This window comes from Ovis aries, chromosome 20 (genome assembly GCF_016772045.2).
Source record: "Ovis aries strain OAR_USU_Benz2616 breed Rambouillet chromosome 20, ARS-UI_Ramb_v3.0, whole genome shotgun sequence".
Taxonomy (NCBI): domain Eukaryota; kingdom Metazoa; phylum Chordata; class Mammalia; order Artiodactyla; family Bovidae; genus Ovis; species Ovis aries.
Genome location: NC_056073.1, coordinates 10,859,339 through 10,985,493, shown reverse-complemented (window position 1 = coordinate 10,985,493; position 126,155 = coordinate 10,859,339). Strand labels below are relative to the sequence as shown.

Below are 126,155 nucleotides of genomic sequence, written 5' to 3'. Positions count from 1 at the left end.
AATCTTTCTCCCTTGCAGGCACGCGTGTTCAGTTGTCTCCGACTCTTTGTGAGCCTGTGGACCATAGCCCACCAGGCTTCTCTGTCCGTGGAATTTTCCAGGCAAGAATACTGGAGTGGCTTGCCATCTCTTACTCCAATATTTCTTCCTTAATTAAGGAATAATGATCTTACAAGAAAATGCCCGGATTTTAAGGATACAATTTGGTGAGATCTTACTAGTGTACCCACTCACGTAACCACCACCCCAGTCAGGATGAAGAATGCTTTTATTCCCATCAAAACGTCCTCCTGACTCTTTTCAGTCATTCCTCCATAGGCAACCACTGTTTTGATTTTTAACCCCATAGATTCACTTTGCCTGTTTTACAACTTCATATAGATGGGATTATACGCGCATTCTGTGGGTCTGGATTATTTCACTCAGAAAAATATTTTTGAGACTCATCCATGTCATTGCCCAAATCAATGTCTTTTCAGTGCTGAGTATCCTTCCATTGAATGAAAAGACCTGATGTTGTCTTAATCTCCAAACTCACCCAGACTCGGGGCAAGGGCCCATTAATGTTTGATTTTTACTGCAGGAGAAGAAAACTTCTTCCCCACCTTTCAGGACAAACAGACATTGGGCATAAGAGACCTTTCTCCACCAAGAGGAGGATAATAGAACAGAACAACTAGGCGTCTGGTCCTTTCCAACTCTAGGGTAATTACTGTGCTCACTGTGACATGCCCCCTCTCCCCTGAGTGACTGTTACTGTTAAGTCACTTCAGTCGTGTCCGACTCTGTGCAACCCCATAGATGGCAGCCCACCAGGCTCCCCCATTCCTGGGATTCTCCAGGCAAGAACACTGGAGAGGGTTGCCATTTCCTTCTCCAGTGCATGAAAGTGAAAAGTGAAAGTGAAGTCACTCAGTCGTGTCTGACTCTTAGCGACCCCATGGACTGCAGCCTACCAGGCTCCTCCGTCCATGGGATTCTCCAGGCAAGAATACTGGAGTGGGGTGTGAAGAGGTCCCATTTCCCCTCTTCACTCTTGTAGGCTTCATCCCAAGGCCTTGGGATCTATTAGTTTCATAGCTGTCTTCCATGTTTCTCCTGGAAGGCTTACTGATCTCACATAACAATATGTCCAGTGACCTGCATGATATGCCAGAATTCCTGAGACAGTGCCAGTTACAATGTACCTTTTTTGAGCCTAATTAGGACAAGAGGTGTTACCTGAGTTAAGGCAGGTATGGAACCCCAGGGATTCAGGACAGAAGGAAGGCCTGTGCTCCCCATTCCTACTCCAGGCAAGCAGGTGAACAGAGGCAGCAGCCAGAACGTTTTCACCCAAAAGTAATAAAGACAAAGTCTGCATCCAGACAAACCCATCTTCTTTATACCAGGATAAATTCTAACACCTGGTATAGCTCACCCCTCCTCAGGTGAGGCCTGAGTTCTCATTCTGGTTTTGGCATCACCTCAAGTTGCTTCCTGACCTGGTTAGCGGGACATCAACTTGGTTGCAATAACAAAAGATTGCTAATTTGTATTCTATCTTTTCATTCTAATGGTAGTTCCCCACATGATCCCAGGGACTGCTAATCTACATACCTGACCATTCTCAAGGTCTACAAGAGTATTATGCATATTATGTATTATTTCTCTTTTGGGCGGCCATATCCAGATCTTAAGTTTCTTGACCAGGGATCAAACCCGAGCCCCCTACAGTAGAAGCGTGGAGTTTTAACCGATGGACCGCCAGGGAAGTCCCAGTATTTCTTGTTAATTTTCTGCTGTTTATTTGATCCTGCTTTGGGGGCATATGGGTCTTCCCAAAGTTTTCATTCTTTAAGTGGTGCTAGCATAAATAACTTTGTAATGGTTAAAAGTACTTTTGCTCATTCATTCATTTTCTAGTGAATATTCACTGGGTTCTTACCATGTGCCAGGCACTGTGCCAACCATGAATAGGACAGTCCAGTGTGCCCAGAGAACTTACAGTCTAACAGGGGAGGAAAGAGGCAGCTACATGGCAGTGTGGTAATGTAATGCCACAGGTAATGCCCCTGTGAGGAGGCAGTCACGGAGGGCAAGGGACCGCAGGAGGGCACTAACCAGCTGAGCTGGAAGTACAGGCTGACAGGTTGCTCAGTTGAGTGAATGCTGAGCAAGATTTTCTTTCACTCAGTCATTTCAGGCGCGTATATTATTTCTAGATCATTCAATTCATTTTCAAATACACCTCTTCTTTTCTCACAATATCATGTTCTTTTTTTTTCTTTCTTTCAGTACTTTCCATTCTTTGCTTTCATTTGAAAACTGCCATCTTCTATTACATCAAGTTCCAGGGAGTATTAATCCTCCTGTTTTGCCCATTCATTTTCACGTTGGAATGAATGTGTTTTTGAGTGCTGCTGTTGTTCAGTCACTCAGTCGAGTCCGACTCTTTTCAACCCCATGGACTGTAGCACATCAGGCTTCCCTGTCCATCACCACCTCCCAGAGCTTCCTCAAACTCATGTCCATTGAGTCAGTGTTGCTATCCAATCATCTCATCCTCTGTCATCCCCTTCTCCTGCCTTCAATCTTTCCCAGCAACAAAGTCTTTTCTAATGAGTTGGTTCTTCATATCAGGTGGCCAAAGTATTGGAGCTTCAGCATCAGTCCCTCCAATAAATATCCAGAATTGATTTCTTTTCTGTTTGACTGGTTTGACCCTCTTGCAGTCCAAGGGACTCCCAAGAGTTTTCTTCAACACCACAGTTCAAAAGCATCAATTCTTCAGTGCTTAGCCTTCTTTATGGTCCAACTTTCACATCCATACATGACTATTGGAAAAACCACAGCTTTGACTGTATGGACCTTTTTTCAAGTGGCTTGTAGTATTTTTATTGTGAAGGTTTTTTGGTTTTTTTTCCTCTTCCTTTTGGTGTCCCCATGAGCCCCAAGTTGTGGTAATTTAGCTACAGGGCAGTTTTAACATTTGCTTCCGCTCTGTTCCCTAGGGGTATAATGGTTGTAACTGACCTATTTTTACTTCAGTTTCTTCCAGGAAATTATTTAATTACTTAAAAACAATTCACTGAACACTTACTGTGGAAGATACAGAACAACGCAAGACAACACAATAAAGCCGCCTTACAGGGAACCACAGTTTGAAAGGACCAAACATACACAAAATGTAAGGTGACTACCCAAGGCAGATAAAAGGCTAATGGCCTTTCCTGTCAGAAAGGAAGGAAAAACCAAGAATTGGAGAAATATGGAGAGGAAAAGCCCAAAGGAGGAGAAGATTTGTGTGAGGAAGTTTCAGAAGGAAGGTGAAGGGTTCCTTCTAAAAAAGGAAGGAAACCCCCCTTCTGGGTGTAGTTAGGCGCTGTAACGTTAAATGAAGCTGACTTTAAGGTCCCTGTTAAGAAAGCTAAATCAGGAGGAGAAGATTTGCGTGAAGTTTCAGAAGGAAGGTGAAGGGTTCCTTCTAAAAAAGGAAGGAAACCCCCCTTCTGGGTGTAGTTAGTAAGGCGCTCTAACGTTAAATGAAGCTGACTTTAAGGTCCCTGTTAAAAAAGTTAAATCAGAAACCAGGCCAAAGGAAGTCTTTTGAAGTGCTCCTGGGGGTGGGAGGTAGGTTCGATGTCACTGTAACCTGAGAGGACGAGGAGGCTTTACAGCGATACAGACCAGAGCAAGCCTGGGCTGAAGACGTCAGCGTGGAGAGAGCAATGAGGGAGGCATCCTGACAGGACTGGGACGTGGAAAGTGTATGGAGAATTTACTGTCAGGAGTAACCAGCGGAAATGTGGCTTTTTAGAGGGCAGGAAGGGAGTCAGGAAGGGCAGATTCCAGGAAATCCGGACTAAGAGTTCAGAAGGCAGACTATTCTCAAGAACTTTCTCACAATGAAGACAGGATAAGTACAAAGGGATCAGGTTACCCACTGCTGTATCCCTGCCGACTCTAGGATCCTGGATTTCTTTCCCTTTAAACAGAAGCTTCTTTTGAGCACCCCCACAACTAGCAGGTTCTACGTGTTGCTGCAGGGAGCACTTACAAACATGAACAGGGCACTTGGAATAAATACCTTCCTCACAGGACTGTCAAGAGGCTCAGGCTGGAGTCAACTTGTTCAAAGCACTTTAAAAAGTGGCACAAATAAGTACGATTTAAGAGTCACCTATTACTTGTTTTTATCAACTAAAGGTGAGACTATCGGCTCCTAGGAGAATGCTTGCAGGTGCTCACACTGAAGGACTAATTAAAACCTTCCGACCCAACAAAGGAAATTCCACGTACTCTAGCGCAGAATACACAGTATGACCGCGAACTCGAAGGCAGGTTGACGAAGGCTCAGCTGCCAAGGAGAAAGATCACAACCGCCGAGGCGGCACCTGGGTCTGGACGAGTGAGGAGGGCAGCGGGGTGTGACAAGTTTGGGGAGAGCGAAGGGACTCGGCCTGCCACAGGAGTCCTCGCAGGCCGCGGGGCCCGGGATGCGGGCCGCAAAGGGGCGGGCCCAGAACCGCGGAGAAGACTCCTGAAGCCAGGGATGGGGGGGAGCTTGGAAGCGCCTCAGACCATATTGGGGGAGCCTGGCTTCCAGAACCGCCAAGCCCCGCCCCCGCCCCTCTGGGGGCGTGCCCAGGCCTGCGGCGGCCTTCACAGTCTCCGAGGCCACGGCCCCGGCCGTCCGCGACCACTGACCCCCAGCCTACGGCTCGGCGCTGAGCTAGGGCTCAACCCCGCCGGGTGTGTGTGTGTGTGTTCTTGGGGGGTGGGGGGAGTCCCACATCCAGCGCCAACAGCCCCCGCGCCAGACTCCCGCATGCCCCGCCACGATGAGTGGTGCGGCCCGGGCCCGCCCCCTGACGCATGACGCAGAGGGGGGCGTGGCGCCCACCCCGTCACGTGACGGGGGAGTGACCTCGCCGCCCCGCGCAATGGGGGCTTCGGACCCGGAAGTGGCGTCCTGGGCTCCCGGCGGTGCCGCGGGGATGGCGGGAGCCGGAGCTGGAGCCGGAGCTCGCGGCGGGGCGGCGGCGGGGGTCGAGGCCCGGGCTCGCGACCCGCCGCCCGCACACCGCGCGCATCCGCGCCACCCTCGGCCGGCGGCGCAGCCCTCGGCCCGCAGGATGGACGGTGCGTCCGGGGGCTTGGGCTCCGGGGACAACGCCCCGACCACCGAGGCTCTTTTCGTGGCGCTTGGTGCAGGAGTGACGGCGCTCAGCCACCCGCTGCTCTACGTGAAGCTGCTCATCCAGGTGTGGGGGCCAGGGGTGCCACGGGGAGATAGGGGGCTGATATGAAGGTGACCGGCCAGGGTCTGGAGGGGGATGGGGGCGGGGGGGTGTCGAAGGCGATGGATTTGAGGAGGGGGGCGGGGTGGTGCGCAGAAGCGGGAGAAGACTAAGGCGGTTAGGGTTTTAGGGATGCAGCGGGCATAGTTTGGGGATGCAGGAGACGAGTGCAAAAGGGTCAGCGACAAATTTGGGAGAAGATGGAAGGAATGAGGAATTTCGGGGTACAGGGGAGGGAGTATTGGAACGAAGAGATAAGTTTAGGAAATGAAAGAACGGAGGCAATGGACTTGGAGGGGAGGGGCGGCATTTTGGGGTGAAAGAAGCAACATAATTGGGGGAGGGGTGGGAAGTTTTTGGCGATAGGGTGGAGAGGAGGATTGGGGGCCAAGGCACAGTATTCAGAAGATGAACACTTGTTTAGGGTGAAGGAGACCCAAAGCTCTGGATTTGATAGAGAGGGATTTAAAGCGATTTAGGGGGATGAGGGGGGCGCGGAACAAAGGGCTGGGGTCATGGAAGAAAAGGGGGCATCAGCTTCTGGAGAGAAGGGGACAGAGGCACAGATTCAGTGTTGATGGAATTTGGCGAAGGCGAAGGAGTTAGCACAGGAAAGCTATCGGTTTACAGGAGATGGGGGCTCTGGATTTGATGGCGACGACAGATTTGATGGGAGGAGGGGACAGGATGACGTGCTTTGGAGGAGGGGAGCAGATAGGGAGACGCGGTGGGGGGAGGAGTAGTGGCGATCCGTCTGGAAAGGGGAGCGAGGCGGAGGCTTTTGGTGGGGGGAGGGATGACGCATTAGCAGAACATTGAAGTCACGGTTGGGGGCTGGAGTGGTCTGGGCGTATTGGAATTGGCCAGCGGGGCCAGTTGGGAACACAAGGTGGGAGGGTATGTAGGGACTGGCTTAGACTGAGGCCAAGGTAGTCTGTCTCTGCAGTCGAGGCATGCAGGGGCACTGGGCGCTTTTGATCGGACCGACAGTGCCTTTACAGATGAACTGGGCTGCTTGAGAAAGGGAGAGATGGAGCTGGAAGGGGGCGGGGTGCAGGGGGGCGAGGGAGTGCCTTTGGCAAAATTAGGTGGGCGTGACCGAAAGGAGCCAAGCCTAGATGGGGTGGTTCAGGCCTGGACAGTTATCTGAAGATTCAGCCTAGAATTTTTAGCTAAGAAGCAGGAGGGGTTAAAAATTGAGATGGAAACCTAACCAAATCTTGAGGTTTGAGTTGAGTTGAGGCAAATGGGTATCAGATTTACTGTCCTGATAACGGACTGAGAGTGGGAGATACAGTTGGAAAGAGAGGGACTTGAGAACAGGAGTAATTGAAATTTGGGGTCTGAGGAACCCGGGCCAGTGGATTTTGGAGTGCAACAAGGAATATGACAAAGAATGAGGACATTTCAGTCTTGGAAGTAACTGACAGGGTAAAGGTTGAGACTGGTGTCTGGTTGTGATTTGGGAGTAAGGGCTGCTTTTCTTTTAAAAATTCAGGTTGTATTTTCACCAATAGAGATTACAGGTTTCAGAGAGAAACTGAGGCTTTGGAACCGGTGGTACCTGAGATGAGAAGCAAGGATGATGGAATGAGATTGGGCAAGAACTGCAACTTCAGGGTGGCCAATAGGAGTGTCTGTGGAGTGGAGGCTGCTGGAGTACGAGGAATTGGGCAGAGGTCTCCACGAGAAGGAAACTGGAAGTGGCTTCATCATTGGGACCTTGGTAGGAGAAGGTTCTCCCTTCTCTCTTGCAGGAGAAGAAAATTGAAATAAGGGTCACTAGGAAAAGCAGTTGAGGAATGAGAGCGAATGGGGAATGAGGGAGAACAGGGAATTGGGGAATGAGGGAGTCGAGAGGGTGAGACAGTCTGGACAGTGGGTTTTAAGGGTGAGTGAGCCCAGCTGGGGTGACTGAGGTGGTCTGTCCTGTTTGAACGCAGCTGGTGCTGAGTGTAACATATTTGAGGGTGAAATCTTAAATGGATATAGTTTGGGAATTAGAGATAACATTTTGCAAAAAGGTAGATTCCAGTTTGGAGTTGGGTGGCAGGATTGGAGTGGCAGATTTGGGGGTTGTCCCAGAAAAATGAGTAACGGTAGAGAATCTGCCTGCATTGTGGGAGATCTTGGTTCAATCCCGGGTCGGGAAGGTCCCACACGCCTTGGGGCAGCTAACCCCGTGCGCCTCAGGCACCGAAGCCCGAGCACCCTGGAGCCCATGAAGCAGGAGACCCCACTGCAGTGAGAAGCCTGGGCGCCGCTACTAACCCCCTCTCCCTGCAACTGGAGGAGCCCCGCTGGCCGCAGCGAAAACCCAAAATCTTTGAGAGGGAAGGGAATAGGGGTGAGATAGGATCAGCAGGCCTTCGATAACACAGGTAGAAGTTAAGAAAATAGACTCCACAGATTTGGGAGCTATGGGAATGTGGATGAAGGGACTGAGCAGGTTTAAGGGTGAAATCAAATCAGTGGGGTTCCCCAGTTGTGGTGACTGGAGTGGATGAGGCAGCAAAAGGACAGTGGCTCAGACTTGGAGTTGAGGGTATAAAGAAATATGGCCTGTATAAGATAACAAAATCAGAAGAAACCTAACCTCAGAACCTTCAAGCTGTTAGCCCCAAAGGGGAAAGGTCTGGAAGGGGGAGGGTTCACTGCTTAGGTCGCCTGGCCCAGCCCTTCCCTTCAGCTCCCCTGGGCTTGATTTTTTTCTTGTAAGAAGTTCTCCGTCCTGGAGGGAGTTTCTTAAGCCATAATCAGTAATCTGTCATGCAGCTCAGAATCCCATCTGCAGGGGACAACCTCAAACACTTCCAGAAACACTTGACTGAGGTGAAGAAGCAAAAACATTAAGCCCAGAAGCTGGAAGCATGCATAGTTCCACTGATACAGCTGTTTTTGCTCTCTTTCACATCCTAACGGAGCTCCTCTGATTCATCTGGGCAGCTCTGAAGTCCCCTGCCAGGGAGGGGCCCTCTCACAGCCCACTGAGATGCTGGTCTCCTGGACACCTTGCCTCTAGCCGGGCAGCGGAGAATCTTCCCATTAATCAGCAGTATAACAAATGGCCTCACCCCTCAAGGAGAACCCCTCTCCTCCTCACAGAGGTTGGGGTGGCTTGGTCCTTCACTCACCCATGACTTTAGCAGACACCTTAATTATAATCATCATCTGTACAGCAAGGATTATAACTACAGAAATGAGGGGGTCATTCTGTCCCAGGGATGTGGGGTGATCAAGGTTAGATCACCGGTGAGAAATTGTTTGAGGTGACAGTGTGCTCTGCTGGGGAGTGCGAGGGGACGTATCTGTGACGTCTGCAGGGGGTACAGGAGCCATCTGAAGTTTGGGGCTGAGATCTGGGTGTGATGGGTTTTGGTGTTGCCACCTTGGGACTGAGACTGGAGTGACGTTTTTAACCCTAGAGATGAGAATTAACTGAGATTTTTCCCTGAGATAAGCATGGGGTTTGAAGTACCTGAACGTGGGGTGAGGGGAGAGTCCCTGCACTGGAAATACCTGGAATTGGGAGGTCATAACGTTGGGGGATGGGCGGCTTGGATTGTGGTGAGTGTGGTATCTGGAACTGGACGCTTCTGTGCCTCAAGCGATTTCATGATGCTGATAGTTAACAGACAGCAATGAAATTCCGGGTATGTTTTGACGGGGAAAGCGTCATCAGGAACAGCACTGGACTCTGGGAGGAGAGATCGAGGCCTGGGAAAGAGGAGAAGGGAGACCGAATCAGCAGGACAATCTGACTCTGCCTCTGTGTTTGTCGATTCTGAAGGTGGGCCATGAGCCGATGCCCCCCACCATTGGGACCAACGTGCTGGGGAGGAAGGTCCTCTACCTGCCGAGCTTCTTCACCTACGGTGAGTGTGCTCCCCAGGCAGGAAAGACTGCGCCCAGAGAGATGTGAAAGAAGTGTCAAGCAGGGAGCAGGCCCAGCTGGGCCTGGGGAACATGGGGGGGCCGCATGGGGCACCCAGCGGGGAACATGGGGGGCCAGGTGGGTAGCCAGTGGGGAACATGGGGCCACGTGGGGTACCCAGCGTCAGAACTGGTGTGGGAGTCGGGTCAGGGACTGCGGGGTGTCGGGGTGGGAGCCGGTGATCAGCACGGCTATGGGACAGTTCCTCTGCCTGGGCTGCCCGCGGTCAGTGGGAGAGCAGACAGGTGCCCGAGAGGGCTGTCCGGGACGGTGGTTCCTGTCATCTCTGCCACCCCAGGCGGTGCCTGGGAGTGAGGGTGGCAGTGGTTTTCCTTTATTTCCCTCTTGAGCAGTCTGGCTATCCTGTTACCAGTTCTTTGGCCTTCCTGCTCCTCCAGCAGGAGACCTGTTGGCACCTCCTGGGTTCCTTTCCCGCCCTGTTCCCCAGGCAGGAGTGCCCTCTCACTCAAGCACCCCCATCCCCTGGGGTGGAACACTCAGGTGGGTCTCAGCTTCACCTCTGGCCCTGATGACCTGCTTGAGCTCTGGCCCTGCCCTCCTCGTCAGCTGCTGCCCACCCAGGCCCTTCATACAAGCACAGCAGCTCTGCCTGCCTGAGGGTCTCTCCATCGAGAAGCCCACCGCAGTGGGTGGGGCTTGCCCGATGCCAGCAAAGCTCACCAGCTGCCCACACTGTTCGTCCCCAGGCCCACAGCCGGCCAGGACCATTTCACATCTGCCATCCCCGCCCGCCTCCCGAACTTTTTAAACGTGCCTTTGCTCTCACAGCCGGGCTGATCCCCACCTGCTCCATCCATCCCTGCTCATCTTATCTGTGTAGTCAGTCCAGAACAGTCCTCTGAAAAGCTTTCCTCCTGCTAAATAACTTAGGCCCTCGCTGCTGACCCCCCCCCCTTTTTTCCACGTCACACGCTTTTGGCAGAACCTCACGTCCCGTTTCTCTTCCAGTTTGGCCACCTTATTGTTGAGTACAGCGTGGGCCAGGTGGAAGATGTCATTTTTGGGGGAGAAGTCTGTTCATATTTGTTTCATTTAAAAATTGTCAGTGTCGGGGAGGAAGATGTCACAGGTTTAGGGAACCCCCCACCGCCCCCCCCAACTGTCGCACAATGAAGCCAGTGTACACAGTGGACACTTGCCCTGTGGGAGGCCGGGTGGCAGGCTGCCAGCCCCGCGCCGCTGTCTCTCTGTACACGGCCGTGCCGGGCTCTAGGCCTAGAGAGGCGGGGACCCAGACCATCTCTGTTGATGTCCCACAGTCATTCTCGAAAGGACACAGGGTGGAGGGTCTTGACAGTTATCTTATAGCCTCTTGTGAAGATGAGCCAAGTCCTGAGGTGCCTCCTGCCCTGTTTATATAAATGTGGTCTCAGTGCAGATGGTGGAAGCAGGTGCCCGATGGGCATTTCTGGACACCATACCTGCTCTCGAGTTGGGGAGGGGGCCCAGCTGTCTGGCTGTCTAGACACTGTTTGGACAGGATCTCTTCCTCCCCATCAAGGTGAAAAATGTGGCATTCTTCAGTCTTCTCCCGGGAAGGACCTCTTGGCGAGTTTTTTTGGGGACTACAGGGAAACCATGGAATGATGGAGCCCCCAGCCAGCCAGGGGGCCCATTGGTGGCGCAGAGGCCTCTCCAGGCACTTCTGCTTGCCCTTCTCTGCCCTGGTTCATAATTCTGCTCTGAGATGGGGGGAGGTAGGCATGCTCCCTCCTCTTCTTCTGGCTCGGAAACTGGGTGGAAATAGAAAGAGGCTAAGTGTCCTCTCTTTCTGGAACTCACGCTCAGGCTTTATCCCACCAGCTCTCCTTCCGGCTGCTTGGAGCTCCCTGCCCCCAAAACAAACCTTCCTTCTGCCTGTTCCCTCCGCCAGAGCGTCCTCCCAGTGGCCCAGCCTCCTCTCTCCTCTTCCTCTCTTTCCAGCCCCACCCCTGGCTCTGGAAGCCAAACCAGCTGGTACCAGGTGCCCTGGGGCCGGGAAAGCCGGTGGAGCTGCCACGCAGAATGGCTGCTGGCAGACGCGGGGAGGGGAGGACAGGCACGTTTCAGGTTCCCACCACTGTGCGGAGCTGGAGAGCCGAGGTCAGGGCTTTGAGGGGCTCTGTGTGAGGGACCGTTCTGCTAGCTTCCAGGCACTCAGGTTTATAAAAATTTGTCTTGTCTCCTTTTTGAACATTGTCTAAAAGTTGCTATTTAACAAAATAAAGCAACAGAAGGTTAAGAAAGTATCCATTTAGAGACCCTTACGGATAGCAGTGACTTAGATAGGGTCCAGCTTCCCTGACCGCTTGTTTTTTCTGTAGAGTAGTTCATCAGTGCTCTATTTTAGTTTCTTCTCCACTGGTTTTACTCCCCTCCCCTGCCATCCCCCGTGATTAGTAAATGCCAGGAGGTGCCTGGTGGGGTCCTGGGTGCAGCACGTGACGAAGTGGGCATGTCCCTCTCCCTCTCGAGCCTTTCTCCCAGGCCCCCTTCCTTTTCCTTTTCCCTCCCTTAGTTTGCAAACTTCATAGTTCCCTGGGGGCAGTCTTTTCCCTTTTTTTTTTCCTGTTTTCCAGAGGAAAACATTTTTCATCAGCAACAGAGTTGGTTCCTAGGTTGTAGCACTGAAGCTGCTGAGTTGAAAACCTGTTGCTCAATTTGCCAAAATTTTTCAAAGCTAAAAAAAAAACCCATGAACCTGTTTGTCCAAAAAAAAATATATATATGTTTTGAAGGTTTTGCAAAAGGAAATGGGCTAGAGAAGACGATTGGGAGTGGGGCCCAAGTGTTCCCAGGGGCGTGGCCGGTGCTCCCTCCCATGACGGAATCCGGCAGCTACCGAGGGACAAGGCCGCGCCTGTTCTGGGAGTGAAGTGTGACCCAGGAGTGGGTGGGCCGGGGCTGGGCGTGACGCTGCCCCATCTGCTCTCCCGCAGCCAAGTACATCGTGCAGGTGGACGGGAAGATAGGGCTGTTCCGAGGCCTGAGCCCCCGGCTGATGTCCAACGCCCTCTCCACTGTGACCCGGGGCAGCATGAAGAAGGTGAGCCCGGGGTGAAGCCAGGACCGGCTGCCCGGCACTTCCCGAGCTCCCGACCCCCCTGCAGGCCACTGTGGGCACCCGTCCTGCTTCTCAGTGCCTGGGTTGGTTGGGGCACCCTGCCCCCCACAGCACCATAGCCAGACTCCAAGGCCAGGTGGTCCGGTGCTGAGTCCCCTCAATTGGAAACACTCCTGCTCCCCGATGCACCCTGTGACACTCGACGGGAGCTTTCCCCGCCAGCTCCAGCCCTGGGGGGGTTTCCCACGCTGGGCCCCGCTAACAGACATGGCCAGGAAAAGCAGCCGGAGCTGCGTCCTGCCCTCTGCGTCCCCTCCCAGTTCCATCTCAGAGGCACGCTCGCACTCTGCTTCTGAGCCGCCTCTGCTGTTTGCATCTCAGGTTTTCCCTCCAGATGAGATCGAGCAGGTTTCCAACAAGGATGACATGAAGACTTCTCTGAGGAAGGTGGTGAAGGAGGTGGGTACCCAGCTCCGGAGAAGAGCCTGATCATCATTTCTCACTGCCAAGTCAGGCCAGTCGGTGAAGAGTCAACAGTTGGGGCCTCCTGCGTGTTCAGTGGGGGGCGGAGGGCAGGATTGTGCACGGGTGAACCGGGGCCCGTCTGAGGTAGACTGACCCACGTGGGAGCCTCGGGATCCTGGTTTCTCCCTGTTAAGTACTCATAGCTCCCCGTGAGCGTCAGTTCCGGAGACGGGCCAGGCTGAGTCCCCGCCTCTGCTCTCTTGCAGACCTCGTACGAGATGATGATGCAGTGCGTGTCACGCATGCTGGCCCATCCCCTGCATGGTGAGCCGCCCCGCTGGAGACTGCATCCCAGCCGTGGGATGAGCCCTCGCGGATGGTAGACGGGGAGCAGTGGAGTGACTGGGAAGTAGCATTACTGGGATCGGCCGGACGTCCAGTCCAGTGGAGTCGGGGCTCTTCCCAGGCAGCAGAAATGGGACGTGCTCACAGGGTGTCTCCTGATCGCAGGAATCCCAGAGGCCGCCTCCCCTCCTGGGCTCGGACACAGGCCCCGCGGCACGGTGGCCACCATGCCGGGCACCGCGGCCGGGGAGTTGTGGCCTTTGGCCGTCGTGTCACCTGTGTTTCCTTTCTCCTCAGTCATCTCAATGCGCTGCATGGTCCAGTTTGTGGGACGGGAGGCCAAGTACAGGTGCGTAATGCTACTCAGGATGAGCAGGAGGGCCCTGTCACTACTCAGAGTCTGCCAGGACAGGCCAGACTGGGATCAGCTCCCGCCCCGTTTCTGCCGTTTCTAACAGCTTCAGAGGAGTGGGCTAGTGACTTCCGTAGTCTGAGTCCAGGGCGTCTTCTCCCTCGCTCATCTAGGGCATCCCTGGATGAGCTTGGATGCCCTGCAGAGGCGGGGGTGGATTGGAGTCCACTTGATTAGGGGTCCCACCAGGGTTCCCTCCTGACCCCTGGGTCATGTCCTGACCCTGCCTCCAGCTGTTGCAGGAGCGGGCTTATAGTTGGTTTCCTGCTCTGCTAAGCCGCCATCCAGCCCGTGGGCTCAGGGCTTGTCCCTCCCATTGTTTACCTGCCATGCCTGGGTGCTCTGGGGTCATCCGTGTGTTGATCCCGCCCTTCCCTGGGGCACTTGTGCCTTCCCTTCCCTCTGGGTGCAGGACAGGAGGGGGTCCTGGAGACATAGGGCAGGAGTCATGCGCTTGTCACCCTTCCTCTCAGCTTCTCATTTCCTGGGTTCGGTGGTTGCCTGCAGCTGTCCTTGGGGCCACTGCCCCAGGAAGCTTGGCTGCCATGGTGCCTCCTTTTGAGTTCACCGGTGGCAAATTGGCCCATTTCCCCCAGTGGGCTCAGAACCCAGTGGGCCGAGCACAAGTGGGTCCTGGCAGGGCTCTGGCTCCCCCCGCCTTTCACCTAGGCTACCCCAGGCCCCTCAGCTTTGCAGAGCTTCCCTGCATTGTCTGGGCCCCGGAGGTTGCAGGTGAGCCCCCTTTGCGTTTCACACCTAAGACGTCCCAGCCTGCCCTCTGATGGCTAAGAGGCTGCAGCGGGCGGGGCACATGTTCCCAGCTGCCTGCTGGGATAGGCCAGGTGTCTGTCTTTTCCCAGACTGGGCGATCTGGGCCGTCTGCTGCAGGGCCCTCTATTCCTTCCCTGCCCTCTGGGAAGGAGCCTCTCTCCACTCGCCTCCTCTGTCTCTCTGTCAGGCACTCAGGTTCCAGAAGGTTGTTCAGCCAGAGCTGAGCACAAAAGCCTGCCAGGAGAAGGGCCCGTCGCCTTGTAGCAGCCCAGGCTGGAAGGTTCATTCCTACATTCCAGATCCACTCAAGATAGCCATAGAGATCTGGGGTTCTACCCCCGGTGGGGTGGGTTTCCTGAGTCTCAGTGAACTGTGTCAATGCCCCCCTCACCCCCAAACAAGGGCTGTGACCATCTCCACTTGGCTTCTGCCCGGTGACAGAGGATGTCCCCTCCCCATCCCAGCCAGGGCTGGATGGCTCTGAGCAGGGGTGGGGGGCTCCCCACCCGACCCGGGTGCGGGCTTCTCGCAGGCACCTGGTGACCTTGTGTTCCCCGTGTTCTCCACAGTGGCGTGTTGAGCTCCATTGGGAAGATTTTCAAAGAGGAGGGCCTGCTGGGATTCTTTGTGTACGTGAGTTTTATACTCCCTGTAACTGTCATGGAGCAGGGTCTACTAACAGGCGCGTTCTCAACCCTCAGGCCACGGCTGCTAGCCTCAGACTAACCGCCGCGCCTCGGCTCGGCCAGTAGAGCTCCACAGCGTGTGCGTTGTGGACCGACCGGCAGAACCAGAGCTGCCCAGCCCCCTCCACGCCACGGCTCGCCCAGCAATAGTACTGTCCGTCCAGCACACCGGGTGTGCGGGGACCATCCCCCCACTCCAACCCCACTGCCTCCATCTGTCTGCTCCAGGGCTGGGGGGCAGGCACAAGGCTGGCCTTCAGGAGGTCTTCAGCTCCATCGTCTTTGATTTCACTGCAGAAAAACAGCTGGAAGGCTGTGACTTGGGCTGAAGGTCAAGCCCTGGGCAGCTCGTAAGCTGACTCCAGCTGATAAATGCTGTTTGACAAAGTAGTTCTTCATATTCAACATTTGGGCTTCCCAGGAGGTGCTAGTGGTAAAGAACTGGTCACCCGTCTGCCCATGCAGGAGATGTAAGAGACACGGGTTCGATCCCTGGGTTGGGAAGATCCCCTGGAGAAGGAAATGGCAACCCACTGTAATACTTTTGCCTGGGAAATCCCATGGACAGAGGAGCCTGGCGGGCTATATATAGTCCATAGGGTCGCAAAGAATCAGATACAACTGAAGTGACTTGACATTCAACATTCAGAATGCTTTGCATTATAGTCCTGTTTCTGGCTTCTCTTCAAAAGTTAAGACCTGGCTGTTCCAGGCCTGCATTTCTGCAGAGCAGCTGTCGGCAGGGCACACCATCTCTTGAGGGTCCCAGACCCTCCACCCTATTTGGTGTCTTATACCCCCCTTGCTCCACCTCTAAAGAAAACTCACACTGTATAAAAAGACTGTCAACCATGAACAGAACCCAAAAGCCAGGCCTTACAGATACTTTTGTTTTTCTTTTTTTAGGTCTAGACACTGACATACATGCTGTCACGAGCATAGTGTGCTAGACCTGGGGCTCTGTGTTCACTCACGTGGAGGTGTCATGTCGGCCAGGTGTTCTGCACATAGGCGTGTGTGCGTGTGTATGTAGTTCTCGGTAGGAGGTGAATTTGCCACAGGGGATGTAAGTAATGTCCGGAGACATCTTTTGGTTGTCACAACTGGGATCTAGTGGGTACAGACGAGGGATGTTGCTAAACATTTCGAAATGCAGAGGTCGGCTCCCACGACAAAGAATTTACTCAGCCCTAAAGGTCGACAGTGCCAAGGCTGACAAACTTTGATTTATATGCACATACTTATTCAAACATACGTTCATATCTATGTATATCTATACGTGTGTGTGTGTGTGTGTGAATAAATATTTGCTTGTGTGACTAGTACTTCAGACCTTAAAACACTGCATATCATTGCCTCTGGTATTTTTAACTCTCACTGTATATACATTCTGTTCTGATGTGTGAATAGGACTCCCACACAACAGCTGCTTACCCATTGGATTCTTTTTTTCTTTTGCATATTTGTAGAACATGATCTGTGTGCTCAGAAATCGCTGAGTGTATATGTGAAAAGTCAGTCTGAACACAGATGGAACCAACAGGATTGGAAATTGCATTCATGAAGGTTCATTTTATTAATATCCCTCATATCATATTAATAGGTGTGTTATATATATTTTTTAAACTTTTCAGATATTTTAAAATATTTTTAAAAATTAAAAAATCCTAATTCTGCGTCCTCTCCCGAAGATACAGCCATTCTCCTGAAACTCTCTCCACATGAATTCACATCTAAACAAGCAACGCATTTTTTAAAAAAAGGAAAAAGACCATAAGGATCACACAGGACCCACTGATACCAGTCTGGCTTTTTGCCCTCAGCACTGTATCTTAGGAAAACTTCATATTACTGTGTAGAGATGCTTATTCTAAAGGCCATCACCTTAAAAGGCAGCCCTCCTTACAGAAGCTTGTATGGAGTGTCTTTGGTGGAATGTTCCAGGGGTGAAGACAGACTCCTTGAGCAAAGTTTTAGGAGAGTTGATTAGGTAAATAGGCAAAAGGAAAATTGCCAAAGTGTAAGTACTCTCTCCTTATCTGCATTTGAAAATCCCAGATTTTGCAACATTCATGTCTTAAGGCCCAGCTTCCGTAGTTTGAAAACCACTTATGAGATCATAGGCTTAACTTGTGCTCTCAGATGTGGCCTACAGCACGCACCCCGCCACCCCACACCCTGTGAAGAAAGGAACACTGCCTTCCTGGTGTGGACAGCCGCTGGCCCACGTGGCCCCTGCAGCCTTCCTTCCTGAGGCGGTGCTGGTAGATAACGCTGACGTTTAGAGCTTGGAACATCCTTGCCTGCTTCCTGGGTGTGGAGCCCCCAGTAATTGCTCCCTTCCCTCTCCTGCTCATCTCTGCTCACCTTGTTTTTTTAGCGGCTTAATCCCTCACCTCCTGGGCGATGTGGTTTTCTTGTGGGGCTGTAACCTGCTGGCCCATTTCATCAATGCCTACCTGGTGGATGACAGCGTGAGTGACACCCCAGGGGGGCTGGGGAACGACCAGAATCCAGGTTCCCAGGTTGGTTGGAACAAGGACTTGTCCATCTTTCCATGTACTGCTGATGCCCAGGGTCTGGGGCAGACTTGAGGACTTGAGGATTCTGAGCACTGGGCCCTGGGGGCTGGAGAGGGTCCCTAGCGGGGAGGGGTCTGAGCAGAAGACGTCCGATGGTCCCTGAGTGAACTTTGTCTCCGAGGAGATGAGATCGCTAATGAGACCTACAGGGGTTCATGGGATGCCCATCCCTGGGCAGCTTCACCGGTAACACGGATACGGATTTTATCCAAGGCTGGTTTGAGACAGTGACCCAACTAGGGGGTCCCTAGTAAGTCAGGAGATAGCGTTCACTTAGTGTTGTAGGCTTGTTCGGGCCCTTTTGTGAACAGTGACGTTTGATCCTGACAGCACCCCAGTTGTGAAAGAAGCAGAGTCAGGGTGACACTGTTTTACAGACAGATGAGCCCCAGAGATTGAAGGGCTGTCCTGAGGCCCTTGGCTGTGAGTCGGCAGTGCTGGGACTAGGTCTCCCTCCCTGGGCCCAGCTGAGGGTGCTTCAGTCAGCTAGGGCACGTGCCGTGCAGGCATACCCTTCTCTTGTTAGCAGGAGTCTCCATAGCTAGGTGTGCACAGACCTCTCAGCTGGTTGAGTCTGGCATGGGGAAGCCTTGATCCTTCTAAAAAACACTGGTTAAGAAAGCTGGGGACTTGATAGGTTGACTAGTTCTGCCTGAACCAAGATACGAGTTGGGGGGCCGTGATGGGCTGGGGCTTCTGTAGCCAGACATCCCAGGATCGCCTACCCTTGGAGGGTTGACGAGGGCCTGGGGACTTGTCTGCCAGAATTGCTTTGTTGGGGGTTGGGGGCTCATCGTCTTGTGTCTGTGTCTGGGCCCCAGAACGGCAGTTCCAAGGAGAGGGTGGTCTGGGAAAGAGTCCATGGTGAGGAGTGCCTCGGGGCTCGCAGCTGGGGCAGAGGGAAGTGGGCCATTTGAAGTGGGTAAGTGGAGTCTTACTGGCTTTTTAACACAAGCAAATTCCAGTCACAGTGATTAGAGTAGCACACCCACGGCCCTGCCCTCGCTCCAGAGCATTGGGAGTGGGTGAGCTGGGACAGCCGGGTGGTTGGTGGGGGTTGTCCCCCAGCTGACGGGCTTCCTCCAGTCCAGGTGGGCAAGTGTTTGACCAGGGGCTGCTGCACTTAACCTCAGACAGCGGCAGTCAGCACTTCACTGAAAGTATTTTTCGAGTGCTTCAGGCTAAAGTGAGGCTGCTGCTCAAGCAGAGGGCCCAGCAGACCTCTGCCCAGGTTTGCAGGGTGTCCATCTGGTGGGGCAGCCCCACAGGAGGCTAAGGGATAGGTTGTCACCCTTCCTGGTTTGGGGCTGTTTCATGGGTAAAATTGAATTCAGGAGTTGGGCCTGAAGGGAATGAGAGTTTGGGGAGGTAGGGGGCAGAAAACCCAGAGGTGCTCCTCACCTTTCACTGTGGGACCCAGGATTCTGTTTGAGTGGTTTAGATGGGCACCTGGTTTTCCACTCAGTAAGCACTTACGTGTGCTGAGCCCTGGGCACTGATCAAACAAAGGTCCAGTCCTCAGGACTTACAGAGGCTGCAGCCCAGAAGTCCACTTTCTTGTTCTTCACCGCTCACCACCCCTGGTGGGGTCACAGAAGCCCTTTCAGTCAGGATATCCCAGTTCCGCCCCCCAGATGATCGCAGCTGACTCACAGATTGTAGGAGCTGCCGGCAGGCCCTGTAAGTGGGCACCGCATGTGCGGCAGGCATGTGAGGAGCTGAGTGCTAGTAGGGTGCAAGGCCAGCGTGGACGGCAAGGTGAAGGGGGCTGCAGAGCAGGCAGTGAGGAGGGGGCCTGCACATCAGAAGTCTGCTTCCCGAGCTCCCGAGCCAAACCCGTCTCCCTTTGTGTCTCTCCAGTTCAGCCAGGCGCTGGCCATCCGGAGCTACACCAAATTTGTGATGGGGGTAAGTCAGGCCCCGAATGGCCCTTTCCACAGTGCTGGGGGCCTGGGTGGGGCCTAGGAGGCCAGCTCCAGTGGTGGCTGGAGGCAGGCCTCAGTGAAGGCTGCTGGCACGGGGTGTGCCTGCCCCCTGAACTCAGGCTGGGGCGGCAGTGGGTGGGGTCGCTGACCCTCGGGTCTTCCTGCAGATTGCAGTGAGCATGCTGACCTACCCCTTCCTGCTGGTCGGCGATCTCATGGCTGTGAACAACTGCGGGTAGGTGTGTGCCCCTCCCCCAGGCACCCTGCCAGGGCTGCTGGGGGTACCTGGCTGAGCCCGCCCCCACCCCCCACCCCTGGCTGCCCACTGTGGCCTCGGCCCACCTGGCACGCCGGCTTCCTCTGGGATTCGTCGTACCCCTTTGGGAGGAGTATGTGGATGGTGGCAGCTCTAGCTCTTTCCACCATCTTCTGGGTCTGACACACTCTTCTTCCCGGGCAGGCTGCAGGCTGGGCTCCCTCCTTACTCCCCAGTATTCAAATCCTGGATCCACTGCTGGAAGTACCTGAGCGTGCAGGTAAGCATGCACTCCAGGGAGTTTTCTCCTCATTTCTCTACATTGATCAGAGAGAAAAGATTTTTGTATACTCTTCATTACATGGAAAGTTAAGGGCTTGTCATGGAATCCAAGGCTTTTAAAAGTAAATTTTACTCTATTTAGAAGGGGTTTGAGGTGCTTAGATCTGAATTTCTTTAAGAATTAAACATCAGACTAGGTCTTTTCTTCACCTTTTAAAGACTCAGAACAAATATGGGCAAGCCCACGGGGTAGGTGGTAAAGCCCGAGAACTCCTTATAACCTTGAGTGACCTGGGCTGAAGACACCTGGCCTGTTGGAGGCCGGCCCCTCCTTCCCGCAGGACGCCCCGGGTGCCCAAGAGAGCCTGAGCTTGGCGCTGGGCCACATGGTGAGCTTGGTGAGAGTGCCAGTCTTGAAGTTTTTGTGTTGCCCAGGCACACTCCTGCTGGCTGGAGCTCTGGGTCAAAGGTCCAGGTGGCTGGCCCAGGGCAGGTCCTTAGCTTCCCTGGCCCTGGTTGGCCTCAGTAGGATGAGGCAGGGGCCTGGGCAGGAGGAACCAGCACACTGACGGGTCTCCGGCTTGAGAAAAGGATGATGGATGGAAAGAAAGCAGGGAGGCGTGAGACAGACACAGGCCTTCAGCGACTCAGGTGGTTCCATGTGCATCGCAGCCTGTGTATGGGAGGAGCTCTAGGCCCCTTGGCTCTGATGCCAGAGAGCAGCGAGTATCCTCCTCAGGAGCCCCGTCAACACTGGACACACTGTGCTTCAGCACAGAGCAGATTCTGACATTCCCCCCGAGGAGTGCAAACCCAGACCGGCTGCCTCCAACCCCGGGGGCTCACAGCTCCCGGCCCTTTGTTGGTCACATGCTGGCCCAGCTCTGTGTGGGTTCAGGAGCCTGGCCTCCCCTCTCAACTGACCTGACTGCTCTTTCCAATCCAGGGCCAGCTCTTCCGAGGCTCCAGCCTGCTTTTCCGTCGCGTGTCATCAGGATCGTGCTTTGCCCTGGAGTAACCTGAATCACCTAAAACAAACAGCTAAACCAACCGTGCTGTCTCAGCCTGGCCACCGCGGGTGAGGCCTGATCACCTCGGGGCACCTGTCAGACAACCACCCCAGCATCACCTAGATGTGCTCTAGCTCGGCTGGGCTCCAGTTTCCATATTTCCCATGTGTCTGTCCAGAAGCAGGGGCTGGGTGGGGGTGAGGCTGCGTCCAGTGGGCTGGGCATTGTTGGACCCGGGGAAGGTGGGGTGGGGCTGGGGAATGGGGCTCCAATCCCCTTACTTTGCAGATCTCCCGAGTCGGCCTTGTGCAGGGGGCTTGCGGAGGCCCACACTGGATGGGTACAGGCTCCTGAGGTCAGGTGGCACTGCCCCACTCAACCCCTCAATTCAGCCCCAGCTCTCATCCCCGCAGCTCAGCTGGGAGCTTCGCGCTCTTGCTTTGTAAATAGGGTGTGATCCCCTTTCGGGAGGCTGCCGTCACGTCCCAGCCTTGGCTAGGAGGCTGTCTTCGTTTTTCTCAACACTACTTGTCTGATTAAGGCAGCACCTTCTAAATGGGAAATCATGTGTCTGCTCAGAATGTGGTCCCCTCCCCGTCAAGTTAAAGGCTCGTCGATTTAATGGTGATGCCTCACGTGCAGGAAATGGTTATCTGTGCAATTGTGAACACCCAGATGTTACGCAGATCAGCGTCTCTAGTCGTATCCAGTTTAAAGTTCCTAATAAGATCTGACCCTTTCTCCCGCAAATAAATGCATTGGTGGTGATTTGGAACTTTGTGGAAAGTCTCTTATTTTCATGAGCTTAACTGTCTGCAGGGTGTTTCTCAATCCTTTGTATGAGAAGTCAAGTGAAAGTTGTGTCCAGCTCTTTGCAACCCCATGGACTATACAGTCTGTGGAATTCTCCAGGCCAGAATACTACTGTGGGTAGCCGTTCCCTTCTCCAGGGGGTCTTCCCAACCCAGGGGTTGAACCCAGGTCTCCCACATTGCAGGCATATTCTTTACCAGCTGAGCCACGAGGGAAGCCTGGTTATATGAGAAGGGGCTGTAAAGTGACAGGGCTGGGGGCAGCTCGGCCTGGGCATGCGAAGGGCCTGGGCTTGGCGTAGATCAGTGGGCAGGGGCAGGGGGAGGGTGGAGGCTCAGGCCGCTGGGCGGTTTTCTGAACTAGGCCAGGGTACCAGTCCACAGAGCAGCAGCTAGTGCACAGGCCTCTTCCCAGGGAGACAGGCCCTCGAAAAGTCCTCCCAGCTTCAGAAAGTGTTCCATGCAAAAGTCCAGCTGTCCTCAGCACTGCTTGCAGATGATATTGTCGGGTTTTACCAAGTTGGTTGGGGTAGCAGTCCTGTGGGTACAGCAGAAGGGGTAGGCGGCCCAGCTGCAGCACCGAGCTTGGCCTTCTCTAGAAAAGGCAAAGCTCCCTCCATTTGCTCCTGCCGAATACCAGGGTCTATAAACGGGCAAACCTTAAGATGGAACGTGCTGGTCCCTGGAGACTGTGGGCTTCCAGCTGATGGGATGGTAATACCAGTTGAGGGCCAGCTGGGTTCCCCAGGTGTTCTCTGCCCTTGCTCCAGGGGAGCGGGCCTCGGGAGTTGGGGTTTGGGACTTAGGTCATATTTCCCCACAGTGTGGCTGGGTCCTGCCCAGGGATGGCCCTGGGATGCCTTTGCCCTAGTTTACCTCGCATATCCCTGTTCCCCAGGAACATGGGAGCATGCCTGTGCAGGTATCCGGTAAATGTACATTGGTGGGGGGTCACTGAGATCTTACACTCAAGCTCAGATAACCTAAGTGGCTGGGAGGGAAAGCAAATGGCAAGGCGAGCGGGCCAGGGCTCGCTAGCATGGATTCTGTGGAGAAGGAAGACCCTTCAGAGGCGGGTCTGCCACACGGCACGTGGCCTTTCTCTAGCCCAGCGTGGCTTCCCCTGGCACTGACCACTGCCCCGGGGTAACTGTTCTTCCCGTTGCTCTACCCTCAGGTCCTGTTCTTGGATTAATTGCTTCCTGTGGGCCCCCAGATTCAAGAGTCAGGGCTGAGCTAGTCCTAAGAACCCCTCCCTCTGGCAGCCGCCTCCTCCCAGGTGTTTGGAGAAGCCACCGAGGTAAAGAGCCAGCCTGGGTGGGCCTGGCGAGTCGCTTTGAGGAGAGGCAGTGCTGTTCCCAGGTAATGCCCCAGGATTTCTGAATTTCAGGCTCGACTACATTTCCCAGATTATCTTTCACATCTGGAAATGGCAAGAGAATCACCTTTGATACTCCATCTCAGTTTTTAGTTGAGCAATTGCTAACCATTTTCAGTTCAGTATTCAGGTACATGTATTGGATATGTTAAATGCTCTCTTTGTTTCCTGGACCTTTCATTCTTTGAGAATTGAATCCTCCCCTGCCACCCGCTCCCCTAACCCGCCATAGCACCTGGCATGTTTCTCCCAGTCCTGAAAACTAGAGTGACAAGGTCCTGATCTGAGAAAAGAGAGTGGATCGAACTGGGGTACGGGAAGGGTGGAGCTGTCTGCCAAAGGAGGAGTGACGGGAGTGGGAATATCCTTGTGAACACCTCCCTCCCCTCCTGGAAAACCTAATTCCAGTGGACAAAGCGGGAAGGTCCCCTGACAGGCCTTTCGGGACCCCTTGTGCTGAAGCCCACATCCCATGTAAAGGCGGCGGTGGCGTGCGCAGGGCCCCACTGGAGCCCGTGGCTATGTGCAGAGGTCTGGGAGCCATGTGGCAGTGCACAGGAGCAGACCCAGCCCACTCTGGTCCCCAGGGCTCAGGGTCCAAGACTGCCTTCCCCCTCTTTTTGAACATGCCCTCCCATTCTCATCTCAGCCCCTCTCCCTGCCACCCCTACTCCTGGCCAGTTGTCAGAGCCCTGCCTGTCTACTCTGGGATATCGTCTCTTGGCTTCAGTTATTTCCCAAAAATCTCCAAAGAGGTCCTTGACATGACAGGTTTCCTGAAGGCTGTGGACACAGGTGCCGTTTATTGGCGGGACGCCGGCCGATCCCACCCCAAAAAGGAGGGAGGTGGCTTAGGCCTCCACCTGCTGGCTCTACCCCGAGGCTCCCTCAGCTGAGCGCCTCACAGGACTTGGGGCTAGCTTGAGAAAACAGGCTCACGAAAGCAGAGATGATGCCCTTCCCGCCTCAGGAAGGCAAGCAGGGTCAGCCTCTGGAAATCAATTAGTGTCACACTTTCTCCCGTAGAAGGAACAAAACCACGTGACCATCTCAATAGGCACAGTGTTTAATAAAACTTAACATCTGTTCATGATGAAAACATTCAAATACCTAAGAAGAGAGCTTCCCCAACCTGATAAACGGCATCTGTGGAAAAACCCATAGTTAATATTTTACCAAATGGTGGAATGTTTTCCCCATTAAGGTCAGGAATAAGAAAAAACTGACAGGCCTTTCCATTACTTGACGGGCCGTTACTTGACATTGTACTGGAGGGTCTAGCCAGGGCAGTTAGGCAAGAAAATGAAAAGTTATCTGGGTTAGAAGGCAGAAGTAAAACTCTGCAGATGACACGATCATGTATATAGGAAATCTAAGGAAGCCACTAAAAAATGCTGTTATAACAAATGAATTCAATAAGGTTGTTGGTATATAAAGTTGATTATATTTCTATATGCTTGTAATCAGAATGAAATGAAATTAATGAAACAGTCTCATTTATAACAACATAAAAATAAAATGCTTATAAACAAATTTAACAAAAAAATTACAAAATTTTTATTTTGGAAACTATAAAACATTGTTGAAAGTAAAGAAAACCTAAATAAATGGAGAGACATCGCATGTTCTTAGATTAGAAGCCTTAACATTGTTACAATGATGGATTATATAATCCCTATAAAAATTTTGCAGAAATTTGACAAGCTGGTCCTAAAACATATATGGAAATTCAAGGGACGTAGAATAGCCTAAACAATCTTGGGGAAAAAAATCAAAGTTGGAGTACTTACATTTACCAATTTCAAAACTTAACTGCAATACTACAGTAATGAAGATGGTGTGGTAGGTAATAGCATAAAGAGAAATACATAAATCAATGGAATATGATTGAGAGTCTAGAAATAAACATTTACATTTTAATTCACATAATTAACTATAAAACTCTTAAAACATAGGCATAAATCTCTATGACCTTGGATTAGGCAAGGGTTTCTTAGCTATAACACCAAAAGCACAAATAAAAAAAAACATTGATGCCAGAAGTCATCAAAATGAGCAACTTTTATGTTTGAAGGATACCATCAAGAAAAGACAACCCATAGAATAAGAAAAAATGTCTGCAAATCATTTATCTGATAGGGGACTTGTATCTAGAATATATAAGGAAATCCCTACAACTCAAAAGACAAATACTCCAGTTAAAAAATGGGCAAAAGACTTGAGTAGACATTTCTGCAAAGAAAAATACACAGATGGCCACTAAGTACATGGAAAGATGCTCAACATCATCGGGGAGATGAAAAAACCACAGCAAGATACTACTTCATGCTTGCTACGATGACTATAATCAAAAAAGACAAGTGTTGGTAATGTGGAGAAATTGAAACCCTTGTACATTGCTGCTGGGATTGTAAAATGGTGCAGTCACTTTGGAAAGTAGTCTTTGGCAGTACCTGAAAGAATTAAACATAGAGTTACTATATGACCAGAGTTAACCGTATGATACCACTCCTAGTACGTACCCAAGAGAAGTGAAGACGTATGACCAAACAAAAACTTTCACATGAATATTTACGGCAGCATCACTTACAATCGCCAAATTGTAGAACACACCCAGTGTCTCCCAGTTGATGAATGGATGAAGTTATATTTCATATAAAGGGATATTACTTGGTAATCAGAAGGAATACAGTACTGTTTCATGCTACAACGTGGATGAACCCTGAACATACGCTAAGTGAAAGGAGCCAGATACAAAAGCCTATATATATTCTATGGTTTTCTTGATACAAAATGTCGGGATAGACAGATGCATAGAGACAGTAGATGCGTGGTTGTTTAGGGCAGGGGCTGGCGGGTGGAGGAAAGGAGAAAGGGGCTGTTGACAGGTACGGGGTTCTTGTTTGGGGGTGATAAAAATGTTCTAAAATTGTGATAGTTGTATTACCCTGTGAATATACTAAAAACCATTGAGTGATAACTATAAATCAGTGACTGTTATGTTCTATGAGTTATTCCTTAATATATATATATCACATATGTGTGTATGTATATAGATACCGATATCATCTAAATATATGTATGCACACACACACACACACATGCAGTGTGCAGCTCTGGGCTGATTTCCTGTTTAACTGTTCACAGCCCAGCTTTGCCTGGAGCCGGTCGCCCACCCCTCCCCACCAGCCCCGGCTGGGTCCCGAGCTGCCCTCCTCACCTACCGCTGTGAGCTCTGTGCACACACACTTGTGGTCTCCTGCCCCACAGCGCTTCTAGACAATCCTGTGCTCCCCTGGGGCAGTGTCGTGGAGAGGCAGGTGTCTGGAACTCCAGAGCCCTTTCTCAGGACCCCTCCACGTCCCAGGGGTTGGCCCAGCCATTCCTGAGGTGCGTTGCTGACCTTGCATCCAGGATGGGCCTGGGCAGCAGCACCCCCAAGAAGAGGTTGTGTGCTGCTCCCATCTTGGGTCACGAACCCAGCTGGGCTCCACCACTCCCGGGAGAGCCCAACGCCCTTGGCCTCCCCTTGGCCCTGTCTACCTCCCGATGGCTACCTGAAGATTTTTTTTGTTGGAGAAGGTGTGCAGTTGGAAAGGAAAAGTGCTTCAAAGAACTCAGTGGACTGTTTGGGGGGACATGGGGTGTGAAGAAGAGGGAACGGTTGTTTTGGGTCAGCAGTGGAAGATGTGAGTCTCCCAGGGCCCCCAGCGAGCCCTCCCCTGCCCTCCACCCTTCATAAGCACGGAGACCAGCGCTCATACACAGGCTTTTATTCCGGAGTCAGGGGCCGCCTCCCTTCCCTGGTCCCTGCCCACCTATAGAACCCCTCGCAGATGGGGCTTGTCCTTCATCTGCCCCTCAGCAGCCCCTGCCAGCTAAACAGGCAAGTTCAGGGAGGGGGACTCTCAGGGAGAACCCTTATCTTGCCTCAGCAGACAACCTAAGGCCAAGGCAGGCAGAGATCTCCCCAGAATCCTCATTCCCCCACCCCACCCCAGACTGAGAAGGGAGGAACCAGAGGGGCCCAGGTGATGCGTGCAGTTAGTGGGCAGCAACCTGAGCTCACAGCGGCCAGGCCCTGTGCTCCCAAAGAGGTCTGTGGATTTGGATCAGACACATGCCCCACAGCCTTTCCCTTTCAGAGGGACTTCGGCCATGAAGCCACAGCCTTTCCCTTCCAGAGGGACTTCGGCCATGAAGCGTCTCATTTGGGGAGGGCTGGGGACAGGTAGGGGAGATGGCTGGAGGCAGCTGACCTCTTCACCCTGAGAAGGCAGGAAGCACTCCTGGGAACAGGTCCAGGCTCTGATGGCCTAAGGGAGAGGCCAGGGGACTGGAAGGGGCCGAGGGGTCCCTGGGAAGCCCTGAGACTTCTGTTCCCGAAAGAGTGGGACTGTGACCACGGGACACCTGGAGAGTTGGTCCTGGAGGCCACAGGAACGTGCTCAGAGCCACCTGCAGCTGGCTAAGGGAAGCACCTCCCCAGAGGCAGAGGCGCTCGTGGGGCAGTGCCAGGGGTCGGCCCTGTAGAGGCCTCCTGTGGGCACAAGGCCTCTGGCCTGCCGTCGGGCTGGGGTGAAGGAGGGCTGCTGGGTCCCAGAGAGGACCTCCCAGGAAACGGTGGTCTCTTATTGGAGGAAAATAATCCAGAGGCGAGGGATCCCCCTGTGAGGCCTTGCCTTTGAGTGGTGACCCCTTCAGAAGATTCCAGCCAACACCAGGGGAAGCAGTAGCAGCAGTCCCAGGAGGAGGCCCCCGACGTGCCCAGGGCTCGCATTTGACCCTGATCTGAAGCCATGCTTTCCAGGGCCCTCCACATCTGCAGGAAGGGAGAGGCTTGGCCTCAGCCTGGACATCTCTCCCCGCCCTCCCGCCCACCCTACCCGGCACACACATGGGGACACAGCAGCCAGGGAGGAAGCTCTTACTCGGGGGGTGCACGCCCCGCCTTGCCCACACCACCTATGCTCGAGCAGGGTGCTGACATTCTGCAGCTCTGAGGGGAGGTGGGATGGGCTCTACAGGCCTTACCTGGCAAGGAGGACTGCAAGGCCAGGGTGCGCCCGCCCATGGCATTGGCGGTGGCAGAGGCGCTGGGGGACTTGGACAGGGGCTTGGAGGAGGAGTGCCCTTTGTGCTTCAGTGCGGGCTGCAGCTCACCTGGCTTGTCCTGGGCTGGAAAGACTGAGGCCAAGGTCTCACTGGAATGAGGCAACTCGGCCTCAGCCTCACCCTCCTCCTGGGAGAGAGGTAGCAGCTCCCGTGTCCCCATCAAGGATATCTTGGGGTGCAGAGAACTCTCCGGGATCCTGGAAGGCATTCTTGTACTGCTGGCCTCTTTGTCTGCCAATTTGGGGATGGGATCAGGGGTTGATTTGGGGAGGAGGGTAGGTGGCCACTTATCCAAGGAGGGCAGGTTATGAGTGGCCAAAACAAAAGGGACCTTAGTTGCTAAGGAAAGTGGAGTCTTTGTTGCTGTGAAAGGGGAGTGTTCCGTTACTAAGGAAGATGGGGCCTTCGTTTCTACAGAAGATAGAACCTTTGTTGCCAGGGAGCCTGAGACCTCTGTTACCAAGAAGGGTTGAGGTTCTGTTGCTAAGGAAGAATCGATCCCCTCTTTCCTAGAGCTTGAGGCTTCTGTTGCTAGGGAAGATGGGACCTCAGGTACCAGGGAAGACAAATCCTGAGCCTCTTCCGGGCCTCTGATGGGTTCTGAGAAGAGAGGCAAGGCCTGGCATTAGTGCTGCAAACAGGATCCTGCATTTCTCACCCCACCACAATCAAGGTGAGGAGACCAAATGTACTGTGAAGACACACACACACACACACACACACACACGCACACACGCACCCTCTCCAGCGAATATGTCCCTCATTGCTGTTTCTTGTGGTTGACATTTGCCCCTCCACCCACCTCCTTGTCCAAGTCCTCCCCTCTCCACACTCGCACTTCCACTTCCACAGGGGACTTCAGCTGGGTTGCTGTTCCCAGCACACCCATTGCATCTCAGGCCCTGGTCCCTCTGACCACCCATCTGGGCACACACCCCCACCCCCACCCCTGCACTCGCTCGGGGAGCCCCCAACTCCTCCACCCTCTGCTTGGAGGGTAGGAAGTTGGTCACTTGGAATGCCAGGGCACCAAAGTGGATATGCAAGGAGGGCAAAGCAGGCCAAGTAGGCTTGGGAACCTGGACACGTTGGGGCTGCTGAGGGGTTCCTCCTGTGGCCCCACACAGCTGCTCTGGAGCCACAGGAGGCTCTAGACCAGCCAGTGGGCGTCCCCCTCCCTCACTTCCCTTCCCCACCTCCCTTCCCCCTGTGCCACGCCTCCCCACCCCAACCGGACTCACCACAAAGGGAGTTTTTGCAGTGGTAGCCCAAGGGACATTGGGAGCATGGAGTCCCTTCTTGGTAGGGCCTCTGGCCCTTCACGTTCCCCCTGCAGGAGGTGAGGAGGATGCTGGGGGCAAGGTCCCGGCCAACCCTGACCCTGTCCCTCATATACACGCCTTCTCTAGAAGTGCTCCCTGGGTCTTACTCGCCCTGAACTAACTTGCTGGACCGATGAGAGCAGACTCCATCGGTGCCCTCGTAGCTCCCCAGGAGATGGGCCCCAGATCAGCCCGCTTCCTCTTCCCGAGACTGTGTCCAGCCCGGCCCTGCCCTTGGCTCTTGCCCACCCCCTTCCCCCAGGGCTCCCTACCCCACTCACGGGGGCTCATAGTTGCAAACCAGCAAGTGGATGTCGGTCTCCTCAACGCCCTGGAGCTTCTCACAGAAGTGGGAGCCACAGCCAATCCTCTCTGTCTTGGCCCAGACCACCTGAAGGAAGGCAAACCCAACAGTTTAGCCTGGGCAAGCTGGCTCCTAGCTAGCGTCTCTCTACATCAGCCTTCCGTGCGTGAGAGAGGAGGAACCCTATATGTAAGAGCCAGATTCCCGAGGACACACGGCTTCAGGACAAAGCTGTCCCAGGCAGTCTACTCTCAACCAACCACACACACTATTTCACCAGGACTCTATCCCTCTGAAAACCTTCCCCTTTGACAGACCCTCATGAATTCTTCCTGAGGGCTCTTCCTAGAGTCCCTTACATTTTAAATAAGGAACGTAAACCAATGAATCTTAAACGGGTGAATCTTAAACAGGAGAATCTTAAACTTTAGCAACAAATCAAAACAACCTTTTGCACTGCCACTGGCTGAAACAAGCCAATATAGCCTCCCTTTGCTATTTCTAATTTCAGTCTGCCCGGGAATCACCCAATCTGAAGCCAGTTTTTTTTGTTTGGTTGGTTTTGTTTCGTTTGTGTGGTAAGATAAGGCTCTCACTGTTAACTTTGCACAACTTCCCAGGACTGGGGTCTTGCGGCTTGACTCAGCTGAGAGTTCCCTAGGTACCACTGTTGAGCTTCTGCCAGGCAGAAATGACCCGAATGCAGACGCACTCAGCCTGAGAGAACACAGGGGTGGAGGCGGGGCAGTCCTCTCCTGCTGGTTCTGCCAGCAATTCCTGCCGGCAGATATATGTATGGGCATGTGAGAGGGGGAAGAGGGCAGGGAGGGCTGGGGTTTCACAACTTCCTGCTCTGGATGGGTGATGTTGGGATTTCCTTCCCTGAAGATCAGCACTAAAAATACCACCCAAAAGAAACACTGGAAAGTGGAACTGGTGGATATGGGTGGGAAGGTGGCTGGTTCATTTCCTTTTCCTTTTGAAAAAATTTGTCGTGTTATTGTTTGAACAACAAAAGAGCATTGGGAGGAGAAAAAAAAAGAATTTAATAATACTAAAGTTAATCTTTCTCCACACACCCCTACACCCCTTGTCCGCAAATGCAAGCTTTCAAAATGCAGTAAAGCAATGAGTGACTGCAAGAGTCAGGAAATACTCTCAGAAGGCTCTCTGAAACCTTCACTCCGTGACCATGTATTCTCTTATTTAAATTTTATTTATTATTCTCTTATTTTAAAATTATTAGAACCTAGCTTAAAACTCAACATTCAAAAAACTAAGATCATGGCATCCGATCCCATCACTTCATGGCAAATAGTTGGGGAAACAATGGAAACAGTGGCAGACTTTATTTCCTTGGGCTCCAAAATCATGGGTGCAGATGGTGACTACAGCCATGAAATTAAGACGCTCGCTCCTTGGAAGAAAAGCTATGACCATCCTAGACAGCATATTAAAAAGCAGAGACATTACTTTGCCAACAAAGGTCGGTCTCATCAAAGCTATGGTCTTTCCAGTAGTCATGCATGGATGTGAGAGTTGGACCTCAAAGAAAGCTGGGTGCAAAGAATTGATGCTTTTGAACTGTGGTGTTTGAAAAGACTCTTGAGAGTCCCCTTGGACTGCAAGGAGATCCAACCAGTCAATCCTAAAGAAAATTAGTTCTGGATATTCACTGGAAGGACTGATGCTGAGGCTGAAGCTACAAGTACTTTGGCAACTCGATGGAAGAACTGACTCATTGGAAAAGACCCTGATGCCGGGAAAGATTGAAGGCAGGACAGAGGATGAGATGGTTGGATGGCATCACTGACTCAATGGACATGAGTTTGAGCAAGCTCCAGGAATTGGTGATGGACAGGGAAGCCTGGCATGCTGCAGTCCATGGAGTAGCAAAGGGTCAGACACGACTGAGCGACTGAACTGATTCTCTTATTTTGCATGTCGTTTTTAAAGACAAAATTAAGATTGTGTATTTGCTTTATCAATCCCTAGCAGATAAGAAGGAGCAACTTGGACACTCTGAGAAATGACAAGAGAGGGACCGGAGAAAGGAGGGATGTGTTTACTGTTGGGACAAACAGCCGTGTGTAACCTCGGCCTGCGGACAATATTGCTTGGAGTTCGGTCAGGATCGCCTGGCACAGTAACTATCCTCCAGGAGAAAGGCTTCGGGAGCACCTAATTCAGGTCTCTTCAGGACCAGAAGGCCGAGAGAGGGGGAGCCGCCTAGGTTTGCAAAAGAGACACCTGAAGATGGTTCGTGAGAAACAGAACTTCGTTGGGGGCCTGGACAACACCCGAATTGCTGTGGAGAGACGACTTTTATGAAGGATGGAAGCGGGGGCTTCCGGACTTCTGGGATCTACCTGAGGGGAGAGGTGACCCCGCCCATTGCAGTGGAGCCACGCCCACTGCCATATGGCTCCGCCTATCGCCGTGGGGCCCCGCCCCATTGCCATGGCCCCGCCCTCCCGGCCAGCCCCTCACCTGCGTGTAGTGGCCGCACATCTGGCCCGCGGCGCAGCTGATGGCGCTGAGGTTGTAGTGCTCGCGCTCGTGGTGCCACTCCTCCATGGCCAGCGGCACATCCAGCCCTTCGCCCGTGATGGCAAACAAGTTCTCGCCGCGTCGCCCCCTCTCCTTGTTGTGGCCCCACACGCACTGCTGCGCGTAGGCCTTGGCAAAGGCGGCCAGCTCCTCGTCCCACCTCTGCAGGGGCGGGTCAGGGATCAGGGAGGTGAGGACGCCTCGGGCTAAGGGGAGGCGGGAGAGGAGGGTGGGAGAGCGGAGGGGAGGATGCCCACAATTCTGTGGGGGTGAGGATAGGAGACTGAGGGTGTCCTGGGGGCCCTCTGGAAGAGGAAGGCCCTCCCCTCGTTGTGGGGTGACTCCTGGCGGTGATCTGGAGCAGAACTCTGGTCCCGGTAGGCTTCTGTGGGGAGGTGGGAGGGTGGCACCCCAGGTCGGGAGGAATTAGCCAAGCTTGGGACCATTCCTCAACTGTGTGGTTTTAGACAGATTGCCTACCTTTCTGAACTCTCATAAGACTTTGGGAAGGCTAAATGGGATGATGTTTTTGACAGTGGAATTATTAATTAATACTAATATCTGTCTACGTGCAAGGTGGGTTGTGGTGCCCTGCCAGGGCTGCCTGAACTGTCCTGAAGCACCAGATGTCCAGTGAGACGTTTCGGGGCTGGGTGGTTTATTCAGCCATTCTGCTCCCTCTGCCCACCCACCAGAAATCTGACTGAGGGGCCAGCACTCCCCTTTAACCTCCCACCCTCCGTGGCTCGGATCATTAAGAATCTGCTTGCAATGCAGAAGACCTGAGTTTGACCCCTGGGTCGGGAAGATCCCCTGGAGAAGGGGATCCCCTGAAGAAGATCCCCTGGCAAACCACACCAGTATTCTTGCCTGGAGAATTCCATGGACAGAGGAGCCTGAAGGGCTACAGTCCATGGGGTTGCCAAGAGTCAGACGCGACTGAGCGACTAACACTTTCACTCACTCCTCCTGGGACAGCTCGGCCTCTGTGGCTTTTCTAGCTTCAGGCTTCCCTCCCAGTTGCTCTCTTGTCAACTAAACAACCACTTTCCCCAAGAAAACGAAGTGTCTCTGTGCAACACCCACTGAGAGAAGTATTTCAGAGCTTTGGTGGCCCAGAGAGCCATCTAGTCCCACAGGCAGGGTTCTCCAGTGGGGACCTCCGGTGAGATGGTAGGAGGGGGCATTTCAGGTTAAGGGGCCGCAGAGGTTTTGTGTCCCTGGCAGGGAGGACAGGCCCAGTGTGGGTGGGAAGAGGGAATTAACAAAGCATCTGACCAAAGGATTGAGGAGGGAAGCCTGGATCCCATTAAACTTTGTTCTTGGCCTCTCCTGGAAATGGATGGCCTGGCAGCAACTCTCGCTCCACCCTCTGGGGGCCCCGCCAGCTGCAGGAGCCAGACGTCCCATAAAGGGCCAAGAGCGTGGGTGACCCTGAAGGGAGGGGCCACGTGGTCACACTCACTCCCCCCCCAGCGCACGACACGGTTCTCAAGAGCAGCTGCCTGGGGCAGGAATGGGAACCCTGGCTGGATAGCTCTACCACTGTAGCTTTTGGGTGAATCCCCTTCCCCTCTGTGGGCATTTTTGCCCCAAGTCCCTGGTCTCTGAGGTTCTCGCAAATGGGGAGTGGTGGAGAACAGGGAGGGGGAAAGGGGCCTGGTGCTGGGGGCCAGGCTCAGGGTGTCGGGATGACCTTCAGGGCTCCAGACTAGAGCATAAGCTCCTTCAGGGTGGCCGGCATAGAGCAGGTGCTCAGCAGACATTTGTCTGCTGTTGACGTCTATGACACAGCCCTGCTCAAAAAAGCAGGCTCCTCTACAGACCTTGGCTGTAATTTCTGTTCCAACTGGATGTCTTGAGCCCCACCATTAGAGAGTCACTCCTGTGGGTCTTAAGGCGTCTCAGTTGTCCAGAGACCCTTGTGGAGAGGCTCAAGGGTCACAACACCCACCCACAGTAGCCAGTTGGTCACCATCTGAAAGCAAGTCCATTCATTCACTCATTCATTCATTCAACAGTCCCGGGCACTATGCCAGCCCTGGGGTGACGGCCAGAACTAAGAATCCCAAGATCTTAGTGTTATAAACCATTAATTAGGCCACTATGTGGTAACTGACAGCTTTGCGATGGCGTAACCTTTACCAAAGAGAGCCATTTAGCCCATCCTGAGGATAGAGACTAGAGGAGGGCATGGCAACCCACACCATGGTTCTTGCCTGGAGAATCCCGTGGACAGAGGAGCCTGGTGGGCTACAGCCTGTGGGGTGGCAAAGAGTCGGACACGACTGAGTGACTTCACTTTCACTTTTCATTTTCATGCATTGGAGAAGGAAATGGCAACCCACTCCAGTGTTCTTGCCTAGAGGATCCCAGCGACGGGGGAGCCTGGTGGGCTGCCGTCTATGGGGTCGCACAGAGTCGGACACGACCGAGCGACTGAGCAGCAGCAGCAGCAGAGGATGGAGACTAGAGGAGGGCATGGCAACCCACACCATGATTCTTGCCTGGAGAATCCCGTGGACAGAGGAGCCTGGTGGGCTACAGCCTATGGGGTCACTCAGAGTCGGACACAACCGAGTGACTGAGCATGCGTGCATGAGGATGGAGAGGAGACATGAAGCTAAGTGTTAAAAGTGAGGCACTGCCAGGCGGGAGTGGGGGGTGGGGGGAGGCGTCGTGAGCCAGCAAAGCAGGAACCAAGAGGTGGAGAGGGGAAACCAGGTCTTGGAGGAGGGCGACAGCTGCTGGGTTACAGAGGAAGAAGGTGTGCATGAGGCAAGGCTGGAGGGGCAGGAGGCAGGGCCAGACACCCAGAGCAGGGCCTCTCAGGGGCTGGGGCTTTAGCTGGAGGCAGCAGGGAGCCACTGGGGGCCAAGGAAGGGTTTTGAGCAAGGTCAGACCGAGGTATCGGACCTTCATGCTGGTTGTAGAGGCCAGAGGCTGGGGAAGCAGGTAGAGGCTGTTCTAGAAGTCCATGGGAGAAGAAACACTGAACCAGGGTGTGTCAAAGAGATGGTAGGGGTGAGAGGAGATGCGATTCAAGAACAGTTGGGCCTTCTGGGAGGTAAAAGTGGTGATAATTAGGCTTGGAGGCTGAGGGAGAGAGAAGAGTCTATGATGATACCCACCTGCCTCACCCTGGAGCCGTTCCCTCTTCTGTATCACTTGTTGAGCACTCACTGTGTGCCAGGCACTGTTCTAAGTACTTTACACATTGTCACTCATTTTGTCCTTACACCCACCCTACGAGGATTGTTATAGTGTTGTCATCTCTGATTTACAGCTGGGGCACAGAGAGGATAAGTAACTCGGCTGAGGTCACACAGCTAATAAAGGGCAAAGTCAATTGTGAACCCAGGCCATCTAGCTCCAGAGTCTCGAATTTATCACTGCTGAAGCTGAGCCTGAACCTTGTCCCAAGTTTAGCCTGATGTCCCAGTCCAGCCTTATCCCCTCTTCCTCAGACCACTTCCTACCAGGCAGCAGCACATCTTGTCAGTATCTGAACTGCTTCAGAAACTGTTGACCCACTCCTGAGGTCCACCTCTGACTGCAAAGCAGTTCCCAGCCTGTGTTGCCCCCCAGTCTTAGCCAGCAAGAATGTAGGGCATCAGGAACCTACCGATGGGGAAACCAAGGCCCAACAATGAGTTCCAGGCCTCAATCAGGGAACTGTAGGAAGAGCTGGTACCAGCATCTGTGCTGTGCTTAGTCACCCAGTCGCGTGCAACTCTTTGAGACCCCAGGAACTGTAGCCCACCAGGCTCCTCTGTCCATGGGATTCTCCAGGCAGGAATACTGGAGTGGGTTGCCATGCCCTCCTCTAGGGGATCTTCCCAACCCAGGGATAGAACCCAGGTCTCCCAAATTGCAGGCGGATTCTTTACCCAACCACCAGGGAAGCCCTGGTCCCAGCACCAGGGGCTCCTAATTTGTTGTCTGCAGCTCCTGTCGGTTGCCAAGGCCGACAGAACTGGGAAGGGGGATGCTGTGTGCACCTGCGGAGCTGTAGATCTTTCTCACAGGTCTTCCTGTCTGACCCCAGGGCAGGGGTTGCCAGCGCCATGTGGTCGGGAAACAGAGGCTTTTGAGGGTCACTTCACCCAGAGTCACTGAACCAGGCTGGACAGAGCTGTTAGAACTCTGGGCTTGGACCCCACAGGTGCAGCCTTGTTCTTTGGCACCAGCTAAAGGGCCCTGGACACTGCTCCCCACCTAAGGGTGACTGGAGAAGATGGGCCGGTCTAGCCTTCGGCAGGGGGCAGAAAAAGGGGTCAATCATTCACTTTATGTCTTTTAATCCTGAGCATCCTGTCCCCTAAGGCTGCATCAAATAACTCCCCCTCTGACAGTGGTAACCACCTCCCCAAATCTGGCTTCTGTCATTCACTGGTATGTCCATTTGCATATGTCCTCCACCGGTATGCAGCAGGACTTTTTACATGCTTTTAAGCCTCATGTAGATATACCTTAGTCTACTTAAATGAATATGTGTATATTTTTTGAGATTTCACTTCCCCCTATTCAGTATGACATCTCTGAGATTCAGTCATGTTGATATTAGTTGTTGTTTTAGTAGCTAAGTTGTGTTGGACTCTTTGCGACCCCATGGACACTATAGCCCACCAGGCTCCTCTGTCCATGGCTAGGCAAGAATACTGGAGAGGGTCGCCATGTCCTCCTCCAGGGGCTCTTCCCGACCCAGGGACTGAACCCGCATCTCTTGCATCTCCTGCACTGGCAGGTGGATTCTTTATCGCTGAGCCACCAGGGAAGCCTGTATGTTGATATAGAGCTCTAATTATGATCTCATTTTACAGATGGGAAATTGAGGATCTTTACTAGGCTAAGGGGCCTTCCCTGGTGGCTCAGTGATAAGGAATCTGCTGGCAGTGGAGGAGATGTGGGTTTGATCCCTGGGTTGGGAAGATTCCCTGAAGGATGGCAAGGCAACCCACTCCAGTATTCTTACCTGGAGAATCCCATGGACCGAGGAGCCTGGTGGGCTGTGGTCCATGGGGTTGCCAGGAGTCAGACACGACTGAGGCGAGTGAGCATGCTCGCATGCACAGCAGGTTAAGGGACTCACCCTGAATTGCTGGCCTGTTGGGTGGTCGAGCAGAATTTGATGTGTGTGATCCAGAGCCTTCTCTGTCTCTGGTTCCTGTTCTCACCCCACCTCCTTAGTCCATCCCTCCTACACTGGGTGCTGGTTCCCATCCTGCTGTCTGTTTGTTCCTCTCCTCTCCTTGGAAGGCATTTGAAAGATGGTTTCACCCAGGTGTTAGGAACTTCCTGTGTTCCCTCTCCCAGGGGCATGCGCATTTTAGGAGGTGCTGGGAAGGGGTCACTGGGTCGGGAAGCAGGGCTTCCAGGCCCAGCTCTACCCAGTGTGGGACCTGCAAGCTCCTGAGGGGCCAGCAAGTCCCTTTAAGCCTCAGTTTCCTCATCTGTATAATGAGACTGCTTTTGGGGCCGGAGATTCTGCGGTGTCAGGGACCCTGTCTGTGTCAGAGAGATGAATCTGAGGGATTCACCCACTCATGGATGAAGCCGCTCGTGGAGCGAAAGGGGCTGGCGGGGGTCTGGGCTGCACTCACCATCTGCAGCATGTTGGTGGCCGGCGGGGACACCTGGGCTCGGTAGAGGTTGTGCAGCTCCACCATCACGTGTTGCTCCTGCTCACTGAGGGCCCTGGCGGGGCCTGGGGCAGCCCCCAGCAGTAGCAGTGGTGGTAGCAGATACGCCAGGAGGCTGCCGGAGCCGTGCATGGTGGCCAGTCCTCTCTGCCTCTCCCGATCAGGGGTCTGGCAGCTGGATTTAAAGTCCTTCCTACACAAGCACCACCCTGGCTGGGGCGGGCGGGAGGGGCTGAATCTGGAGGCCTGGCCCTGCTCACACAATGTCTCGGGGAGGGCAGGGTGCTTGGGTCCCGACCAGAGCTGAGTCCACTCCCAGCGTTTCTCCCCCGTCAAGAGTCCTTGGCCAGAGCCTTCTTTCTCTCGGTAACGGGGGCTCAGGCCAAGAGCCATGTGAGTTCTGCAGTCCCTCCTGACAGGTCCTCCAGGCCACAGAATCACAGTAGCTTCTGCAATGACTGCGTGCACCGCGGGTCACACCCACTGGGTGCTAAGGACACATAACAGGAAGGAAGCCACATGGACTCTACGCTCAGAGGACTGGGCGAGATGAGAAAGCTGCAGGTGGCTCGTGGAAGCACAGAGGAAGACAGGGTGTGTTTGGTAATGGTTGGGCCGACCTCAGTCTGAATCCTGGTTCTGCTCCTTTTCTAGCTATGTTTTTGGCAGTTTTCTCAACTGAACCAGTGACAGTAATAGTACCTACCTCATGGAGCTGGAAGGACTAAATGAGATCAGATATACAAAAAGCACCCAGCACAGTACCTGGCACAGAGCAGGCCCTGGGTGGGCCTTCCCTGGTGGCTCAGTGGTAAATAATCTGCCTGTGATGCAGGAGACGTGGGTTCAGTCCCTGGGTTGAGAAGATCCCCTGGAAGAGGGCATGGCAACCCACTCCAGTATTCTTGCTTGGAGAATTCCATGGACAGAGGAGCCTGGTGGGCTACAGTCCATGGGGTCGCAAGAGTCAGACGCAACTTTGCGACTAAACCACAATAGGCCCTCACAATAGACAGCAACCACACTGCCTTGGAATAGTGTTTTTCGCTATGGATAAAACTATGGCCTCCATGTGCCCTCAGCGAATGCATGTGCTTGAGGTACTTATTTGGAGGTGGGATGCTGGGACCCTTCCTGCTCTGAATATACAGAAGATAGAACATGTCTGTTCTTTTTTTTGAAATCGGGAGAGCGCACAAAAGCAGAGCCGTGAGTGAGCTGCTGTAGCAAGGACTCTGAGGGGAGGGTGTTGGAAGGGAAACAGGCCCAGTCGCAGTGGTCAAGCCCTTGCATTGTAATGACCGAGCGGGGACCAAGCTCTTGGCCTTCACGCGGTAGGAAGCTGGAATCGGTCATCTTTTTGATTAAGTAATTTGCTTTTGGCTGCCCGGGTCTTCGTGGCTGAGCACAGGCTCTCTAGCTGTGGCGGGCGGGCTTCTCTCGCTGCTGAGCTCTGGTTCTAAAGCACTCAGGCTTCAGTAGTTGTGGTGCAAAGGCTTCGTTGCCCTGTGGCACGTGGAATCTTCCCAGACTAGGGATCTACCCCTTGTCCCCTGCATTGGCAGGCAGATTCTTAACCATTGGACCATCACGGAGGTCCTGGAACCAGTACTTCCAGAGTTCAGCTGGGATCCTCGAAGCCTGCACTCTCAGTGAACTATACACATAAGTGGGGCAGAATTTATCCACCCATTCATTCATTCATTTAACAGAGGTTTCACAGAGCTTCTCTGGGTGGGGAAGATCCCCTGGAGGAGGGCATGGTAAACCACGCCAGTATTTCTTGCCTAGAGAGTCCCATGGACAGTGGAGCTTAGACGGCTGTATTTCAGAGGGTCGCACAGAGTTGGGCACGACTGAAGAACTTAGTACGCGCACACGCTCCATGGTGCCAGGCCCTGAGCTGGGTGAGTAAGAGAGATCTGACGATCCCCACCACCAGGAAGGAGGAAAACCACCAGGAAGCATGCATAGCTTTGTGGATAAGAATGTGGGGCTTATCATCTGGGTGGCCTTGGGCAAGCTATTTCCCTGCTTGCTGGCCTCAGTTTCCTCAACTGTAAACTGGGCTTAGAACAGAACCTACCTGATAGGATGGCTGTGAGCACTGAATGAGTTTAAACACAGACAGGGCTTGGGATGGTGCCTGGCACACACTAAGGGCTCACTGAGTTAGCCAATATGAATGTATTGTTATTATTATTACAGGTGGGAGGAATTACAGGGCCTTCAGTTCCAACAGAGAAAAATAATACAGCAGCTTGGGCTGACTTTTCCTCTGGGAAGGATCCCCCTTGGCCTGGGGGAGCTCACAGCTGGAAGGGGAGGACGTGTACACTTGGAGGGGAGGCAGACTGCGGAGGCAGGGAAGGAGGAGCCGGCTTGTCTGGGAGGGGAGGGTGAGATGGGAATGAGACTGGGAGGCTGACCGGAGCTGGCCTGACTGTTTGGGGACTGCTACGCAGCCAGAGAGCCCTACTCCACACGCACGCACACCCCATGGGCTCAGAGCTCTTGCTGTGTGGGTGATCTCATTTACTCCTCAGATGACAGTTCTGAGGTGGGTACTGTAAGTACCACACATGAGAAAACTGATGCTTAGAGAGATGAAGTGATGTCCCCAATGTTGGGGGCCAGGAAGGGGTGCACCAGAGCCTGGGACCTCCCACTGGGGAGAGAGGGAGATTGAGGGCAAGCAGATTGGGGACAGAGGGGTGGAGGACAGGAATTGAAGTCAGGGGAGGAGACGGAGGAAGCACGCAGGCTTGGCTGTGGTTTATGTCAAGTACGTTTTTCTCTAACCAGGACTTGGAGGAAATTTATTTTTTGAGTTATTATCTGTACATATTTTAAATTGTTTTTCTTTTCTGGCTTTTTTTTTTTGGCTTTGCTACATGGCTTCCTGGATCTTAGTTCCCTGAGCAACGACTGAACCAGGGGCCGCAGCAGTGAAAGTGTGAGTCCTAACCACTAGACCACCAGGGAACTCCCCAAATTTTGAATAGCAATAGAATTCCACAACAAAAAATCAAGCCAAAAAGAGGGGAAAAATTCCACCTCTGTGTATTCGCCTCTAGTCTTTGAGTAAGTGCTACTTAAAGTGTGGTCCATGGCGCAGTGCCATTCTGCCAGATGGTCACTGCTCCTCCTTAGCACAACAGGTTCAGAAGACAGAAGTGGGCACTGAAGTACTCTTACAGTCTGACATAGTTTGGCATAATTGTTTTATGTCTGTTGAACTTGTGATTCAAAAATGGAGGCATCTTGTACTGTCATTGTTGTTCAGCTGCTAAGCTGTGTCAGACTCTTTGCGATCTCACGGACTGCAGGGTGCCAGGCTCCTCCCTCCTCCACTGTCTCCCGGAGTTTGCCTAAATTCATGTCCATTGAGTCGATGATGCTGTCTAACCACCTCATCCTCTGTTGCCCACTTCTCCTTTTGCATTCAATCTTTCCCAGTATTAAGGTCTTTTTCAATGAGTCAAATTGAGTCAGGCGGCCAAATTATTGGAGCTTCAGCTTCAGCAGCAGTCCTTCCAATGAATATTCAGGGTTGATTTCCTTTAGGATTGACTGGTTTGATCTCCTTGCAGTCCCAGGGACTCTCCAGGGTCTTCTCCAGCACCACAGTTTGAAAGCACCAATTCTTCGGCGTTCAGCCTTCTTTATGGTCCAACTCTCACATCCACACACGACCACTGGAAAAACCATAGCTTTGACTATATGGTGGATCTTTGTGGGCAAAGTGGTGTCTCTGCTTTTTAATATGTTGCCTAGGTTGGGCATCACTTTCCTTTCAAGGAGCGAGCGTCTTTTAATTTCATGGCTGCAGTCACTGTCTGCAGTGATTTTGGAGCCCAGGAAAATAAAATCTGTCACTGCTTCCACTTGTACCTTCTATTTGCCATGAAGTGATGGGCCCAGATGCCGTGATCTCAGTTTTTTTTAATGTTGAGTGTCAAGTCAGCTTTTTCACTCTCCTTTTTCACCCTCATCAAGAGGCTCTTTAGTTCCTCTTCACTTTCTGCCATTAGAATGGTATCATCTGCATATCTGAAGTTGCTGATATTTCTCTGAGCAGTCTGGATTCCAGTTTGTGATTCATCCAGCCTGGCATTTCACATGATGTATCCTAGGAGGCGCTAGTGGTAAAGAATTTCCTGCCAATGCAGGAGATGCAAGAGATGTGGGTTCGATTCCTGGGTCTGGAAGATCCCCTGGAGAAGGAAATGGCAACCCACTCCAGTATTCTTGACTGGAAGATCCTATGGTTAGAGGAGCCTGGTGGGTACAGTCGGTGGGGTTGCAAAGAGTGAGGCATGACTGAGAGTGCACACACACACACACACACACACACACACTCTGCGTGTAAGTTAAATAAGCAGGGTGACAATATACAGCCTTGATGTACTCCTTTCCCAATTTTGAACCAGTCAGTTGTTCCATGTCTGCTTCTAGCTGTTGCTTCCTGACCTCATACAGGTTTCTCAGGAGACAGGTAAGGTGGTCTGGTATTTCCATCCCTGTAAGAATTTTCCAGTTTGTTGTGGTCCACACATAAAAGGCTTTAGCATAGTCAGTGATGTAGATATTAGTCAGCAGAAGTAGATGTTTTTCTGGAATTCCCTTGCTTTCTCTATGATCCAACAGATGCTGGCAATTTGATCTCTGGCTCTGTCTTTTCTAAACCTAGCTGGTACATCTGGAAGTTCTTGGTTCAGATATTACTGAAACCTAACTTGAAGGATTTTGAACATAACCTTACTAGCATGTGAAATAAGCAAAATTCTAGGTTAGTTTGAACATTCTTTGGCATTGCTCTTCTTCTGGATTAGAATGAAAACTGACCTTTCCTAGGCCTGTGGCCACAGCAAATTTTTCCAAGTTTGCTGACATATTGAATACAACACTTCAGCAGCATCACCTTTTAGGATTTTAAATAGCTCAGCTGGGATTCCATCACCTCCACTAGCTTTGTTCGTAGTGATGCTTCCTAAGGCCCACTTGCCTTCATGCTCCCGGATGTCCAGCTCCAGGTGAGTGGCTACACCATCATGATTATACAGGTCATTAAGACCTTTTCTGTTTGCATTTTGTGTATCTACTTTTCACTTTGTTTTTCTAATTAAAACCTATTTATTCTGACTGTGCTAGGTCTTCGTGCTGCCTGGGCTCTTCCCTCGTTGCGCTGTGTGGGTTTCTCCTGGCGGTGGCTCCTCTTGCTGCGGAGCTCAGGCTCTAGGCACGTGGGCTGAGTAGTTGCGGCTCCCGGGCTCCAGAGCGCAGGCTCAGTCGTTGGGGCACGTGGGCTCAGTTGCTCCACGGCATGCGGGATCCTCCCGGACCAAGGACTGAACCCGTGTCTCCTGCATTGGCGAGCAGATTCTTTACCACTGAGACACCAGGGAAGCCCTCTAATAACATTTCAATGTTTCATTTTGAAATAATTATGGACTCACAGAAAGTCAGAAAAAGAGCAGAGTCCCACGAGCCCTTTACCTAGCTTCTCCCAGACATCTTATGTAACTGTGGTGCAATATGTAAACCGGGAAACTGACACTGGTGCAGCACTGCTGTGCTGAGTTTACAGACCTTGCTCAGATTTCACTCGCCTTGTCGTACTCCTTTCCCAGTTCTGAACAAGTCAGTTGCTCCGTGTTGTACACCTATGTGTATGTGCACATGTGTGTGCATATGTGGTTCTGTGCAGTTTGATCTCAGATTTGTGTAGTCGTCATGACAACTAATATGCGGAAGTTAAAGCAACTGCCTTTTGTACCTCTTTATAGTCTCAACCCCAACTCCTAACCCTGTTCCCTGGCAACCATTACTTTTTTCTCCACTGCTATTGTTTTATGATTCAAGACTATTATGCAATCATATAGCATGTAAGCTTGCGAGACTGACTTTTTCACTAAGCATAAATGCTCTTGCAGGCTGTTGCGTGTATTGATATCAATAGCCCATTTCTTTAGCTGGCTGAATGGCGTTCCACAGTATAGATGTGCCGTGGTCTGTGTGGCCGTTCACTCTTGAAGGACATTCAGGTTGTTTCCAGTTTGAGGTTATTATAAGATAAACATGGTGCATGGATTTTTGTCTGAACATGAGTTTTCATTTCTCTGAGATAAATGCCTGAGAATATGATTGCGGGGTCATTTGATGAATATGTATTTTATTTTACAAAAACTGTGAAATTACTTTCCAGCTGCAGTGTCTGAGAGATCTAGTTCCTCCCCATTCTTTTTCTTTTTTTTCAGCATTTGTGGTTATCCTAGGTGGCTCAGACAGTAAAGAATCTGCCTGCAATCTGGGAAACCCAGGTTCAATCCCTGGGTTGGGAAGATCTCCTGGAGAAGGGAGTGGCTACCCACTCCAGTATTCTTGCCTGGAGAATTCCATGGAGAGAGGAGCCTGGCAGGCTACAGTCCATGGGGTCAAAAAGAGTGGGATACAACTGAGCAACTAACACCTTCCCTCTTTCTTATTGACACCATTAATGTGGGTTGAATTGTGTCTCCTTAAAAGACATGATCAAGTCCCAACCCCCAAAACGTATGCATATGGTCTTTTTTGGAAATAGGGTTTCCACAGATATCATCAAGCTAAGGTGAAGTCACACTGGATTAGGACGGACCCTAGATTCAGTGACTGGTGTCTTTATAAGACGACTATGAGAAAGCACAGACACACGGGCAAGAAGGCCGTGTGATGATGAAAGAAGGGACAGGGACAGAGGCGATGTGGCTACGAGCCAAGGAGCACAGAGATTGTTCGCCGCCTCAAGAAGCTGAGCGAGAGGTCTTCCCTGGTGGTCCAGTGGCTAAGACTCTGCGCTCTTAAAGCAGGGGTCAGAGAACTGGATCCCAGATGTAGCAACTGAACATTCACATTCTGCAACCAAGACCTGGCACAGCCAAATAAATATATTTTAAAATCTTAAAGTGTGAGCGATAGTTGCTCAGTCGTGTCCGACTCTTTGTGACCCCATGGACTGTAGCCTGCCAGGCTCCTCTCTCCTTGGAATTCCCCAGGCAAGAATACTGGAGTGGGTTGCCATTTCCTTAAAAAAAAAAAAAAAAAGATGATGATGATGAAAGAGGCCAGGAAGGATTCCTAGAGCCTTTGGAGGGAGCATGGTACCCTTGATGTGTTGATTTCTGGTCTCAAGAGCTGTGAGAGAATAAAGCTCTGCTGTTCTAAGCTGCCAAGTTTGTGGTCATTTGTTTTTCAGCCCTAGGATACTGATGGACCATTCTCATCTGTGTGCAGTGAGATCTCATTGTGATTTCTTGGTGGATGATGATAGTGGATGTCTTTTCATGTGCTTATTTGCCATCCTCTTTGGTGAAGTGTCTGTTCATGTCTTACTCACTTCAAATTGGGTTATTTTTACTGTCTAGTTTTGCAAGTTTTTTTTTTAAAGTATATTTTAGGCGCTAGTCCTTTTGTATCTTTTTTATTTACTTACTTTATTTATTATTTGATCATGTGGTTTGTGGGATCTTAGTTCCCTAACCAGGGGTTGAACCTGTGCCTTGGCAGTGAAAATGCTGAGTTCTCACCACTGGATCGCCAGGGAATTCCCTGGATGCTAGTGCATTGATAGATATATGTTTATTATTTATTTTTATGGCACTTTACAAAACTACTGATTTGTGATGGACTGGAAATTTTACAAACACAAACAGGTCCTTCACCTTCTCAGTATCTTTCAGTCCCAGGATCTTTCCTTTTTCTTTCCTTAATGAAGCAATTGATGCTTTTGAACTGTGGTGTTGAAGAAGACTCTTAAGGGTTTCTGGGACTGTAAGGAAATCCAACCAGTCCATCCTAAAGGAAATCAGTCCTGAATATTCATTGGAAGGACTCATGCTGAAGCTGAAACTCCAATACCCTGGCCACCTGATGTGAAGAACTGACTCATCTGAAAAGACCCTGCTGCTGGGAAAGACTGAAGGTAGGAGGAGAAGGGGACGACAGAGGATAAGATGGTTGCATGGCATCACCGACTCGATGGACATGAGTTTTAGCAAGCTCCAGGAGCTGGTGATGGACAGGGAATCCTGGCATGCTGCAGTCCATGGGGTCATAAAGTCGGACACGACTGAGCGACTGAACTGAACTGAATGGAGCGATAGCACATGTACAATGCTGGATTCTTTTTTTTTTTTTTCTAGGAAGTTATCATAAATAGTTTCTGTAACTTGGTCATATCTTCCTAACGACCACTTTGCAGTGTTTGCAAAATAAAAACTGTGAAATAATTTTCCAGCTACATCATAGAGTAGCTGTGATGTCACTTAACCAGTTCTCAAGGTTACACATCAGGTGAATCACTTCCTTGTGCGTGCAAGGTTTTTTCTTATATTGTGGGTATTATTTTAGTTCTCATTCTCATCATTGTAGCTCAGCTTGCTCTTTTATTAGCACTGACAGAGCAGACTCGGGCCAGGTTGCTGGGTGCCACATTCTGTGTTCTCATGGAAACAAAAGGTCACTGGCACTGAATCCAAATCACTCTGAAAGTCCTGGCTTTTGCAGTTCCCAGCCACTTGATGGTACAGCAATTCACTGTATAGTGAATTATCTTTGTGTTTCTGAGTCAGGGAAGGAGAGGAAGTAGGGGAGATGGAAGTGATGGGGCAAGGAGAAAGGAACAGAGGAGGGGATCACACAGACAGAGGTACAGAGAAAGGCTGGGGAGGAAGAGACAGACGGGAGGCAGGGTGAGTGCCAGAGGAAGAGAGATGAAAAGTGGGTCTAGAGAGTTCAGCGGTGAAAGCAGGTCAGACCCTTCCAGGTTCTAAGCATGAGTGTCACTCACTAGCTGGGCAAATCACTTACCCCCTCAAACCTCACTTTGTTCATATGTAAAATGGGATAACACCACCTTCTTCAGAGACTTGCAGGGGTGATTCAGTAAAATTAATGTCACATATGTAGCACTTGAAAAATGGTAGCTGTTTTGAATCAGTAGAAAGAGGCAGGAGGTGCCCAGGTGCCTTGATGACGTAGAATGGGATCTGCTAACTAGTGTCTTGGTCTAGGGTTTCTTGGCTCTGGGAACAGGGACTGAGGGGCTCCGAGGAGAAGGCATCACCCCCACAGTGGAGGCCACAACAAACTGCTCTAAAGAGGAGGCTAACCCAGCCAGCCCTGAATCATGACCAGGTTCCGGTGCCCAGCCCAGTGGGGTCAGAGGCTCCCTCCCTCCCCTGAAATGCCAAACTTGGCCAGTGCCCACAGCCTGCATCCAGGAGCCTCTTGACCTTAGCAGAACTGGGCGCCGGGCCCAGACCTCCCCTGGGTCGCTGGCTTCCTGCAGCAGACAAATTCCTGACAGAGCACAGCTGTCCCAGGCCTTGCTGGACTCTTAATGGGACGTGAGTGGCCCTTTGACCAGTGTGGGCTGGGCTTGGGTTTGGAGCTGGGTGGAGGAGCCTGTGGGAAGAGGTGTGTGGTCAGGATGGTAGGGGCTAGGTCTGGGCCAGCAGGGGGCCACTTGGAGGTGTGTGTGTGACCGGCAGGGGGTCAGCCTCTGCAGGTGCTTGTGCCTGACCCTGTCATAGCTGTCTGCAGGCCAGGTAATCATGGCAGCAAGGACCCGAGAAGAGTGCCTGTGAGGATGGAGGGTGTGACAGCAGCAAGGGAGCAGCTGAATAGTACTCGTGGGACTGTGTGTACCAGGCTGAGGACGGTCAGATGCCCCCACAGCCAGCGCTCCCTACTTCCTCCTGACACCTCTTAGGTGAGAAATTCAAGTCATTTCAGCCTCCTGCCTGACCCTTCCTCAGTCTCCATCACACTGTCCTTCAGGTCCAGTCCTCCTTTTAATACTGTTTTTACTACGAAATACTTAAGGCATATAAAAGTATAGATGATAATATATCGAGGACTCATTTAGCCGCTGGCTTTGGAGATAAAACACAGAAGCCCCTGGTGCCCCTTCTCTGATCCTGAACACGCCCCTTCCCAGACACCCCGCTGTAAGATTTTGCTGTCTGACATTTGCATGATCTCCACTGTACTTTGACTACACATTTCTTATCCAGGCACAACATACACTGTTTTCTGTCTTTGGAAACGTTGGCGCTGTCCAAAGGAACTCTCTGTGATGGTGGCAGTGCTCTTTATCTGTGCCATCACAGATGGTAGCCACTAACTGCATGCGGTTTCAAGCACTTAAAATGTGGCTGCTGTAGGAATTGTATTTACATTTTAATTAATTTACGCTTACATAGCCCCATGTAGTTCGTGGCTACCGCACTGGACAGCATGAGTTAGATCCTTCTGAAACCTGGTTTTTCCCTTCTTCTCCTCCTTCCTTCCCTTCCTTCCTCCCTCTGTTTCCAAGGTTTCTTGACATCAAGGCTTGGAGAGCTTTCTGCTCATTTTCCCTGATGCAGTTTTCTATTGCATGAACACACAGCTGTCTCCCTATCCATTTTCCTACTCATGGACATTTGGGTTTTATCCTCACACCATCCCCCCTCCCGCTGCCCCAAATACAAAGGATAGCACGGGAATTATTTTTGTGCATATCTCTGCCTGTCTTTCCCAACTTCATTTCCGGTGCCCATGGGACTGTGACAGACAGTCCCATGATCCTGACCAGAGTTATTTCAAGGCCTCCTAGCTGCCTGCCTGGCTCATGTCTGGACCCACAGCCCCATTCCTCCCCTGGCATCCGTCAGCCGCCCAGCCAGGATGACTCTGAGACACCGCTCTGCTCTTGTGTCTTTCCTTCTGGGGAACTTGATGGCCCCCACAGCGTCTCATCTCACAAGCTGGCCCTTACGCCAGGGCGTGCGGTGTTTGCCAGCCTCCTAGTCGTCTGCACGCATGGAGCTGTTCCATCGAGCCTTCATTTTCCAGGCAAAGCACCCATTCTGGGATATATGTTCTCCTGTCCCTCATCCACTAAAGTCCTTCCCATCTCTGAAGGCCTGGCTCAGGCCTCACCTTCTCTGAGGTAGTTCTTATCCTGCAGCATTTGTTCAGGAAACACTCACGAGGAGCCTGTCCTCACGGAGCTCACAGCCTGGCTTTCGCCAGTGACTCCGGCCCACTCCCGTTCCCCACTCCCAGCTTTCTGCCATTCCTCTGGCAACTTAGCATGGATGAAGCTTCGTAGTCCAAAGAGGTGTGGGTGAGGTCAGTTATGCCAACCACCTGGAGGGCACTGTCTTCCCAATCAGACGGGCACTGCCAGCCTCTGCCTCCACGGCTCTCCCTTTTCTGGGTTTCCACTGGTGGCCACTCTCTCCACTTTCTGATGGGGACAATCTTGACTGTTTCTTTGTATTATATCTCCATTCTGATTTCAGTCAGATGTGGAAACGGTTCCTTCAGGTGGCTCTGCAGATCTGTTCTGATTCATCTTGCACTGATACGGTTTAATTCTCAGAGAACATCTTACTTTCCAGTATTTAGTTCAAGTGCCCTTTACACTTGCTCCTGTGTTTCTACAACACAAATTGTATTAAGCCTTGAGGGATTGGGACCATATTCTTTTCTGTAACCCCGAGGACATCTGGGGGAAAAAAACCTGACACGTTCAGCCAGCCCACAGTGCTCTGCACAGCTCGACTGGAGATGCCAGCAGGTTGGCATAGGACAGATCTGCCAGGCACTGGGGCTCAGGCAGGAGTTGTGGAACCTGAGAGCCGAGAGGTATCTTCAGGGCCAAGATAGTTCTCTCAGAGGCCTCCTGAGTATGCTGCTGGCAGGACATCCGTATAGAGTTTCGTCCTCAGACACGGAGGGATCTGTGTGGGTGGAAGGAGCATGTGGCTGACTCTGTCCACACGAGCTGCCTTAGGGAACCAGAGGGCAATAAAGAAGCACAGGGAGCTGGGAATGGGAATGGCTTCAGCTGAGAAGAATGAGCTTTGTTTTCTGTCCCACAAATGCGGGCCAGACAGGGCGGGTGAAAGTGTTAAATGTGGGAGTCAGCAAAAGAGGATGAGGGAAGAGCTTAGTGGGAGGCTGTGAGGGGACATCTTCAGGTGATTTTTTTAAATGTATTTTTAATTTTCATTTATTTGTCTGTGCTGGGTCTTAGTTGCAGCACGTGGGATCTTGGTCGCCTCACACAGGCTCCCTGGTGTCTCATTAGCCCCACAGCATGTGGGATCTTGGTTCCCTGACCAGGGAAACTGCGAACTGCACGGCCCTGCAAGGCAGATTCTTAGCCACTGGACCACCAGGGAAGTCTCTCTTCAGATGACTTTTACTAAGGGTTCAGAATGGAACTGGGCTAAGGGAAGCCATGGGGAGGACTATGGAGCTGGGTAGGGAGCAGACAGACAGTATTTCCATCAACCTAACAGGACTGGCGGTCAGGAGCACTGGGTGGGCGCGTCCACTCCTGACTCAGCCATCAACTTCAGGCCTCAGCTTCACTTCCTCACAAAAGCGGAGAGGGGACTAGAGAAGCTTTGGGGCCTGGTCCGGCTCTGCCTGTGATTTCCAGACGGCTTTGGAGGCTGGGGGAGGGCCGTCCGCAGTGAAGATCAGCAGCTAACTGTGAGAGAGGTCTCAGCTGAGCGTGAGAGGAAAACGGGAGAACACGCCGAGTCCCTGCACTGGGCCCTTCACACACCTGGTCTCAGGTGTCTTTATACTGATGCTCTGAAGATAGGACTAGCTGCACTGGTTTAGGAATGAGGAAACCAAAAGCAGAGAGGTCAGTGGAACTCCCCAAGGTCACTGTCCTAACAAGCCAGAAGTGGATTCCTACTGAGGCCTCTGGTTCCTGACTCCCCAGCCCTTTCACTTCACGGAGAAGTCCCTGAGGGGTGAGGAGGCCCTGTGTGTGCGTGTGTGTCGGAGTGGTTGGAAAGGAAGGGCCTACTGAGTTGGCTTCTAATGTATTTTCTTACATTTACTAGGTTTTCATTAACTTAGTCTTCAGTACTTTCACTTGGTGGGGATGGAAATGAGGGAATTTTTTTTTAAAACAAGAGAAGATGGAATGTGGTAGGCAGTTGAGAAAATATGAGTTCCTGATCAGGACAGAGTGAAGGGAGAAAGTCAGCTTGAGGTCAGGGAGGAAGAGTGAGAGAGTCTCAGCTGTCTGCCCGGTGGGGAGGGTCCTCAGATAAGAAAGCAAAGACTGGGCTTTCATGGCAGGCACTAAGTGAGCTGCACACGTCAGTACCTCGTTACTATGGTAAAAAGTTAGCACCTGTAAAATCTTAGTGGGGGGTACAGACACTGTTACAATTGAGAACGTACCCAGATTATACAGAAATGAAGATTTGGCCAGAGCTGCCATGTTAAGCATGAGACATTGAAAAGAGATGACAGAGTAGCTGCAGAAATATATGAAAGAGAAACATGCCTGTGATCAATGAAAACCAAGTCTAGAAAAAAAAAGGAACCCAAGGAACAGAAAAAGTAAATCTCTACAGCATTCTGAGCTACAGAAAAATTTAACAACAACATGAATTCAAGAAGCAAGCACAGATGGGATGACAATATTTAGGTTGGTGCAGATGTAATTGCAGTTTTGCACTGCTGAAGTTTTCAGTTGGATACTGGAATACATTCTTGAATAAATGTGGTTATGCTATACATTTTAATATGCATTTCTCACCTTTTTTGGCTAATAACTTACTACTTGCTGTTTATATGTATTTTAGATTATGGAAGTGATGTTAGACAAGCAAATTTGAGCGATTTTCTTATTTGAGTTCAAAATGGTCATAAAGCAGCAGAGACAACTCACATTTGGCCCAGGAACTGCTAACGAATGTACTGTGCAGTGGTGGTTCAGGAAATTTCGCAAAGGAGACGAGAGCCTCGAAGATGAGGAGCATAGTGGCCAGCCATTGGAAGTTGGCAATAACCAACTGAGAGCAGTCATAGAAGCTGATCCTCTTACCCCTACATGAAAAATTTCACATTTGAAACAAACTGGAAAGGTGAGAAAACTTGCTAAGTAGGTGCCTCATGAGCTGACCGAAATCAAAAAGATTATCATTTTGAAGTGTCTTCTCTCATTCTGTGCAACAACAAACCATTTCTCAATTGGATTGTGATGAGTGACAAAAAGTGGATTTTATGTGACAACCTGTGACGACCAGCTCAGTGGTTGGACCAAGAAGCCCCAAAGCACTTCCCAAAGCCAAAACTGTGCTAAAGAAAGGTCATGGTCACTTTCCTGGTCTGCTGTGGGTCTGACCCACCACAGCTTTCTGACTCCCAAAGAAACCGTTACATCTGAGAAATATGCTCAGTAAATTGAGATGCACCAAGATGTGTTTGAGCCTAGTAATAATGATTTAAAATTTATAGTCTGAAATCACAATTACATTTGCACCAACCAGATGTTCAACCTGGTTTTAGAAAAGGCAGAGGAACCAGAGATCAAATTGCCATGATCCACTGGATCATCGAAAAAGCAGGAGAATTTCAGAAAAACATCTATTTCTGCTTTATTGACTATGCCAAAGCCTTTGACTGTGTGGATCACAATAAACTGTGGAAAATTCTGAAAGAGATGGGAATACCAGACCACCTGGCCTGCCTCTTGAGAAATCTGTATGCAGGTCAGGAAGCAAGAGTTAGAACTGGACATGGAACAACAGACTGGTTCCAAATAGGAAAAGGAGTACGTCAAGGCTGTATATTGTCACCCTGCTTATTTAACTTCTATGCAGAGTACATCATGAGAAATGCTGGGCTGGAGGAAGCACAAGCTGGAATCAAGATTGCCGGGAGAAATATCAATAACCTCAGATATGCAGATGACACCACCCTTATGGCAGAAAGTGAAGAAGAACTAAAGAGCCTCTTGATGAAAGTGAAAGAGGAGAGTGAAAAAGTTGGCTTAAAGCTCAACATTCAGAAAATGAAGATCATGGCACCTGGTCCCATCACTTCATGGCAAATAGATGGGGAAACAGTGGCTGACTTTATCTTGGGGGGCTCCAAAATCACTGCAGATGGTGACTGCAGCCATAAAATTAAGACACTTACTCCTTGGAAGGAAAGTTAGGACCAACCTAGATAGCATATTCAAAAGCAGAGACATTACTTTGCCAACAAAGGTCCGTCTAGTCAAGGCTATGGTTTTTCCAGTAGTCATGTATGGAAGTGAGAGTTGGACTATAAAGAAAGCTAAGCACCAAAGAATTGATACTTTTGAACTGTGGTGTTTGAGAAGACTCTTGAAAGTCCCCTGGACTGCAAGGAGATCCAACCAGTCCATCCTAAAGGAGATCAGTCCTAGGTGTTCCTTGGAAGGACTGATGCTGAAGCTGAAACTCCAATACTTTGGCCACCTGATGTGAAGAGCAGACTCATTTGAGAAGACCCTGATGCTGGGAAAGATTGAAGGCAGGAGGAGAAGGGGATGACAGAGGATGAGATGGTTGGATGGCATCACTGACTCAATGGACATGGGTTTGGGTGGACTCTGGCAGTTGGTGATGGACAGGGAGGCCTGGCATGCTGTGGTTCACGGGGTCACAAAGAGTCGGACATGACTGAGCGACTGAACTGAATAGAAAGGGAACAAACTGTTGGCACTTCTATAAAACAAGCTTATCAAAAATAACAAGAAACTAAATAAATTGAACTAAAATAAATTGAACTAAATAAATTAAACTAAAATAAATTGATACAGAGGGAACCCTCGAGATATTCATGGTAAATGAGAAAAAAAGACAGGTATTAAAGAGAGAGAAGAGGGGACTTCCCTGGCAGTCCAGTGATTAAGATGGCTTCCACTGCAGGGGGCGTGGGTTCAGTCCCTGGTCTGGGAACTAAGATCTCACATGCCACACCAGGTGGCCAAAAAAAAAAAAAAGGAGAGAGAGACAGGACAACAGTCATAAAAGATCAAGACAATGAAACAAAGGAATAAAGACAGACTCTGAAACAGAAAACCTAACAAATGAAAAAGCATCCATTTTAAGGAAAATACAAGACATCTTCCCCAGGATGAAGACTGGAATTGCCACTCAAAAGAGCACACCTTGTTCCAGGAGAAGCTGATAAAGAGAAAGAATCCTTCAAGCACGCAGATGAAGAAAAAGGAGAAGGAGAGGAGGAGGAGAGGAAGAAGAAAGAGGCAGGCGAGGAGGGGAAGAAGAAGAAAGGGGAAATCTTAGGGTGGCCCACCTTGTTCTATGAACAGTCAAGCTGCCAAATGACCGTGGAGAAATGCCTCCAAAGTTCTGAGCAAAAGAAAGTGTGATGCAAGAATACTTCACTCAGCCAAGTTGTGTTCAAGCATAAAGACCACAGAAACATTCTCAAAGGCAGAAAACACAGCATGTATGAGCCATTCCCTGAAAAACTTAACGATGATTCAGCCAACCAAGAGTTTAAAAACAACTCAGGAATGAAGAGGGATGGTAAAAGTACTGCTGATGAGTCACAAATCAGCTTAAATATAAAATGAAGGCTAAATAATTCTGGGAAAGATGGTTTCAGAGCAGAAGGAAATTCAACAGTGATAATACCCATGTAGCTGTAATTCATACAGATTGAAAAGTAGAGGAAGAGATAAGGTTGGAGAAAGAATGAGCTATTTTTTCACCTTCAGAACCTTGAACCGTATCACCTAGAAATGAAACTTTATTAAGAACAGTTCTAGTTTTCTCAATGTTTCTCATAATCTTAACTTCAGAGAGGTTTTTAAGGAATCAATTTTTTGTGTGGGGGGGAAGAGAAGTCTTCTTCACTTTCTTTTTCTTCTATCATAATCATATATAATTGATGTAGCCTTTTTATTCTTTGGTATGACTGGGCCCATTTTAATAAAAGCATTTTTATCTAACCTTCTAGCTAGGAATACCCTCGGGATGCCTAGAATGCTGTCAGTAGTTATGTCTGGGTGGAGGTTTCCATAACATCATTCAAACTGTCTTCAATACTTTAAAAGAAAATGAATCATTTTTATAGAAATAATAAAGTCATTATTCTGAAAAACTAAGATTGGTGAAATAGCTATCTTCAACATGCTGTCTAGAGGCTCGTCAGCTTGATTTAGTAAGAAAGCCTAAAACACATGTGTCATGTTGAAGGAATGTGCACTAATACAATGGAATTCCAACTGAGCAAAAAGGACATAGTCAAGCTTAAAAATATCATGGGACAAGAATGATAACTTGGAAGTAAAGACAACCTGGATGCAACTTGATCTGTAGAGTCAATGCAGTTTCAATCAAAATTCCAGCAGGTTATTTTGTGGATATCAACAAACTAATTCTAAGGTTTACATGGAAAGGCAAAGGACCCAGAATAGCCAACTCAGTATTGAAGAACAGAGTCAGAGAACGGACACAACTGGGCCTCAACACTTACCAAAGGCTACAGTAATCCAAATAATTTGGCATCGGCAACACAACAAAGATCAACAGAGCAGAACAGAGCCCAGAAACAGATCCACATAAACATGGCAAATTGATCTTGGACAAAAGAGCAAAGGCAATACAAGAAGCAAAGATAGTGTTTTCAACAAATGGTGCTGAAACAAGTGGACACCCACATGCAAAAAAAAAAGAAAAGAAAAGAATCTAAACCCAGACCTAACACCCTTCACAAAAAATTAACTCAGAATGGTTCATGGACCTAAATGTAAAACCCACAACTATCAAACTCTTATGACACAGGTGGAAATTAAGGTGACCTTGGATATGTGGGTGAATTTCTGGGTATAACACCAGAGGCATGATCTGTGAAAGAAACAACTGATAGGCTGGGCTTTATTAAAATGTTGAATTTCTGCACTGTGAAAGATAACGTCAAGAGAATAAGAAAACAAGCCACCAACTGGGAGAAAATGTTTATAAAATGTATGTTTGATCCAGGACTGTTATCCAAAATATATGAAGTCTTAAAACTCAACAATAAAAAAATAAACTACCTGATTACAGAATGGGCCAAGGGCCTGAACAGATACCTCACTGAAGAAGATACACAGATGGCAAGTAAGCACGTGAAAAGAGACTCAACATCGTATGTTGCAGGGAATTGCAAATTAAAAGGATGGTGAGAGAATTTCCTGGTGGTTCAGTGGTTAGGATGTGGCACTTTCACTACCATTGCCTGGGTTCAACCCCTGGTTGGGGAAATAAGATCCACAAGCCACTCAGCACAGCAAAAAAAAAAAAAAATGAGGTGTCACAACTATGAGAATGGCCCAAATCCAGAACATTGACAATACCTAATGCTGGTAAGGATGTAGAGCAAATGCTGCTGCTGCTGAGTCGCAGTTATTCCTGGTGGAAATGCAAAGGGATGCAGCCACTTTGTAAAAGTCCGACAGTTTCTTACAAAACTAAACAGTACCCTTATCATATGAGCCAGCAACCCTGCTTTTTGGGTATTTACCCAAAGGAGTTGAAAACAGGTCCACACAAAAAGCTGCGCACAGATGTTCACAGCAGCTTTACTCAAACTGCTGCCCAAACTTGGAAGCAACCAAATAGGTGAATGGATAAACCGTGACACAGTCAGACAATAGAATATCACTCGGTGCTAAAGTGAATTGAGCTGTCAAGCTATGAAAAGACATGGAGAAAACTCAGATGCATACGTCCAAGTGAAAGAAGCTAATCTGAAAAGGCTACATATCGTGTGATGGATGTAAACTACGTGACATTCTGGAAAAGGCAGAACTATCAGTTCTGTTCAGTCAGTCAGTTGTGTCTGACTCTTTGTGACCCCATGGACTGCAGCATGCCAGGCTTCCCTGTCTATCACCAACTCCCAGAGCTTGCTCAAACTCATGTCCATTGCCATGCAACCATCTCATCCTCTGTCATCCCCTTCTCCCCCAAACCCCACGAACAGTATGAAAAGGCAGAACTATGGCGACAGTAAAAAGATCGGCAGGGAGAGAAGGGTTGAACAGACAGAGCAGAGAGTATTTTTTAGGGCAGTGGAACTATTCTGTATGATGCTATATTCTGTATGACACTATCGTGATGGGTACATGTCAGTATGGGTGCGTGCTAAGTTGCTTCGGCCGTCTTTGACTCTTTGTGACCCTATGGGCCATAGCCAGCCAGGCTCCTCTGTCTGTGGAGTTTTCCAAGCAAGAATACCCAACTGAGTTGCCATGCCCTCCCCTCCAGGAGATCTTCCTAGCCCAGGGATCAATGTCACGCCCCTTACGTCTCCTGCATTGGCAGGTGGGTTCTTTGCCACTAGCACTACCGGGGAAGCCTACACGTCAGTATACATTTGTCCAAACCCACAGAGTGTAAAACACCAAGAGAACCCTGACGTAAGTGGACTTTGGACTTTGGGTGGTAACACGTCAGTGCAGGTTCATTGATTTTAACATGTACCACTGTGGTGCAGGAAGTCAACAGTTGAGGGAAGCTGTGCCTGTATGAGGGTAGGGGGTGTACAAGAACTGACTTTTTGCTCAATTTTGCTATGAACCTAAAACTGCTCTTTAAAAAAAAGAGGACAAACGCCACAGTCTGGATGTTTCTAGGAATTATGGACAGTCCAGTAGAGGTGGGGCACAGTAGATGAGCAGGGAAAGCAAAGGAAAGAAGTGGAATGAGACTGGAGGGGCCAGCCAGGACTTCCTGTCTTGTGGGTAATGGAGCATCATTGAAGGGTGCTGAGCAAGGAAGTGAGGGAACAGATGCTTTAGAAAGGTCCCCGTGGCAGCTAAGTGGATGGTGAATTGGGATGGTAGGGAGTACACGAGAAACAAACAGGGCAATTACTGGCTGAATCCAGGAGTGAAACAGCAAGGTTCTAAACTGGGGCTGGGCATGTGACAAGGAGGCAGAGGGCTCCGGAGCTTGGTCCTGACTAGAAGTAGAGGCTGGGAGCAGGGAGAGAGATTGCACCGTTTTGTACACGGTGAATTAGAAGTGCTTTGGGAGAGAGCTGATGGAGATGAGATCCCGATGCTTGGACTGACAAGTCTAGAGCTCAGGTGAGGAGTGGGCCTGGCCTGAGCTCATGGGTGACTTGCCCATGGGTGGAAGGTAAAGCAAAGAGCTGAGATCTCTCCCACAGAGGAAGCAAAGAGGAGGATCCAGGGGCAGACTGGTAGGGGAGACTAATATTTCAGAGATGGGTGGGAGGTCCTATAGAGGAGATGAGTGGAAAGAGGAGTCTCAAGAGGGGAGCAGTGGCTGCACAGAGGCCAGGGGAGGGAGGGCTTTTCCACAGGTCAGAGTCAAGGGCTATAGAGGGGTTGAGAAAAGAAGGGGCCTGGTGATTCTGCCACCTTTTTACATGGAATCAAGACTTACTTCCGTTTTCTTTTTCTTGGTTGAAGTACAGTTTTCAAGCAGGTTAATGAATAGCATTATGGAACACACTAATTTTCAAAGAACGTACGTTAGACTTGGCACAAACAAGAATGAATATATATTTTGTAAAAACAAGCATTAAAAAAAATTAACTCTAGACTCCTTGACTCATAATCCAGATAATCATTGAACAGGATGTGACTTACCAACAAGAGAAGAGTTGAATACACGATGGCACATTCACACCATAGAGTATTATCCACTAAAAAGAATGGATTAGAGAGCTATGCCAGTATGCCAGCTGACTTGAAGGGAACTCTGTGAGGTACTGAGTAAGAAAAGCAAGAAACCTCAAGTGCCTGTAATATGATCCCACTTTTGGCCAAGCAGTGACAAAAGTCTTGTGATTTCTGATTATGATTACAGAGAACACAGAAGAAAGAGTGGGAAGATATATGGCAGGATATGGCTGTATACGTATTACATTCGCCTGACCAGGGAAGAGGAGGGATGAGGTAGGGGGAGGGACAAGGGTGCAGCAAGCAATAAAATAAAACAGGGGACGTCCCTGGAGGTCCAGTGGTTAAGGCTTTATGCTGTCAATGCAGAGGGCCTGCACTGGTGGAGAAACTCAGATCCCACATGCTATACAGCACAGCCAAGAGAGTAAAACAAAAAAAAAGAAAATTATTATTAAAAAAAAAAAACTGAAGAAAAAAGAGAACACTAAATACTATATAGGAAATGGCCATATTTATGCATTTATATAAAATTGTGCAAATAGCACAAAGAAATTATCAAAAAAGAATGCACACACAAAAATGACTTAAATCTGCAATGGAGTTAACCAAGTGCTGTGAGTGGCCTCAGTCGGGGGGCCTGGGGGTGAGCTGGCGAGGGCGCCAGCCAGTGAGGGGCCCTCGCTGTCCTCCTGCGAGGACCAAGGACACCTATGGGTGAGGCGACACTGAGAGGGCACCTGGGCTGTGTCCAGCCAGCTGCGAGAAGGAAAAAAGCGTTGACGGTCTCATTCGATTTTGGGGCAAAGTGCAAGAACAGGGGAGGGTATTATCAGGAGGACTGAAATTTGAGAATTCATGGGAACAGGAGATCAGAAGCCATTGCAGGCAAAGGGTTAGAACAGGGGTAGAAGAAGCATCTGCGAATGTGAGCGAGTGCAAAGCTCAGTCGGACGTGAGACAGGACCCAGGCCGGGGTGGACAGGGGACCTGGAGGCCCACAGCAGAGGCCTGCCTCAGGAGTAGGATGTGACTATCAGTCTCCGAGTTGCAGGAGAAGAGAAAATGGGAAACCAAAGGATGACACCAAGTACAGGCCAGTGCTTATCAACCAACATACACACTTTTAATTGCAAAAAGTAAAAATTTTTGTCACACGAAACCTTAATGTACATACATTCTTTGTAAGTTTGCGGTACATTAAGTTACAATCAACATTCCACACTGAACACAGAATAACATCTTAGACCACTCAGAGCCCACGTGGCTGGACAGGTGTCCGCCCCTTTGCTCACAGGGACCCCCCAGGGCCCGCCACCCCTGGCTCCCTAGAGAGGAACTGCAGCCATTCTGGATCCCGTCCCTAGGGGCAGCAAGGCCTTTGCCGAGTGCCCAGTTCCCGCTCCCTTCCGCCCTAGGTGTCTGTCACTGACCTTCCCGCGGGAAGGACGAGGAGGAAGAGACCAAGGCCAGCGTTTTTCTGAGGATGAGACTATGGAGAGAAGTTTGGAGGGAAGGTCATCTATGATGGAGGCTGCGCCTTCTCTGGGAATGATGGCATGTGTCCACTCAGTTCGGGTCACCAACTCTCACAGGTAAGCGTTTGTTCCTGAAATGGCTGGAAGTGCTCTGAGGGGCTGAAGCTTAAAGGCTGGGACCCTGCTGAGCTGTAGGTCAAGGTGGCTTTGCAGGCTGACCTCACCTCCCCCACAGAGCCATGGAGAGGGATAAGGAGGTAAATTAAGCCTGGTGTGAAGCAGATGTCCCGACTCTCCAATTTCTATCTGAAACTCAGAACTAAGCTGGTTTCCCTTCTTTGCAAGGGTGTCTACAGCTATGGTCCACTCTTGGATTGACGCTGGCTGACAGACAGACAGACACATGAAGGCAGCAGTGGCCCGTGGGCAGCCCCATCACATCTGGACAGTTCCAGGCCTCCGCTTGGGAGTTTCGTAACATCTCTTCTCTCCAATATTCTGCAAAGATCTGGATGTCTCACGGTCTCGAGAGAGGGAGACATGATGGGTGTAGTTAGCTCTAATGCTGAAATTATGCAGGGCAGGAAAACCAGACGCAAAGCGACCTGGACGACAGACGAGCTGGCTGGAGGCCTTCTCACCAGGGCCAGCACTTAAGAGCCACGCCGCACCCAGGGCGGGTGGACTCGGACGTGGTGCACGAGGGAGACCACCTGTCTATCTTCTCTGAGATGCTTCTGCAGAAGCAGCTGCAGGATATGGAGGGGCTGATGGCGACAGAGCACAAACTTTCCATCTGTGACAGAGCTTGCTCTGTAAGCACCTCACCTTCCTAGCTGCCTGGCCCTGACGTGCGTCAGCTCTGAACCCAATATCCGTGGGTCCGAACGTGGAGAGATTCTCAAACCAAAATGCTATTTTAAAGCACATCTCTGGCACTCCCTTCCTTCAACCGACTTTAGTGGGTGAAAAAGCTGAAAAGAGGAAGTTAATGAGTGTGGAACTTATAAGTCAGGAGAGTTTGTCTTCTAGCGATAGGGAAACTCAAAAGTCTAAAATATTCCTGTTTAATAACTGATTCTCAAAAGGTAGACCAGATTGATTCACTCCCTGCACTAGTCTCTTTCCTCTACAACCTGGCCCCTGCTGGGTAAGGATTGCATGACAAGCAAACATCTACTCTGAGGGTCTCAATTTTCACTATGGAAGCCTCTGGCTAATGAGCAAAACTGCATCCAGACTGTGAAAACGACGGAGGGACTTCCCTGGTGGTCCAGTGGTTAAGACTCTGTGCTTCCCGTGCAGGGGGTGTGGGTTCAATCCATCGGGCAACTAAGATCCCACAGGCTATGCAGTGCAGCCGAAAAAAAAAAAAGAACACTGCCTATATAAAAAACATAAAATCACTGAGGCCCTCACCTGCAGCTAAGGAATTATTTTGTTTTGAAATTGCTCCTACACCGAGGCCTATGCTGGGTTTTGGAAGAAGGGAATAGAAAACCGTGAACTAAAAAAACAAGTGATGTAAACTCCAAGGGGACCCACAACTGGAATTGGGCTGAGTCCCTCTGCTGGTCACACATCTGGAAACTTGCGGTGATGGGAAAATGGCTGGAACGTTCACTCCTAAAAAGCGCTTTCAGGTGGGGGCGGGGGAAGGGCTTTTTATAGAAGTCATCTGTTAGCTTCTCTCCATTTCTGTCTCAAACAGTTTTGAAAACAAACCCTGGAGAGTTCCTGGCTTGCTGACCCTGCCCCTAGGTTCTCCCACTCAGCTGGGCTCACCAGAGTCAGCTAGACCCACGGCTTTGTTCCTGGACACCACTCTGCACTGCAGCAGGAAGACACTGTGCTGTGGAGCCAGCCATCGACCGCCAGCAAAGGAACTGTCCTCGGCCCCAGTTTCTTTCCTTGTAAATGAGGCTCTCAGAGCTGCTTCACAGGACTGGGCAGAGATCAGAGGAGAAGATCACACGTACCCAGACACTCTGAAGCTGGAACGGACTATTTAATTATTAAGAAACATTGCTATGTCTTTTCTCTCAGAAAATGACCCCAAATTTGTCTATTTCATGGATTGTTTTGTTGTTTCACGAAAGAGGCAGATTCTGTTTTCATAAACTATGGTTAGTTTACTCTCTCCCCCTGCTGAACAAATTGAGAGTGGGGAGAGGGTAAGTTCTACTTATGTTCTTCATGAACCAGGACAGGGTAGTGTTCTTTTCAACATCCGTCTCTTGGGGACCTCAGGACACCTGGATATAATGCCTCAAACCGGGGCCAAAGCAGCCTTTCTCCCCAGAGAGCTGACTTCTCCCCAGAGAAACACAGTACATGAGTTTCACTGCCATGTCATCTCTGGGTAAACAGTCAACAAACTTGTGAGCAAGGACCTCTGTTTAAAGCAAGCCCTGTGGCTTTGTTCTTAGGGTGGTGGTAGACATGGGGATTTCTATGGCCCCACCAGCCCCCTGACCCTGCTTCCTCATCTTCATGAGCCTCCTTCCCACACTGGGTCATATGGAGGAACTTCTGCTGCTTCCACGGAGGAGCTGAGAGCGAGGTGAGCAGGGGTGACCCCGCGGCCCCCTCACAAAGCCTTGGGTAACTAGAAAGGAACTAGCTGGTGGCTCACTGACTACTGACCAGTCAGTGGGAGATTCTGCTTTTCAGAATTACCTGGAGAAGAAGGTACATTAATTAAAAAACCTTCTTTGAAGAATTTCACCCCTAACATAAATCTACGTTCAATTCTGAACTGGACAGATTTTAAGTAAAATGAGTGGTGTCCACACGGAAAGTTTCTACTTATCTGCTGCCAGACCGTTCTTTGTTGAAGACAGCTGTCAGCTCTGGGGACCTCCCACAGGAGGCCTTAGAACACCCACACACACATAAGGCTCTTTCAGCTTTGAGTTGAAGAGGGCATTTTATGATCATTTAAGGTGTGACAGGCTGGAGTAAAATGGGGAAGGAACACGGGGTAATTCATAAAAACACAGCGGGGAATTTCGATCATCAAAACAGTTGCTTTGCTCCTAAGAAACCCTCTCTTTTGTGAAACCAAAGGGCCTAATTTAAGAGAACTCTGAGAGACCTCTAAAGAACTTGTTTACGTATCACCAGGGGCAAGGACATTGCAAAGGCTCTACAAGTATGCACAAAGCTGGCCTCTGAATGGTCCCTCTGATTTAAAACCTCTTAAACTGTAACTGCTTAGCAGCGTGCCTTTTATACAGACGTGAAGTTTTGTTTTTCCTGTATTATTTCACACACAGTACTGATTCTTTTCAGCAAAAATTCCCTCAGGTACAGTTCATCCTACTTTCACTCAAGTCCGTGGAGGCGCCTCTGAGCGATGTGAACCCTCCCTGTCCTTTACAAGCCCCTAAACAGGCCATTCAAGCGCACACTGATCCTCACTGATGCTCATGAGATGTGTAGACAGAGGGCCTGGGACAAGGTGCAGGGGTGCCTTCAAAGGATGGCGAGGACCCCACAGTGAGTCCCATTCTCTTCCCCCACCACTGTCTGCCTCTGGTCTGACACCTCCACTATCTGTTTGATTTCTGCCATTTAGAACCAGGGGCCGTAGCGTGGTCTGCTTCTTTTCCTTCAGCTTGGCAATGGCACAATCAGAGGCCAGATATTTAATAAAGTCGATAAAGGAATAATAAAGGGGGAAAGGAAACAAAAAAAGAGGGTCCTTATTTGTACACTTAAGACATACAAAAAGCATTTGGGGAAAACAACGAGCAGAGCGAATCGTCCAAAGGAACACGGTTTTGTATTTTCACAAGAATTAAAAACACCTCACCTTGGTTCCCAGTACAGAGAAAGAGAAATCATTTCAAGACAGACAGTCACACAGTTGCACGCCCAGCTGACCAGCACTTTGTGTCTGGAGTTCCTTCCCTAGCCACATGACAACATCACTTTGACACATCTGTAAAACATCTTCTCTGCAGAAAGTCGGGCCCTAAAGATCAAACCCGGGGAGGCGCCCTCTCCCCAGGCCAGCACTCTTAACTCACCCCCTCTGAAGACATTTGGTAAAAGCAACACGGCTCATGACAGCAGTGCTGCCTCAGCAGTAAAGGGCTCTGGCTGGGCCAAGGGAGGGGTGTGGGGAGCCCAACTGCTGAGAAGCCGGCCAGACAGGCGAGAGAGCAGGGGAGGGAGGGGGAGACTGAGAACCTGACCGAATGGAGGAAGGTATTACCTTAGGAATTGCCGCTTCAATTACAGGCAGGCTCTGGCCTGGCATCGGCGACTCCGAGAGCCACACGCGCTTGGGAAAGAAGTGCACTTCTCGAGTGCAGCTTGAGGTTATTTGGTCCTTTTCACTGGTTCAAGATTCCACTGTGCTTGGGAAACTGCCATAACTTCTTTAACCATCCGTGGCTTTCCAAAAGATGTACAGGGTGGTTTTACCAGGGAGATGGGACAGGCAGGCCCACCTGGCAGAGGATGGCGCTGAAGTCAGGACCCGCTGACTGCCCTCTCGGGGCCAGGAGCCAGCAGAGGAGACCATGGCATGCAAGTGAGGGAGGATACCAACCCTGCTCCCTGCCTGAAGGCAGCCTCAAGGCTTTGGTGCCAAGGGGCTGGGCAGAGGCCCGTCTCTCATAGACGGGTACTGGTGGTGGAGTCCTGGCCAAGAGGCTGGGCTGGAAGAGTTGGGAGGCCCAGGCTCTGGCCTTTGCCTCCAGCACACAACTGGCTCACACGCGCATGCATGGGGCAGGTGACTAAGTAACCAACCCCTGGAAAGTGGTTTCATCGTTTTTTGTTTTTATTCTCCCCGTTTCGATCTGGTCTTCAACTCTCAAAGCTGTTCCTTTAGATCTGTGTCCTATAGCTCTGACAGGGTGGTTCCATCGCAGACGACCAAAGGCTGGATCCCTCTGGCCATAATGTAGACCTTCCAGTGGGTGGCACCAGCGTAGCCTTGAAGGGAGACAGCGACAGGAAAGCGTGTGAGTCGTAGGGACTGGGTCTGCAGAGCTGCCCTCAGATTCACCTACAGACTCAGAGGCCATTCCTGCTCTGGAGGTCTGTGAGCTCTTCCTAGCGTAAGTGTCCCCAGCTATCATTAGTCCTCTCTGTAAGCTGACATCCAACGGGTTCCTCCAACCATGAACCAAAGTGTTTCAGCGTCACCCCTCACCTGGGTAACTGTGAATCACAGTTTGGCAGGTTTACAAAAGCAGGATGTTCTAGATATGGCAGATGCATCTGTGTGTGCTAAGTGGCTTCATCTGTGTCCGACTCTGTGCGACCCTATAGACTGCAGTCCCCCAGGCTCCGACCCTATAGACTGCAGTCCCCCAGGCTCCCGGTGTGACCCTATAGACTGCAGTCCCCCAGGCTCCTGTTGCGACCCTATAGACTGCAGTCCCCCAGGCTCCGACCCTATAGACTGCAGTCCCCCAGGCTCCGACCCTATAGACTGCAGTCCCCCAGGCTCCGACCCTATAGACTGCAGTCCCCCAGGCTCCCGGTGTGACCCTATAGACTGCAGTCCCCCAGGCTCCTGTTGCGACCCTATAGACTGCAGTCCCCCAGGCTCCCAGTGTGACCCTATAGACTGCAGTCCCCCAGGCTCCCGGTGTGACCCTATAGACTGCAGTCCCCCAGGCTCCCGATGTGACCCTACAGACTGCAGTCCCCCAGGCTCCGACCCTATAGACTGCAGTCCCCCAGGCTCCTGGTGTGACCCTATAGACTGTAGTGTACTCCCCCAGGCTCCTGGTGTGACCCTACAGACTGTAGTGTACTCCCCCAGGCTCCCGGTGTGACCCTGTAGACTGCAGTCCCCCAGGCTCCTGGTGTGACCCTATAGACTGCAGTCCCCCAGGCTCCTGGTGTGACCCTATAGACTGTAGTGTACTCCCCCAGGCTCCCGGTGTGACCCTATAGACTGTAGTGTACTCCCCCAGGCTCCCGGTGTGACCCTACAGACTGCAGTCCCCCAGGCTCCCGGTGTGACCCTACAGACTGCAGTCCCCCAGGCTCCCGGTGTGACCCTACAGACTGCAGTCCCCCAGGCTCCCGGTGTGACCCTACAGACTGCAGTCCCCCAGGCTCCCGGTGTGACCCTATAGACTGCAGTCCCCCAGGCTCCCGTTGTGACCCTATAGACTGCAGTCCCCCAGGCTCCCGGTGTGACCCTATAGACTGCAGTCCCCCAGGCTCCCGGTGTGACCCTATAGACTGCAGTCCCCCAGGCTCCCGTGTCCATGGGATTCTCCAGGTAAGGATACTGGAGTGAGTTGCCATGCCCTCCTCCAGGGGATCATCCCAACCCATGGATCGAACTTACAGCTCTTACATCTCCTGCACTGGCAGGTGGGTTCTTTACCACTAGCAGCACCGGGGAAGCCCTGCTGATGTGCATGTGTGTGTGCTAAGTCGCTCAGTCGTGTCCGACTCTTTGCGACCCCATAGACTGCAGCCCACCAGGCTCCTCTGTCCATGGGATTCTCCAGGCAAGAATACTGGAGTGGGGTGCCATACTCATCCGGGGGATTCTCAAGGGGACCTTCCTGACCCAGGGATCAAACCCGAATCTCCTGAGGCTTCTGCACTGCAGGCAGACTGAGCCACGAGTGAAGCCCCAGATAAGGTTGATATGGAGCATCAATTCTCAGGGTCACTTCTTTTCAGCAAAAGACAGGACGGGTTCTAACGGAGGCCAGGGCGCCCTGTCCAGTTCTCCTGAGGTTATACACAACATGGTCTCATTACAGAACATCCAGATTAACCCAAACCAGTACTTCCTAAATTGCATTCTGCCAACAGTAGCACCCTATAAGACAGTCCAGGGCAAACAGGGTTCCATGGTCAAGTGAGTTTGAAAAACACCAGACCCCTTCAGGGCTTCTCAGAGCCTTCTGTACACTAATGTGTACTGTGTCTCAACAAGACAGGCGTTTCCCAAAGACAGAGCCCTCTCTGCCCAGGGTCTTTCCCAAGGGCTGTTTTATGAACCCTAGGGTCATGACCTGTATCATTTAAGCACTGGTATCTAGGAATGGGCTCAAAAGGTAAAATTAAAAAACTTTAATACATCAGTAAAGTAACTGATGAAAAATTTTCTAGAGAAGGATACACCACTCATCTTTAAACTGGGAGCACTGAATGGAATGTAACCTCTGCTTGGTGACTCGGGAAAGGTCACTATGAGCCGGGACTGTACCATCATGGCAGGTAACATGGGCTTACCAGCGTCAGCCTCGACACTTGACACCCACATCACTCTTGAAAATGCCGTCCGTCATGGGTTTTCTGGTGATCGTGGGCACTGTCCTCTGAACCCAGCCACCATGGGATGATGCTTATTTTGTCAACAAACACAGAATCTGCTTGGCATGGTGCTATTCTTGAGGGTCTCTGAGGTGCAGGAGTGGCCATCTGCTTAACAGCCACTGAAGTTACTCTCGCCCACCGTCAGGGTCTGCCTTTCTGTCCTCATTTTCCCCTGCGGCAGCTGCAGCCATTGCTTCCGTTTCTGCCACTGCTTCCTGAGTCCACTGTCCTCCCCAGCCCTCCCCACCCCCAGCCTTCTCCTGACTTGCCCTCTTCCCTGGTTCTCATCAGCCTCCATCCCTTCTCCACATTCCTATCACGTTCTGCCCTTCATGGACACTGCCAAGCACAGGGCTTCTTTCCCTCCAGTCAGCAAGCTGGCTGGTCACAGAACGACAAGGATCAGTCTCTGGATTCTGGGCCATTCCGGACTAGCCACACCAGCCTTTGATCAAAGAGTCAAAGCTTCTTTGATCACTGCCAGTCACCCATCTTTTTTTTTTCCTTTTTTCCTTAATTCTATAATTGGCACTCGGGATGCTTGTGGGAGCTGAAAACCTGGAATTTGGATAACAAAAGTGTTTCTGTAGCTGTCTGAACTGTCAGGCATTTGTAGAACATAAGACAGAAACTTTTTCAAGCACAGCTACACATTCCAAAACCAGAATGCCATACAGACTTGTGCAGCATCACTCCACTACAGAACGACGGGTTTGGAGTAATTTCCACACAAGAATCCTCTTTTCTTGCAGTAATCCTCAAGGGCCAGGCCAGCTGTGCTCCATTAGTGGCTAAATGCTTAATTTGAGCATTGTTTTCATTTTTTTCATTTTTAAATTGAAATAAAAGTTATGAAACTTGGATTACAGTTTGGCAGTTTTCAGTATGCACCCTACCTCCAAGCGAGGTGAGAGGTTTCTAGGGACTGGGGTCTTCCAAATAGAAAAACTTAAAAGAAATAAAACTGGAAAATCAGTCTGGGCTCTGTCTGGGAGTCAGGGCTACCCTAGGTTTTGTGAGGCAAGAAAAACAAGAAGGGCAATGGTGATGCTTGTTGATTTATTTTGCTTCTGCCAAGACAGTTCTATTGTCAAACTGCCAGTGGTTGATTCAAGTCTGTTTCTTCGGAACCAATTTTTAGATGGTAAGGCACAGAACAAGTCACAGTCGGGAAATCATGGAGCCAAGGGTGGGTCATGACTGTGAGGCTGTGACCAGACTGTGGGATCCACAAGGAAGATAGTATTTCCTTGCGTGGCTGTTGCCCTTACATACTGCTTGAATTGTTTTACTAGGAAACTGGGCACAGAAAGGGTTTCATCGAATCTGAATTGGACCTCCTCTGGCTTGACTGTGTAAAAGGAGTCACTTAAAACTGATGCTTCACCTAACTGACCGTTGGGCCTTGGAATGGTCACCTCTCCTCTCTTGGTCTCAATTACCTTATCTGCAAACGAAGTATTGCTCTAAATATTTTCCATAATAACTCCTCCTAATTTGAAATCTCTAAAGCCAATGGACACATGCATCCTAAATGTGCACGTGACCCATCTCTCTCTGCTACGTTTTCTTAGTAATTACTTACCATTACATCTAAGCAGAAATAATTGACCTTGCTAATTAAAAAAAGCTATTTTTGACTTTAATAAATATTTGTAAAGGCAATATTCAATTTTTAGAATGCTTTTTTGAGTTAAAAACTAAAAAGACCCTGTGGCCAACCCTGCCCTCTGGGGGCTCCACGTACCGATGTCGCCGGGCTCCAGCGGCATCGCCACGGACTGGCAGTGGCTGCGGCACTGGAAGGGCGGGAGGAGCTGCAGCATGGCCTCCCCGCTGCCGATGGTGAACAGGTCATGCATCCTGTGCGTCTGGAGGAGAGGACACAGGGGAAGGAAAGGAAAACCAAGTCAAATCCTGGCGCATGGGGGAGGACACAAAAATTCTTACACGTGTGGCTCTGGGTTTCCTGGCAGCCTAAGCAAAGAGGAAGACAGAACCAAGGATAAAACTCACAATTCTGTTCGAGAGACAAGAAACAAATTAGTTTCTGCTAAGCATCTCCCTGTACTGAGGCTAAGGGTAGATTTCTATTTTTTTGGCCATGTTAAGGGGGCATGGGGGATTTTAGCTCCCAACCAGAGTTCAAATCTGCATTCTCTGCCATGGAAGCTCAGGGTCTTAACCACTGGACTGTCAGGGAAGTCCCATGGTAAGATCTCTTCTAGGGTTTTTCTTAAAGAGACATTGTGTAGTTTTGTGGGCAACATCTGCAATGACAGCCCTGTAGCAGAAATGGCTCAAGTTTCATAATTCACAATTTCTAGCCATAGTTTCCAGGTAGGTCATAGGCAAAATATCTAACTGTATTTTAACAAAAGTCTCGCAGAGGCCAACATGTGGTGGTCTCAATATGCAATCATCTGAGGGTCTGGTTTGATCCAGACAGTCTGTATATCCTCTGGGCAATGGTCTGTGGAATATTATTTCTTACTGTCAGACTTTTTTCAAGAGAATCGGACAGCAGCAAGTTCAAGTTCACAATTTTTTGGCAAGACCCAGGTAAGCAGATGCATGATGCTACTGATTGAGGACTAAGAGCAGTTAAGATCAGCCTCTGGTCTTGGAAGCTAAGGGTGTGCACCTGCACAGGTGACTGCAGGTCTCTGAGGGCACATGGACTGCAGTCGCCGGGCTCCTCCATCCATGGGGTTTTCCAGGCAAGGAGTATGGCAACCCAAAGGAGTGGGTTGCCATTTCTTCCTCCAGGGGATGTTCCTGACCCAGAGAACAAGCTGGCATCGCCTGCATCGGCAGGTAGGTTCCCTGCCATTGAACCGCCAGGCCATCAGTCCTGCTCCCGGCAAGCAGTAAGTGCAGTCTGCTGTGTGCCTGGGGTTTGGGAGGGGCAGGGAACAGAAACAAAGGGATAGGGGGCTCTTGGTCACACTTCTCTTTCTGTCTAGATGGCAAGAGAAAACCCCAATCCCTTATGCGTCCTTACAAAGCAGGAGTCAGAAGTCCGGCTCCTTAGGCCATGTCCTGTTTTTTCTCCACCATTTGGGTCCTCAGGAGCCTGAGAATGTGGTCCTGCCTTCTCCTGCCTCCCAACCCTGGTCTCCCCGTTGCTCCCCACAGGCCCTGGCCTTGACTCTGTGTCCACGGAAACGCTTCGAGCCACTGCAACCGCTGCTGCAGTGGCAGAAGAGGACGCGTGTCTGGAGCCGCTGTGACCGACAGAAGCCCTGTCACAAGCAGTCTCGAAAAAATTCCAGAAGACCAGAAATTAAGCAGGCATATCTCTATTTCACATGGGCCTGAGAGGGGCTGGGACCAAGCTCTTCCACATTCAGGATGAAGAGAAGCAGACAACAGGATGGACTGGGCCGGCCCTGGGCAACATCGTGGGGTGGGTGCAGTGGGCCTTGGAGCCCCTCACCTCTTCCCCCAGGGTCTCTCAACAAGGGGACTCCACTGCTTATCTTTTATCCCAAGGCTGCCTCTTGGAATCTGGGCCCACAGACACATGACTTTACCAGAGTCCAGGGCCCAGGGATGTGGAACAAGGGTGGAGTAACGTGGCTGTGGAGAAAGGAGAGCCTGGGCCAGGGTGGGGAACAGATGCTCTAAGAAATCAGACTCTCAGAATCTCTGCCTATTTGGGCCACTCCCCTTCCAAAAACATCCTTGAGAACCACAACAAGATATTCTGACAGGCGTCTGCGGAACTCTGTATTTACCCCTTTGGCTGGGTTCCCTAGTGTCCCTGTTCGGCAGACTGGTGAAATTAAGATTCAAGTGGGAAAACCCAAGACAGTGATAAAAGCCCTCACCCATAATTTTTTCATATATCATAATTATGAAGATGAAATCATACTAGGGCCCCGAGTTCTAGCCGAAGGCAGCAGAATAAACTTCTTTAAAACCTGAGGCCAGAGCCCAGCACCTCCACCCTACAGCTGGCAGGCAGAAGTTCTTACTTCTAGACAAAATGATTGTTTTTTAAAGGCTTTGAAATTCCTTTAACACGATTCAGCACATTTGGACCCAAACAATAGTGTCAGGAGGTTAAAGACACAACCCCGAGTTGATAGGGGTCGCAGTTCAGCAAATTTAATTTTTTAACAAAGGAAAATTCATCCTTTTAATTATTCCAAACCAATCCAGACTCAAAAAGCTTCCTCAGGGTTGAGACTCAACAAAAGAGCAATTCAGAGAAAAGTAAACAGACACAAACACAGAACAGCTCTGCCCAGTCTGCTGGCCCCAGAGGTATAAATGTGGGCTCCGGGTACTTGGCCACGGATGGAGGTAAGAGGCAGTGCCACACACTGCCTCAGGCACGTGCTTGTCAACCCTTCTGTTCCCAAACCACGCTCCCAAGCTTTTTGCTCTCCCTTTTTGCTCTCCATCTGAAGCTTCTCGTTTGTTTATTTCTGGGGAAAGCCAATCTGGGAGTGGAGGATGAGGTGAGACCTCTTATTAACTTGCTGTGTCCTTGGGCAAATCATTAAATTTCTCACAAAATGAGAAATGTTGGACTGTTCATTTACACACTATTCATTCACAGTCTGCCTGCTCTCGACTTGGAGGTAGAGAAGTTTGACTGCATGCTCAGGACTCTTTAAACTTGAGGATTCTACTCCCTTTAACGTAGAAAGGTAGCTTGCCCCCAGGTGTTAAGGGCAGGAAATAGATCTGCAAGGTCACTAGACTTTCTGGAAGCATGCCTTCAGTAAAAAGTCAGGCCGCTGCAGGTCCTGTTGGCAAGCAGCAGGAAGAGAGAACTCCAGATTCTGTGGATGACCCTTCAGGTCACCCTCGAAGCTGACATACAGGGAAGGCTTTGATTATGACATGAGCCCAGGTACCAAACGAGAAAAATTCTAGATCCAAATCTTCTCAGAATTTCCTACCTTACTCCCCACAATAGGTTCTGGTTGAAGAAGGAAGCATTTTTTCAAGGAGGCGTCTTTTGGAAACGGCAGATGCGTGAAAACAGGGAAAAGCTCATGTAAAACGTGTGATCTGTTCAGCGGTCTTCTCCTGTAGAACGTGTAAGAGGGAAAAAGGAGTTAAACTGGGCAACCCAGCCCAACACCATGGCTCTAGCCAGCTCGGCAAGGGTGGGAAAACTGTGGGTGGTGGGTGAAGAGGGAAAGATGTCAGGACAACAACTGAAGTATTCGGTCCATGAAGAGCAGTCATGCCGAATCAATTAACTGAAACATCACACGCGCACACACACGCACACACACTCTACAGCCACAATTTGTCTTGTGTGGGTGGGGTGTTTATAAAATCCAGCTAAAACAACATATAGAGGGAGAAAAGAAACACTCCATTCATTCTCTCTTGGCAGGGACTGAAGTAACAGCAGGCAGGGCAAGAGAGGAGAAGGGAGGAGGGGGGCAACAGTCATGACCCTCTTGAAGTGGAGCAGTATGACGTGGGAAGCCTGTATCAACTCGTAAACGGAGTATTTGATCATGCAAATAAACAGCAAATTTAAAGAAAGGCAGAAGCAGAGGAGCTACACAACAAAAAGCCTGAAAAAGCAGTTTTAATCCTTTTTGGAATGATTCTAGAAGTAAACTTGCGTTCCTTTTATTTGTAGAAAGCAAGGTTCACCCCCAAGAAATGGCCCATGTCGTCTATCAGACCTGAGAAGGAACAGGGAGATAGACACGGGTTTCAATGTTGGCTGGGTGACCTTAAGCAAAGTACTTAACCTCTCTGATTCCCACTTTTCCTGAACTGAAAAACGACAATGACAATTCCGACTTCCCAGCACTATTACGAGCATCTCCAAGGAGTAACAGACACTAAGCACCAAGGCATGCTGCCTGGCACAAATAAATGCCATGAAATAACCTTCCCTTCTATTCTTTGTGCTCTCTCTGCAGTCCTCAACACTCAGGACCCACTCAGCATGAAAGCAAATGCTGAACACTGCAGTTAGAAGTGAGTGAAGCTTCTATTAGGCAATCTCGGTGTCCACCATGGTGACGCCCCTCTTGACACACCTCTTCAACTCCTCTCTTTCTCTCCATCGGTTTTTCAACACTGTGCTCTGGAGTTATCACTTGACTTGGAGGGTGTGGTGCAAAGTTTACACAGTGCCAGGCATAGCAGGGTCTCGGCAGCAATGAGTACCGTTTTGACATTTGGTCTGCCCTCTTTCTGTCCACACACATGGCTGGGTGCCCCTTTCCGCACTCACCATGGATACGGAAATGGGAACCACCGTCCAGGAAAGCAGCGCCACCACTTGGTGAAAAACCCTTCGGTGAAGCCTTCTGTCACCTCCGGATACTGGCACAAAAAATCCTGAAGCCCCTCGGTTGACAGGGACTGTCCCGTCTTGGGGAGGCAGAAAACAAAAGTGCAACAAGACAACACGGAATTACTCATCAGGAATGCCCCAGGGCCTGATGCTTTCCAGCCCTTTAATGGGTTATGAAGGCAGTGGGAGAAGCAGTCTTTCTGCGCACCTTGATCACTAGAGGATGCAGTCTCTCAAATTTCCTTGGGGTGTCTTCCAGGAGCATCACCTGGAGGGGTAATTTCTGGGCACAGCCAGTGCAGTTGGCAGGGATGGGGTCCGACTCATTCTGCTCACAGTCATTTGTCCACCAGGGGTCAAAGTCTGAGAGAGGAAAGGATGTGGAGAAAGCAGATACAGCGGGTGAATTCAGGAGGCCCAGCAATGGAGACAGAGAGGCATAATAATTTTAAAAGCTCACAGTGATCACCACGAACGACCGCTGAAAAGGTACATATCAAATAAGTTAACCCTCACGAAGGAAACAGAGAGCCTAGCTGGGGACAGAGGTGGAGAGGGGAGGTGCTTCTCTCTGTATACTCTTCTAGGCTTTGTGGAAAATATTTTTTAACACGTACAAGTATCTCCTAAGCCAAATCAATAGCTGAAGTCAGACAGTTTGGAGAGCTGTATTTGTGACATGGGGTTGGAGATGCAGTTCTTTCCCGGTTTCCTAACCTGTGACCAACAGGTCTGAACCGGCTACAGCACGTGGGGGAGGGGCAGGCAGGCAGGGTGGTCCCACTGCCAGTGAGGCCAGCATTTCTCTGATATCCTAGACCCTGGGCTCACAGGTACAAGGCCGGGCCAGGACGGCTCTGGGAAGGAAGAGTGAGAAATGGGTGCAGAGAGAAGGGATGGAGAGGAGAGACGGGACTTTTCAGGGCCCATCTGTGGAGTAAAGTAAATGGCCTCTGCTCATCAGCACTCTGTCCCAGTTCGGGGGAGGGGAAAGGGCTACTAACCGTGGCTTCCAGCCCCAAGGACTGCAGGGTGATCAGACCTAGAACACCCCACTCAGGCCCTGATGTGAGAGCTCGCTGGCTCCCCCACACCCTACTCTGGTGGGTCCTTCTTTGAGGGGTTGGCTTTGTTTCTATGCAGCCCTTCTTGGTTTTCTCTGCGTTCCTTCCCTCTGAGACTATTCTGTTCATAATATTATTGCATTATGTCTTGTTTGCTTTCTGTTCCAGTCTGGGTTTCATCTGTGTTCTCTGAGATATGTGTTTGTGATAGATCTTTAATTTGAATCCAAAATGTTTCACCAGATGGTTTCTGATTAAAACCCAATGAAAACCCAATCAGGAGAGAGCCTAGAACAAAAGACAACAATCGAATGTGGCTGAAAGGAAACCAGTTCTGTGAGCCAAGAAACAGACGTGGAAGCTGACTCTTAACACATTTTCTGTAGTGAGCACAAGGCAGGAGTCTGCAGGATAAGGAACACTCACCGGGGGAGGGCGGTGAGTGTGCTCAGCACGTCCTGAGCCCACATCTCCTGCAGAGACCCTGTGTCTCCCACAGGCAGCACCACCCACTATTCTCACCCCCGGGAGGAGCACACGCCGCAGCACACAGCGATCACCGTGAGCCTCCAGGGGCAGCGGACAAACCTTCAGTGGCACCTGTTTTAGCGGCACGCTGAGGCTGCAGTTACCCTTTGATTTCCCTTCTGGAGTATTCTCACATGTTCCTTATTAGAAGTCAAATATGATGAACTCTTGCCAAAACACAAGAACTCTGGGTAATGGACGTACAATGAGGCATAAGTAATCGTGTTCAGCATGTGTTCAGTCATTCAGTCGTGTCTTATAACTCTTTGTGACCCCACGGACTGTAGCCCACCAGGCTCCTCTGTCCATGGGATTCTCCATCCATACAGGCTGAGATGGTCCAAGAGCTCCTCATTTAAGGGAGACACTGGAGGGCTGCAAATACTTACTATCACATTTTTCTGCAGTAACATGTCATATTCCAAATGAGTCCATTAATTGTGAGTATCATATCAGGAGTGAAGTGCTGGGAGAAATTCTAATTTATACAAAGGTGCTCCATGGGCTGTACTTGTGCTTAGTCGCTCAGTCATGCCCGACTCTGTGACCCCACAGACTGTAGCCTGCCAGGCTCCTCTGTCCGTGGGGATTCTCAAGGCAAGAATACTGGAGTGGGTTGCCATGCCCTCTTCTAGGGGATCTTCCCAACCCACGGATCGAACCCAGGTTTCCTGCACTGCAGGCAGATTCTTTACCCGCTTCATGGGCTAGTAGCAGCAATTCTGAACCTAAGAGTATCAAGAGATTATTTTAGCTTTCACTTAATTTAGTTTTATTCTGAGCTTTAGGTATTCTTGGGATTTCCAGGTAGAGATGCTTCAACAGCAGGTGGAGGGAAGAAAACCCAGAGAGGAAAAGAAAACAAGAGAATACTAAGGAGAGAATTTAAGGAGGTGGCAGAATATAAGACAGAGCTCTCTCGACATGTAAACATCAGCAGAGTCCTTATGTTGCGTCTGTGCGTGCTCAGTCGCTTCAGCTGAGTCTGGCTCTTTGCAACCCTATGGAGCCCGCCAGGCTCCTCTGTCCATGAGATTCTCCAGGCAAGGATACTGGAGTGGGTTGCCATTTCCTTCTCCAGGGGATCTTCCCAACCCAGGGATCAACCCTGCATTTCCTGCACTGTAGGTGGATTCTTTACCCCCTGAGCCACCTGGGAATCCCTGTTCTTACACTACCAACCATAATCTTTTAAAAACAGAAATGGAAAAGGATCTCATTCATAATAACTGGCAGAAAATTTAACAAAAATGGTAAAACTATAAAATTTTACTGAAGGATATAAAGTAAGACCTAGATAAATGACTAAATGTCATAAAGATATCAAGTCTACTCAAAAACACATACACATAAATTTAATACAACTGGATAGAATTTCATCAGAGTCTCCTATTGGTCAAGGTGGGGATGAGGCAGGGCTGTGACAACTGCATTCTAAAGTTGATCTAGAAAGAAAAATGTACGAGAATAACCACAGGCAACAATCCACCACCTGCCAAATTAACTCTAGGAGATGTTTACGTGCCCAAAGGCATCCGGGGGTAACAAAAATGAATTATAAAGTATGGTCATGCTTATAATCTATGGGGGATACACCTGTAGGCACAGGTACAGTTAGAGAATGTAGCAAGAGCCTTGGGACAGACACTGGGCATGTGGCAGACCCGAGGACCCTCACCTCTGACTGCTCATGGCTCACCTCTGTGCTGGGCAGGAGGAGGGCAGGTCTGGAGGCAAAGGGCACTGTTCTGTCCTCTCTGTGTAGATAATATGGACAAGTAGTCCGCAGAAAAACAAATACAAATGGCCTAAAAACACAACTGAAAAGACATCCACCTTCACTGATAACTGAAGAGATGCAACTTAAAGTGAGATACCACTTTTCAGTCACTTGACTGGCAAAACAATGATAATAACCAGGGTAGATGAGCAATACATGTTAATGAAAGTTACACGCTGACGTAAGTTTATGAAGATAACTTTTTATATTAAAACGTAAAATGTCCATGCTTTCTGACCCAGGTATTCTACCTCCAAGAATCTGTTTTACAGAAATAATAGTGAAGTGTTAGTTGCTCAGTCATGTTTGACTCTTTGCGACCCCCTGGACTGTAGTCCGCCAGGCTCCTCTCTCCATGAGATTCTCCAGGTAAGAATACTGGAGTGGGTAGTCATTCCCTTCTCCAGGGGATTATCCCAACTCAGGTATCAAACCTGGGTCTCCCACATTGCTGGGAGATTCTTTACCATCTGAAACACCGGGAAAGTCCCACAGAAATAATAGTACAGGTATATAAAAATGTGTATATGAATGTCCCAAATCTTTTTTTTAATAACAGCAAAAAAAAAAATGTAGAAACTGTTATTAAGCAATCCTCAGACAATGGAATAAAATAAACTCCTGAAAAATGTGTGTTCTGGGTTGAACAGTGTCCCCTTGCTAAAATTTAAGTCCTTCTGGAACCTCAGAATTTGACCATATTTGGAAATAGGTTCCTTGCAGATGTAATTAATTAAAGATGAGGTGATACTGAAGTGGGGTGGGCCCTAAATTCAATCTACATGCATCCTTATCAGAAGAAGTGAGGCTGCATGACGACTCCCAGAGGGAAGATGGCCATACAGAATTATGTGGCCACAGCTAAGGATGCTGAGGACTGATGGCAACCAGCAGAACCTGGAAGAAGCGAAGAAGGATTCATCCCTAGAGCCTCTGAGGAGAAGAGCCCTGAAACACCTTGATTTTGGATTTCTAGCCTCTAAAACTGTGAGATTAGTTTCTGTTGTTTTAATTCACCTTACCTTTGATACTTTGTTACAGCAAACTTAGAAACTAATACAATGTGCCTAGCCAAAAATATTTACATAAGCCTTCCTTGTGTGTGTGAATCAAAAAATATTTTATATTTATAAAGTATAGCAATCTGCACAGCCATGGAAAAACTCAGAAAGATGGATGTATATTCAAATCATTACCAGTGGTTGCCTGCGTGGAAGAGTTGGGAGGGGTAGAGCTGAGAGAATTTACTTCATTGAAAATATATTTTTGGATTTTCCTGGCAGTGCAGGGGTTAAGACTCTGTGCCCCCAATGCAAGGGGCACGGGCTTTATTCCTGGAAGAGAAATTAAGATGCCACACGCCATGCAGCACAGCCAAAAAAAGTTAAAAAAACATTTTTTTTCAAAAATCAAAATCTTATGTCTTTTTTGTCTTCATATATGTTTTACGTATTTTCCAAATAAAAATGTCTTTGGAGGTAATTCCCTGGTAGTCCAGTGGTTAGGACTCTGAGCTTTCACTGCCGAGGGCCCAGGTTCAATCCCTGATTGGGGACCTAAGATTCTGAAAGCCGTGCAGAGTGGTGGGGAAAAAAAAGAATAGATACGTGTATATGCAGAACAGAATCACTTTGCTGTACACCTGAAACACAACATTGTTAATCAACTATGCTTCAGTAAAAAAAAAAATTTTTTTTTTACATCTTTGAAGACCATGAAGACTCAAACGGAGAGTATTAACTTTTAATGCAGAGTTTAGCCACCTTGGAAGGCAGGTCCCTGAACAGGCACCTGACAGAAGAGGAACCTGGGCCAGGGTGGTGGCCAGCCAAGGAAAAGGGGAGGTGATGAGGAAAAACAACCCCCAGAATGGGGTAGTTCATGCACTCCACCTGAATTTAAGGGGAGCCTGCACTTAAAGAGGAAGAGCTACTCTGGACTTCTCTGCAGCCTTTGTCACCAAGATGGATAAAGAATGTGCTCATATTTGTTTCAGAAAGGGATTGAGGAATGGCCAAGCAGTGAAGTGACCAGGAGGGGGGCTGTGTTCAGTTGGGGCTCCTTCTCCCCTTCTCATAGAATTTCCAACAACAAAAGGAAAAGAGACCAGACTTCAACTTGGCCTCCATCTGTCTGAAAAGGTTTTGTCTGCTGTGTGCTCTGTGAGCAAAATCTCACTCATGCTGGAAAAGAGCCAACAGCACACCGCAGACCATCCCACACTACCCTGGTCCACGGCTTCTCTTCAGTTACCGAACACACTGCGTCTCGTTTCTTTTCAGCCCTCCTCGGCGTCTGTCCACTTGTCCTCCAGCACCAGACAGAAAGGAAGTTGGATGGCAATCCCTAACTTTCTTTTGATTTCCAAGGCTTCTTCACTCAAGGTATCCTCCTTATACAAGCTATGCATGTTATACTAAAAAAAACCAGTCGTGCCAAAGAAGTGAAACTCCACATTATTAGAGTTCGATAAAAGACAGGACCTGGATTCCAAATTCTCACTGTGACCATGGCATCATTTCACTGTGTGAGATGTCAAAAACAGTCTTGCGGACAAAACACAGCCTTGAAGGTAAGGAAGGCAGAATCTGTAACCTCCCAGGCTTCTCTGTGAGTTGGGCACCCTGCAGAACGGCGGCAAGCCAGGGCCTGTCAGGAGGCTTCCTAGTGCCTGAGAGTTGTTTACAAAGGAAACGCACCCAGGCTGGCTTACTGTGAACAATTGTAACATACTCTGGTATTTGAAGTGGAGAGTCCTTTTACACAGACTATTAATCTAGCAAAAAGCAAAAAAAAAAAAAAAAGGTATATGTATGTGTGTGTATATATATATATATGTGTGTGTATGTATATATATATATATATTTCTTTCCAGGAGCACAAAAACCTCCCTGTGGGTAAAAAGGATAGGAAAGAAGAAAAGCACAAAGTCAAGACCAGCTCCACGATAGCAGGGTGCGGAGGTGGGGACTGTTTTGTTCGCTGCTCTGTTGAGAACAGTGCCTGGTATACAGCAGGGTCTCAATACACACTCACTGAATGACTGACTTAATGAGTGAAACTTTGACTTTTCAAAAGATTTAATGATAGGATCGGGCTTCCCAGCTGGCACTAGTAGTAAAGAATTCGTCTGCCAATGCAGGAGATGCAAGAGATTCGGGTTCGATCCCTGGGTCGGGAAGATCCTCTGGAGTAGGAAACAGCACCCCACGCCAGGATTCTTCGCAGGAGAATTCCATGGGCAGAAGAGCCTGGGGGACAGGATTCTTCGCAGGAGAATTCCATGGGCAGAAGAGCCTGGGGGACAGGATTCTTCACAGGAGAATTCCATGGGCAGAAGAGCCTGGGGGACTACAGCCCACGGGGCCGCTGAGCGTTGGACATGACTGAGTGCACACACACACAACAGGATTAAGTCCATCAGGAGAAAAAAAAATCAGATGATCTGAATTTGGAGAAAAACCTCAAAATAAGAATTAAATAAATATAACCTCATGATTTCTTAGATGTCTCATATTAGAAATGCACCTAAGAGAAGCCTGCAAAGTCCACAACAAAGCCTCTGTGACATTCGCTGGTGCGTGCTCACTATTTAATCAGGCTATGCTCCAGCAGCTCATTTTGCTTAGCACTTCTGGCTCCCTGGGCATGAGGCAGGGGTGAAGCCTTGACCTTGGCCAGGCCCCATGCAGGAGTGGCAACAGGCCCAGAGACACTTTCATATACCATAGGGATGGAAAGAACCCAAGAAATCATTTTGCCAACAGCTCTGCTGTCAGGAAGCAATGCGTATGAACAATTCCAAACTGTAGAGTCCATCTTTTTTTGTAAGTCCTCCTCGTATAGAAATTTGTCTCTAAATGTGAGACTTCAGCTAAGTTAGTCAACCACCTTGCATATCAGCTTCCCCATCTCTGAAATATTAACATAAAAATGTTAACTGCCTTATGTGATTGCTGTGAAGACTGAGGAATACAGGGTGCATAAATGACACAGTGCCTGGTATACACACTGTAAGCGCTCGACAGAGCTGTCATCTCTTTACTCTTTTATTTGCAAATAAATAGGTCTGAGCACTGGCCTGGACTCTAAGTCTGATTAGTTCTAAGTCAATGAACGATCTACTCTTCCCCAAACTCCTTAATATTAGGAGATCCACTTCAACCATCCCTTGAAAGTCCGTGGATACGTTAAGGTTCCAATCACGCAGTACAGATACAGAGGTACACCTTCTAACTATGTGAGGAACTGTCTCAGGCCTTCTCAGGATATATGAGTGTTACAATTAAACATCAGAAATGCCCAAAGTAAAAAAAATAGTTCAGTCTAACAGTCTAGTCAAGGCTATGGTTTTCCAGTGGTCATGAATGGATGTGACAGTTGGACTATAAAGAAAGCTCAGCGCCAAAGAATTGATGCTTTTGAACTGTGGTGTTGGAGAAGACTCTTGAGAGTCCTTTGGACTGCAAGGAGATCCAACCAGTCCAGGAAATCAGCCTTGGGTATTCATTGGAGGGACTGATGTTGAAGCTGAAACTCCAATACTTTGGCTACCTGATGCAAAGAGCTGACTCATTTTAAAAGACCCTGATGTTGGGAAAGATTGAGGGCAGGAGGAGAAGGGGATGACAGAGGATGAACGGTTAGACGTCATCACCGACTCAATGGACATGAGTTTGGATAAACTCCGGGAGTTGGTGATGGACAGGGAGGCCTGGCGCGCTGCAGTTCATGGGGTCACAAAGAGTTGGACACGACTGAGTGACTGAACTGAACTGAACAGGCTGGAACCTGGCTTGCCTGAGGGCAAAGGGCGCAGGCAGTAAATGTGATGTGATGGAAAGAGAGGCAGACTCGAGTTAAGAAACTAAGGTTCAAGTGCTAGTCTGTCGTGGGTAATTGGGTAAGCAAGCTATTCCACCTCTCCCAGCTTCAGTTTCCTCTTCATAAAACAGGGGCATGGAAGCAACCTAAGTGCCCATCAAGAAAGGAACGGATAAAGATGCGATATATATGTCCAATGGACTATTACTCAGCCATTAAAACAAATGAAACAGTGTCATCTGCAGCAACATGGATGGACCTAGAGATCGTCATGCTGAGTGAAGTCAGGCAGACAGAGGAGGAGGAAAACAGTATGATATTCCTTATATGGGGAATCTAAATAGAAGTGATACAAATAATCTTATTTACAAAACAGAAATAGACACAGATTTATAGAACAAACTTATGGTTGACAGAGGGGAAGATTCCAAGATAGAGATAGTCAGAGAATTTGGGATGGACATGTACACACCACTGTACTTAAAATGGAAAATTAACAAGGACTTACTGTATAGCACGTGGAATTCTGCTCAACGTTATATAGCAGACTGGATGGGAGGGGAGTTTGGGGGAGAATGGACTCATGTACATGTATGGCTGAGTTCCTCTGCGGTTCACCTGAACAATCTCAACATTGTTAATTGGATACACGCCAATACAAAATAAAAAGTAAAAAAAAAAAAAAAAACCAGGAGTATGTACCAGATCAACTCTAATGTTCCTTTTGAGCTCTAAGACAATGATTTTAGGGAAGGATAAAATCCAAGAGGACAGATGGCAGGGTCAAAATGGATATAAAGGTAGGAGGTGGGAGATGGAGGTGGGAGAGTGGGTAAGAACTAAAAATGTAAATGTGAAGGGAAAACTATAGGTTAATAAGAGAAAGGACTGGGACTTCCTGGTGGCCCAGTGGCTAAGACTCAGAGCTCCCAATGCAGTGGGCCAGGGCTCGATCCCCGATCAGGAAACAGAACCAACACGCTGCAACTAGAGAGCCTGCATGCTGCAAAGGCCTGGCACAGCCAAACAGAATAAATCAAGCAGCATTTCTTTTTAAAAAAGAGAGAGGAAAGATTAAGTCAAATAGTAAGGCAAGGATTCCTTGGTGGCTCAGTGGTCAAGAATCCGGTAAAGAATCTGCCTGCCTTGGTTCCATGACTTACCAGCCTCGGACTCTCAGGCAAGTGACCTAATCTCACTGTACTTCAGTGTCTTCTGTAAAACAGACATAAAACCAGAACCTACTGCCTAGGAATATTGTAAAGATCAAACGAGCCACCACATGGAAAGCCCTTTGAACAGGGCCTGGCAACTGGCAAGTACTAAAGAAGTCGCTTAGTTATTTTCTGCTGCAGAGTGGGGTGTTTACATGACTCACCACAGAGTCACCTCATTCACCCTATGAGGAGGATTTAGGGGCAGGGTTTTCTACCCAAGGCTGAAACCTAGAAAAACAAAACCCCACTTCTGTCGCCTTTTGCTCCCTGGGTAGTCTAGAGGGAGAGCCGCCAGCGGTCGAGAGGAATGCTTACAGCACTGGTGTGGTGCCTGTGGAGTCACCGCTGGCCCTGCAGAGCGTCAGGTGACCGCTGGGAGCACCAGGCCAGCCCTGAGGGACACGCACACTGAAGGGCTTTCCTCTGGGCAGCCACACTCACTTTACATTCTCCCCCTATATTTACTATAAAGGTACTGCTAAGCAGTCCTAACTGAAAGGCCGCTGCTTTTTGGTACATGACAACAGGAATGATATGTTTTTTGCTTTTCTGGCTCTCTTCCAGGACCAGCAGTTTGCACTTCTTTTTTGGGGGGGCCTCCCAGGATATGGGATCTTAGTTCCCTGATCAGGGATCAAACCCATGTCCTCTACAATGGAAGCATTGAGTCTTAACCACTGGACTCACCAGGGAAGTCCCTGCACTTCTGTTACCTAAGTCTCCCCAACATGTTTCCATTCACCCCTTATTTCATTATGCATTCTTAAGAATACACGGAAGAACTGTACAAAAAAGATCTTCACGACCCAGATAATCATGATGGTGCGATCACTAATCTAGAGCCAGACATCTTGGAAAATGAAGTCAGGTGGGCCTTGGAAAGCATCACTACAAACAAAGCCAGTGGAGGTGATGGAATTCCAGTTGAGCTATTTCAAATCCTGAAAGATGATGCTGTGAAAGTGCTGCACTCAATATGCCAGCAAATTTGGAAAACTCAGCAGTGGCCACAGGACTGGAAAAGGTCAGTTTTCATGCCAATCCCAAAGAAAGGCAATGCCAAAGAATGCTCAAACTACCTCACAATTGAACTCATCTCACATGCTAGTAAAGTAATGCTCAAAATTCTCCAAGCCAGCCTTCAGCAATACGTGAACCATGAACTCCCTGATGTTCAAGCTGGTTTTAGAAAAGGCAGAGGAACCAGAGATCAAATTGCCAACATCCGCTGGATCATGGAAAAAGCAAGAGAGTTCCAGAGAAACATCTATTTCTGCTTTATTGACTATACCAAAGCCTTTGACTGTGTGGATTACAATAAACTGTGGAAAATTTTGAAAGAGATGGGAATACCAGACCACCTGACCTGCCTCTTGAGAAATCTGTATGCAGGTCAGGAAGCAACAGTTAGAACTGGACATGGAACAACAGACTGGTTCCAAATAGGAAAAGGAGTACGTCAAGGCTGTATATTGTCACCCTGCTTATTGAACTTATCTGCAGAGTACATCATGAGAAACGCTGGACTGGAAGAAACACAAGCTGGAATCAAGATTGCCGGGAGAAATATCAATAACCTCAGATATGCAGATGACACCACCCTTACGGCAGAAAGTGAAGAGGAGCTAAAAAACCTCTTGATGAAAGTCAAAGAGGAGAGTGAAAAAGTTGGCTTAAAGCTCAACATTCAGAAAACAAAGATCATGGCATCCAGTCCCATCACTTCATGGGAAATAGATGGGAAACAGTGGAAACAGTGTCAGACTTTATTTTGGGGGGCTCCAAAATCACTGCAGATGGTGACTGCAGCCATGAAATTAAAAGACGCTTACTCCTTGGAAGAAAAGTTATGACCAACCTAGACAGCATATTCAAAAGCAGAGACATTACTTTGCCGACTAAGGTCCGTCTAGTCAAGGCTATGGTTTTTCCTGTGGTCATGTATGGATGCGAGAGTTGGACTGTGAAGAAGGCTGAGCGCCGAAGAATTGATGCTTTTGAACAGTGGTGTTGGAGAAGACTCTTGAGAGTCCCTTGGACTGCAAGGAGATCCAACCAGTCCATTCTGAAGGAGATCAACCCTGGGATTTCTTTGGAAGGAATGATGCTAAAGCTGAAGCTCCAGTACTTTGGCCACCTCATGAGAAGAGTTGACTCATTGGAAAAGACTCTGATGCTGGGAGGGATTGGGGGCAGGAGGAGTAGGGGACGACCAAGGATGAGATGGCTGGATGGCATCACGGACTCGATGGACGTGAGTCTGACTGAACTCCGGGAGATGGTGATGAACAGGAGGCCTGGCGTGCTGTGATTCATGGGGCTGCAAAGAGTCGGACACGACTGAGCGACTGAACTGAACTGAACTGAACTGAAGCTTCCCTCCAAATGCTATGCAAAATGTTGTTACATGTCTACAGCTTCCCAGAATTATGAGACACAGGAAAATAGGGTAACAAATCTCCATTTACAAGTAAAAGCAGCTTTGTAGTAGAATCAACAACATTTAAGACCTAAAACCACACCCCTCCAATGCTCTCTCTTTACAAGTGCACTCTAAGGACTCATTTTATTTCAATATGCAAGGCAAAATATTCATTTGGAGTCGCCAAACAACCTGGCTTGTTGAACCTGGCTTGTTGACAAGACACAGATGTTTCTTGAATTTTTAAACTCTGATACACAGAATGAGCAATCACTGTCCACTGACTATGTTTTTTTAACTCAAGAGTCTGTGGAAATGTAGTTTATAAGATGGGGAGAAAGAAAATAAATGCCGTGAACCTGGTCCTAAACACTGTGGACTTCCTCCCATGTGCCACAGAGCAGAAGATGAGCTTCGGGAGGCTGGGAGGGGAAGACAGGATGGGGGCTGATGCATCCGAGGAAGCACGGCAGGCTGGCCTCACTGATCAGTCTCTCTGGCTTTTTCCCCATGTGCTCTGGACCTCCCTGATAAAGAGCTGGAGCTCTGTTGATGACATTTCAAAAATAACCTTCCCAATAAACATAAGAAAGTTATATCTGGAATTTAAAAGTCTAAATATATGAGTTGATTAAAAAAAAAAAAAAAGACTTATGAGGTGGGGTTTTTGTTTTATAATTTTCCCTTCCTCTGATTTTGATATAATCCTGGAAACCTCTTCAGGATTTCCCCAAGTGTACAAAAATAGCTTTCAAAGGAGACCCAAACCAAGTGATGATTTTTATGACTGATTAGGTCTTGGCTTAAAGAGTAGCACTATGATTATAAAGCTTGGTTTCAACTACTAATTTTTTTTTTGGAAAACACTGAAGAGAAGACATACTTTTTCAACAGTTATGTTGAAGCCTAAGGTTTCAGAACATGGTTATACAAAAAGTTCTACAGTCCATTTGTGGTGTTAATGTACATATTCCTTCATACAGGCAAATAAGATAAATAGATAAAATAATAATGACTAAAATAAAATCCCCAAATAATATCCCTCTATTCTTTCTCAAAAAGCAAATTTCAAGTCTTACTGCATTACACTATTTTCAGAAAAGCAACTCCTCAAATGGTCTATCGGACCAGGAATTCCTGTGCTACCACTGCACTGTTACTAAATTAAAGGGTTTCTTAAATTCAACTTATTGGCAAAGTTGTATACTTATGAGCACTATGTAAGTGAATCGTGAAACAGAAAAGATTCAACTGAAAGAGAGGGATACACCTAGACAAAAACCTAGCCCAACAGGCTAAGGACTATTAAGGGGTTGGACTCAGATGCTTTCAATAAAGCAATAGCTGCTTATTAAAATATCTATTATGGATAGGGATCATAGGAGAGAAAATGGTAAAGATACACTCAAATCCTTCCTATGAGGAAAAACTCTCATCCCCAACATGTGTGTTTAAGAATTGGGGGGCTTGAATTTGACAACACCAGATGTGTCTCTCTGACAAGTTTCTTCATCCTCTGAGCCTCAGTTTCTCAATCTGCAAAATGGGGCAATAAAACCCATTCCCACAGAGTTTTACTGAGGATGGAATTAAATGAGACAATACAGCAAAGTGTCTCTCATTAGATGTCAATAAATGTGACCTTCTTTCTCATGATATACTGCCAAGAAAGCTGTATCTGATAAGCAGTAAATGTAGTATTCTACCTGGAAAGGGTCTGTCTTCATTGCCCCCATGCAGAGGAGCTCCCTTAGTTTCTGGCATATACTTCTTGGTAATGGGCAAAGACATCAGCCGGATGTGATGGATGAGGGAACGCCAGGTGTAAGCTCCAGAAAGCACTGGTTCAGGTGCTAATGGGCTGAAAGGTTGAATCACAAAGTAGGCAGTGAGCAAGATTAATCCCAAGGTTATGAAGACCTACAAGGAAAGACAGGAAATGGATTAATAATGGTCCCAGCAAATGAAATACTTTAATGCCAAGGGAAAAAAAAAAAAAAACAACAGGCATCTTCTACTATGTCCAATGTGTTTTAAGAACTAATCCATTTTCATGAACAAGCAATTGACATTCACTTCTGAAAGGATTTAAAGCTTGACAACGGTGACAACTGCAAGGCTCACCAAGTTTATATCACATGGATCAAGGGCCATATTCACCATTTAAAAAATATATGCAAATACAGCTGACCATAAGTACACAGCTTTCATCTACAACATTTAACAAAAGAGTCAAGTTTCCTAATCATATATGGTAACAAAGAGTAAAGGCCAACTGACTCATAGAAAAACCAAGGTTCAGTGGTGGAATCAGTCACCAGTAATATCTGGGGAGAATGTTGATGGGCCTGTGCTCCATCTAAACTATTTCCAAGTCTTTACCTTGTACACAGCTAGAAGGAGGGGATACTGGAGTGGCCCCCTCTGAGGTTCATTCTTCTCCAGCAGCTGTCTGATAAATTTTTCAATTGCCTTCTCTGACATGCCACACTGATGGCCCGTCTGTCTTACCAAATCAACAGTCTCTGAGAGTTTGTCAAAAATGCTGAGCTCATTAGCGGCAAGATCCATGTCTTCCAATGCAGAGTCTCTGAGAGACAGAGAGAAAATAAATGTAAAAAGATGATTTCTTGAAAGTACTTCCTTCTCAAAGTTACATCCTTCAGAACAGTCCTTCTCAGCCACCTGAGGGGAGGGACCATTTCTGTGTTTTTCCCAATCCACTGCTGACCAATTCTTTTGTAAAACATAATATGTTGAGATAATGTCAAGATGTGATACAAATTTTTAAGTGTTTCTTAATTGTGGGTTAGTAACAAAAATGGTTTACAGACCAGCACTGGTTCCCAAACACTTTCAGGAATACCAGTTCAGAGCACAAAAACAAATCCTTAATAGGACTCTGAAATGCTAGTGCCCATCTAAAACGATTTTTTTTAAATAAATATTTATTTGTCTGTGTTGGGTCTTAGTTGTGACACTTGGGATCTATGTCGTGGCATGAGGGATCTGTTAGTTGAGGCATGTGGGATCTAGGTCCCTGACCAGGGATCAAACCTGGGCCCCTGCATTGGGAGCGAGGAGGCTTACCTACTGGACCACCTGGGAAGTCTCCCAAATGATTTCTGAAACCAATCACAGGAGATCTGCTACAGGTAATTTACTAAAATAAAAAGAAATAGACTATCGAAAGTGTTATTAATCACTTATTTCCTTCCTTTCACATCAAATGAACCTTTTAGCAACATGAGAGGAGAAACTGATCACTGAAGGCAAGATTCACTGAGGAACCTGCTGATAGGCCTCGTTCCTGGCTGAGCAAGGATTTCAGACAACACAAAATCACGGCATGGGAGCACTTCACACTTGACAGGCTGCAGTCCTCATGCTTTTCTGCAAATAGAATTTTAGACAACAAAGGGCATTTTGTTTGTATTTTACATGTTTTAAAAACCTAAGATCTATATAACTCATTCTAAAATTCAACTTGTGTTCTCACAGTTATTTTAAAGTCAGGCCATTTCACAATGGTCATATAATAAAAGGCAAAAAGTAAAGGCAATATAGAATTCTCCCTGGATCACTTGTAAAACAAAATAAAGCACTTCTCTTTAAAAAGTGCTTGGGCTACGGAACAGTATTTTTCTTCATTTATATGAGGAAAAAACTTTCCTGGTGGCTCAGATGGTAAAGCATCTGCCTACAATGTGGGAGGCCTGGGTTCAATCCCTGGGTTGGGAAGATCCCCTGGAGAAGGAAATGGCAACCCACTCCAGTACCCTTGCCCGGAAAATCTCATGGACAGAGGAGCCTGGTAGGCTAGAGTCCATAGGGTCACAAAGAGTCGGACATGACTGAGCGACTTCGCTTTCACTTCTTCATGGGAGGAGAAACAGCCCTTGGGATCCATGCTGTCTTCTGTTGGTTGGGAGTTTTGCTGTTGTTTTCATAATGCACAGGGTCCTCTTATTTCACAGATTTCATCCCTGAGGTGTTTCTAACATGGAAAAGAACGAACACAGAACAACTCTATCCCTTCTGTGAGGAAATGCTGCCCTCTGTAGAGCAGAAGCATCAGGAGGCTCCAGCAGAGGCGGCCGCCTGCGCTGCCGCAGGCCAGCACACATCCCGGTACAGCTCCTCCTCGAACAGTGCCCTAGTCCTCAACTGCCTGCACAGCAGGATCACCTAGAGAGCTTTTCAGGAATGCTCATACCTGGGCCCCAAGCCAAGGCTGACCAAATCAGAGTCAGACTTCGATCGGTGGATTAACAAACAGGTAACCTAGATTTTGAGGACTGGAGGGGGTTGGAACCCCACACATTTTAGGGTACACAATCTTTCTCCAAACTCTCTGCTGTTGCTCAAAGCGTTCTTTTTTAAGACCACATAGGGCTTCATTTTAAGGTTCAGGTGGTGAAACTCTATTCTAGAGTGTGTATTTTCGGGAATTCCCTGGTAGTTCAGTGGTTAGGACTTGGCTCCTTCACTGTTGGGGGCTGGGGTTCAATCTCTGGTCGGAGAACTAAGATTCCATAATCTGTATGGCATGGCCAAAAAAAATAATAACATAAAATAAAATGGATATTTTCAACAAATGGTGCTGGAACAACTACATATCCACATGCAAAAGAACAAAGTTGGATGATTCCTTATACTACAGATAGAAATTAATTCAGAATGGATAAAAGACCTAAAACTAGAAAACAAAGCAGGAAATCTTTATAACACAAGATCAGGCAACGGCTTCTTAGCCAGGATACCAAAAGCACAAATAGCAAAAGAATGGATACATCAAAACGAACACCTTTTGTGTTGCCAATGATACCCGAGAAAGTAAAATGACAACCTACAGAATGGGGGGGTGGATGATATTATTTGTACATTATATATCTGTAAGGGACTAGCAGTCAGAGTTCATAAAGAATTCTTACAACTCAATTATAAAAAGATAAATACCCAATTAAAAATGGGCAAAATATCTGAATAGATATTTCTCCACAGAGGATATACAAATGGCCAAGAAACTCATGAAAAGAGGTTTAACCTCATTAGCCATCAAGGAAGTGTAAATGAAGACGCCAGTGAGATGCCGCCTCTCACCCACTGGGACGGCTATAATCAAACAGCCCGAGAGTAACAAGTGCTGGCGGCGGGACTCTTGTGCACTGCGAGTGGGGATGGAAAGCGATGCAGCGGCTTTGGGAAGCTTGGCAGTTCCTCAGAAACTCAGATACAGAGTTACCACGGGAGCCAGCAGCTCCACTTGGAAGTATGTACCCCTGATAATCTAAAACAAATACCCACATGAAAACTTGTTTAAGCCACAGTATTCATAAGAGCTCAAAAATGAAAGCAATCCAAATATCCAGGAAAGGATAACAAAATGGATTTCAATAATATTCATGTATCAATAATATCCACAAAATGGAATATTACTGGATAATAAGAAGGAATAAAATACTGACACATGCTACAACATGACTGGAGAAGGCGATGGCAGCCCACTCTAGTACTCTTGCCTGGAAAACCCCATGGACGGAGGAGCCTGGCGGGCTGCAGTCCATGGGGTCGTGAAGAGTCGGATACGACTGAGCGACTTCACTTTCACTTTGTACTTTCACGCATTGGAGAAGGAAATGGCAACCCACTCCACTGTTCTTGCCTGGAGAATCCCAGGGACAGAGGAATCTGGTGGGCTACCATTTATGGCGTCGCACAGGGTCGGACACGACTGAAGCGACTTAGCAGCAGCAGCAGCTACAACATGGATGAACCTTGAGGACCTTACGCTAAATGAAAGAAGATAATTACATGACTGAATGTATATGAAAAGTCAAGGACAGGCAAAACAGAGACAGAAAATATTTATTAGGGGTTGCCTAGGGGAGGGGGTGGGGAGGAATGGGGAGTGACTGCTAATAGATACAAAGCTACTTCCCGGAGTGAGAAAAATGTTCAAAACAAATTGTGACTGTTGTGCAATGCTGTAAATAAACAAACCCCACTGAACTGTATATTTTAAATATGTGAGTTTCACGGCACACATAAGTTATATCTCAGTGAAGATATTTTAAATATGTATTTATAGAATTTGAACTTATCGCTGTTGTGGCATTTACTATACTTATTGCTATGATGTGGCTAAGTCACTTGACCTATTTCCTCATCCAAAAGACATGAGGACTGAGTCAGAATGTTTTTAAAGTTTCCTTTCCTGTCTCATCCTATTGTCTGCTTACTTGTCGTCAATCCAGACCCTGCCCCCCGCCCCCGAGGCTGCAGTTTCCCATCTGTCTCCCCTCCCCCGTCCCCCCACTTGCTCTGGTCAGAGCAGTGCTGTGGTCCACAGCGTGTGTCCCCTTAGTCGGGTTTGTGCTTTGCCTTCATGTCTCATTAAATGGTGTTTTTCCCCCATAGCAGTAAGTTGAATTGGTGTATCACTATGCAGTTTACGGGAGAAGGCAATGGCAACCCACTCCAGTACTCTTGCCTGGAGAATCCCATGGATGGAGGAGCCTGGTGGGCTGCAGTTCACAGGGTCGCGCAGAGTTGGACGCGACTGAAGCGACTTAGCAGGGGTGTATGACTATTTCAGGAAGCACAAAATGATAATATGATACTGAATACACACACTTCTTGCCAGCTGTACATCCTTCTTCCCTGAGATTCTGATGCATTTCCCAAGTTACCAAAAGGATAGTTACTAATAATTTAATGAAGTTTCTACGAGCACACGGAGGGTCTTGGTAATAAGCTTTCCTTTTGTCTTTGGTAAAATCAGTGGTTCTCAACTAGGGGCAACTCTCCTCCCCCTCCCCCCAGGGGTAGGTAGAAAGCTTGGAGACATTTGTGATTATCACACTTCAGGGATACTACTGGCATCTAGTGGATGTTAATTAAACAACAACAACAAAAAATCTTGCCCCTTTAGGTCAGACTAGCAGAGCAGCTCCCTTACTGGGATCTGTTGAAAGTCAAGCCTCAACACAAGGGTTTGTATTAAAAAAACAAAAACAAAGAACTTGTCCCTTAAAAAACAAACAAACAAAGTCAGGGTTAAGCATCAAGTATATTCATCCAGATTGAGTGAAATCAGCTGAAGCTTGATGGCAATCCCTTTCTCTCTAGTAAGAAGGTCCAACTCTGGCAGAAATGAGCTTTGCCACAGAGAAGTTTCAATGAGTGAGCTTGACCCTTAAGAGTGGCTTATACCTGCAAGGGCATAGGCAGAATGACCTGCAGAGTTACAAAAATCAAGGTATCATGCAACACCCTTTCTACACTGAAATGCCAGAAGCCTGGGAGTGGGACCCAGGTGTGGAAGTTTTCAAACCTCTTTCCTGCTGATCACAGGCACACCCCCAATCAGGAGACATTGCTGTGGAACAGTACTTCTCAAGCAGGTGATTCTGCTCCCCAGGGGATGTCTGGAGCCCTTTTAGACTGTCAAAACTGGAGGGGTACTCAACGTTTCCCAATGATTTTTTTCTTCTCCATGCCAACTTCAAAGTCCCAAGAAGAGGGAAACCAAAGGGAACAGGCAGGAAAACCTGGAATTTCTACTTTCTCTCATAGTCACAACTCATGCCTCGCAGCAAGTCTCCTAGGCTTGTATTTACTTCTGATCTTGAACAAAACAAATTCTTACGTAACAGATTACCATCTTCGGTGGTGTGGACACACATTAGTGCACTTGGCGATAGACTGTGAATGATACATTTTTCTCCAAATAAAGCTATACACACACAAAAACTGTAGGGGGCACTACAAGCAGCGAATGCATACAGACGAAAGCGCTCATGATGCACAGGACAACTCCCCATGACAAAGAACTCGACATGTTAAGAGTGCTGAGGTTAGGAAATCTTGCCTTCAAGAGCGGCCTGGGGGAGATGAGCCAGGGGGCTGGTAATGTCTGAAGGATTACTTCAGGAATAGGAGGAGGCAACTGACAACTCTGAAGGGATGTTCTCCACAATTCCTTCTCAATCTCAGTCTAGGAAAACACAGGACAGACCCATAGCTGGTAGAATGACTCCAACAGAACTCACCAATAAAGATGTTTAAGGCAGAAAACAGGATAAGAGGCCAGACAAAATGTACATTTCTCCTTCATACTGTTTAAAACAGAATTTCTCTATTGATATAAATATGTCCTGAACACTGATATGACATCACTCTGGATGTCAAATCCAAAGCTGTTTCCCTAAATAAACAGCTATACCATCTAGGCAACTCTAAGATGCAATACTGACTCATCTAGTTAAAATACAAAAGCTGTATTCAGAAAGAAAGTTTCAAAAGCCCATCTAAATATTTCCCAATCTTTGACTATGGTAGGAACATAGAGAGTACCTAACAATAAATTTTCTTTTTTCCACATACTAGGTTCTTTGGTATTATGCTAGCTATGTAGTATAATAATCCATCCTTCAGTGTTATGAATATATTCCATTCTATTTTTTCCAATGATTCTCACTGATTGAAGACGTGTTTCATTAAACCGGAAAAAAAAATGTTATCATTGAATTGTAATAAAAGCCAAATTCCACATTTAAAGAAAAGATAAATGATAAAACATTAAAATGATACAATTTAAAAGAGGAGCAATTTAAAACTGTAATAACTGCTTTAAATTTACAATTAAGGGGATTCCACTTTTTTGTACTCTTACCATCAACGTTCCTCTTTCTGGACATTTCTGCTCATTGAGACTTCATTGAAGAGTCTAGTGTTTTCTTTGCTCTCTGAAAATATACTGTTTTTCTCTCAATTTTTTATTTTGAAAAATTTCAAGCCTCTAGAAAAACTGTAATAGTACAAAGGATGTTTGTATATCCTTAAGTTAGATTCACCAATTGTTAACAAACATTTGGCTATATTTACTTTTGGTCCAACTGTCTTTTTTTTTTTACTAGAACCATTTGAAACTTATTAATGTAACACATCATGAAATCACTTCTAAATGTTTCAATATGTACCTTCTGAAAATAAGGGTATTATTCTACATAACCATCAGCATCATTGTCATACCTATTAAAAGTAATAATTGTCTAACATTACTTAGTATCTAGTCCACGGTCAAACTTTCAAAAAAAAAAAGGAAGGAAGGAAAGGCCGGCCATACCGCTTTTTAGAAATCTAGGCACCAACCAGTGATCACACATCACAGTTAGCTGTTATGCCTCGCTGGTCTACTTAAATCTACAACAGATGCTGGTGTTTTGTTTTCTGGCCTTTTATGACACTGCCATATTTGAAGCAAGAACCCCTAGATTTTTAAACATATCTCCTCATCTCACTTTTTCTAGTTTCTATGGTTTAAAAAAAAAAAAAAAAATTCTTCCTCTCTAGACTTCCAAAGCTTATACTTCCTCTCTTCGAAGTTAAGCTCTCAAAAAAAATAGTTTCACTTCCCTCTCGTTTCTCAGGTCTCCATTTGTTTCTTTTCCCCACGCCACCGATGCTGCTTTCACTAAGGTCACCAAAGGCCTTCTTCACATGCCAAGTCCAAAGGACACTTTTTCAGTTATCTCTCTGCAGCAGCTGCCATTCCCATCCATTATCTCCCTCAAGTGCCCTCAAATCTTGGCATAATTCTCTTGTTCTCATTCTCTAGGAATGTTGGTATTCATCACGGATGTCCTTGACTGTCTCATTCCCTCCACGGCTTTAGCCACCAGCTTTAGTGATTCCTAAATCTCTTCTCTAATCTGCTGGGGCTAAGTCGCTTCAGTCGTGTCCGACTCTGTGCGACCCGATAGGTGGCAGCCCACCAGGCTTGCCGTCCCTGGGATTCTCCAGGAAAGAACACTGGAGTGGATTGCCATTTCCTTCTCCAATGCATGAGAGTGAAAAGTGAAAGTGAAGTTGCTCAGTCGCATCCGACTCTTAGCGACCCCATGGACTGCAGCCTACCAGGCTCTTCCACCCATGGGATTTTCCAGGCAAGAATACTGGAGTGGGATGCCATTGCCTTCTCCACTTCTCCGATCGAGAACTCTCCAAAACTCAAGACCTATCTATCTAATCAGCTACCAGACATCCTGGCCCAAATTTCTTATAGTCCCCTACGTGTTATGTGTCCATATCTGACTTATTATTTTTCCTCTGCAAACTGTTTATCCTACTATATTCCTTTTCTTAAATAATGGAAACATCAGTTTTCCAAACTTAAAACCTCTCCTCCTGCTTCCTCATCCGCACCAATGAACCAATCACCAAAGCCTCAATTTTATATCCTGTATAGCTCTCACATTCATCACCTCTTTAGCTCTGCATTAGTGGCAGTCAAGGCCCTCAACATCCCTCCCATAGACCATCACAAAGATATTTTAATTTCTATACTTCCAACCCCTTTTCTCCTTTCTGCGCCTGTCTCTACAAATTATTTTTCTAAAACACAAATTGGCTCACATTGCTCATCTATTCAAAGCACTTTAGCACTTTCCTTGACTTCCCACGCCTGGCTAGGGAACAATTTAGCATGGTGGTTAAGAATACCAGAACTGGAGTCAGAAAAAGCTGAATTCAAATACTAGATTCTTCATCTATTGTGTGGCCATGAGACACTGTTCTAACCTCTCTAAAGCCTCAGAGTTTTTTATCTATAAAATAAGGATAATTGTGTCTTTCCAACCATGTTGTTAATCAATTACAAGGTGATATATCTAAAACATTTGTCTTATTACCCAAATTAAATACTTAATAATTATAATAAGATGAAGTCCAAATTACTTAGCATGACCCACTGGTTACTGCCTATCTGTTCAGTCTCGTTTCCCATTCTTTCCTCATATTCTTTGCTGCCATACTATTTCACACCTTTCTGCTTCTGTACACATAATTTTCTGCTTACAAAAACTATCCTCCTGTGCTTTGTCCAATGAGTGAACACTATTTCTGCCCTTTGAATCTCAGCCCTTCATTTCTGCCCTTTGAACCTTAAACACAACCCTATCACCCTGTATTACATCTATTCCTTGTCTTCCTTGCCACGAAACTGTTTCTTGAAAGCAGATTTTTTGGAGAAAATAACAACACAAACTAATAACAGACATGGAAATTCACCTCAGAGATATGGAAACTTATCACTGCCTGTTGAACAATTTATAGAAAAGACCTAATCATTTTGTTCACAAACTAATGGTTTATTTTACTTATTTTTCAAAAACACATCAGCCTAATGAGAGTTTAGGTGAGCAAGATAGGAACTTCACACTTGGATTTTGTGTGTGTGTGGAGCTTTAAATAGCTGTGGAAGAACAGGGATTTGAACTGGGTCTTGAAAACTGTTTTGGTCTAAAGCAGAAAGGGCAAACAGGGCCTGTGGTATTCGAATTGGTGGATGTGAACTTCAGTCAAAACTTCAATGTAGCAAAGCTAAATTTAGGTTAAAGCATGTCCTTCCTTAAAGGGAAACTGTCATAACTCAAACAAGCAAATTTATTAAGGGAAAGATGTCCATAGAAGCTTCCACTATGGGAACAACCAAATGAGCAAATAGGAAGCGCCAGAAATTATTCTGGAAGTAGTCTCTATTATGAGTGAAAGTGTTAGTCCCTCAGTCTGACTCTTTGCAACCCCATGGACTGTAGCCGGCCAGGCTCCTCTGTCCAAAGAATTCTCCAGGCAAGAATACAGAAATGGGTTGCCATTTCCTCCTCCAGGGGATCTTCCTGACCCAGGGATTGTACCCACTTCTGCACTGCAAGCGGATTCTTTATCATCTGAGCCACCAGGGAAGCCCCTATCATGAAGAGAAGGCCAAATACCTTAAAACTGGTGTAATGGCAAATACCAAGGATATGCAGGCTCTTAGACCAGAAAAGAAGTGTGGCTTGCAGGACTACTGATCTTAAAATACTAGGCAACATGAAGCAGGCAAATTTCCTTGTTCTAAATGGAGATTACAAACAGCTCATTTAATCAAGCCAATAAACCAAGTCATATTCCTTTCTGAAATCCGAGATGCCATGTTTATCATAAAAAAATAAAATTAAAAAAAAAATTCCTTCCCTAACAATTATCAGAAAAAGATGTTTCGGAGTGGGGCGGGAAATCTACTGTAAACATTCAAAAAAAAAAAAAAAAAGACAAAGCTAAAAGGGCAATGAAATATAGACTTCGCTAGGACCGCTGTTTTGGTCACTATTGTGACCCCGCGAAACAAATTCAATTAGGGCGAACTCTCTGCTCTCCGCGGCAGAGCCAAGGAAAAGGGAGAAGTCTTAAGAAAGTTGACCCCGGGGGAGTTGGTGAAGGGTGCTGTCAGTCCGCAAAACGCCAAAGGCTCAGAGAAGGGGTCAGCGCAGGGGCAGGAGTGGCACTGGCGCGGAAAGGTGGGCTGCGCGAGGAGTTTACAGACGGGTGCGGCGACAGTGTTGTCACGAAGCTGCCTCCCCCCTCCCGGCCTCGGGCCCCAGTCACTCACATGCGAGGCCCGCGCCCCCTCGGGCTCCTCCCGCCTCGGGGACAGCAAGCCGCCGGGCGAGGAGGATAGGCCGACAACTTCCTACTTCCGGGCGCGCAACCCGGAAGCAACTCCCACTCCACAGACGAGGCCGCGCTCCTTCTTCCCGCCGGAAGCTTCCGCCAGAAGTAGAACAGGCGATGTCTCGGAGAACTTGGGAACTATCACGAGATCTGGAGAGCACGGCTTCTTGCTCCCCCTGGCGGCCAGTTCTTCCCTCTCGGTCTTCTGCAGTCCTCGCCAGCGGTCTCTTTGTGAGCCAATGCCGACTTCATCGCTGAACTAATTCACTCAATGAGTATTTGTTGAGCCTCCTACTATGTGACAGGCAGCGTGTTAGGCATTAAGAGAAGGAAGTGGGAGGGATAACGTAAGAAATCTAAAAGAAAGGCAGACAAATAGATCACTCAAATTTAGGCACGGCACACTCATTACTCTTTATACACTTTATACACTCTTTATACACTCTTTATACTCTCATTAATGTTTACTCTTCGCCACACATTACAAAGGACTTTATATTCGTGAAACTTCTTCAACAACCTTCATTTACCCTCTTACTAACCAAGCTGAAGTTTATGGGAAGGTTAAATTGCTCGAGATTCGCGTCTGCCTGTTGGAGAAGGCAATGGCACCCCACTCCAGTACGCTTGCCTGGAAAATCCCATGTATGGAGGAGCTTGCTGGGCTGCAGTCCATGGGGTCGCTAAGAGTCAGATACGACTGAGCGACTTCACTTTCACTTTTCACTTTCATGCAATGGAGAAGGAAATGGCAACCCACTCCAGTGTTCTTGCCTGGAGAATCCCAGGGACGAGGGAGCCTAGTGGGCTGCCGTCTATGGGGTCGCACAGAGTCGGACACGACTGAAGCGACTTAGCAGCAGCAGAGTCTGCCTGCAGTGCGGGAGACTTGGGTTCGATCCGTGGGTTGGGAAGATCCCCTGGAGAATGAAATGGCAACCCACTCCAGTAATCTTGCCTGGAAAATTGCATGGACTGAGGAGCCTGGTAGGCTACAGTCCATGGGGTCTCAAAGAGTCGGACACACCCAGCGACTTCACGTTCGCTGTGCTCAGATTCTGATCTGGAACACGCCCTGTGTGAATGTTGAACTGAACTGGATAAGGCATGCCTGCTCAGTCATGTCTTACTGTGACCCCATAGCCTGTAGCCCTCCAGGCTCCTCTGTTCATGGAATTCTCCAGGCAAGAATACTGGAGTGAATTGCCATTTCCTACTCCAGGGGATCTTCTTGACCTTGGGATTGAACTCCTGTCTCCTGCATTGCTGGCTGATTCTTTACCACTATGCCACCTGGGAAGCCCAACTGCATAAGGACAGGGTCCCTAACATAGGTTATTGACAGTCTACTTGGTGAGAAGAAAATCGGAGACAAGCATTTAGACAGTGATGGAATGTGGCACCAAATTAAAGATCAAGAAGAGAGAAGGAGAGTCTCCTACAGACAGGATGAGTAGACAGGAGATGGAACAGGGGAGATTGGGTGAAGTTTGGTAAAGCACTGCAAGGGAAAAGACTAGCTTGGGCAGAAGACTGAAAGTGGGAATGCTGATTCCACATATAAGGCTTGGATAATAAAGTAGTCCAAAATCTGACTGGAGAAGTCAGTGAGCGGTCAATGATGAAGGGCCTTCAAGCTCAGGCCAAGTGATTTGGGATTTTAATAGGCAAAGAGAAACCATTTAATACTTCATGGCAATATCTTATAGCATTTCAGAGGAGGGCTTTGGCTGCTGTGTGTAAAATAGATTACTAGAGGGAAACCAAAGGGCAGGGAATCTCCAGCAAAGGAGCTTCTGAACTAATCCTGGTGTTAAAGGTCTGAAGCAGCAGTGGGAATGGGAAGAAAGGAATACAGTTTGGGGACCTTTGGAAAAAAGAGTTGACATGTTTGATGATGTGTCATTTACAGGGAGCAGAGATAAAGAGGATGATCCTTAGGATTCCAGCTCAAAAATGATGTTATAATTTTGTTTTTAATAAGGGGCATTTACTCAGAAGGCACATTAAACTTAGATACAGAATAAATGAAGTACAAGCTGCAATCTAATAGTGAACTTAGAACAGGAATCTAGGCCTCTTTGTCAATTCTGCCCTGAAGTCACTGACACGTAATGTTCTCTTGGGAATAAAAAGTCCAACCAAAGCTGAGCTTCTTGAGTAAGGATTTTGGAATGAGCCAGCAAGGTGCTGTCTTATGCTTCTGTTAAACCCCAATGCATCTTCACCATGCCCTAAGCCTCCCAAGATATGTAGCAAGGAACTACGTAAGGTCCCGAGGAAGGAAACTCAGATAACAACAGACAGGACCAACAATGAAAACTTTTCCATCCAGCTCAAAGGCCATAAAGAGGGCACGAACACAAGACTGCAGGAAGTGTAAATTAATTATGCCTTACATTAGTCTTTCACCAGTCTAAAATGTAAGTTTCTTTTTTTTTAATAAGTTTATTCATTTACTCATTTTGTTCATTTATTTATGGCTGTGCTGGGTCTTCATTCCCGCACAGGCTTTTCTCCAGCTGAAGAGAGCAGGGGCTACTCTGTGTTGCAGCGCGTGCGCTGCTCAGTGCGATGGCTTCTCTGGTCACGGTGCATGGGCTCTGGGTGCACAGGCTTCAGTAGTTGCGGTTCCAGGCTCCAGAGCCCAGGCTCAGGAGTTGTGGCACAGGGGCTTAGTTGGTTTAGTTAAGGTGGTGCCTGGGATCTTCCTGCAGGGATTCATTCCAGGCAGATTGTTTACCACTGAGCCACCAGTGGTAAACATTTAGGGAAGCCCCTAAAATGTAATTTTCTGTTTATTATTCATTCAATGAAACTTAAGCATCCTATGTTCAGTCCTCTGCGAGGAGGACACAAAGATGAACATGGCTCAGTTATTCTCTCAAGGAGCACACTGTCTGGTTTGACCTTTCCAATCTTGTATACCCTTATTCCTGCCTGGCAATTAAGGAAACTAGGGCTGAACTGTGGTCAAGAGCACAGGGTCACAGCTGCGGTACTTTGAGCAAGTTATCTCTGCAAGTCTCAGTTTCCTCAAAATAAAAGGGGGAATAGTGATATCTACCTCTTGTGGGTTTGAAGATTAAGTGTTGTCAAAAGTTCAAAAATAAGCTACAAGGATATATTGCAGAGCACAGGGAATATGGCCAATATTTTATAATAACTATAAATGGAGTATAACCTCTTCAAATTGTGAATGAGGAAATTTTCAAGTCTGAGTTCCATTTGTGTTTGATTTTTAACGGTGTGCAAGTACACAATAGTGCTTACTGGATGCCTGGTATAAAGCAAGCATTCATTTAACTGCCATTATCAAGTGCTGTGCAAAGCATTTACAGTATGTTCACTGACCCCATTTCTTTCTTGTCCTCCCTCCAAACCTCCTCTCATTGTCTTTGGTAATGTTCAAACACTCCTAACAACCTTGGACTTCCATCTATCCCAGCCACAGTCACTCTAATCCTTGCTTCTAGCCCTGACCTATTTGATCTTCATTCTCCTAGCTTTCCCTTCCTTTATCTCTGATTTTCTTCCCAGTCCTTCCCTCTTCCCTCTCCCCAGACACTTTGCCTTTGGAGACTCTAAGTTTGATTTGCTTCATGGCTATGGGGCTGTCCGAGAAGGCAATGGCACCCTACTCCAGTACTCTTGCCTGGAAAATCCCATGGACGGAGGAGCCTGGTGGGCTGCAGTCCATGGGGTCACGAAGAGTTGGACACGACCGAGCGACTTCACTTTTTTCACTTTTATGCATTGGAGAAGGAAATGGCAACCCACTCCAGTGTTCTTGCCTGGAGAATCCCAGGGATGGGGGAACCTGGTAGGCTGCCGTCTATGGGACTGCACAGAGTCGGACACGACTGAAGCGACCTAGCAGCAGCATGGGCCTATGGACCTGTTATTGCTGTTTAGTACCTAAGCCATGTCCAGGTCTTTTGCGACTCCATGGACTATAGATCAGGCTCCTCTGTCCATGGGATTTTCCCAGGCAACAATACTGGAGTCGGTTGTCATTTACTTTTCCAGGGGATCTTCCGACCCAGGGATCTAACCTGTGTCTCCTGCATTGGCAAGTGGATTCTTTACCACTGAGCCACTTGGGAAGCCTGGCTATGGACACATAAGTCATTTAACAGCTGAGTCTCAGTTTTCACATCTGAAAAATGGGAATAATAACATCAACTTTACAGGACTGTTTCGCGGAGTAGATAACATCATAATGTTCAAGTGCTATGTAAATGTACAGCGCCTTACATTAGTGTTAGTTTCTGGCAGCTCTCATCTCTATCCCCTTCCGTTCTCTTCCTCTTCCTGGGTCTCAGCACTACTGTGGGACTACGAAATTCCTCCAAACGGAAGGTTAGGCTTTAACTCCATTAGAAGTGCAGATTTGCCGGTCGGTCACGCCTCCCCATGCCTAAAGGAACCAATCAGAGCGTCCATAGAATGGCGCCGTCTCCACTTGGAGATCACCTCCAAAGGAGCTTGGCACTTTTTTCCGTCCTAGCAGACAGCTTGCTTTAGCCTCACGCTCTAGATTCTCGGCCTTGGAGGTGCGGGTGGGGGTGGGGGCCTTTCCTCTGCCTTGTCTCAAATCCCCCCCGATTTCGGCATCTCTCGAGTTGAACGGCCGGAGCCGGAAGTGCCTTGCAGCAGCCGCGGTCCCCGGCGAATCGACGCCGGAAGTAGCGATCGCCTCGGGAGTTTTCCGCCAGCCTCGCCATGGCGGCGATTCCTCCAGACTCTTGGCAGCCGCCCAACGTGTACCTGGAGACCAGGTGAGGGTCCGGCCCCCGGGGCTGGGCTGGTGGAGGCGACGTGGAGTTTCAGGCTTAGCCGCGGGGCTGGGTTCCGGGCTCGCGCCGGTCGCCTCCTCGTGGAGGGGCGGAGGTGAGGGCCGCCTTGGGGCTGAGTGGGGACCGCCAGTGCCCGCGTCCGAGCTGCACACCCACCTGCTCTGTTAGCGACAGCGGCCCGAGTGCCCACCTCCTAACCCTCCGTTCATTCATCCTTTCATTCAACCAGCGCGCGTTCAGTCTACAGGCCAGGGACGTGCGCTAGGAGGGTCAGAGGTGGATGAAACAGCTTTCCCTTTAGAAACTTACAGTATAGTGAAGGAGACAGGCATGTAAATATTAAGGGTTGTAAGTAGCTCAGTTATTTACACAGATTTTTAGGAGAACACAGGAAGAAGCGCATTCATTCCCTCCTGTCAAAGTGATAGTGAAGAAGTGAAGTGAAGTGAAGTCGCTTAGTCGTGTCCGACTGTTTGCGATCCCGTGGACTGTAGCCTGCCAAGCTCCTCTGTCCATGGGATTCTCCAGGCAAGAATACTGGAGTGGGTTCCCATTTCCTTCTCCAGGGGGTCTTCCCAACCCAGGTCTCCTGCATTGCAGGCAGACCCTTTATCCTCTGAGCCACCAGGGAAGCCCAAGCCCCCAGATAGTATTGAGCACCAAACTGGCTAGTGCCGCTTCCCCTATGTGTAGCATCACATTTAGTTTAATCCTCTTAGCAACTCAGATCATGTAGGTACTCTTCCACCTTCTCTCTAGTTTTAGCAGGAGAAATGTCAGAATTTACAAAGTAAATTGCTTGATTGAAGTCTTGTAGCCAATAAAGTAGGGGAATCTCATTTGGAGCCTGGTCTGTTTGCCTGCTGCGCTAGGTTCTTTAGCCCCATTCATTCCATTGCCTCTTTGGAAAAAGTTAAAAGTGATCTTTTTGTAGGACAAATAACCTTAAGTAATTTCTTACTGCTCCAGCAATATAAAATTGAAATTTTGTGGTCTCATCTTCAAAGGTGATTTTTTTTCATCTCATCTTTGCCTCCCTCTCTGCCTACAATCTTCCATTTGCGCATCAGTAAGCCAGAGTCCAGCCATTGGCTTTCTGTCCTCTTGCTTGTGCTGCTTTCCTTCAGAGCACAGTTCTCTCAGATGCTGTTTTTGCCCCCTGGCCGTCTTGCCCATCTTCTTACAAGGGAAAAATTCTACTTTTTCTGGTCTACTTGAAAGTATGTAATTTCTCAACTACCTGTTGTTTGTTTGTTTGTTTTTTCTAATTACAAAATAAATGAAAATTTAAATTCAAGCAGTTGTATAGAAGTGTATACGGTAAGAAGTGACAGCCACTCCTGTCTGTAAACACACCACTGATAGTTTGAAAAGACCCTGATGCTAGGAAAGATTGAGGGCTGGAGGAGAAGGGGACAACAGAGGATGAGATGGTTGGATGGCATCAGCGACTCAATGGACATGAGTTTGGGTAAACTCCGGGAGATAGTGAAGGACAGGGAGGCCTGGCGTGCTGCAGTCCATGGGGTTGCAAGGAGTCAGACACGACTGAGCGACTGAACTGATGTTGGATGATCAGCAGATCTTTTTCTCTGTACACAAAGACGTCTTTTTTACGTTCTGTATTTAAGCAATAATAAGATTGTATGATCATACTGCATGTTTTTTTTTTCTGTAATTTGCATGTGATGCATGCAGGCTTCTGTACAGATATTTCATATTTTAGTCATTCCCTCTATGAAGGACGTTTAAATTGCTTCTCTTTTTTTTTTTTTGTTAGGACAATTACTGGAGTAAACATCCTTGTACTTATTATGTCCTCAAGCACTTTTGTAAGTTTTCACATAGAGTAGAAACTTTAGAAGTTGAAATTGCTGCCAACAGGTATGCACATTCCAGATCTGTATAGCTTATTTGCTGATTGCCGTTCCAAAAAGTTATTCCCTGTATTTTAAAAGTATCCACCAGAATGTTCCTCTGTAAGAGGAAAAGCACTTAGAACCGTGTCTTGAACAGAGTAACTGTTAATCTATGTTGAATGTTAGGAGTGTAAAGGATGAATTGCCACTAGGAAGGCTTTTAGAAAGCTATCTTCTAGCACATGCCACGTTGAATTATAGAGTCCTTATACTGCGCTTCACACCAGGTATTCAGTCTATACAGAGTTGACTCAATTCTTACATTCTTGGAGCTTAAAGTCTAAGTGAGTGATGAAATGGAGGTAGATGAATGAAATTAAGATAGGAAAGCACCTATCTTAAATCTTATTTGTTCCTTTTTCTTAGCTGCATTTCAGGGGGAAAAGCGCTCATCACATTGTTGTTGCTCGGTCATGTCTGACTCTTTGCAATCCCATGGACTGCAGCATGCCAGGCCTCCCTGTCCTTCACTATCTCCCGGAGTTTGCTCAGGTTTGGGGCAAGGTTTGAACTAATCAGGTTTTGCCTTTGTTGCACCGTTCCTCATTACACGCAAATTGTACTTTTTTTTTTTCCATTAATTTTTTTACAAATTTATATGGCTCAAAAATCACTGAAAGCCTTTCTGTCTCTCATTTGCTCAGTTTCCACCCCATCCCCAGAAACTTGTGCTGTGTGCTGTGCTTAGTCACTCAGTCGTGTCTGACTCTTTGTGACCCCATGGACTATAGCCTGTCAAGCCCCTCTGTCCATGGGGATTCTCCAGGCAAGAGTACTGGAGTGGGTTGTTGTGCCCTCCTCCAGGGGAACTTCCCAACCCAGGGATCGAACCTAGGTCTCCCGCATTACAAGGGGATTCTTTACGATCTGAGCCACCAGGGAAACCCATGAATGCTGGAGTGGGTAGCCTATCCCTTCTGCAGGGGATCTTCCCCACCCAGGAATGGAACCGGGGTCTCGTGCATTGCAGGTGGATTCTTTACCAGCTGAGCTGCCAGGGGAGCCCCCAGAAACTTAGGTATATGTAAATAAATGTGAATTCCCAATATTTTAATATCCAACTTAAATAAAGTTATAAATGAGGTGTAAGATTTTTCTCCCTAATTTAGGGGTGGTTATATTGGTTTCCAATGATCAGTGACTTGTTGTATATAAGGCGTTAGGATTTTTAGTTGTCTGTGGTTACTTTGCTTGAAAGAAGGACCAGAAGCCCCAGCATGTTTTCCTCCAAGGAGGTGTCTGTGTTTATGTTACTTGCATTGTGTTGTTTTCCTTTGCTGAGCATGAAATCTGACCTTTGTCATCATTTCATGACTCAATAAGCTTGCAAATGAAGAGTTGTGGGGCGGTCCCATAACGTTCTTGTCTGCCGTGACCTTGTTCTTGACTGGAGCTCTACTGTCCTCTCCCCCTGCAGCATGGGGATCATCGTGCTGGAGCTGTACTGGAAGCATGCTCCAAAGACCTGTAAGAACTTCGCTGAACTGGCTCGTCGAGGTTACTACAATGGCACCAAATTCCACAGAATCATCAAAGACTTTATGATCCAGGGAGGTGACCCAACAGGGACAGGTACAGTTAAGTCAGTGATAGTTTCTGAAGTCTCATCCTGTTTATAACTGGGTATATGGCAACCAGAGCTCTCTTCCAAGTATCAGGGCCTGGGTTAGTTGATTCGGGCGACCACTTCTGCCCTTGCTACCTCACACCCTTCCCCAAACACACACATATGACAAGAAACCAGTCTTGACTCTTGAGCTTTACAGAGTTTCTCATAACTTCTATGTATTGCTTACTAAGAGCAAATAATATGTGCCTGAATTATAGTAAATAGCTCATGTGGTAAAGAATCCACCTGCAATGCAGGAGACCCTGGTTCCATTCCTGGGTCAGGAAGATTCCCCTGGACAAGAGATAGGCTACCCACTCCAGTATTCATGGGTTTCCCTGGTGGCTCAGATGGTAAAGAGTCCACCTGCAATGCGGGAGACCTGAGTTCAATCCCTGAGTTGGGAAGGTCCCCTGGAGGAAGGCATGACAACCCACTCCAGTATTCTTGCCTGAAGAATCCCCATGGACAGAGGGGCCTGGTGGGTTGCAATCCATGGGGTCGCAAAGAGCTGGACACGACTCAGCGACTAAGCACATAGTCTGCATAATCAGAAGAAAGATATTTGCAATGTTTTAAGGAAAAGAAAATAGTGGATTCTTTGATTCACTCATTTAACAAATATTGAGTACCTACCTTGTGCCAGATATTTTTCTGAGTTTGAAGGACATGGCTCAGAATAAAGGGAAGAAACCCTCCTGCTCCCAATAAAGCAGGAAAAGGATTCGGTGATAGGATTTTAGTGGAAAAGTCAGGGAAGTCCTGTCTGAGAAGGCGTGGTTGGAGCAGGAATCTGAAGGAAGTGAGGGGATGAACTTTGTTATTGAGAGAAGAGCATTCCAGTAGGTCCAGAGGCTGTGAGGTGGGAATCCCTGTAAGAGATCAGTTGGGACCTTGTAGGGCATAGTAGTAGAGACTTCGCGTGTTATTCTGAATAAGAGGGGAGCCATTAGAAGGTTTTGAGCAAAAGAGTGACACGATCTGACTTATTCTTTAAAAAGATCACTGAATTCTGTTTGGAGAATAGAGATGGGGCAAGAGTGAGAGCTGGGAACCAGTTAGAAAGCAGCTGTCATCAGCCAGTCTCGATGTGGTTGGGACTCGCGTGATAGTAGAGATGGTGGTGAGAAGTGACTGGATTCAGGTAATGTTTTGATAGAAATAGAGCCAGTGGAATTTGCTGAGGTTGGAAAGGGAGGAGGGCAGGTGGGTGAGAGAAAGAGATGGTCAGGGGTGACCTCAAGGTTCTTGACTTGAATTTAGTAAAATGGGAAAGCTGAGAGAGCAGCAGATTTGGATGTGGACCAAGAGTTTGGTTTGGGTTTTGGACACCGTCTGAAAGACTTGTCAGACCTTCCATAGAGTAAGTAATGGGATATGAGTGTGGAGTTCATGGAAAGGTCTAGGATCGAGGTACGAATTCTGGAGATATCATCATTTAGGTGGAATTTATTACTGAAATCGCTAGATGCCAGCATTTATAACTTTTAAGGGCCCTTGCCTCTCAGTCTGCATTTTCTCTCTGCTGATTCCTACTCCTGCTCTTCTCCCTTGAAGTCAGCTTGGGTCTCTCTGTGGCAGCTTTTTTTCCGTCTTTTTCTTGTCATTCTCAATTGTCCTTTTTTAATCCTTTATGACTAAGAGGCATTTTATTTTTTTGATATATATGGACACGTTTCAAAATACAGAATATAGAAAAAAGTATAAAAACAGAATCAAAAAATCAATCATAAGAGGGAATTTCCTGCTGGTGCAGTGGTTTGGACTCCGTGCTTCCGTCTAGGGGGCTCAGGTTTGATCCCTGGTTGGGGAGCTAAGCTCCTGCAAGCTGCGCAGTGTGGTCAAAACAAGAAAAATCACTCACAAGGATACCTCCTGAGGATTCCTAACCACCGTTAGCTATTTCCCCAGTATCCCACCTCTCAGAAATAATGAACATTAAGTTTCGTTGACCATTATTCTAGACATCTTGCGTTTCAGATACCTAGTTAAAAGGATGGATCGCCAGCTAGATGGAAATAATTTCAAGAGAATTAGGCTATGTCATGAATCCTGTTGTTTTTTAAAGAAAAAGCGTTATATTTAATTTTGTATCTATTTAACAGAAAAATTGACTTCCTGCTCTGAAAGATGAGGCAGTTATACTTAAATTTCTACCCATTCCTATTGTTTAGGAAAAACTTAAGTTTTGTCTGCCTCCTGTGTTGGGAAAAACTCAGTTCTACCCTCCTGGGCTTCTCCTTTACTTTTATGTGCTCACATAGAACACGTTACTTCTTACATTTCTGGTCACCAAATATATGGAGTTTTTCTCCCCACATCAAGCTATTCCTTGGACACCAGCTGTGTTTATTAATTGGCTAGAGCAGGCCATAGAACCGGGGAAACATAAGTGCTTACTTACCAGTTTATTAGAGGATATGACAAAGAATACAGATGAACAGAGATGCTTCAGGTGAGGTCTAGAAGGGTGCTGGAGATTGGAACTTCTGTCCCTGTGGAGTTGGGGTGCATCACCCTCCCAATGTGGATGTGTTCATCTGCTTTGAAGCTCTCTAAAGCCTATACTGGAGAAGACAATGGCGACCTACTCCAATTACTCTTGCCTGGAGAATCCCATGGACGGAGGAGCCTGGTAGGCTGCAGTCTATGGGGTCTCAAAGAGTCAGACATGACTGAGCAGCTTCACTTTCACTTTTCACTTTCATGCATTGGAGAAGGAAATGGCAACCCTCTCCAGTGTTCTTGCCTGGAGAGTCCCAGGGATAGAGGAGCCTGGTGGGCTGCCGTTTGTGGGGTTGCACAGAGTCGGACACGACTGAAGCACCTTAGCAGCAGCAGCAGCAGAGCCTATACTACTGGGATTTTATGGAGGCTTCCTCATGTGGGCGTGATCAATTATTAGATCCATTTCTAGGCTTTCTCCTTCCCTCTCTGGAGAAGGAGCTGGGGCAGGCACTGATACTTTTAACTTCTAATTATGACTTAGTCTTTCTGGCGACCATCCCCCATCCAGGAGCCCCCCAGAGTCACCTCATTGAAACAAAAGATGGTCTTTGTGCTCTTATCACTTAGGAATTTATAAAGGTTTCTAGAGCTGTCTGTTAGGGACAGGGTCAAAGACCAAATATTAGAACAAGAAATACTCTTAGTGTTCTTATCACTTGGGAAATTACAAAGATTTTAGAAGCTCTGTGCCAGGAACCAGGGGCAGGTATCTATCTATATTTTTGCCTATTATCTCACACCTGTCGTCCCTCCTTTGCTCCCTTTTTTTGGTTAGTTTTGTTTTTCCTTAACAGAGTGTAGAGCATTTTCTATACTGCACCCATGAGCCCTTCAGTTACAGAGTGGGTTTACATTTTCAGAGGGTTCAGCACTCACCACTAGGCTTTTCTATTCGTAAGTACTAGAAGGCAGAAATGGTTTTTATTGCAAGGGCTGGAGGGTGTTATATTTTTTAACTCAATCGTGTTTAAGAATTTCTTCCAGTTGGAAAAAGACCATGACTGTATACCTGGGCCAGACAAATTCCCTCAGATCTTTTCAGACAATTCTGCCCCATTGCCTCTTGGTTTTGAATGTGGCCGTGGAAAATACTGAGGCCAGATTTGCTCCCTCCTTCAATACAGCGGAAAAAAATTCTGTATTTCTGAATATTTTCTCTTTTATACTCATTGGATTTTCTGTTTCAGGGAACTAGTTATTCTTGGTTTCATCACTTTTACCTTCAGATTTCTTCTGAGTAAGTGAGATGATGTTTTTCTATTTTTTTCCTGCACCCGCTGAAATAATCTCAGACCTTTACTCTCTGCCTTATTCAATTTTGAGTCATGTCTGTTCTGTTCTTTACTGCTCTGACTTATTTATTAGTGCAGTCTTCGTGTCATTTGGCTCTCAAACTTCGCTCAACTCTGTGATCTCTTCACCTTACCCTGTTGATTTATATTATCTTGTCTTTGAGCTCTTGTTCTGTTGGATTTTTCTTACTGCTGAAGCGTCTATAGCTGAGACAGCCACGGAGAAGCCCCTCTTGGGCTATATCTTCTGCCTTCTTTTTCTCCTTCCGTTTGTCGTGTATGTTCGCAGTCTCCGTGCCGCTTCTTGTCGCCTTATCCTTGCTTAGTGTCGGAATCTGCGTTGAGCTTGCCCCTTACCCGCTTGGGTGCAGTCTGAGTGGATTCTCTTTGTCGCTGTCCCCACCTGTGTGGGACTACCTGCCTTTCCCATACCAAATGCTCCGTTGCCGACTTCTGCCCTGTCTTCCCAGACTCCAGGCTAGTGGTGTCCTTCTGCCCTGGGCCCTGGGCAGCCCTTGAGTGTAGTTGGAGCAGAGGAAGAAGCCTCATACCATTTATTGTTCTCAGCTGTGTTTCCATAACAGAAGATAAATTAGCAAGAGAACAGCCTACAAATTCATTTCATATAAATTGTGCATGACATTTCCTTTACAAGGAAATGGAGACCTGAAAAGGTCTGAGCGTTTCTACGCTAGCTTCGATCAGAGTGGAAAGTTGTGGGAAGATGTGATTGGACAGAAGTGGGTATGAGTATGAGCTCAGTGTAGTAAACTAGGGGAGACATAGCAAGGCTTGTTCATTCAGATTTCTCTTGATGTCCTTCTTTCTTGGAGGTAGGAATGTTCCTTTCCTCTGCGTGTACGAAGGGTGTCTCTCACTTGAGGGTCTTTATGCCCACTTCAGGGGAAGGTCAAAAGTCTTTCCTGCACCTGCTGTTTCTCAGATTCCTTCAACTTGAACTCTTCAGTGTGGACCCTTTCTTTGGAGTAGTGTATCCTAATCCATCACGGCCCTGTGTTCCTCCTGCCTGTTAAGGTGGCTGTTGCTGGTAGCCTGACCACCACCACTGAATGCCTCTGGTGTGTGGGCTTCTGCCTTCAAGAGCTTCTCCTTAACTTCTTCAGGGCTATTCACCCACTCCCCTTGTTTGCTTCACAAAATTGGAGGGTATGTGTAATAATTCTGTGTGGCGTGCGTCCTTTCCTGATTTCTACTTAAAGGAGTGCAGGAAGAAGAATCTCTTAATTCTTTCTTTGACTGACTTGTCAGAATCTTTGTAATAAGACTGTCTCTCTTTTCCAATTTGATTTTTGCTGATGAATTTTTGACTTTGAAAGAGATTGAATTTTTTGGCTTTGCTTCATCCGTTATTGGAGGGGGCAGAGTCTAATTGTGCTTCACTCTGCTTTCTTAGTCTGAAAACGTCCTATCAACACGTTGATGTACTTCTTTCCTGCCTTCCTCCTCTCCCTTGTTATGAGATAAAATTTTAATTTATAACACCAGTAGAACTGAGAGTGCCCTTGATTAGTGTACAAGAATTGGAAGTGACTCAGATGTGAGTGCTCATATCAGAGCTTCCCAATATTTCTATACTTGGTTCTCAATCCTTCATAATGTCACGTTTCCCTGATGTAATTTTAATGAAATTGAATCACTCAGAAGATTTCCAAATAATTGCGTCCAACCTCAAGTATAGTGAGTAGTTGAGCTAAGCCTGCTGGCAGGCCTATGGTGGAAGGCAAGCAGGAACTGGGCCCTCCTGGGTCCCGAGTGTGGACTGCTAGCTGATTAGGTAATACAAGACATGCTGCGCGTGGCCTCCTGAGCTCCTCAGCAGGTCGATGAATCATTTCCATCCCCAGCCGTCCCTCAGTCTGGCTTCTCTGTAACTATCCTTTCCATGATCTTTCCGATACACCTTTGCCAGATGTTTTTTCAGTTTGGCTATCTTTGACCTCCTGTTCACATTAAACCATTTTTCTTCTTTTAAATCTCCCTCATTGTAATAATGCTGTGTTGAAAGCGTCCTTAGCCCTCTGAGTGTCCCCTGTGTCTTGTCTGCTGACTCCTCTGTGTCCCCTCCCTAGTGACCCGGCATCCCGTCAAGCTCTCCTTTCGCTCTTCCTGCTCTGCGCTTGGCCTCACGGTGTCACCGGCTGCCGTGATCGCGCTGCCTATGCTGTGCATCACCCTCCCTCTGATTGCATCTCACCTCTTAGTAGCTCCTGGAACACCTGAAACATAAAGTGTTGAACAGCAGGCTCGTTGTTAATTTTATTCATTTGATGAATGTTTGGTAAGAGTCTGCGAGGTATCCTGTACTATTCCAAGGCCTGTGAGGAGTATTTAAACATGAGAAGCCAAGGCATTTTTCTCTTCCTTGCAGAGCTCCCTGCCCTGCCATGAAGACAAGGTACTTATTATAAGAAACAATGGGAAAGTAATAACATGGGGGCTTCCCTCATAGCTCAGTTGGTAAAGAATCTGCCTGCAATGCAGGAGACCCCGGTTCAAATCCTGGGTTGGGAAGATCCGCTGGAAAAGGGATAGGCTACCCACTCCAGTACTCTTGGGCTTCTCTTGCAGCTCAGCTGGTAAAGAATCTACCTGTAGGAAGATCCCCTGGAGAAGCTATCCACTCCATTATTCTGGCCTGGAGAATTCCACGGACTGTATAGTCCAAGGGGTCGCACAGAGTCGGACACAACTGAGTGACTGACTTTCAGAAAGAAGTAATAATACGATAAATGTGCACATCCGTGGTTATACGCTTTCGGCCATCTATAGAACAGAGGCTGGGATAGCTCATGATGAGAGGGAAGCACAGTGGAAGTGGGGCTGGAATGGGATGGAAGCGGATTTTGAGGTGAGCCTGAAAGGAGATGTAGAAGTTTAACTCTTGAGAGGACAGGGAAGGGCATTTTAGATTTCAGAATGAATGCAAAGAAGAGGCTCAAGGGAGAGAGGCCTCCGGGGTGTGAGGGAGAGCCGTCACCCCAGGCACCATGTCTTGCACGGGACTGGCAGTGACGCAGCCCAGCTACCTCTCCACACCCAGGACAGATGCCGGAAATGTGATTTCTAAGGCCCCTGAACCGCGTGTTTAAGGGACAGTAAGGGAGGACCAGTTAGGGACAGAGTACAGAGCAGTAGGAGAGAGAGTGGGGATTTAGATCAGGCCGGTTCATAGAGATCCACAGACAGAAATTCAGGTTTGATCCAGCATCATCGGGGACCATTTGGGATTCTTTGTAAGGAAAGTATGTGAGGACATTTAATCCACCCATGGTACGTGGCAAGGTAATGTAGTGTTAGGGTGGACAGAGGGTTGTGGAGCCTGGTGGGCTTGGGGTTGAATCTTGGCTTCACATGAACACTTCTTAAATGTAGACAAGTTATGTAACCTTGCTGAGCTTCTTATCTGTAAATGGGGAGTGTGGTTATATGTACCTCGTGGGGTTATTGTGAGTAGTAAATGAGCAGATGTTTGGAAAATGGTTAGCACAGACTTGATACAAAATACGAGCGCAGAAAAATAGGGTTTTTATTATTCATTTTGGTTATTAATTCACTTAACAAGTGTCTGTTGGACTCCAGGCATTATTTTAGGAGCTGGGGATACAGTAATGACTAAGAAAGCCCTTGTGAAGCTCATTCTAGTAGGAGAGAGTGAACAAAGAAGCACCTAATATGGGTGACAAATGGCACAGGAAGAACGATGGATAAGGGGGTAGAGCAGGGATTCTCAGTCTTGGCATTACGGACATGTTGGGCATTCTGTGCTGTGGGAGTGTCCTGTGCCTTGTAGGATTTAGCTGCTTCTTTGACCTCTACCCCCAGATGCCAGTAGACCCCTCAGTGTGATAACCAAAAATATCTGCGCATATTGTTCAGTGTCCCCAGAGGGCAGAGTGTCGCCTGGTTGAGAACCACTGGGATATGGAGAGAGGTGGTGGTGTGGATAGTGTGATTAAGGAAGGCCTCTGGTAGGTTATGTGAGCGGAGCTCTGGATGAAGTAAAGCAGTGCGCCATGAGACTGCCAGGGCTGGGGCCATCTGGAGGGAACAGCAGTCAGAGGTCTCAGTGCAGAGTGTGCTCTGCAAGACACAGCAGAGGCCGGTGTGGCTGGAGCAGGTGGCGAGGGCGAGAGTGGCGGGGGGTCCTGGAAAGTGTTGTAAGTTGTCATGAAGACTTTGCATTTTGTCCCAAGTGTGGAGAAGTGTCACTGGAGGATTTTGAGCAGAGGTCTGCCACGATCAGACTTGTTCTAAAGGATACCCCTGACTTCCACGTGGAGGATAGACTAGTGAGGAAAGCTGCAGGCAAGGCCAGAAGCAGGGAGACCAGTTAGAAGGTCTCGTTGTTGCCAAAGCTAAAGCTTGTAGTCTGGACTACGGCGATAGCGGTTCCCTTGGTGCTGGTCCTCTGGGAAGCACATGCCTGGACAGAGTTAGGAGTTCAGGAGATTTAATGGGCTAACACCTGTGAAAGATAAAGGGGTGAGGGAGCAAGGACTGGAAAGAGAAGTCTTCACGTAACAGTGCAGGGCCAGCGTCTGTGATAGAAGAGAAGGGAGCTGAGAAGGGCCAGCAGAGGAGAGTCAAGAGCTGCAGTGAAGGTGGGGTTCAGGAGGGGCGACGGCAGCTACGAGACGCTGCTCGCAGATCAGGCAGGGTGAGGCCCGACGACGGTGGGACTCAGTGACGACGTAGTGGTACCGACGACCTTGACAAGAGCCGTCTCGGCAGAGTGGTGAGGGCAAGCAGCTGTATGGAGGGCGTCAAGAGGCAGCAGCAGAAGTGGGGTGGAGTTTTTCTGGGAATTGATGCAGAGACATGGGGGGAAACTTGGAGACAGTGTTTGTTATTGTTGCCATTTTTCCAGAATGGGAAACAGTAATACCATGTTTTTATGCTGATAGGAATGATGTACTAGAAAGAAAGTTGATATAGGAGAGCGGAACATCGAAGTTGCCAAGTGTTTTAAAGGTGAATGGGCTTGATTAGTATGTGGTGGTAGGATAATCATTTGGACAGTTTGAGTGTTTAATAGCAGAAGAGGAAAAGTAAATGGGTAGAGATGTAGGAAGGAAAGAGGACTTGGTGGCGAAAATATGTGAAAGTTCTCATCTTCTTAGTGAATTAAGAAGCAAAGTTACCCACAAAGAGCAGGAGCAGCCGGGGAGTGGTGGAGGTTTGAAGACAAATTAGAATAAGCTCAGGCAGACTGACTCCCAGGGTGGATCATGACCTCTCACAGAAAATGCTCAGATTATCTCAAAGGGGGCTCATCATCACTGATACTGCCGTGTGTGCCTCATGTTATATATCACATGGTTTCTTGCATTATCCCGTAGAAATATAATTTCTAGTACTATTCCTATTTTACAGACAAGGAAACTGAGGCTTAGAGGGGGTAAGTGTCTTGCTTAAGGTTGCACAACTAGTCCGTGGTGAAGTGGGACCCAAAATCCAGACCTCTTTGACCCCAAAGGCAAGTGAGCATGAGAGGACTCTTACCTTAAGAACTGTGAAGCTTCTTGGAGAGCTGTAGTGTCATTTGCTGTGTTAGATCTGGTATCTGGCGTTTGCCCTGGCCATCCGCTAGCAGCCGCACTAGGCAGCTTCCCCTTCCTACTGTTAACTAACAAAGTGGTTGCATCAGTTTTGGATCCTTTTGGCTACAAGTAACAGAAAACCACGGAGGCTTTGCTTTTTTCATGTGACAGAATGTCTGAAGTTAAGCAGTTGCGGGGGGCTCCCCTGCCCAGCAGAGTTGTCGGGGATCCAGGCTTGCTGTGTCGTTCCACTCCACCGTTCTTAGTGCTTTGGCCTTTGGTATCAAACTTGTCTTATGGTTGCAAGATGGCTGCCATTGCTGCTGACGTCACCTCTGCCTTCCAGGGAGGAGGATGAGAGACAGAGGAGTCTGTCCCTTTTTGTCAGGAAAGCTGTAGCTTTCCTAGAAGCCCTACTCAGTGGCTTCTGTATACGTTAGTAAGTCAGAACTGGGTCATCTGGTCACCCTTAGCTGCAAAAGGGATGGGTCAGTACCTGCCTTTTTTGTCTCTGAGGTTGAGGCAGGCTGTGGAGAAGGGGTTGGAAATGCTCAGAAGACAGCTTCAGTATCTGTTAGAGGCTTTCTTGCTGGAAGAGAGGCCTTGATTGGATTGTGGTTAGTCACCTTCTCCTGTCAAATGCCCCAAGCAGAGCTTTCACACTGGCCTCCTCATGAGTAAACTGGCTGACCGTTGGCTGCTTTAGGGCTGGGTATTGATCCATGATCCCACCAGCTCTGGGAGTGGTGGGGACAGGTAGCGCCAAGTTTGGTGATCTTTGTGTGGGAGACCACTCTGCATGTCTCAGATGCTGCTTCAGTTCACCTTGAGAGGTTTCTATAGTCGGTGAGCAGGAGCAGGAGGAAGAGACGTCAGAGGACTCTTGGGAATAAGAAAGGATTTCTGTTTTGTTAGTTTTAAGAAACAGAAAGCACAGGTCATACGGAAACAGTTTAAGGAATTTCAACTGCGAAAAAACTCTTAGTGCCAGAAGATCCCATTAAACGAGTGGAAAAAAGTAAACTGGAGAAAAAATACTTGCAAAAGCATTAACTGACAAAGGATCAGTATCTAGAATAATCCTACTAGTAAAATACACACACACACACACACACACACACACACACAGTGTAAAATGTCAGACCACTCAGTTGAAATGTGGCTGTTGACGGGAGGAAAGCTAGATAACCACTAAACACGAAATTATGCACAGCTCCAGGGAAACGTAGTTTAAAACACAAGAGAGCTGGTACGCCTCAAACTGACACACGTTAGAAAGCCTGGCGAAAGGACCTCAGGCAGTGAGAGGGAGAGCCCTGCGGGGTGGCGTGCACAGTGGGGCCCCATCTGACAGGATAGGTGGGGAAATGTCGTGATGGTGAAACGCTCATAACCTGTGAGCCTGCACGTCCCCCGTGAGGTGTAGTCCCTGAGCGCTCCTGCACTTGTGTTCGGGAGACAGTAGAAGAATGGTTATTGCAGCGTAGTTTATGATAGCAAAACCACGGGCGAGATCCTAAATATCCATCGCCACGAGAAAAGGTAAGATTGCAGTGTGATCAGACAACAGAATGAATACTACGGAGAGCTGCCTGGAACAATGGATGAATATCACTTACAGTGTGAGCCAAAAAAAAGCTAACTGCAGAAGAATATATAGAGTATTGGAGAAGGAAATGGCAACCCACTCCAGTACTCTTGCCTGGAGAATCCCATGGACGGAGGAGCCTGGTGAGCTGCAGTCCATGGGGTCACACAGAGTCGGACATGACTGAGCGACTTAGCATAGCACATATAGAGTATAGTACCATTTATATAAACTTCAAAGCACGCAGTGGCAACCCGCTCCAGTACTCTTGCCTGGAGAATCCCATGGACGGAGAAGCCTGGTAGGCTACAGTCCATGGGGGTCGCACAGAGTCGGACATGACTGAGCGACTTAGCATAGCACATATAGAGTATAGTACCATTTATATAAACTTGAAAGCATGCAGACAACAGTATCCTTGTTTAAGGATGCAGACAATATGTAGTAGAAAAGAAAATGCCCAGAAATGACAAATCCCTGGTCAGAATAGTGGTTCTCTGAGAGGAAAGTGAGCTCCATCATAGCCCGTGTCAGCTCTTGGGGAACAGTGGAGTTGAGAGAGAGAAATGGGGTGGGGGATGTGTGCTTGGGGTCTTTGACTGGATTTGAGACTGGCTGGTGTCATTTCAGGAGCTTCCAGAGTTCCCAGTACCACAGTTCTTTACATCTCAGCACAGAAAGAATTCAGTGAGAGGCAAAGAGATACAGATAAGTGATTTATTAGAATAGGGCACTTGTGTGGTTTACAGGTGGGCAGGCGAGGGGTTGCCACGTGCTGAGAACTTACTGGGCTACAGTTTTATAATAAAAAGCAGGGAGCCAGGGGAAGAACTCTTTTTGTCTTTTCTGAGTAGACGTTATGTTTCTGTCATCAGTTCCTTCTCCAGGTTGTGTAGGAAAATTTTTCATCCCTATGTGGTCAAGTTAGGTCCACGAATTACTGTGTTTTTTATGTGTGCAGAGAGCGTGTCCTGGGCATCATTAGCTCACTGAGCTTAGTGGGCCGGATGTGGGGCTCCTGCCACCACTATTTTCTTGTTTGGGGGCAGGTCTCATAAGCAAGCCTGCTCTTTATCATTAACTTACAGGGTCTCCCATGTTTTTTCTACTTACAGTCCCCTAGTGGGGTTAATTATTTAATCACCTACTTTGTCCCTTTACTCTGTCCCTATCAGACTAGCCGTATTTTCTTTCTTTCTTTCTTTTTGTTTTTATTTATTTGGCTACACCAAGTCTTAGTTGCGGCATGCAGACTCTCAGTTGCAGATTCTCAAATGTGGGGATCTAGTTCCCTGGACAGGGATTTGAACCTGTGCCTCCTGCTTTGGGAGGCGGAGTCTAGCCACTGGACCACCAGGGGAGCCCCTGCACGCTTTTATTCCTTGAGCGGAGGCTGCACAGTTGCCTGTCCTATTATCCTTTGTATTATTTTATGTCTGAAATAGTAAATATTTTGAGTACATGTGGGAAAGAGAGGACTGAAGAGTGAAAGGACTTGGAGAGTAGAGTGTGGAAAACAGGCCTGTGTTTGTACCAGAGGAGGCACACAGTGCATTTTGACCGCAGAGCCTCCTAGCTGTTGGCTTTGTGTGTGATCGTTGACCTGTTGCGCTCTCGCACCAGAGACCTCTTTAATCACTTCTGTCCTCCTACCATCTCTCCCCTATTCCACATGCCCAAAGGAATGCTGTGATTGGAATTATCTGTCTTTCTGACATTTTGCTGCAAACCCTACTGAACTGAATTAAGTTATGAAAAGATAACATTATGACTAAACTATCTTCATGGCCCGAAGTACTTGTGGTTGGTCAAACTGTGCCTAGTGAGTAAAAAGGGGCCTCCAGGCCCTTTCTTATCATCTCCTGATTGCTTAAAACTCCAGGCTTCATCCGTGAGGCTCTGGCAGTCCTTGACTTGCAGAGATCATACTTCTGAGCTGCTGAACCCTCAGCTTGCTCATTCAAGCCCTGGGGGTAGGGCTTGACCTGGATTCGTCCCCATAGCCCTCTTTCTCCTCTTTCATCTTCAGGCCTAGCCCTGCAGCTAACCCCCCTACCTTCACCCCAGGCTCAAGCAGGAACATTGACCCTGTAGTCAGAGGGAATATATTGGTTATATAAGTGCTGTTTGGAGGTATACTGGGAAGTTGGGATTTTTGGAATGAATTTTTACATAGTTTGGTAGTTCAGTAATTTTCCAGAAGCTTAGGTAGCCTGGGCCAGGTGGGAGGTTTCCCCAGCTCTGTTAGGATTCACCCCCATGCCTCTTTACATGAGAACAGTGTTTCCTTCCTGAACCGGGGGCTGTGACAGGCTCCCTGTGGTGGAGCATCCTAAAAGATAAAGCAAAGGATTTTTTTTACATTGTAGCAGGGCCCAGGGCCCTCTGGGGGTGGACATGGTGCTTTAACATGCTACTTTCACAGCAGGCTGTAAAAGAAAGTGAGCTCCCTGCCTCTGGCCGGTTTCCTGGCTGCCAGGTGAGCAGAATAAGCTGGTAAAATCCTCTGCTCACTGTGTTGCAGGCTGTTTTGTCTTGACTGGCCAACTTGAAAGTGAAAGTGAAAGGCACTCAGTCATGTAAGACTCTTTGTGACCCCAGGACTGTTCAGTCCATGGGATTCTCCAGGCCAGAATACTGGAGTGGGTAGCCTTTCTCTTCTCCAGGAGATCTTCCCAACCCAGGAATTGGACTAGGATTTCCTGCATTGCAGGTGGATTCTTTACTAGCTAAGCTATCAGGAAAGCCCCGAGAGGCCAAAATAGTTCAACAAGGCATATGGCTAACTAAATAATTGATTAGGAGAATTATCTCCTATTAGGACATTTTTTCCTATGGTAAATTCTTATTGAATGTATCATTTTTTTCTAACAATAAACCTGGGTGCCCAGCATAACGAGAGTATGGACTCTTACGGGCGTATCAATAATATAAATCATGTGGTGGTATGGTTCCCAGCAAATCGTTCCCAGTGCTGTGTTTCTTCATCTTCTCCTTACGTTGTAGCCGCGTGTTCCGGGAACAAACTCACTCAGAAGGACAGTGCAGATAGTGGAGTGCAGTTCATTACACTGGCGGGCCCAAGGCAGAGTCTCCTCTTAGCCAGGGACCCCGACCAGTTTCTGTGAAAACCTTATATACTCTAAGTGTACTTGTTCAAACCCACCTCCCCAAATTCCTTGAAACTAGTCTGGACAAGGTGAAAGAGAGATACAATCAAAGTTCACCCATGATTCATGTGTCACAAGACTAGATGAACAGTGGATGTTTATCAACAGGCCTGTGGTCATATCCCTATAAACATAATGGAACTTACCACTTTGTTCTGTTACAGAGATAATTAGCATATTCTTTTAGGCAAGGGAGAGTCCAAGTCCAAGTCCTGAGGCTCTTTTATCCGGGGGTCTGGTTTCCCGTTGGTGTGCCGTTTCTATAGACACCGGCCGCATAGTTCAGAGTCCACTGGGAGGGTGACCATGTGTGTAGCCCAGTGTTCGCAGCCTGGCCTGAGACGGAGTCCAGCTCTGTCTGTTTCCTCCATTCCCTGCTCTTGATGTTCTTAACTCATATTATGAGCATCACTCATAGGGATATATTGTACCCTGGCTCTCCGACCACCAATTTAGGAGAATGACATCAGCCTTTGGGTTACAAAGTTTATAATACATTGTAAAATTTAGGGTCTACAAAGCAGAACTATCAAGGCAACTATAACAATGGTAAATATAGTCTTCCATCAATCGTCCTTCACCCAAGACAGGACCGAAGTCCAGGAAGGAATGTTTTTATTTGACATTGCTTTTACCTGGTTTTTCGTGTCATCTAAAGCAGTCGCTACATTACCAGATAAGTCAGGAATGTATACACAACATTTAATCTTAATTATAGCACAGGTCCCTCCTTGAGCAGCTGTATGTCCAAAGCCATTTTATTATGAATCACCACTTTTTTCATTTGGATTTGTTTTTTATTTAAGGCTTGGATGGCTTTTGTTTTATCTAGGAGGTCCTGTTTTGTGAAATTAGTCAAGGCCTTTACTTTAATCGTGATATCTGTTGTTTCTATAGAGGGTACGAATAAGGCAGCAGTATGCTCTTACCATTGAAACACGGATCTTGTCCACCTAGCATGTAAATAAGGTAGATTTACCGGGGCTTGATGTAGGTTAGGCTTTTGTTATGCTGGCATTTATATCAAATGTAACCCCATGACCCAAGTCTATTGACTGTAGGTCTTACACCAAGAGAGCAAGGAGAGGTTATGATTGACAAGAGAGAGGAAAGTCTCTTTTTGTCATCCCAGAAAAGAACAGAGCAGTTTAAACTCTCCTTGGCAGAGCGGTGACACGCACCAAGGAAGTCCGTCCATCACTGACGGAGGCACAGCCCCACATACCCAGCAGCTGGAAGTGCTGTGGAAGTCTGTGTAGGAATGTGTCCATGAGACAAATACCTTTCAGAGCTTCTTCTACGTTTTTTTGGTTCTGTCTATGAAATTCTCAGTACCCTACGTACTTTCGATGTTTCCACTCAATGACACTTAAATTGCCATTCTGCCTCCTTCTTAATTGGGGTGAGAAGAGCCTTACCTGCCAGATCCCAGAGGGCGAAGGGGGGTTGGCATGTCTTTCTTTACCTGTTGGTCAGCACAGCCAAACCAGAACACCACGTGGTCTAAGACTGTTTTTCCCTTAAAGTCCATTCTGCCTTGGTGGGCTTGATCAGGTACAGGTGAAAACACAGATGGGTTCAATATCCCATGTACCAGGCCACATCTGGAAAAGTCAATTTATACTCACTTATGTATCCCCCCTCCTTCTAGCCTAACAATTCCGAAGGGGTCAAGAATTTTACAGCAAACGGGACACCTCCTGGGGGAAGGCAGAATACGAGTATACAAGGACCAGTTGTCTATCTTAAAATCCCCTGGCGATCGCTTGGTAATAATTTTTCCTAAGACGGCGTGGACACACCTCCTAAATGACCTTCACAAATTCCCTTCCTAAGCCCTAGCACGCTCGTCGACCTGTGTACCAAGCAATTGCTGCTGCCTGCCTATTCCAGGCCCCTGTGGGTCCATGCCCCTTCTAGTCCCTCCCAGGGGGGTGATCAGGCCCCCTCTTTCACCCTGCCTGGTGGAGTCCTCCTCACCTGAGCGCTCAGCTCCCCTGCTGCCGTCCACTACCTGCTAACGTGAAAAGTTTGGGCGTTGAGAAGCAGAATCCTTCCAGAAGGGCGAGGCGCCTTCCCCCTCCCTAGAAGATTCAAGCCACAAGGCCCCAGCATAGTCCCAAATGGGACTTGTCTCCTCAAAGTGAGAAGTTTCCCGGCCAATGCACCAAATGTTGTAGCCACGCATTCTGGGAAACAAACACTCAGGACAGTGCAGATAGTGGAGTGTAGTTCATTACACCGGCGGGCCCAAGGCAGAGTCTCCTCTTAGCCAGGGACCCCGACCAGTTTCTGTGAAAACCTTGTATACTCTAAGTGTACTTGTTCAAACCCACCTCCCCAAATTCCTTGAAACTAGTCTGGACAAGGTGAAAGAGAGATACGATCAAAGTTAACCCGGGATTCATGTGTCACAAGACTAGATGAACAGTGGATATTTATCAATAGGCCTGTGGTCGTATCCCTATAAACATAATGGAACTTACCACTTTGTTCTGTTACAGAGATAATTAGCATATTCTTTTAGGCAAGGGAGAGTCCAAGTCCAAGTCCTGAGGCTCTTTTATCCGGGGGTCTGGTTTCCCGTTGGTGTGCCGTTTCTATAGACACCGGCCGCATAGTTCAGAGTCCACTGGGAGGGTGACCATGTGTGTAGCCCAGTGTTCGCAGCCTGGCCTGAGACGGAGTCCAGCTCTGTCTGTTTCCTCCTTCACTTACGGTATGTGGCCTGTCCTCTTAATGAATTCTGCTTACTGTAATATTATTATTTTCTTCCGCATTGCCACTTAACACTGTCCCTTTTTCTCCTTAAGCTAGTTATCTTTGACTTAAATTATTTTTTTCCCTTCATCTAGGTTAAGGATAGTGAATAGGTTTCAGTTCTTATGCCATCTCTGATCCATTGAAAACAGCTGTCTGGAGTTGTGGGTGGGTACAGATTCAGAGGCCAAACTGAGCTCTGCAGGGAAGAATGCTGATTGATTTAGCAATGTCTGTGACAGGCGCAGGGTTAGGGCTTGGACCACTCCTGTCTGAAGTACTCATAAAAATGTAAAAAATTAAGGAAGCTCTTAACACGTCAAATCATGAATGGTGGTTATTGTAGATTGTTAGATTCAGGAGAATTTGCTGTTCCTTTGATAATGATCTATGTTTTCTGCATTTTGACAGTGAACATGTATTACTTTAATAAGCAGGAAAAAAAAAACCCAGTGTTATTTCGAAGAGAAACGTCCTGCCTAAATGAAACTGGTGATGTGAATGTGCTGTGTTAGTGCTTGGTTCTGCTGCTGGGCTGTGTAGTTGCACTGTACTTAGCAGGCGGCTGGGTGTGCTCACTGATTTTCCTTTCTTGCACTCCAAACAATCTTTTGGCCCTGGACCATAGTTCTTGTTGTGTGGTAGAATGTGGGACTGACTGACTGGTTTCCCATCTTCTAACTGGCAGGTCGAGGTGGTGCATCTATCTATGGCAAGCAGTTTGAAGATGAACTTCATCCAGACTTGAAATTCACAGGTAAGTGTATGATCTGGCTGGACTCGGTAGGAAGAGGGAGTGGATTTTAAAAGCTCACTCATTTGGCAGTGATTCAGGGTGACTGCCTGACACCATGGTGTGGTGCCATGTAGCTGCCCAGCTGCAGCGCCCCAAAGAGCTCTGGCCGATTAGGGAAAGCGGCGCCTCTCAGAGTCCTGAGCGATTCAGAGCACTGATCTGAGTGATCTCAATTCTCACTGCTTGTTGAATGTTGCAGGAAAGCAAAAGATTCTGCAAAGAAGCAGGAGACCTTCCTGGATTTTTGAGGGGAATTGAGAACCTGGTCCAGCAGTTAGCAGGGATCATGATGGATATAAGCTGAGGAGTAGGTGAAGACAGGGCTTCCCTGGGGGCTCAGAGGTTAAAGTGTCTGCCTGCAATGTGGGAGACCTGGGTTTGATCCTTGGGTCAGGAAGATCCCCTGGAGAAGGAAATGGCAACCCATTCCAGTTCTCTTGCCTGGAAAATTCCATGGATGGAGGAGTCTGGTAGGCTACAGTCCACGGGATCGCAGAGTCGCACATGACTGAGCAGCTTCACTTGGTGAAGACAAGGAAGCTGAGGCCATTGGGGTAGTCCAGTTGTCAGCCTCTGTGTGAGAGTAGAGAGCCTGCCTGAGGGCAGGGTTGTGCGGTTGGGTGCTTGGTGTGGCTTCTTTCTATCCCTAGGCCGGTATAGCAGGTCCAGGCCGGAGTGTCAGGCTTACTCATACTCTTTCCTCTTCCTTTTTGCCACCAGGGGCTGGAATTCTCGCGATGGCCAATGCAGGGCCTGACACCAACGGCAGCCAGTTCTTTGTGACCCTGGCTCCCACCCAGTGGCTTGATGGCAAACACACCATTTTTGGCCGTGTGTGTCAGGGTATAGGCATGGTGAATCGAGTTGGAATGGTGGAAACAAACTCCCAGGACCGCCCCGTGGACGACGTGAAGATCATTAAGGCATACCCTTCCGGGTAGACTTGCTGCCCTCTCGGGCACACCCAGGTCTTCTGAGATGGCCCCAGCAAACCGGTTTGCAGATGACCTAGAATGACGCATAACTCTAAACTTCGTTTTGGCCTCGCAAATCTGAGGCGCTGAGGAGGCCTGGGGTCTTGGGTGAGTTGGAGACGGACGTGTATTTTGATCAGATGCTTCTGTTCTCTTCCCCGGTGCCTGTGCTGACTGAGCATTTGCAGAAACGCTCCTACATGATCTTTCACAGACAGCTGCTCACTGCACACGACCCACACTGCTCCTTCTCGTGTGCGTCTGCTTCATGCGCTTCAGACAAAGTGAAGCCCACTCTGTCATTTGCAGTGCCTAACCAACCCCTTGTGGAAATTCATATTGTGGCCTATACTGCAGTCTTCAGTGGCTGACACCCATAGAATCCAAAACCAAGTAGTGTCTCTCAGCCTTCTTAACTGTGTGCGCCCCCTATTTCAGTCTCTTGCATTTGTTCTTCCAGGGATTGTATGCATCTCTGTATATATTTTTCCTCTCAGAACATCAACACTACTGTTTCTGACACTTAGACATCCCACGCAAAGCCACATTGAATTTTTGCCAAATGAAAAATGCATCCAACAATCAAGTTTCTAAGAAGGTGTCGAGTGGGGAATGATAATGTGTAATAATCGAGAAATGAATTTATTAAAAAGAAGCAGACGCATTGACCATTTTTCCTCCAGGAAGGAGTAGAAATCTGTCGTGAGCACAAAGGCAGACTGTGAGTTCTCCTTAAAAAAGCAGTATTCTCATAAAGGAGAAGCACCACTTAAGTTTTTTTAAACTAAGACTTAAGAGAAATTAGGTAAGAGAGTTTATATGTATTTTTTTAATCTTTCTAATTTTTTTTTTAAGGAGGGAGTGGTGAGGGAAAGGAAGTTAATACCTATGGAATGCAAAGAAACTTCCAAAATAAAATGCCATTGTTGGTTGAAATCACTGCTGTAGTCTGATCTTAAACATTGTACGAGGTTCTAACAGCCATTTGGACCTCTGAATCATCTCAAGAAGGACTTATTGTAGGACTGATCTTTAGGTTTTCATATTATGTTAGGTTTGGAGATCTCTAGTAGATTTCAGCCATCCAAGAGTAGGTTTGACTTTTAAAAGGAGGTACCAGAGAAGGAAGTTAAGTGATGTTGACCAGCATTT

The 126,155-nt window shown here is 48.2% G+C and overlaps 4 protein-coding genes across 14 annotated transcripts; 2 read left to right on the top strand and 2 right to left on the bottom strand.

The window, feature by feature from the left end:
• Positions 1-4,920: 4,920 nt before the first annotated feature.
• On the top strand, positions 4,921-21,789 carry MTCH1 (mitochondrial carrier 1). 4 transcript variants are annotated; one of them, XM_027958948.2, is made up of 12 exons: positions 4,921-5,246; positions 9,073-9,157; positions 12,156-12,262; positions 12,662-12,739; positions 13,012-13,069; positions 13,388-13,439; positions 14,843-14,902; positions 17,340-17,433; positions 19,402-19,449; positions 19,634-19,701; positions 19,927-20,002; positions 20,951-21,789. In XM_027958948.2, exons 1-12 carry the CDS (start codon positions 4,926-4,928, stop codon positions 21,020-21,022), a joined length of 1,119 nt encoding a protein of 372 aa, XP_027814749.1. In that variant the 5' UTR covers positions 4,921-4,925; the 3' UTR covers positions 21,023-21,789. The 4 variants fall into 4 exon arrangements, with proteins under 4 accessions (XP_027814749.1, XP_014958065.2, XP_060259132.1 ...); XM_015102579.3 differs by having other exon boundaries at positions 17,340-17,484; XM_060403149.1 differs by lacking the exon at positions 20,951-21,789 and having other exon boundaries at positions 19,927-20,195.
• A 2,465-nt stretch (positions 21,790-24,254) lies between these two features.
• On the bottom strand, positions 24,255-38,294 carry PI16 (peptidase inhibitor 16). Of its 3 annotated transcripts, none has more exons than XM_027958945.3 (7): positions 38,099-38,294; positions 32,436-32,657; positions 29,923-30,032; positions 29,561-29,649; positions 28,239-28,919; positions 27,887-28,026; positions 24,255-25,657 (listed from the first exon to the last, which is right to left on the bottom strand). In XM_027958945.3, the coding sequence occupies exons 1-6, from the start codon at positions 38,267-38,269 to the stop codon at positions 27,905-27,907; spliced, it is 1,395 nt and encodes a 464-aa protein (XP_027814746.1). In that variant the 5' UTR covers positions 38,270-38,294; the 3' UTR covers positions 24,255-25,657; positions 27,887-27,904. The 3 variants fall into 3 exon arrangements, with proteins under 3 accessions (XP_027814746.1, XP_027814747.1, XP_060259130.1); XM_027958946.3 differs by having other exon boundaries at positions 28,368-28,919; XM_060403147.1 differs by lacking the exon at positions 27,887-28,026 and having other exon boundaries at positions 28,368-28,919.
• Positions 38,295-59,723: 21,429 nt separating this feature from the next.
• Positions 59,724-98,044, bottom strand: C20H6orf89 (chromosome 20 C6orf89 homolog). 6 transcript variants are annotated; one of them, XM_060403143.1, is made up of 10 exons: positions 97,966-98,044; positions 94,207-94,279; positions 88,620-88,922; positions 87,912-88,119; positions 87,236-87,449; positions 73,903-74,057; positions 73,632-73,771; positions 72,325-72,454; positions 69,156-69,279; positions 59,724-65,047 (listed from the first exon to the last, which is right to left on the bottom strand). In XM_060403143.1, exons 4-10 carry the CDS (start codon positions 88,098-88,100, stop codon positions 64,953-64,955), a joined length of 1,047 nt encoding a protein of 348 aa, XP_060259126.1. In that variant the 5' UTR covers positions 88,101-88,119; positions 88,620-88,922; positions 94,207-94,279; positions 97,966-98,044; the 3' UTR covers positions 59,724-64,952. The 6 variants fall into 6 exon arrangements, with proteins under 6 accessions (XP_060259126.1, XP_060259127.1, XP_060259128.1 ...); XM_060403144.1 differs by having other exon boundaries at positions 88,620-88,692; XM_060403145.1 differs by lacking the exon at positions 88,620-88,922.
• A 4,676-nt stretch (positions 98,045-102,720) lies between these two features.
• Positions 102,721-125,942, top strand: PPIL1 (peptidylprolyl isomerase like 1). Its single transcript, XM_004018785.6, has 4 exons — positions 102,721-102,808; positions 106,163-106,317; positions 123,922-123,990; positions 124,750-125,942. The coding sequence occupies exons 1-4, from the start codon at positions 102,753-102,755 to the stop codon at positions 124,968-124,970; spliced, it is 501 nt and encodes a 166-aa protein (XP_004018834.1). The 5' UTR covers positions 102,721-102,752; the 3' UTR covers positions 124,971-125,942.
• Positions 125,943-126,155: the final 213 nt, after the last annotated feature.

Excerpts from the sequence above, each read along its gene's own strand:
- PPIL1 (XM_004018785.6), top strand. The coding sequence starts at position 102,753 with ATGGCGGCGATTCCTCCAGACTCTTGGCAGCCGCCCAACGTGTACCTG. Across the intron at positions 102,809-106,162 it reads AACGTGTACCTGGAGACCAG|CATGGGGATCATCGTGCTGG; the intron begins GTGAGGGTCCGG and ends CTCCCCCTGCAG. Across the intron at positions 123,991-124,749 it reads TCCAGACTTGAAATTCACAG|GGGCTGGAATTCTCGCGATG; the intron begins GTAAGTGTATGA and ends TTTTGCCACCAG.
- C20H6orf89 (XM_060403143.1), bottom strand. The coding sequence starts at position 88,100 with ATGGATCTTGCCGCTAATGAGCTCAGCATTTTTGACAAACTCTCAGAG. Across the intron at positions 73,772-73,902 it reads TGCATCCTCTAGTGATCAAG|ACGGGACAGTCCCTGTCAAC; the intron begins GTGCGCAGAAAG and ends TGCCTCCCCAAG. Across the intron at positions 72,455-73,631 it reads TTCCCATTTCCGTATCCATG|GAGAAGACCGCTGAACAGAT; the intron begins GTGAGTGCGGAA and ends CACGTTCTACAG.
- MTCH1 (XM_060403148.1), top strand. The coding sequence starts at position 4,926 with ATGGGGGCTTCGGACCCGGAAGTGGCGTCCTGGGCTCCCGGCGGTGCC. Across the intron at positions 19,450-19,633 it reads ACACCAAATTTGTGATGGGG|ATTGCAGTGAGCATGCTGAC; the intron begins GTAAGTCAGGCC and ends GTCTTCCTGCAG. Across the intron at positions 19,702-19,926 it reads ATGGCTGTGAACAACTGCGG|GCTGCAGGCTGGGCTCCCTC; the intron begins GTAGGTGTGTGC and ends CTTCCCGGGCAG.
- PI16 (XM_027958945.3), bottom strand. The coding sequence starts at position 38,269 with ATGCACGGCTCCGGCAGCCTCCTGGCGTATCTGCTACCACCACTGCTA. Across the intron at positions 28,920-29,560 it reads CTGCAAAAACTCCCTTTGTG|AACCCATCAGAGGCCCGGAA; the intron begins GTGAGTCCGGTT and ends CTCTCTTCTCAG. Across the intron at positions 28,027-28,238 it reads CTTGCAGTCCTCCTTGCCAG|ATGTGGAGGGCCCTGGAAAG; the intron begins GTAAGGCCTGTA and ends CCCTTCCTGCAG.